Source organism: Pelophylax lessonae (assembly GCF_965119305.1).
Source record: "Pelophylax lessonae genome assembly, chromosome: 3".
In the NCBI taxonomy this organism is placed as follows: domain Eukaryota; kingdom Metazoa; phylum Chordata; class Amphibia; order Anura; family Ranidae; genus Pelophylax; species Pelophylax lessonae.
In genome coordinates, this window is record NC_138770.1 from 103,485,664 (window position 1) to 103,629,842 (window position 144,179).

Sequence of the window (144,179 nt, forward strand, 5' to 3'; positions counted from 1 at the left end):
ATTCCGCAGAAACTTGGGTTCCTGTAAGTACTTGTGACTTTTTTCCCCCTTTTTGGATGGTTTTCTTTGGGGTTTTTTTTTTTTTCCTTCTCCCTCACCTCCCTTTTTTATTTTTCTGTGGGGGGTAATTTTTCTCATCCCCTTTTGGACAGTATATGACTTCCTCACCAGTGTGGATGAGACCTGTTGTCCTCTACACGGGAGGGGAGGCTGAGCTGGGGTGCTCCCCAGGGACTATGTCTGCGACACCGGTGTCCGAGGGCCTTGGCAGTTGGACTCTGTGTGGCTGGTTGGGGCGCCCTCGGCACGGTGCTCGGTTTTTTGCACTGTTTAGTTGGATGGTCCTGTTGACCTCCCTGAATTGGAGTCCGAATTGTACCTTTACTATGTGTTTACCTGGTGACAGCCAAGATCCCTATTTTGTACCCTGTCTTGTACGATGTCCGCTGATCGGTGTCCCAGCCCCGCCAGGGCTTGTGCTGCTCTGTCGCCCACCATGACGGCTGTCCCGGTTATTTCCTGGAATGTTAGGGGGCTGAGGGACCCACTTAAGCGTTCCATGGTTTCCTCGACCCTGCGCAGGCATTTTCCAGCCATCTGTTCGTTACAGGAGACTCACCTGGATGCTGAGTCGCGATCCTGGTTGCATTATGCCTGGGCGGGCTGGGAATACCACTCCACGCACACCTCCTACTCTCGTGGGGTGAGTGTGTTAGTCCATCGGTCCCTTGACTTTCAGGAACATCATAGTCTAGTTGACAGGGAGGGACAGTTTGTATTTCTATACTGTAAATTGTATACCTTACACTGTATTCTGGCCTTTATTTATATTCCTCCCCCGTTCCATGGGGAGGTCCTTCGTCAGCTTGTATCCTATACTCTGAGCCACCCGGAGGTTCCGGTCTATGTACTGGGGGACTTTAATTGTGTATTGGACGCGCAGCTGGACCGACATTCTTCTGCACTGGGGAGTGGAGGCATGGGCCGATCGGCCTTGGCGAAATTCGCTGAGGAAGTGGGTTGGACGGACATCTGGCGACTCCGCAACCCGGGGACCAGGGTCTTCTCCTGCTTTTCCAAAACCCACACCTCTTTATCACGTATCGATTTGTGCCTCTGCTCCTCCTCTGCCATTAGATATGTTGACAAGGTTGAATATGCCCCCAGGGGGGTCTCAGATCATTCCCCTCTGGTGCTGGGTCTAGCTGTGCGCCCCTCCGCTACCCTGCAGAGGGCGCCGTGGAAACTTAATGCCTTCTGGTTGCACTTGTTCCCCTCACATGATAGGCTTAGAGAGGCTATGCGGGAGTTCTGGCAGGTACATGATGCTGCGGGTGGGCGGGGTGTACAGTGGGAAGCTTTTAAGGCCTATCTACGGGGTTTATTCATCAGGGAGGTACAGGCCATCAAGAGGAACACGGCGGCTCTGGGGGAGCAGGCTGAGGGTTTGGCGACTCAGCTGGAGGCCCGCTACATTGCGGACCCATCTGAGACTAACCGAGAGGGCTGGCTGGCTGCTCAGGAGGCTCTGGTTCGTATAAATTCCTCTGGGGCTGAACGTAGGAGGTTTTTTCAACGGCAGGCGTACTATGAGGAGGGGGAAAACACGGGCAGGTTGTTGGCCAGGATTGCCCACTCTCATCAAACGTCGCCTTCCATTGGGGCACTCATGGGTGATGGGGGCCGGGTTGTGAACACCCCGGATCGGGTTATGGAGGTGTTGAGGGCATTTTACGCTACCCTATACCAGTCTAGACAGGGACACACTGCTGCTGAACTCTCGGAATATGTAGATGCCATCTCCCTGCCCTGCCTGTCAGATCTGGAGAGAGCTGAGCTGGAGGCTCCGCTTACCCTGAAGGAGCTTCAGACTGCGTCGGCTTCCTTCCCTAACTGTAAAGCTCCGGGGGAGGATGGGCTGCCAATGGAGGTATACAAGGAGTATGCGGAGGAGACGTTGCCACATCTTCTGGAGGCCTTTTTGGAGGCCAAGCGGAATATGAGGTTGCCACCTTCTATGTGTAGGGCTAATGTTATCCTCCTCTTGAAGCCGGGGAAGGACGGTCTGGACCCCGGGTCCTACCGTCCTATCTCGCTCCTGCAGAGTGACATTAAGATCCTGGCGAAGGCTCTTGCGCTGCGACTTAACCGGGTAGTTGCTTCTATTGTACATGCTGATCAATCGGGCTTTATGCCGCACAAGTCGACGTCCATTAACCTGCGCCGCTTATTCCTGAACATACAATCCCCGGCAGACAATGGGGGCAGTAGGGCATTGCTATCACTCGATGCGCAAAAGGCATTTGACAGTGTAGAGTGGGACTACTTGTGGGTGGTCATGTCCAAGTTTGGCTTTGGTGAGAACTTTATTTCATGGGTAAAACTGTTGTACCAGGCCCCGGTGGCCGCTATCCGGGAGGGTGGTAGGGTGTCCCATCCCTTCTCCCTGTTTAGGGGAACTAGGCAGGGGTGCCCCCTGTCCCCCTTAATCTTTGCCCTGGCGATAGAGCCTCTAGCTGCCCTGATTAGGTCCAATCAGAACATAGTGGGATTCCGATACGGCCCCTTGGAGGAAAAGATCATGCTATACGCGGATGATACCATGCTTCTGTTAGGCGATACCTCTGGTTCTCTGAAGGAGGCTATGGAGGTTATTACTACGTTTGGCTCGTTTTCGGGCCTGCTTATTAATTGGTCCAAATCCTCCTTGATGCTGCTCGATGATCCCGAGGGTTCCCAGGAAGTGGGGGTAACGGGGATTCCTGTCTCCACTGAGTTACGTTACTTGGGGGTGCAGGTGACCCCACAGCCCTTAGACTTTGCCCGTCTTAACCTATCTCCCCTCCTCGCCCGCTTTAGGGATAAGATAAAGGTCTGGTCGAGGTTGCGCATGTCACTGGTGGGCAGGGCCAACCTCATAAAAATGATTCTCATGCCCCAGCTGCTCTACGCCCTTCACAACTCCCCGGTCGTGGTCCCCCTGAGACTGTTCCAGATTGTCAATACCATTTTTAGATCATTTCTGTGGCTGAGCAAGAGCCCTCGTATAAAGTTGGAGCACCTTCAGCGACCTAAGGAGCTTGGGGGTCTAGCAGTTCCGAATCCCTGGCTGTACTACTTAGCCTCCCAACTTCAGCATATTGCACGGGTCATGAGTGAGAAGGGAGAGGGGTCAATTGCAGGCCTTGTGGCCCACATTGTGGGCAGGGGAGATGTGGCGGCCCAATTGGAATCCTTGCGATTCGGGAAGTCTAGTAAGCGCTATCCGACCTATGTCCTTATGCAAAAGACCTGGAACAAGGCTCGTCAGCTGCAGCAGGTACTGGGATATACGGACTATAGCCCTATCTGGAAGAATGCCAGATACCCGGAGCTGGCTGGATTGCCGTACGGAGCTAAGTGGCTGGGACATGGCATCTCTCATATGACACATATATTCAGCGGTGGGGTGCTCAGATCTTTTGCTGCACTTCGGGAGGAATTTCGTCTCCCCAGGTCCATGCACTTTTATTATGTACAGTTGGCGCATGCCGTTAAGGCCCAGGGGGGGGATGATCTTTGGACTCACTTTCCCGCCCCGATATTTCATTTTATGTCTACGGTTTCTGATTTTAGGGGGTTTATTTCCCATTGTTATTCTCTACTAATGAGCTCCTTCATGGATCGACACCCTCTTCGAGTGGTTCCCCGGTGGGAGGCGGATGTGGGGGTATTTGAGGATGAACAATGGGAGGAGGCTCTACAGGCTGTGCAGCTGAGCTCTCTGAATGTGGCTCAGAGATTGTCTCAACTATACATTTTGTACAGGACTCATTACACACCAGCCCGGCTGTTCAGGATGGGGAGGAGAGATTCTCCCACCTGTGGTCGATGTCTGCGGGACCACGGAGACTTAATGCTTCTTCTATGGCGCTGCCCCAAACTTCATGTCTATTGGAAGGGAGTACTCTTGACGCTCTCGGGGGGCCTTCGGGGTTACGATACCGGAGGACCCTAAGGTTTGTCTGTTGGGTGTTCTTGGGGGAGTTCAGGCCCCGGAGCTGGCCCTGCAGGCCATCGGGCGAGCTCTGTTTCAGGCAAGGAAATTGATACTGAGGCGATGGATTTCACCAAGGGCCCCACTGGTTAAGGAATGGGTTGCGGCTATGGGTGACACACTTAGATTAGAGAAGTGTATATATATCAACATAGGGGCAGCGTGGGTAAATTTGACCGCCTGTGGGCTCCGTGGCTGGCTGTGCCGGGGCTTGCCCCGGTGGAGTTGGTCCTGAACAATCTTTTGGCGGGGGTGAGGTGAGGCCCGGGGACCATTGTTACACGAAAGATCACTGTCTGCTCTGCTTGAGGTTGCTGTATCTGGTGGGGGTGCGGGGCAGTTGGGTCGGACTATTGTATGTTTTCCTGTCACATATGGGGATCTATGTTGGTAAATATGTATGCTATTACTGCAAGTTTTTTCATGCACTTGAGTACTGTACGTATTCTGGACTCTGTATTTCTGTTCTTTTTTTTTTGTGTGTTGATGTTTTGTTTGACATCTTTAATAAAGTTTTTGCCTGATTTAAAAAAAAAAATAAGGTGCTGGACAAAAAGTGCTTGAGGTGCTCCACACTGTGGTAAAAGTGCTCCAAACGGCCCCTTTTGGGGATTCACTCACCAGATGTTAAAGATAATCAAGCCTTAACAACCATGGACTCTCCAAAACAGCCCTTTGGATGGATGGATCCGTGTGTCACCAGACGAGCCTCCAACCTTTACTAATGGTCCCTCTCGATTACACATTCATAAAGAAGGGAAGGAGCCATACATAGTGAAGCCCGTAATAACTTTTATTAAGTATAATAAATAAAAACTACTCACAAATGTACATAGGGTAGAGAGCGTTTGAAAAAACCACATGAGAACGTGGCATGAGTCATTGTCTATGAAAACGCCCATTAAGGCGGGTGAAACGCGTCAATGCACTTCCTGTTGACGGCATACCAAACAGCGTCACTTCCTCCATCTCGTGGAACGCAAGCCGGCTAGCGATCCTGGAAGTGGACGCATGCTACGTTCTCATGTGTTTTTTTCAAACGCTGTCTACCCTATCTACATTTGTGAGTAGTTTTTATTTATTATACTTAATAAAAGTTACTACGGGCTTCGCTATGTTTGGCTCCTTCCCTTCTTTATGAATGTGTAATCGAGAGGGACCATTAGTAAAGGTTGGAGGCTCGTCTGGTGACACACGGATCCATCCATCCACAGGGCTGTTTTGGAGAGTCCATGGTTGTTAAGGCTTGATAACCTTTAACATCTGGTGAGTGGATCCCCAAAAGGGGCCGTTTGGAGCACTTTTACCACAGTGTGGAGCACCTCAAGCACTTTTTGTCCAGCACCTTTTTTTGAATGCATTAATGGACTTATAACTTTGGACTGCACTTTGCACAAAATCACTTTAACACTTAGCATCTTGATTATTGCACTTTCTATTGTGATATATATTAATTTTTATCGTCATAGTTTAGCACTAAGCATATTGCACTTTATATTGTGATATATATTAATTTTTTATTGTCATATTTTATCATCAAGTGCAATTTATATTGATCACTATTGGAGGATTATATTTAATTATCTATCACTTTCCTGGTAGCGCTGTCATATAACATTTTCACCCCCTTGATATATTAAAAGGTTTCATTCAAGTCTCCTATTTCCCTTCTTTCCTCCAGACTGTACATATTAAGTTCCTGAAGTCTCTCATGATATGTTTTATGCCCCAGACCTTTCACCATTTTACCATTGTATTTTATGAATATCTTTTTGTTTTGTAAGTGAGGTCTCCAAAACTTGTCACAGTATTATAAATAAGGTCTAACTAAATATCTATTTGGGGGAATCAGAACCTCCTTCCTCCTGCTGGTGATCCCTCTAATGATATAAAGATCTATATAGGGAAATCAGGATCTTCTTTCTCCTGCTGGTGATCTATCTCATTCTCCTAGAACTCTGGAATGAATACCACCAGGGCCATTGCTTCATTAAGCTTTACCCAAGCCAGTTCCTCTGCTACTTCCAAAAATCCTAAAAATGAACCTCCATTACTAGAACCAATATGATTTCCCAACTTCTTATTGTTAGTACAATTTAGTTCCGAGAAGACTGAACAGAAGTAATTGTTTAAATGTTTTAATACACCCAGGTCTCCCTCAACATAAGTGTTGTGCCCAGGTTTAATTTTAGTGATCCTATTGTATTTTTTTCCTTCTCTCACTAACATACCAAAAAAAAAGGTTTTATCTCCTCTGCTCTCATATGCATCTGTAAGACTTCTGAAATTGTAACAGTACACCATAACTGGCCCAAATTCTAAAAATCCTTCTATACAGAATGCACATCATTCTGGGACACATCATTTGTGCCAAGGTGCACAACAATATCAACATTGCACTCTTCACTAGCTTTTTTGACAATTTTTAAAATGCACCTTTTATCTATCCTAACAGTAGCACCAGGCAAACACCTTACTTCCCTTGACACTTCCACATGTTTTCCCAAAGAATCATCTCTTACAATTGAACTTGAGAAGTTTCTGGGTGATAGGTGCAGAGCTATGCAGATGGCAGCGTGAATATTGACACAGCCCTAGCCTTTCCCAGAGAGGCAGGCTCTGAAGGCATGCTACACTGTATTTATTCTGGGAGCACATAGAGGTCTGGGTCTTGTCCCAGAGTGGAGAAGTCCAGCCTGAGGGGGGCATGCTGCCCTCCCAAGCACAGGCTGCAGTGAGGAGGCCTCAGGTGGGCGAACTGATGGAGGAATGCTGAGACTCAGGTACTTAAAAGAAGCTGACTGAGGGGAGCTCGGTCTGGTATCACTGGAGGACAATGCTTGGAAGATTGGGAGAGGGCTCATCTGTCCTTTGGCCTTGTGAGTACAGACATTGAAAGATCTTGGGGACATTGTGCTTTAGCTACCCCTCTGGTGCCTTGTTAGAGTCAGCTGCGGGTCTATTAAAGGGGACACTGGCTGCTGTCCTGAAGAGCTCTGTCCAGACATTTCCTACTTAAAGCGGAAGTTCCACCCAAAAGTGGAACTTCCGGTTTAAGCACTCCTCACCCCCCTTACATGCCACATTTGGCATGTCATTTTTTCTGGGGGGGGGGGGGGAGCGGGTACCTAGTTTCGACGGGTTCCCACTTCTGCTCGGGCCATCTAGGCGGCAGGAGCGCCAGTTCTTCTCTCCCCCTCCCTCTCTGCAATCTTCTGGGACACGTCACAGGTCCCAGAAGATTGCCCAGCCACTAAGGAGGTGCAGCACGACTTGCGAATGTGCAGTGCACACCTGGCTGGGTGCCCACACTTTTGATGCCGGCGCTGGGGAGAGGTGAGAGAGAGGATCGAGGTTTCGGGCAGCCGCATCGCTGGAACGGGGGACAGGTGAGTGTGTGTTTATTAAATGTCAGCAGCTACATTTTTTGTAGCTGCTGCCTTTAATAAAACCTTAAAATGGCTGGAACTCCGTTCTAAAGGGACTTTGCTCTAATGGCTCTACTTCTACTTAGGCTGAAGTCTACTGTTTGTTACAAGCCCAGACTTCACCATAGCTTGCTCTAATGAAAAAACAAGTCCTCAGTTGTACATAGTTCTTATCTTTGGAGTATCCCACCTATTTCCTCATCCCTATCCAAGTTCTCCAAAAATAAAAACAACAAAAACCACATCCCCTATACTGGTCTTTGAAAAAAGAGTGAATAAGCCTGTTGTGTGCTTGGCTGCGGGCAGAAGTTGGGAAGACCTGGACAGAAATTCCTGCAGCTCCTACAGGAGTAGCGCATTATATAATAAATTTATATATATATATATATATATATATATATATATATATATATATATATACACACACACACACACATTTATTTTTGTTTAAAAATGTATAGATAGTATATAATAGAGTTATTAATTTAGAGGTGTGTGAGTATTTGTGTGTTCACGTTGTGTGTTATATGCATTCTTTGTGAAGAACACATTCTTGTTCTTCTGTTTGCTTGGGGGGTGAGGTATAGATTGGAGTGGATTGGATTGTTTTCCTGGGTTTTTATAAGAACATCACACATCACACAGTTGTTTTTCACACAGTTCCTGCACTGCTGCTGCTATTATCAACAAGGGTCTATTCATACATACCATGATATAATGGAGTACATCTGTGACCAGCTTGCTTGAGGAATAATTTTGCCACTGAAACTTGAAAATGAGCAATTCAGACTTTGTCCAAAAGCTCCTATCTGATTGTTGGGGTATATCCATGATTGGGGCTGGGAGAAAACTTTGTAGTGTATTCAGAATATTTTTTTTAGAGAATGATTTTTGGTCTTGTTAATGTTTTAATTTTTGCCCCCCTATTTTTAACTCAAGCACGCAGATGCCCCAAAATGTGCTTAATCAGATGGCAGTCGGGTAGGTATGCAGTACTTGTGTTCTCCTCCTGTTCAGAAAAAGAGGAGCAAGAGGAGGAGACTTAAAGTAGCTTTGAGGACCAAACAATATAAATACAATTGTGCTCTTCATGTCACACGCATAATAGAGCAGAGACAGGAGGACACTTCTGCTCCAAAGGGGTAGATACTGATCCCAAGAAGTTAGAGGCTGTCACCACCTGGCCTCAACTAAGGACAGTAACCGAGCTACGGTCTTTCTTGGGGTCTTGTTCCTACTATCGAAGATTTGTCAAGAATTTTGCTCAGATAGCAAAATCTTTGAATGAGCTGTTGCAAAAGGAAAGTGATGAAGGAGGGTTGCAGCTAAGTGTCAAAGAACCACTTTGAAAGGTACCTAGAGGGTCCAGAGAGTCCATTCAAGCCTAATGGAACACCAGATGTGAGCAAGCCTTCTGGAAATTGAAGGAGAGTCTTACCAGGGCTCCTGTATTGGCTTATGCTGACCCGGAAAAACCTTATGAGCTACACATTGTTGCCAATTGGGACGGGCTGAGCGGAGTGCTGTATCAGGAGAGTGAAGGAAGACTACATCCTGTAGCATATGTAAGCTGCAGTTTGACCCCTTCGGAGAAGATTTATCCCATACACAATTTGGAGTTCCTGGCCCTCAAGTGGGCAGTGGTCTATAAGCTGCGAGATTATCTTTATGGAGCCTTTTTTGTGGTGAAGACAGACAACAACCCTTTGACCTATTTGATAACTACAGCTAAACTAGATGTCACTGGACATCGGTGGTTGGCCACCTTATCCGAATTTCAGTTCAGCTTAAAGTACTGACAAGGGAAAGGGAATCTGGGTGCAAATGCTTTATCCAGACAACCACATTCTTCAAACAGAGAATAAAGTGACTGGGTGCACCTAACCTCAGAAGGAGTTCAAACTGCATGCCAAGGAGTGGAGTACCGACTCAAAGGAGCTGCTGGAGCTGAAGCAGTGGGGGTCTCCCCAGCTGGGGTGCCTCAGTGTTATTGTGATTTGACTCAAGTGCGCAGTCTGGAGCTCCCCCAATTAATGAAGGAAGATATGAGGAGGGATCAGAAGGAGGACCACCTGGTTGCACTGGTGAAGGCGGCATTAACCTTGGGAGATCCCAAAGCCTTACAGGATAGTCCAATTGGAGGAGCCAAAGCGATTTACAAGGATTGGGACAAGATGAAGTTGAAAGACGGGATTGTCTATTGTGTGAACCCTACAGAAGAGTCAGATGGGGTTCAACAGTTGTTTCTGCCAGAAAAGCATCAGTTGACTGTACTCACAGCCCTTCATGATGCTCATGGGCATTTGGGACCCGACAAGATGTTCAAACTGGTCAGTGATTGAATCTATTGGCGTTTCATGAGGAAAGAAGTAGAGAGTTATTGCCATTCTTGCATTCGGTGCATTCAGAGGAAGACTTTATCGCACAGAGCTGCTGCAATGGGCCATCTGCGAAGTCAAGGACCCATGGAGTTGGTGTGCATTGACTTTCTGTGTCTCGAACCTGATCTAGGTGGGCGTAGTAGTGTCTTAGTTGTGACAGACCACTTTACTAGATATGCTCAGGCTTTTCCAACACAAGATCAGAAGGCTAGCACAGTTGCCAAGACGCTTGTGGAAAAGTTCTTCATCCATTATGGCCTGCCACAATGTACACGTTCTGACCAAAGCCGGGATTTTGAGAGTAAGCTGATCTGAAGACTATGTGAATCGTTGAATACACAGAAATACAGAACAACTCCGTACCATCCACAGGGAGATCCTCAGCCTGAGAGGTTTAATCGTACCTTGCTGAATATGTTGGGAACTCTGCCGATGGAAAATAAACAACATTGGAGTGATCACATTGCCACAGTAGTGCATGCTTATAACAACACGGTGAATGACTCTACTGGATATCCCCCCTACAGATTGATGTTTGGGAGAAAAGCTCAATTGCCAGTGGATCTAGCCTTTGGCACATCGCCTGACCATACTTCGCAGAGTTCTTATAAAGGTTATGTAGATCGACTTCGGAGGAATTTGAAAGTAGCCTATGAAAAGGCCCTTGAAGCATCTGCCTTAAGAGAGCAACAAAATAAGAAAAAATTTGATTTAAAAGTGAGGATACAAGATCTACAGCCTGGTAATCGAGTCCTGCTAAGGAATTTGGGAGTGCCCGGGAAGCACAAATTGGCTGACCGCTGGCGTTCTCAACCCTTTGTCATCTGGAAGAAATTGTCTGGCTTGCCTGTGTACCAGATCCATGCAGAAGTGAAGATTGGTCCCGTAAGAGCATGGCATAGGAATCACTTGTTGCCTATTTCTGGTGCCATTAGGGTGCCAAACCATCTCTGATGTTGATGTTTCTAGAACCCCCTCTTTATGATCTGGGACACAGCGGGCGTCTAAGTTCTCAACTCAGCAAGAAGAGGAGGAAGACAGTGAAGATGAAGAAGTGATATTCAACTGGTGGTGGCCTTCTTCAGTGGAGGATTTGTCTGGAAGTAGCCGTTCCCTATGGGAGATTGGCCAATGTTGCCTTTACCTGAGAGAGAGAGAGACCTAGAGTCAAGGACTTACAGCAATCTAATGATTGAATGATAAAAAGCATTTGTTCTAAAAATATATATATATAAATTAGGTTCTAAAAAAAAACACATGTCTAATTTTTTTTCTCAATTTTATTGACTGTAAGAATATATATTACACAGGTAATTGAAACTGGCAGGTCATACATCACACTACAATATTTACAAAAAGTATTTTTATCCTGCACCCAGCATCTGCAAAATCTTTAACTAGCTCATCGAACTGTATTATCTGACACTGTCAGCCAATAGGCACAGAGCACCTAAGCTAGCCCTAGATGGTTTGAAACTCAGCCGATTTAGCAGGAACTAGCTGAGATTCTAACCATTTATGGTCAGGCTGATTGTACCCAAATCAATCCATCGATCGACTTGGGTACAACCAGCATGTCAGATTTTCGCCGTGGGATTATTGCCAACATCTATATCCGCTAGCAATATTCATTGTGTTTTCCCGGTGGCTCTCCCCATCAAGAGAACACCATAGCTCTGTGGGAGGGATTCCTCTATTAACACTGACTGGAATCAAGCTAGTTTCTTTTCTGCAACCCGTGGTTGCAGGAAAGAAAATCACATCTATGATTGACTTAATCTTTTATGGGTCATCGTGGTTTTCAGATAATTCTTTATCAGTGCAAATTTGTTTAACGACCTTTCTCCCAAAAAACGAGTGACCATCATGCTCAAATACTGTATATTCTAAGAGCTACATTAATACCTGAAAAGGTATGAGCAGGCTCTTCATCATGCAATAAAGCTGCCTCTTGAGATGGAGTGAGACATGACCGGAGCTTGGCAAAGGCTGAGAACTGGACAATTTCCTTAACAAACGCACCACTTAAGTCTCAAGAGAAAATACGTTTCATTTTTTTTTCATAGAGGAAGTCTATGTCTAAAGACCATCTTATTTAGAGCCTAGAAAACAAGAATTAAAATATATATGATTTTTCCTGAAATTATATTCACAATTTTTCTTTGTTCGAGGAACATTTTCCATCCTGCTCCTCAGAATTTTCTGATTGCTATGGTTGAAAATGTTAATTGCATAATCTATCTCCTGCCAATCCCATACTGTGGACCAGATAAAGACTTAAATAATGGGATTTTAGAGTATGCCCTACAGGAAAGACCACAAATCAAAATAAAAACAATCAATCTTTAATACAAGCATCATAAAACGTATTAAAGTTACATAAATGGCAACATTTTACCAAAACAGTGACATCACATCATGGCTTGAGGGTGTTATAGCTCCAAAGTCATATAGTCTTAGGTAGGCATCATGAATCTACGTGTTTTGCCATAAAAATAGCTTCATCGGGATCCAATGACCATTGATGTAACCAAACAAAAGAAAATGATATATTTTAATTTGAGTACATAATTATATCAAACAATCATTTAATAAAATACAAAAAAAGAGAAAAAAAGAATTCATCCCTTTTTCTTCATGGGTTTCATGGGTTTCTTTATGCATCATTTGTTCTCCTTTGTTTCTTATTCATAGGTGTGTGCAGCCTATTACATTAGGAGGAATAGTCACAAATACGATAATATTTAAAAAAAACATACGTTTATTGATACATAAAGATAAAAGAGAAATGTGTATGCATACAATTTTACATATAAAATTTGTGTTTCCACAAAGGGGTACTGATACAATTTACCAATTAGGCAATACATATGTCTCATGATAATAAGCAATAGGTCCTCAAAGAGCTGACGCATTTCACCAGAGGCTTCTTCAGGGCCAGAGAGACCTTCAGCACATTCTTTCTACAAAGAATGGTACATATCAGTTTATCGTACATACATTTTGAATCATACCAAACGTTGTATCGATATAAGTACGAATATATTTGTATACTAACCCATAAAATCAGGTCATACACAAGGCATGTCATCTCCCCGGGTGGGCGTCGGGGCTCAAAACAGTGTGTAAGACTTAAATGCTCAGTATTACTGGTCATAAGGAATGCAGGCTTACAATGTCCTTGATTAGGGTACTTAATCCAATCAATATAAGCACTAACTCACTAGGGAAATCCTCTTCCTATGAATAGTAGGCAGTACCCTTTGACCTGCGAGAGTAACAAAATGATGTTTAATAGTATCTCATTTTGGAAGGATATTATATTAGATAGGCAATGAAAAAGTAGCACCCAATATTATGATGTTACATACCTAGTGGTAGTATAACGATTATCAGCCGTTTTCAAAAAATCCAGATATCGCTATGGTATAGATCAGCAGTATATAAGGTCCAACAGGACCCAGACCGCTAATTAGCCCAAAAAGATGTGTATATATATATATATATATATATATATATATATATATATATATATATATATATAGACAATGTCAGTAGCTATCTCAAGGTTATGACCACCAGTTTATCACCTCCGCATGCCAACTGGAACCGGAAGTAAAGGGGCAGAGTGGCGGGCGGAAGTTGACGTGAACCTCCAACTAGAGGGACGCGACCAGGCCGGTTGGCATGCGGATGTGATGCTGTATGACGTGCTTCCTGGGGGAGGTCCATCGGAGCGTGCACAGGATGTTGGCCCCAATTGGTGCCAAACAATCGGGCAGAGGGGGCTATATAATCCGGTCCCCGGACTGGATGTATTAGAAGCGGTCACCTACTAAGGATATGCGAGGGTCTGATTTAGGGAGTATGACAATTCTGGTGGTCATAACCTAATGATAGCTACTGACATTGTGTATATATATATATATATATATATATATATATATATATATATATATATATATATATATATATATATATATATATATATATATATATATATATATATATACACATCTTTTTAGGCTAATTAGTGGTCTGGGTCCTGTTGGAACTGCTGACCTATACCATAGTGATATCTGGATACTACCACTAGGTATGTAACATCATAATATTGGGTGCTGCTTTTTCATTGCCTATGTAATATAATATCTTTTCAAAATTAGATACTATTAAACATCATTCTGTTACTCTCGCAGGTCAAGGGTATTACCTACCATTCCTAAGAAGAGGATTTCTGTAGTGAGTTAGTGCTTATACTGATATGAATAAGTACCCTAATCAAGGACACTGCATGCCTGCATTCCTTATGACCAGTAATACTAAGCATCTTACACACTGTTTTGAGCACATGATATGGCCCGATGCCCACCCGGGGAGATGACATGCCTTGTGCATGACCTAATTTTATGGGGTTAGTATACAAATATATTCGTACTTATATGGATACATGGTTTGGTTTGATTCAAAATGTATGTACGATAAACTGATATGTACCATTCTTTGTAGAAAAAATGTGCTGAAGGTCTCTCCGGCCCTGAAGGGCCTATTGCTTATTATCATGAGACATATGTATTGCCTAATTGGTAAATTGTATCAGTACCCCTTGTGGGAACACACATTTTATATGTAAAATTGTATGCATACACTTTTCCCTTTTATCTTTATGTATCAATAAACCTATGTTTTCTTTACAATATTATAGCATTTGTGACCATTCCTTCTTCTTTTGCCCTGAAAATCCAGTTTTCTTTTGCTTTTTTGAATTTTGACTGAGGTTGGGATGTTGTCCTATATCTCACGGTATTTTGCCAAGTGTGTAAGGTCAGGCAGTTGACATGACAGCACGATCAGACTTCATTTGACCTATCACCAACACTCAAGCTGTAGTGTTTAGCATAAACAAAGTAAAAAGTGGTGTCAGGAGAAATTTGTAGGACTTCTGGAGAAAAAAATATGTATTCTGAGGAAAAGGAAGTCTCAGTCTTTCAACTAAAATATGTGAGAAGCCTACAGAACCAAGTGATCATTCTTGAGAGCTGGAGAGGAAATGTTCTTTTTTCACTGGTGTACGTCTTCCAGTCTTTGTCTTGTATGTTCACTCATTTTTTTGTTCTTGGAATGGCTCTCAGATCGTAGGTGAGCCCCTTTTTATGGAAGTCACGTCGAAGAACCTCCAGGTTGAACGAGTCGGTGGGGTTTGCAGGTTGGAAGAAGAATTTTTGGAGTAGAGCAGTGAGGAATAGGAAGATCTCCATCCGGGCCAAACCTTCCCCTGGGCAGCTCCTCTTTCCTGGAACAACCAGAGAGCAGCAGAAAGAAGATATCACACGACCACATTACATGACAAAAGAAACCATTATGATTTATTTCTCTCTTAGTTTCTTACCTGTGGAGAAAGGGATCAGAGCTTCCTGTGGACAAAACTTTCCATTTTCATCCAGGAAATTCTCTGGATTAAAGTCATAGGGTGACTTCCAGTACTCTGGGTCTGATAGAGCAGAACAAAGGAGAGGAAATACGGTGGTCCCCTGTAACACATTGACAAGGAAGACATTATTGGCACAAGCATTTTTTTTACAAACATCCTACTCAACAAATTATTTTCATGTATTGAGCCCAGCATCAGATCTGGGTCTTGGAAACAAACTCATTACCTCTTATAGTGCAATAAACAATTTCGGAAATGTTAATGTATTTGTATTCCTTTAGATGCTTTAGTGCTATTACTAGGGTAGTTTAGAGTTCCCCGAAAAAAAGTGTCTAGGTGGCAGCGTGCAGCAGGAATAGTGCAGGGCTGTGCTGAGTCAGTCACCAACAAGTTTAGCTGTGCTTGATTCCAGCCAAGGAGCTGAGAAAAGGCTGCTGAGTTCCATTGTTTAGGAAAAACCAAGAGGTGAGCAGCCGGATCCCTCCACCAACTGTGAGGTGCAAAAGACTGTGGTCTACAGAACCTATTTTTTTTCTGAATTCAGCATTTTCCAGTAACAGTTAATGTTAAAAAAAGAAAAAAAAAAAAAAAAACATTTGATCCTTATATGGATCATTTGTCATCATCTGTCCCACCCCCTGTGCAAACCATTTTTTCTCCTTTGTCTCTCTCCCTATGTGTAGCTCCTTTCTAGGTAGGTGCTAGTATTGGTTAGATTAGTGCAGGCTCACTGTGTTCAGTGGAGCTGCATTTTATGTTGCTAGGTGAATTTAGTCTGAGTGTAACCAGTGTGGCTGAAATTGCTGTGTTAGGTAAACTTAGTTGTGCTCACTGTAATCAGTGCAGTTGCATGTGATTAGTTAGGTTTGCTCAGTGTTTCAGCTTCTGCTGGTTTGCCTGTTTCTTCTGCTTTCCAGAGAGTTTGAGAACTCTCAAACTCTGCTGAAGATCTAATCTGGTATCACTGGAGAAAGGTGTTGCATGGATGTTGGAAGGAGGCAACCAACTTTCCTTGGACATTTTGTGAGTACAGACTGCTTGAGATATCTTAGACACTTTTGGGCTGCTTTCACCCCTCTTATGCTAGAGAGTCAGCTGTGTGTGTTTGACCAAATGGGACATTGGCTAATGTCCTGAAGAGATTAGTCTATCCAGTTCTTTGTGAAGGAACTCTGCTCTCGGTGCTCTAAAGAAAGAAGCCTGCATTGACTGCTTCTACTTCAAGCCAAATTCACAGTTTTCTATATGCAATGACTTCGGCTTCAGCTTTACAGAAAGGAGCTTACTATCCTCAACCTGTACATAGTTCTGTTTTTGAGGAATCCCACTCAATTCCCTCAACCCTATCCAAGTTTCTCCAAAAATAAAATAAAAAAAGAAAACCCCAGGACTTGTTATTGAGCCAAAGAGTGACTGTGAACCTGTGCCTGGCTGCGGGGAAATCCACTGAGAAAAGAACCTGGGCAAAATTTCAGTGGCTCTACATTATGTATGATATACTTAGAAATTGTAATGGGATTAACAGTCGATTCGAACGTAAGCTCGACTCGAACATCGGGTGTTCGCTGAACACACGAACAAATGGGGCACTCGGCGGTGAGCGCCCCATAATGCACTGTGCATGATTGGCCAAAGCATGCACCTGACCTGTATGCAGGGTGCCTTTAGCCAATCATGGCTTAGGGGCTAAGTCCACGCCCCACACTATATAAGGCTGCTTACATGGCAGCTGTGTGTAGTGTATTTAGGAGTGGAGATTAGGCAGGGTAGTTAGTGAATTGTGCTTTGATGTTTAATGCAGTCAGTGTAGTGTAGTGTAGGGCCGATTCATCTTGTGCAACACAGTGTAGTGCATTCAGTGTAGTGTAGTGCTGTGCTGTGCTGGTTAATCTTGTGTAACAGTGTAGTGCAGTCAGTGTAGTGTAGTGCTGTGCTGATTCATCTTATGTAACACGGTGTAGTGGGGCCACTGAAGTGTTGGTGTATACAACACGTCTGTGTCACCCCACTGATCCCATTTTTTTTTCATTGATATTTTTTTTCTTTTCATTTTTATTTTTTTTGCAGCAGCATCAGGTTCTGTTGCTGCAATATTAGTACTCCCCCTTCTGTGTCGCAGGTGATATTACTTCTGCGTCAGCAGTGTTTTTTTTTTATGTGGCGCAGCAGCACTAATTTTATTTAGGGCGTATTTGCTGTCCCCCCTTTTGTGTCGTAGGTGCTATTACTTCTGCATTAGCAGTGGGTTTTTATTGTTGGAGTTTTATTCGTGGCACAGCAGGACTAATAATATTTAGGGCATAATTGCTGTCCCTCTTCTGCATCACAGGTGCTATTACTTCTGTGTCTGCAGTGATTTGTTTTTTTTTTTTTGGTGGCGCAGCAGCACTGATTTTATTTAGGGCAAATTTGCTGTCCCCCCTTTTGTGTTATAGGTGCTATTCCTTCTGCGTCAGCAGCGTTTTTTTTTTTTCATGGCACAGTAGGACTAATAATATTTAGGGTATACTTGCTGTCCCCCCTTCTGCATCGCAGGTTCTTTTACTTCTGCGTCAGCAGTGTTTTTTTCTTTTTGGTGGTGCAGCAGCACTCATTTTATTTAGAGCATAATTGCTGTCCCCCTTTTGTGTCATAGGGGCTATTCCTTCTGAGGCATCAGTAGGTTTTTTTATTTTGAATTATTTTTGTGGCGCAGCAGCTAAGGGCAGCCACCCTATTGCATCACACCACAGAGCTCTACAAGTGCAGGTCGCTGCTAACTCACTGCTGACCTCCAAAAGTTCATTGGTGTGGGTTTTTTTCAACACATGTGCAGCAGATCTCTGTCTGAAGCGGATCAAGTGTGGCCATCATAATAAAATGCAGACTTCTCCTTGCTCCTCATCTGGGATCTCTACCCCTACTATGCCTCAAGTCCTCTCAAAAACCTGCACTATGATGGATGATGGAATAGCATTGGGTGCCGCAGGTACTTGCACCCAATCTGCTAGCAGTACACCACTTGTTGATTTGACCAGCAGGCAAATTTCTCTACCCCAGTTGATGAACCGTAAAAAAAAATACTGTCCCAGCCATCCACATGCTCAGCATCTAAGTGCTAGCTTGGCCAAATTGCTAGCACTACAACTGCTGTCTTTTCATCTGGTAGACTCTGCCCCCTTTCATGAATTTGCGGAATGTGCTGTACCCCAGTGGAAGGTTCCACAAAGAAATTTCTTTTCACGTAACGCCATTCCAGCTCTGTACCATCATATGGAAGGCAATATTGTGGCCTGGTTGGACAGAGCAGTCAGCAGGAAGGTTCACATTACTGCTGACTCATGGCCCAGCAGGCATGGTCAGGGACGTTACATTTCCTTCACGCCACACTGGGTAACTCTGCTGGCAGCTGGGAAGGATGCAGGACAGGGCTCAGTGCTGGAGCTTGTTCCGCCACCACGCCTCCAAAACATTGGTGGTGTTTCTGCCACATCTGTCTGCTCCACCTCCTCCTCTTCTTCTTCCTCTATGGCCTCTTCTGCTGAATTGTCCTCTGAGCCAGCAGTGCTCCCTAAGCGGTCAAGGGGCTATGCAAGCAGTCAGGCTAAAAGATGTCACGCAGTGCTTCAGTTGATCTGTCTAGGGGACAGGAGCCACACCGGGCCAGAGATTCTGTCAGGTCTGCAGGGGCAGGCTCAGAGGTGGTTGATGCCACAGCAGCTTGAGCCAGGAATGGTTGTATGCAAGAATGCACCAGCTGTCTCTCCGCCCTCTGACAGGGACACTTGACACATGTTCCATGCTTGGCACATGTCCTGAATTTGTTGGTGCAGCGTTTCTTGAACAGGTACCTGGGCTTACAATATCTTCTGAGGCAGGCCAGAAAAGACTGTGGCCATTTCCAGCGTTCATACAATGCCAGTGCTCGGCTGGCTGACATTCAACAGGAAATTCAACCTGCCCACCAACTGCCTCATTTATGACATGCCCACCAGGTGGAACTCAACATTGGCAATGCAGCAGCGGCTACAAACGCAGCAGAGGGCCAGCAATAAGTACCTGTGTGAGTATGGCACAAGGACAGGTTCACGGGAGCTTGGCTTCTTTTTGCCACACCAGTGGCTGCTGATAAAGGATGTATGCACTGTCCTGTCACCATTTGAGGAGGCCACAGGGATGGTAAGCTGCGACGATGCATGCATTAGTGACGCTGTCCCTCTAGTCTTCCTGCTGGAGGACACGCTTCATGGAATCATGGACAGGGCATTTGAGGCAGAACAGCGGGAGGAAGAGGAGGACTTCCTTTCCTCACAAGGCCCCCTTTATGCACATAACATTCCTGTGGGGTCAAAAAACACGCAAGAGGAGGAGGACTGTGGCGGCATGGATGTAGAGGATAACATACAGCAGTCTTCAAAGGATGGTTTTCATTCCCTAGAACCAGGAGTTGTACGTGGCTGTGGAGAGGTTGCTCCTGACAATGTCATCCTTAGTGACCCAGAGGACTCAGAATCTTATGCCTCCTCAAACTTACGCTGCATGGGCTCCCTGATGCTGCAAAGCCTGCAAAAGGACCAGAGGATTTGTGGTATCAAGGAGAGGGATCATTAATGGTTTGCAACCCTTTTTGATCCACGTTACAAGGGTAAAGTTGGAGAGCTCATCCTGCCTTTACAGAGGGTGCAGAGTATGAAACATCTTGAGGAAGCCTTAAAGAAAAATTAGTGTTACACCTTTCCAGATACTGGGAGGTTACCATTTCCTGGACAATGTGCTTCTGAGGCTTTGTTCGGTCAAAGGAGGAGCGGTGGAGAAGGCGGCCAGCTGACCGATGCCTTTAAACAATTTTTTAGTTCTCAGCACCCAGGACCATCGGCAGCGTCTGCAGCAAATGATGCAGGATTATCTAGGGACAAGAGCAGACTTGGAGACCTTTCCTTGAGGATGGACCACTGGCCAGAACTTGCTCAATATGCAATCGATCTACTGGCCTGTCCTGTTTCCAACATGCTTTACAAATGGACATTCAGTGCTGCTGGAAGCCTTGTGGCTTTTGTTTCTAATTTTTAACAGCAGTGCCGTTCCTGTGCCCAGCAAGAGTAACTGTGAGGGGTTACAGTGTTCAGGCACCACCAACACCCAAGGCCCAATTTGTCTGCACCTGTATGAAAAGTATATGTAATTTCAATTTTTGTTTCTCATTTTAAACAGCAGGGTCTGTTCCTGTGCCCAGCAATAGTAACTGTGAGGGGTTACAGTGTTCAAGCACCACCAACACCCAAGGCCCAATTTTTCTGCACCTGTATGACAAGTGCATGAAATTTCAATTTTTGTTTCAAATTTTTAACAGCAGGTACCATTCCTGTGCCCAGCAAGAGTAACTGTGAGGGGTTACAGTGTTTAGGCCCCACTAGGAATGGGTGAACGGCTTGGGCCGAGCTTAAGTTTGGCCTAAACAACGCCCATTCAGGGTACTCGCCTAACACCTGAACTTTTTTGGCACTTAGCGGGGTTAAGGCTTCCCTGCTGAGAGCTGAATTCAAAAAATATTTGTAAAAGAAAAATGTAAATGAAACAAAATTTGGTTAAAGACAGCTTGGGGGGTCTTTTTTTTTAATTTTGGCATGGTGTTCCCCTTAAAACCCACACCAGACCCAAAGGACATATTATGGACTGGGGGGGGACCCTACATCATTTTTTTTTTAAAATATTTTTTTATCTGTATTGCCGGGAGCCGACAATACTTTACAGCCGCGAGCAAGTTTAAATTACATTTTTTCCTTTAGATATGTAAGGGGACCCCCCCAGGCACAATATAAAGGAATTTTTCAATTTTTTTGTTTCACTTTAAGCATCATTAAAATCACTGCACTGTAAAATCGATTGTTTTAAAAAATTTTTTTTTTTGCATTTATGCATGTGCCCCAGGGCAGTACCTGGGTCCCCATACACTTTTTATGGCAATAACTTTCTTAGAAGCCTTTAAAATGAGGACTTTTGATTTTTCATGTCCGTGTCCCATAGACTTTAATAGCGTTCTAATGTTTGCTAGAACTTTTCCCCTGTTCGAGATGTTCTGCTGCGAACCAAACAGGGGGGTGTTTGGCCCATCACTACTTAATAGTTATTAGTCATCCACTGTCCCACACCAACTAAATACTTGGCATAATTTTACTGTTAAAAAAATAAATAAATACTTGGCATCATACAGTATCTCACAAAAGTGAGTACACCCCTCACATTTTTATAAATATATGATTATATTTTTTCATGTGACAACACTGAAGAAATGACACTTTGCTACAATGTAAAGTAGTGAGTGTACAGCTTGTATAACAGTGTACATTTGCTGTCCCCTCAAAATAACTCAACACACAGCCATTAATGTCTAAACCACTGGCAACAAAAGAGAGTAAATCCCTAAGTGAAAATGTCCAAATTGGGCCTTATTAGCTATTTTCCCTCCTCGGTGTCATGTGAGTCGCTAGTGTTACAAGGTATCGGGTGTGAATGGGGAGCAGGTGTGTTAAATTTGGTGTTATCGCTCTCACTCTCTCATACTGGTCACTGGAAGTTCAACATGGCACCTCATGTTACATAGTTACATATTTGTGAGGTGTAAAAAAGACATCAGTCCATCCAGTTCGACCTATGATGTGTTTGTGTTTGCTGTTAACCGTACATTGTATACCCCTGTATGTTGTGGTCTTTAAGGTGCCCATCTAATAGTTTTTTGAAACTATCGATGCTCCCTGCTGATACGACTGCTTGTGGAAGAGAATTCCACATCCTTACTGCTCTGACAGTGAAGAACCCCTTACGTATTTTAAAGTTAAACTGTTTTTCCTCTAGTTTTAGTGAGTGGCCACGTGTCTTATTGTATTCCCTTTCTCTGAAAAGTTCCTAATGTGAAAGAACTCTCTGAGGATCTGAAAAAAAGAATTGTTGCTCTACATAAAGATGGCCTAGGCTATAAGAAGATTGCCAAGACCCTGAAACTGAGTTGCAGCACAGTGGCCAAGACCATACAGCGGTTTAACAGGGCAAGTTCCACTCAGAAAAGGCCTCGCCATGGTCGACCAAAGAGGTTGAGTGCACGTGCTCAGCGTCATATCCAGAGGTTGTCTTTGGGAAATAGACGTATGAGTGCTGCCAGCATTACTGCAGAGGTTGAAGGGGTGGGGGTCAGCCTGTTAGTGCTCAGACCATATACCGCACACTGCATCAAATTGGTCTGCATGGCTGTCGTTCCAGAAGGAAGCCTCTTCTAAAGATGATGCACAAGAAAGCCCGCAAACAGTTTGCTGAAGACAAGCAGATTAAGGAAATAGATTACTGGAACCATGTCCTGTGGTCTGATGAGACCAAGATAAACGTATTTGGTTCAGATGGTGTCAAGTGTGTGTGGCGGCTAACAGGTGATGAATACAAAGACAAGTGTGTATTGCCTGCAGTCAAGCATGGTGGTGAGAGTGTCATGGCCTGGGGCTGCTTGAGTGCTCCTGGCACTGGGGAGCTACAGTTCATTGAGTGAACCATGAATGCCAACATGTACTGTGACATACTGAACCAGAGCATGATCCCCTCCCTTCGGAGTTGGGGCTGCAGGGCAGTATTCCAACATGATAACGACCCCAAATATACCTCCAAGACGACCACTGCCTTGCTAAAAGAAGCTGAGGGTAAAGGTGATGGACTGGCCAAGCATGTCTCCAGACGTAAACCCTATTGAGCATCAGCGGGGCACCCTCAAACGGAAGGTGGCGGAGCGCAAGGTCTCTAACATCCACCAGCTCCATGATGTTGTGTGAAGCTCTGGTGAACTCCATGCCCAAGAAGGTTAAGGCAGTGCTGGAAAATAATGATGGCCAATTTGGACATTATAACTTAGGGGTGTACTCACTTTTGTTGCCAGAGGTTTATACATTAATGGCTGTGTTGAGTTATTTTGAGGGGACAGCAAATTTACACTGTTATACAAGCTGTACACTCACTACTTTACATTGTAGCACAGTGTAATTTCTTCAGTGTTGTCACATGAAAAGATGTAATAAAATATTTACAAAAATGTGAGGAGTGTACTCTCTTTTGTGAGATACTGTATATCATCATCTATCTCATCACATCTATGATTTCTGGCATCAGTTGACATGACCTTATCTGTTCTACCACCTCTGAGTTACTTGTCATTATTTGTTTTGCTGGTTGGGAAGTATACTGCAGTAAAGCAACATCTTCTGTCATTAGCATGCATGTTTGCTGTTCCTGGGAAAAGGTGGACCAGTTTTGCTACAGATGGTTAAGCTGCTTGAGCAAAACCATCATATCAGAGATTTCAAAACAACTGCACTATGAATGGCAAGGAAGGGGCCGATAAATAACATATTTACTGGCCCCTTCCCTGCTCTCCATCCTGACATATCCCCCATAGCAGCCAGTGGGAGAGGAGGGAAGTCAACAGCACTGTGGGGGGGGGGGCGCAACACACAGAGGGGCCCAGAGAGCAAAGGAAATTTGATGGACACTTGGGGGCGGGGGCGGGAGGGAGATTACAAGCACTGGTCTCCCTCTTCGTCTCTCCATGAAGCAGCTGAAAGCCGTGGGAATGGGAGGAGAAGCAGCTTCTTCATGAAAAGCCAAAGAGGGAGACTGGTGCTTGTAATCTCCCCCACCGCACCAATCATACCTGGCTGTCAGATTTCCTAGTTTCAGGAGGTACCGGGGGGCCTCTCATGGGGCCCCCACTGGCCCCCGGTCCTTAGGTAGTGCCCAAGTGGTCAGTTTGACCCTGCTGGGACTACATTAAGATAGGGGCCTGGAGCTGCAGCTCCAGCAGTCTCTACATTAATCTGGCCCTGCCTTGCGTGACAATGCTGTTCTTCAATAGATACTGTACAGTTAGTGAACGTTGTGAGCCTAAGACAGGAAGTGTATTACTGGCAGGATCGCAAGGGGAAAATAAAAGAAGAGAAAACAAATCATCAACTTGTAAGCAGGTGTAATTCAGCCTAGATAATCCTCCATGCATAGGTGGCATGGTTACAGCAGTCACTATGCAGAAAGGATGAAAGAGAAGAGGGTCTCTTGTTTGTCTGAGGCCTTCATGGGCGTCATCAGGGGATCAGGCATCTGACTAAATGCTGCTGTGCTGTATGACCTCTGCGACCATCTTTAGTGAGGGCAATGCAAATTAATAGCACTATCTCACTGCAGTTGGTGCCCATTTGTGAAATGACTAGAGTATCACGTACTAGGTGCTGGAGGTCAATGGAACAGAGAGGGCTTCCCTTGCGGCTAAGTTCCGGACTCCCCTGGAAGTGAGACAGGATGAGTCAGGCACAAATTAGCACAGGTCGTCTGTGCAGTTGCTAGCAGCAACACAGGTATCAAGCGGAAGAACAATCAGCAACTTCAGGCAAGGATTGGTTTCCTTATAAAGGCCCCTGGGTGCCAATCTTCAGTGAGGGAGTTTCCTGATTGTGTGAAGTGCGCATGCGTTCACCCACGTGCACGCGCTCATGTTTCTGTGCGCACAGCTGCGCACCAGTGCGCATGCACGCACCAAGGCGTATCTGTGTGCGTGCCAGTGCACTCCCATGGCCATGTAATGTGCTGGCGGGGATACCAGGTCTTCTAGCACCCTGAACGGTGCACTGACACAGGGACAGGAACCCACTGGTGTTGGCCAGTGTGGCTAGCATAAGGGAAGGTTTGAGGAAAGGTAGAGGAGGGACAGATTAGGGACCTTACGCCTAAGCTGCTACCTTGGACCTTTTTTCTTTCACCTCTTTGATGCCCTTGTTGCCACACCGCCTACCAGTCACCTTCTTTGTTAGATGCTGTCGGGTATCATAAATTTGTTAATGTGTCTTCTACAGTATTGAGACTGTGTTCTACAAGGTTCTCCTGTAAGGTACTGCCATACTGTGTTCCGCCTTTATATTTAGGTACTATTGCCACCTTGTTGGAACTTTGATTTAATACATTTTGCTGAATTTGTTGACCTGTGTGTACATTTACTCCAATTGAGTACCAAACATCTGGCCCCTCTTACAAACTGGTAAGCTTTTTTTTGGGGTTTATATATACTTTAATATCCTCTCTCTGCTAGTCAGATATACAGTTCATTTCCACTGGGTGATTGGCAGGTAAATGAATACTTTTTAAAATGAGGTCACATTGTTTAAAAGTTAATAGTTTACTAGAACATTCTGTATCTATATCCAGCATTGCGATACTGTATATTGTTTTTACAATCAGGCTGACTTATATAAATGCTGACCAAGCCATTTAATGTTCCCTATGCTCTGTCATTATATGTCTCGCCAACAAATTTCAACATGATCCGCCTGTTAACCCTTTCTATGTCATTGATATGTAGATGCCCAGATTATATTTAGCTGTGTCAATATTTGTTAACTGGACAGTAACACTATGATTAATTTGCGTGCCCAAATAATTTCTAAATTTTTTCAAGGACATATAAGGTTTTCAATTTAATTTTTATAACAGCCAAAGACCAGTTTTGTGTACTGCACTTAGCGCTTTTTATTGTAGGAGCACTTACACTCAAGTTTGTTTTTCTTTTACTCACATAGGTGGCAGGTGCAGGTTTTTCGGGGGCCTGCCCTGGTGTCAAGAAGAGGATCTGTGGCCATCTGGTCTTTTTCCTCTTCCTTGGGGATCTTTCTCTGGGAGAGCCCTCACAAAGTACTTGGGGGTCAGGATTTGGCAGGTCCCTAAGAAGCAGAGTGGACCTAGGTGGACTAAAGTAATTTGCTCCTGTCAAGATCTTTGCACCCCAGGGGAATTCTGGGATTGAAAATCCATTTATCTACCCCTATGCACTTTTTTCTGTGCATTGTGATTTTTACATTTCACTTTTTTGTTCACAGGGTTTTGATAAGCACCGCTGCCGCACCACAGAGCTCTGTAATTAATAAAAAAAAAAAAAAAAAAAAAAGGCCAGACTGGTATTTACAAGATTGGGAACCATGCCGGTAAGTTCGAAATGGTTAGTGAGAGCAGAGCCGCAGAAACAAAAAAAAAGTACACAGGTGCGCACACCCTTAATTTTAAGACAGACTAATGAATAAAGTTGACCTTTCAAGTTTCCATTAATACATTCCTGACATGTCATAATATACAGTGTAGGTACTGTATATATAATTTTTAAAAATCAAGGCAGATGTTGATTGATAGTAACCAGATTAAGGAGACTTAACCAACTTGGATAAGCAGCAAAATGTCTTCAACATTACAGAACAACTCCAGCTGAATATGACTAACTACAATTAGCTATAACATGACCTGGATAAACATGATCATTCACAGATATATCTCAACACCTGGGCTATAGCCCCGAATGTGCCCCCGAAAAGCCCCGGGTGTCATCTTTGAAAGAAATCATAAATAGCCCCGGGTTACTCAGTCCATCCTCTGCCCTGAAAAAAGAATTAAATGGTGTTCCCAAAATGGCCCTACCAAAGTTCCAAAAAAGGAATAAAATAATCCATAAATAATATAGTGTGCCTCCCCCGGTGACCGTTGAACAAAGCTAATGAATTAAAAAAAAGAAAATTAGGGTGAGGGACAAGGCGTCTATCAACCAGAAAGAGAAAAACTAAGGGCACTGAGGAGGCAATGAGTATGGATTGTGTAACAAAATAATTTATTAGGCACGCATGCCTGAAAAGATCATGGTAATACTGGTGACAATGTGTGGCACAGCAAAACAATAAAAACAGTTTAAAACCACAAACACATATACTGAATTGCCATGGACTGAATTGACTGTAATAACATGGTGTATACAAATATATACAGATAAGCCTGTGCTGACTCCAATAGCTGAAACACTTGGATGATCACTGTTCCATAATGACACAATGGATGGCTGAATGAGTCTGGATTCCCAAAAAGAAAAAAGAATACAGAAATAATGTGATCAGGTAGGGCAATGGTAGTTCCGCTATGAGGGGACTTTAAAGGTGGTTCCTGAAAAAGGTCAAAATGAAAGAATATAATACCATGATGCACCTATACCGTAGTAAATGAGTCCGGATGACCAGGAGGTGAAAAACAAATTCCGGGGGTGAATCCAAAGCAGGGAATGGTAATGGGACCACAGTCCAAGAAAGGGCCTCTGATGGAACAAATCAAGTTGTTGCCGTAATGGGAATTGATAACAGACACTCGGTGGTGAAATGAGAATATCAGACTTTTATACCTTTAACATGACCGATAGGTCGTGGGTAGCTGATTCAGTTATTCGTAAGGTGAAACAGGAATCATCCCGGGTACTGGTGTGGATATCAGGCTGATGGGTCAAGGGCAACTACCGTAGATGTCCATACCTCCGTGTAGAGCCGAGGGTCTGCTGGCCATGGCGTTCCTTGTGCGGCGTTCTCCTCCCGCGCTCACTCGGCCGGAATCCTGATGCGGACGTGCAGGTCCGTCAGCATCGGCCTGACGTCATGTCCGGCGCGGCGAGTATGGAGGCGGGGGAACAGCAGGGAAGCCGCCGTGCAGAAATCCCAGGCTTGTGGAGAAGGCAAATTCAGTGTGTGTAGGCAATTGACGCCAACGCTGACGCGTTTCACTGACTAAACGTCAGTTTCTTCAGAGCTAAGGGTGGGAATGTATGATGCTCAATTTTATAGTGGCAATAAATTAATTGATTGCCCAGGTGTATACAATCTACTGAAACCGGCAGAAAGTAACTACCATCCTTTTCCACTAGATGTCAGTACTTGGATACAAGATCAATTCATAATAACCAACAAGATAAAAGAGTTACATTAACATGAATCGAACCAGATTGCTGTTGATGCTGTGAGTGTATCCTGAAAGGGGTCACAAATTGGTTCTATTAATCTATTATTTATTGACAAAATTTCTCTCTCCCGCAGTCTATCAAGAACATCCAAATGGATTAACCCAGAGACCGCTAGACAGAGTGTGGCTGGGATGACTTACATCTGGATAACCAAATAGGGATAAACGTACATGAAAATCGTGGTAACGCCTAGTGGAAAGGATGGGTGCACTGTTTCCCATCGACCACACGCCGTGTCCGCTAGTAATGGGAGCATAAAGCCCAATAAAAATACAAGTGGATAAGATTAGTCACATCTTTTCACAATATAACAAACAGTTCTATGTAGTGTAGAAACAGTACATACAAAAGCTCACACCACTACTTATTTCAACTTGTGGGATACTCACTTCCCCCATATACTGCCACACAACACCTGAAGGTCAAATAGATATGCATATCTAATGTACCAATTAATTACATTCTGGTATATGGAAGACATTAGGTCAGTGAATTGTGTATATACCAGGATGATACCATATAACCAATTGAACATCAGTACATTAAATATAGGTCTACGGGTGCATCTCTTCACATAATGATGGAGGAAGGTTCAGGGGGATATGCATGGTGGAACAGAATATTGCCAGTCGTAGATGTCCAAAGTGCAATATGAGGTGTGAATATACCACAGATGGGACCCAAGTCAAAAATAATAAGATGGTCAGAAGTAGACTATAAGACGTAAAGATGGATGCAAAATATAAAATATATATATAGGCATCATCTTTTTAGTCCGGCTACTATTGCCCCCTCTTTTGGCCCTGCCTCAGAATGTTGTGAGGATGTCACAAAGGTCAAGTTGTTAAGAAAGGTTGTAGACTAAATTTGATGTTCAGGCCCTGAGGTGCAAGTGACCCCATCTTGTAAATCCATAACTTTTCTTTTTGTAACAAGATGGTGTCGAAATCACCTCTCCTTGCTGGTAGCTTTAGGGCGTATATATCTCTCACTAATAGCCCATCGGGATTGGCATTATGGTGTTCCAGGAAATTTAATGGAATGGTCTTATTGTCTACTTTTTTCTTAATGTCAGCTACATGTTCCGCAATTCGGACCTTCAACTGGCGTTTGGTTTTGCCAATAAATGACTTGTTACATGGGTAGATGATTTGATAAATAACACGTTCCGTTTGACAGTAAATGAAGCTGTTGATCATAAACTCCTCCTGTCCATCACAGCTCAGGAAAGATTTAGATCTGATCACAAGCTTACATATAGAACATCTTCCACGTGTAAACGTACCCTTCAGCGGGGGTAATGATGTCAGCCAATTGTCGCTTTTTTAAGATCTAACAAATTCGGAATGGGATAAGCTGTCTTTTAAATTTTTAGCTCGTATGGCCAGCAGACCCTCGGCTCTACACGGAGGTATGGACGTCTATGGTTGCCCTTGACCCATCAGCCTGATATCCACACCAGTACCCAGGATGATTCCTGTTTCACCTTCCGAATAACTGAATCAGCTACCCACGACCTATCGGTCATGTTAAAGGTATAAAAGTCTGATATTCTCATTTCACCACCGAGTGTCTGTTATCAATTCCCATTACGGCAACAACTTGATTTGTTCCATCAGAGGCCCTTTCTTGGACTGTGGTCCCATTACCATTCCCTGCTTTGGATTCACCCCCGGAATTTGTTTTTCACCTCCTGGTCATCCGGACTCATTTACTACGGTATAGGTGCATCATGGTATTATATTCTTTCATTTTGACCTTTTTCAGGAACCACCTTTAAAGTCCCCTCATAGCGGAACTACCATTGCCCTACCTGATCACATTATTTCTGTATTATTTTTTCTTTCTGGGAATCCAGACTCATTCAGCCATCCATTGTGTCATTATGGAACAGTGATCATCCAGGTGTTTCAGCTATTGGAGTCAGCACAGGCTTATCTGTATATATTTGTATACACCAGGTTATTACAGTCAATTCAGTCCATGGCAATTCAGTATATGTGTTTGTGGTTTTAAACTGTTTTTATTGTTTTGCTGTGCCACACATTGTCACTTGTATTACCTTGCTCTTTTCAGGCATACGTGCCTAATAAATAATTTTGTTACACAATCAATACTCATTGCCTCCTCAGTGCCCTTAGTTGTTCTCTTTCTGGTTGATAGACGCTTTGTCCCTCACCCTAATTTTCTTTTTTCAATCCATCCTCTGCCCTGACTCGCGGCCTGGCCAGCCCACCACACTGGTTGCTAGCATCGCCTGCCGCTTGGCGTCTAGCAACCAGTGAGGTCAGCCTTGTGTGGGGGTGTGTCATCACTCGTCATTATGTGAGGCTTCCCCTCCTCCCCCAGCATTCAGAGCGCAGGAGGATTTTAATTTCATCCTCCGCGCCTGAAATTGGCTCCACCCACCTCCCTGCCATCAGAGAAACTGACTGAAGCTGGACGGGGCAGGAAGGATTCAGCCGCGGGATGGATGGATGGATGGTGTCAGCGCCGGTTCCTGGACTTGGTAAGTGTTACTGGCTCTGCCCCCCTCCCCCCCTCTCTCACTACTACCCCCCTCTCTCACTACTTCCCCCTCCCCCTCTCTCACTACTACCCCCCCTCCCCCCTCTCTCACAACTTCCACCCCTCCCTCACTACCACCCCAACCCCCTCTCACACCACCACCCCCCTCACTCACTACTTCCACCCCCACCCCACACACCACAACCCCCCCTCCCACCACACACAACCCCCCTCGCCCCTCAACTCACAACACCCCCTCCCTCACTACCACTCACCACCCCTCCCTCACACACTACCCTTCCTCTCCACACACAACCCCCTTCCCCCACCACACAACAACCCCCCTCCCTCAATACTTCCCCCACCCCCTCTCTCACTACTACCCCCCCTCCCTCACTACCACCCCCTTCTCTCTCACAACCCCCCCTCTCTCACTACTTCCCCCTCTCTCACTACAACCCCCCCTCCCTCACTACTTCCCCCCTCCCTCACTACTTCCCCCCTCCCCCTCTCTCACTACTACCCCCCCTCCCTAACTACCACCCCCCCTTCCCCTCTCTCACTACTACCCCCCACCCCCTCTCACACTACTACCCCCCACCCCCCAACCCCCCCACACCTCACTACTACCCCCCCACCCCCTCTCTCACTACTACCACCCCTCCCCACTCTCACACTCCCCCTCCCCCTCTCACACTACTACCAACCCCCCTCCCCCTCACACACTACTACCCCCCTCCCTCACACTACCCCCCTCCCTCACTACCACCCCCCCACCCCCTCTCTCACTACCCACCTCCTCACAACAACCCCCCTCCCCCTCTCTCACTACTACCCCCCTCCCTCACAACTTCCCCCTCCCCCTCTCTCACTACTACCCCCCCTCCCCCACTCTCTCACTACTACCCCCCTGCCCCCCCTCTCTCACAACTTCCCCCTCCCCCTCTCTCACTACTTCCCCCCTCCCCCTCTCTCACTACTTCCCCCCCCCCTATCTCACTACTACCCCCCACCCCCTCTCTCACTACTACCCCCCTCCCCCTCTCTCTCACTACTACCCCCCTCCCCCCTCTCTCTCACTACTTCCCCTTCTCCCACTCTCTCACAACCTCCCACTCTCTCCTCTCTCCCTCTCTCTCCTTCCCTCCCTCTCTCTCCTTCCCTCCCTCTTTGCCCTTCTATCCCTCCCTCTATCTCCTTCTATCCCCTCCCTCTCCCTCTCTCTCCCTTCTATTCCTCCCTCTCCTTCTATCCCTCCATCTCTCTCCCTCTATCCCTCTCTCTCTCCCTCTATCCCCCTCTCTCCTTCTATCCCCCTCTCTCCTTCTATCCCCCTCTCTCCCTCTATCCCTCTCTCTCTCCCTCTCTCTCCCTATATCCCTCTCTCTCCTTCCATCCCTCTCTCTCCTTCCCTCTCTCTCCTTCTATCCCTCTCTCTCCTCTATCCCTCTCTCTCTCCCTCTATCCCCCTCTCTCCTTCTATCCCCCTCTCTCCCTCTCTCTCCCTATATCCCTCTCTCTCCTTCCATCCCTCTCTCTCCTTCCCTCCCTTTCTATCCCTCCCTCTCTCTCCTTCTATCCCTCTCTCTCCTTCTATCCCTCTCTCTCCTTCTATCCCTCTATCCCTCTCTCTCCCTTTATCCCTCTCTCTCCTCTCCCCCTCTCTCTCCCTGTATCTCTCTCTATCCCTCTCTATCCGTTTTTCCCTCTCCCCCTCTCTCTCTCCCCCATCCCTCTCTCCCCCTCTCTCCCTCTATCCCTTTCTCTCCCCCCTCTCTCCCCCTCTCTCCCTCTCTCCCTCCTTCTATCCCTCTCTCTCTCCTTCTATCCCTCTCTCTCCCTCTATCCCTCACTCCCTCCCTCTATCCCTCTCTCTCCCTCTATCCCTCTCTCTCTCCATCTCTCCCCCTCTCTCCCCTGTATCTCTCTCTATCCCTCTCTATCTGTTTTTACCTCTCCCCCTCTCTCTCTCCCCCATCCCTCTCTCTCCCTCTATCCCTCTCTCCCCCCCTCTTCCCCTCTCCCCCTCTCTCCCCCTCTCTCCCTCTCTCTCTCTCCCTCTCTCCCTCCTTCTGTCCCTCTCTCTCTCCTTCTATCCCTCTCTCTCCCTCTATCCCTCTCTCTCCCTCCCTCTATCCCTCTCTCTCCCTCTATCCCTCTCTCCCTCTATCCCTCTCTATCCCTCTCTCTCCCTGTATCTCTCTCTCCCCCTCTCTCTCTCCCCCATCCCTCTGCCCCCTCTCTCCCTCTATCCCTCTCCCCCCTCTCCCCCTCTCTCCCACTCTCTCCCTCCTTCTATCCCTCTCATTGGGTGGAGCTTGGGCGGGACTTGTGGGAGGAATTATCAAATTTATCTTCGGGCTGCAGCCCCTGGTCTTTTTACCACCTAGCAACGCCCCTGCTCAACACTGTATGTGCCTCCTTCCCACCTTCCATTGTGCAACACCTTATGTGCACGCTATGGCATAGATATGGGAAGTGGAGATATAGGGGTCCTAACCCCCAGATATTTCAGGGTTCAGCAGCTAGGCACTAGCATGCTGCTGACACCAGGGTAACAATCCAATCTGCTTTTGCATAACTACCATGTCCACTGGAAGAGACTTGACTATATCATCCCCTTTCAATGAGTGGAGTCCACAGGATGGTCCATAGACTAATGCACGTGTCTACCAGTGAAATTCACAGAACTGGTTTGATAAGCAACAGTGTTTAACCACTTTAAGACCACAAGGCCCTATTTTGTGATTCGGCACTGCGTGACTTTAACGGACAATAGCGCAGGCATGCGACACTGTACCCAAACGAAATTGATGTCCTTTTTTTTCCCACAAATAGAGCTTTCTTTTGGTATTATTTGATCGCCTATGAAATTTTAATTTTTTGCGCTATAAACAAAAAAAATAGTGACAATTTTGAAAAAAAAAAAACAATATTTTTCGCATTCTTTTATATGAAATTCTAAAAAAAATGTAAAATACAAATTTTTTAACAATTTAGGCCAATTTGTTTTCTGGTACATATTTTTGATAAAAAAATCGCAATAAGCATATTTTGATTGGTTTGCGCAAAAGTTATTGCGTTTACTAACTACGGGAAAGATTTATGTCATTTTTATTGTTTTTTCTTTTTTTTTTACTAGTAATGGCAGCGATCTGCAATTTTTTGTGGAACTGCGACATTGCCACAGACAGATCGGACCCCTAACTGACATTTTTGACACTTTTGGGGGTACCAGTAACATTACTACAGTAATCAGTGCTAAAAATAAGCACCGTTACTGTAAAAATGACACTGGCGGGGAAGGGGTTAACAGTATGGGTGATCAAAGGGTTAAATGTGTCCCTAGGGGCATGATTCTAACTGTGGGGGGCATGGCTTGTGAAGTCATCACAGAGACATGCGATCCTATTTTTTTTTTTTTTTTTTAAAGCCCGAAGCGTGTGAAATCACACTCAAAAAAGACTTAGCACCCGGTGCATAAAAAAGTGCACACACGCAAACGTGAACACACAAAAACTGCACAGGGTGTGCGAAAATGGTCTGGCCTCCGAAGAGGTTGGACCTATACCTTGATCCCCCGGGGCGCAAGACTCCTGACAGGGACTGAGGTACTTCCTATGGTTTGCCTGGCCGAGACCTGGCAAACACCGTTCTCCAGGGGGACTGCCGAAACAGCCCACCCCAAGTACTGGGTGGGGCTCCCCCGAAGGGAGACCCCCATGAGAGACATGCGATCCTATATAGCAGGGTCACATGACATCTGTGATCACTTCAGGGAGAAGTACAGATGGCTGTGTTTACATCAGCCGTCCTTCCTTCTCTCTCAGCTGCGGGAGATCACGAGTGGACAGCAGCCATCGGAGCCGCCTGCCACATGCACTAGCTTCCCAGCTGATGAGCGGGGGTGGGAGCGTGACTCCGGCAGCGCGCAATCGCCCCCTAGCTCATCCCAGGTGCCGTACATATACGGAACTTTGCCTGGGAGAGCCAGACTGCCGTTGTACATCTGCGACGTGCTGTCGGCAAGTGGTTAAATATGTTTAAAGGAGGTCATTATGTTTTTTGCCAATGGAAAGGACAGCCTAACTAATTTATGATGCACATGGTACTAGTAAAAAGAAGGGGTGGAGAAAAGAAAAGAGCACTGGAAAAGAGCAGAAAAGGAATATGAATTATGGGTGGAGGACTCTGAACTAGCAGTAAGGCTTGGTAAGACATACATGTGGGTTTAGTGCTGTGTATACACGTGTAGGGAAAAGAAAAGATATCCTGCTACAAGCTCAATTATCCAGGCTGCCACAGTGTATGCTGATATGGGGGCTAACTTACCCAAAAGGGTTTACATTCTAGAGAATTCCTTGCCTTTAGTTGGACTGAACAAGCCACTCAGATGAGGGTTAAAATATTTCCCAGCAAATACAGCAATTGTGATTGATTCTTACTAACATCTACTAGATCTCTTATAACCAGATGAATAAAAAATGTAACCACAGACCATAAAGTAAAGGCAGCACCCTGCACCCCTGTGATTTTTACCACATGGGAGTAATTTTCAAGGAGAGATTAGCCAACACGGGAGTTGTATAACAAGACCCATGGATTCCATTTTTTTAAAGGGACAATCCACACAATGTAATATTGCAGTTATAGCTGGACTTTGCTGGGCTCATGTATGTGTGTGGTTCCCGAGAAAGAGGGCACAGTTTACTACAGGTGGTAGGGCTACCTAAGCAAAACCATCACCCCTACACATGATATGATACCAGTTTCTTTCTTTTTCTTTAAGACATCATTGGGGACACTTTACTGCAGTAAACTAGGGGAAAACATTTATTGACTTAGGCATAAACATAGCCAGAGACTAGAAAGTAAAGGTGGGTACCCTGCACTCCTCATATGTTAAACCCAGAGGAGAATCAAATGAAGCGAGTCAATCTAGTTTAGATTGTGATTATCTGCTATGTTGCTCAAATGTCTTGCTATTATATTTATATGGCAGAAACCACTGATTTTTTTGAGTTATAGTACTCCTGACCCCTATAAACCAATATTCAGCTAAACCTATAATAAATTACAAACCATAAAGAAATTTAGTTTTAATGTGTTATTTATTGTATTGCATATAAGCGCTAAATAATAACCTAGTTTAATCCAGACAGCTTGCCTTAACACTCATTTAGAAAAGTGCCCAGATGGTTCTTACCTTGGGGATGGTAAAGCCGCGGAGGTTGGTGTCTTCAGTCACTATACGGGGAAGCCCTATTGGGGCAAGGTCTACATATCTCATAAACTCATGGATGACAGCATTGGTATACGGCATTTGGAAGCGGTCGGCCATGCTGGGCAGTCTGTCTGTTCCAATGACTGCATCTATCTCCTCCTGTATCCTCTCTAAGAAAGAAATAAAACATGCCAAAGTTTAATCATAGTGGAAATGAATAAAAATGTACATTTTTATTGTATCTAAAATTTCTTGTAGAGTCATTTTTCTTGATCAGTGATTATTGAGTTTAGAAATAGACCAATTTCCTTTTTTTTTTTAATTTGTATGAGTATTTTAATGTAGATCACATAGTTTCAGAATTCCTGAAATTATGATTTGTGAAGTGTAAGATTCTTTACCGACTGAACAAACCATGAAGATATTCAGCAGAAAAAAATGCAATTTGCCTAATTTGCTAATCCATTTGCTTATCATGAGTGAGAGAAAGACCGTGTGACTTTGTACAAAGGAGTTTATTTACTAAAGCTAGAGAGGACAAAATTAGTCACAATTCTGCAGAGAAACCAATCAGCTTCTAACCTCAGCTTGTTAAATTAAGCTTTAGCAATAAAACCTGGAAGCTGATTGGTTACTCTGCAGAATTGAGACTAATTTTGTCCTCTTTGGTTTTAGTAAATAAACCCCAAAGTTACAATGTGCAGTCTGAACACTGGGGGAGAGGAAATACTTCCTCTTATAGCAGACTGATGACCTCATCTACAATTAGGCATATGTATTGGAGTTAAGCTCAAGGATTGGTCTTTAGTAAAATAAAAAAATAATAATAGTACAGTTACTGTTGATGTATATTATGTCAGGAATGTAGATTCTGAAAGGCCCACTTTAAGAATAAATTTCTAATTTTTTAATTTTGAACTTTCACTGTTGTCCCTTTTCAACTATACTGGTTTGGAGGGCATTTACAAAAACTCTGTTGAATAAAGCCATCAAAAGTTTCACTTGCTCCATCTACAAAAAAAAAAATCTTATAAGATCCTATCCCCCTGGTATTTCACCACTTGGCATCTCCACGCTATGTAACCTTCATTTCTAACCTGTATTGGAGGTGTGGAGTGGAGGTGGGTACTTTTTTTTTTATATGCTCCACTATTGTGACATTTTGGAACACAGAACATTTTTTTTTTTTGAAAAATTATATTCTATTTATATATAAAATATATAAAAAAACAAAACAAATAATTTGTTAGGGTACCCCCCCCCCCCATTGTGCTGCAGCACATAAATACACATGTCGTTAAAAAGTCAGTCTTCTTGAAAAAAGACAGGTGGACAAAAGTTTATCTAGTTCAACCAATAAAAAAAATACACGCACAAATAGAAAACCTCCATATACAGAATCTTATACCTATGGTTGGTCCAGAGGAGGACAAAAAAAAAACAATAAAGCATGATCCAATTCGCTCTAGTGGGAGAAAAAAAATCCTTTGTGATCCCCAGGAGGCATTCGGATATTCCCTGGATCAACTACCCTTGGTGTTATTATCTCTAAAATATATATAAAATGTAAAAGAATGGGACTTTGTGTAAACTTTATAGGGTATGATACAGACAGACGAAAATCTAAAACTTAACATTTTATTCAGCATAAAGCAAAAATAATAATCAAAAAGACTTAAAAAAAATGTGTGCAAGTTAGCCATCCGAAGTCACTTGTCATATGGTCTTGAGCTCAGCTTGTAAAGGCTGACTCGTTTTGCTGAAAGCCCCGCTTCATCAGGACCTTGGATCTCAATATAAAAGTGCTGTAACAGTACACATAGATAAATTATCATTAAGGAATTTTATACAGAATCTCAAAAATACATATCATATGTCCATATCAAATAGCACAATGAATTAACGACAATTCATCTTTATCATATCCATTCTGGATGGGGAAGAGGATGAAGAAAACAGTAAAATGAATTTATGTGAAACAAAATTCCTGTTAATGTGCATGCGTATGCGCTGCACATTATGGGAATGTGAGAAGTGCTTGCAGCTGATAATACAGGTTTTTCGCATTTGATTTAGGGTTGCTCACAAGGGTTTTGGTTTATTTATGTGAAACAACCTTAATTAGAAAAAAAAATAAAAGAATAAAGAATAAAGAACATTTACACAGTAGGCTGATAAGGGAATGGTAGGTGGTATAAATCTGCTGCACCCATGAGGAAAAATCAATTCCAAAAATCACTCCTCATGTATAAAAGAGAAGGAGAAAAGGGGAACGGGAAGAAAAGAAGGGGAAGAGGGGAAGAGGGGAAGGGAGAGGAAAAGGGAAGAGAAAAGAGGGAAATGAAAGTGGGAAAAAGGGGAGGGGAGGGAAAGGAATAGGGAGGGGGTGAATGGGGATAAGGGGAGAAAGGGAAAGGAAAGGGAAGGTAGGGGATGGGAGAAAAAGGAGGGGAAAGACGTACAACCAAGAGAATCAGATTATGCAGTCCATAGACTAAAGAGCTAGGTAAACAAAATGGGGGAAAGAGCAAAGAATATTTTTCAAATTTAAGTCCTATAAAGGATATATAAATATTGGACTTTGTTACACAGGCATTTATATAATTTATTTTGGGGCATCCTTTGGAATTGGTTTCTCCCCATGGGTCCGGCAGATTTATACCCCCAACCATTCCCTTACTAGCCTACTTAAAGGTGAATATTTAATTTATTTAATTTTTTTTAAAATTAGGGTTGTTTCACGTAAATACATTTTTTGCACTATTTTATTTATCCCTTTTCCCCCATCCTCTTCTTTATCCAGTATGAATGTATTTTATTCATTATGATTTTTGATATGTGACGTACAATATGTATTTTTGAGATTCTGTATAAACTTTAATGATAATCTATCCCGCGAAACACGTCAACCTTTACAAGCTGATCTCAAGGTCATATGAACAGTGGCTTTAGATGGCTAACTTGCACACATGGTTTTAAGTCTTTTTAACCACTTAAGGACCAGGCCTATTTTTGACACTTTTTGTTTATAGGATAAAATCAGTATTTTTTGCTAGAAAACTACTTAGAACCCCCAAACATTATATATATATATATATATATATATATATATATATATATTTTAGCAAAGACTCTGGAGAATAAAATGGCGGTCATTGCAATATTTTTTGTCACGCGTTATTTGCGCAGCGGTCTTTCAAACGCCATTTTTTTGGGAAAAATTACGAAAAATCACAATTCACTGCATTTAAAAAAAATCAGGCAGTAAAGTTAGCCCATTTTTTTGTATATTGTGAAAGATGATTTCACGCCGAGTAAATAGATACCCAACATGTTATGGTTTAAAATTGCGCACACACCCGCGGAATGGTGACAAACTATGGTCAATAAAAATCTCCATAGGCGACGCTTTAACATTTTTTAACGGTTACCAGTTTAGAGTTAGAGTGTAGCTTTTTTTTTTAATTATTGCTCACACTCTGGCGATCGTAGCGATACCTCACATGTGTAGTTTGAACAGCGATTTTATTTGCGACACGATTTCCGTATATGTTTTCTTTCGTGCACGAGTTCACGGAGACGGGTGGCTAAATATTTTTTTTTTTCCTATTTATTTTATTTCTTTTTTTTTTATTTTAACACAGGTTTAAAAAAATAATAATCTGATCACTTTTATTGCTGTCACAAGCAATGTAAACATCCCTTGTGACAGCAATATGCAGTAACATGTATTCTTCATGGAGGGATCGGGGTCTAAATGACCCTAGATCCCTCCACTGAACTTCTATGTATTCAAAACGTCGAAAACTGCATTTTTGAATACATTCACTTTTGGAAACTGCTGCCTTTGGCAGCCAAGTAACCTGGATGTGACGTCATGGACGCCGCCTCCGGGTTACATGATCGGAGACTCGATCGAAGCCGCACTCGGCTTAGATCGGGACTCCATCCGGCAGACGGATGCGCCGGATGCTTGCTCGGGCCGCATCGGTCATTACCGCCGGAAAGCCAGCCACTGGCTCTAAAAAATGGTATCGGGATGATGCCTCTTGCTAAAGGCATCATCCCGGTACAACCAGTATCGGTTTGATGCCTCTTGCTAAAGGCATCATCCCGGTACAACCACTTAAAGTCAGCTGACGTAGGTCTACGTCAATTTGCGTTAAGTGGTTAATGAACATGTTTGCTATATGTTAAATAAAGTGTTACATTTTTATTTCTATTGTATGTCTGTATCATACCCTAGGAGGCATACACATTTACATTTTCTATATGTTAATTACATATTGGGTAATACCTCCAAAAGGTTGAAATCACCTTACATACAATATATTCTTTCTTCTATCTCTAATATATATCACATAACAATACAGTTCACTCAAATAAATTCACTCAGCGATGTGATGACTGAGCTCCCCATACCATCCCATTATGCATGAGGTCACTTAACGTCATAATCATTATGTGGACCCAAAGGTACCACCATAATATCAGACACTCAGTGCCTGAGTTTGAAAACTCACAGATAACCTGCTGCCTCCTGACCTCCTGTACTATCTCCCAGGGATGACTCTCCTTTATTTGAAGGAACCAACTCCTAGCTCATATTCTGACCATAGAAAAATGCCTAAAAAAATAGTTAAGTGTTGGAAACATACCTCTCCACCCTGAAAGAGGGAACTACTTAATAGCATTGGAATGTGCAATTGATGGAGCACTTGTTAGTCAAAATTCATAACATCTTCGACATCTTTAACGCTTTGTAGGAGCCTTGGGACCTCATTAATCAAGAACTTAGAGAGTCATTTTGTGTAGCCTTCCTAATATATGAACCTTCACAGCTGGACACCTAACTGTTGCCAGGTGTAGTTCCTACTCTAGCCAGCTGGTAGTGCCTTGCTACCTTGGGGATGGAGTAGAATCCTTAGGGGAATAATGATCCTCTGCAGCCTTTGTAGGTGTCACAGGAAAGGCAGATATTTAAATGGATGTTGCAACAACCAGTGACCTTCCGCTGCCATTTTGGTTGAAGGCAGTGCTAATATATAGCAGTGCCCTGATGGGTTTGGTGCCCATTTTTTGAGTGGTTAGTGTAGGTAGAGGAACCCGTCTAGCAGAGACAGAGAACTAGGATCAGGAAAAGGTTCCAGTCTAAGAAGGGACAGAGCAGAGGATACTGCATATGTGCTGTAGTCAGCACTGATCTCCAGTATTGCTGCTGCCGCTTATGTCAGCTACAGGCCAGCCCACCACCCCTCCTACAGATGCTGCCCCAGTAAGATCAACTCAGGCTTTGTTGTTATCCACTGTGCTGAGAATACACTGCTGAACATTGACACTGTACAACATTCCTGTATCAGCCAACCTAGCTGTATTGCTCTGCCACTCCTGTGCCTTAAGGACTGTGTAGCATTCGGCTGGCACCTGCTTTGTGCCTGCGTGGAGTGATTTCTTTACCAATTACTGAGTATTACTGAATCTGTTACTGATAGTTACTGTACCTGATACAGAGTATTACTGAACTTGTTACTAGTATCACTGAACCTGTTACTGAGTACTGATGGGCCTGTTACCCCAAGAGATACTGCACTTGTGTAAGACAAAGCTGCTAGTGCTCACTTCTATGCTCTACAAGTAAAAGTGTTATTTTTGGAACTATGCTTCAGACTCTAAATTTGTTGTTTCCTTATGTAGGGTACCATACAGCTGGCCACACCCGCAACCCTTCTCATCCCCTGCTCTTTCTGCGCCAAGTGTTAAATTGTAGGCCTACAGTGTTTTTATGGACTTGTTTTCCCTCTGTGTACACACTCCAATGTTGAGCACGCAGCAGGACTTGCACTCAGCCTTACTTACTCTATGTCTGCGTTTCCCCCTGGGTGAGCCCTTTAGTCTCTGCCCCCTCATGCCACCACTCTCTCACTTTTCTTTGCTTATGTTTTCTTCTCCTCTCGTACTCCCTCTTTTCTTAGGTTGCCTACACATCCTTGGTTAACTAATTTATGATGCTTTGTGTACTATTTACCTTGCTCTTCTTTTTCTGTAAAATATGAAAATACTTTAAATAAACAGATCTATAAAAATACTCTGTCATCTTGCCTAAGCAGTACACAGTGACAATGTCTCTGCACATTGCACCCACTTATACTCACATTGAAACTGCTACTTCCTCTTTTGGTGCAGCAACACTACCCTACACTTCCCAGTTTGGGGGAGCATGTAGCTTCCTCTCCTGTGACAGTGCTAGAGCCAAGAAGCCAAAATCATTGTCACATGACCGAGAGAGTGTCATATCACCACTCACCATAAACCATGATTTCAGTGTCGGCTATGATAGAGGAAGGAGTGGCAAGAAAGAGCAGGCAAGGGAAGTATAAGGGGGGTACACTTTGCAAAGATATTGTCACTTTGCCCTGCATGGCCAAGGTGACAGTGGGTCTTTAATTGCCAATAGGCTACACTCGACTAAGGCAATTTCAACCCAATGTACTAAGGCCACTGACTGCTTCATCAGGAATGCTTAGGCCCCTCAAATGATCGATTTATGATGAGTAAATGATTCAGAGCAGCGACTCACACCCACCCTCTTCCCTCCATATGGCTATACACAAAGTTTCAGTGAGGGATAGACTGCATTAAAGGATAGCCAGTCTTCCTTTTGAAAACCCATAGTGCTGTGAGAATCCTTTTTCATGAGCTAGATTTAGATACGTAAATATTAAAAATAGATTTAAAAACAAACATTTCAAATATTATAGTATCCCTTTAATAATTGGTGTTGGTCGTAGAAAATGATAGTGTGCCTAATTTGCTGTTGGGTGAAAACAGACAGATCACTTGCCAAGCATGCTGTCTGGCCATGGACAGGATTGAGGAGCTAAAAGTCACACAAGTCTCTATCTGTGGGCCTGCATTTATAAATAACATTTGGTGAGAAAGGTGGCAGTGAGAATATGGAAGTCTTCACCCTCCAAGTGCCACACTCACTTATAATACAGATGTTCTGAACGCAGTGTGATTCTTTCCCCATTGATCAGTCACAGCCTTACCTTGGATATCTGGATATTTTATCATCACCAACAGGCCGAACTGCAGATTGTTAGCTGTGGTATCTGTTCCAGCAATGAACATTTCGAACACAGAAGCCTGCAAGTTCTCCTGGCAAAATTCACTATTTCTCACATCTTTCTCCTGCAATTTAGAACCAGAATTGTGAATTTCAGTCTGTGCAAGGCTCACTTCTGGTCACTTTACTCAGCAGTTTGGTTTGCAGCTCCTCTAAAGATGGACGTTTTTTTTTTTTTTTTTTTCTGCTGCCTGTGGCCTATTGGGAGATTCTTATTCACTTGTCCCAGAGACACAACAGGATGTGACTATTGTCCAAAAAAACGGTTTCCTGTCACCAGAACATTAGACCCAACTGGAATATTTCTGTTCTGGTTACAGCTGTAAAATTTAGAAATCTGTGTGCCAATAACAGTGGCCTCCATTTACACTCTCCATTTAGTGGGGTCTATCCAAAAAAGCCAAAAACCACGCACTAAGCAGGATCCGAATGCATATTTTCTGACTGTATTCAAAGCATTTTTGACCTCCATTCACACAGTGGGGTCCATCCAAAAAGATGAGGCACCCATAAGGTGTGGTGATGGGCACATCTGTGTATTAGGTCTTATGAAGCTTATGTCCTTTGGAGCACAGCAAGGCTGGCAATATCACCTGGATTTGCATAGGAAGATGGAACTTATTATGTCTTTATTTTGTCACTTTTGTCATTTTGTTTGGGTTTGATATATAGAGATTCCCGTATCTGTGGGTAGCGCTTCACCTGCATTTTTACATATATTTGATATAGTAGTGTGGTGATTGCACAAATGGGTTTAAGCAGCTTCCATTTTTTCATTTTACTGTATTATATACTGTACATATTATTGATTGCACTGACATTAGTGTAAGGTGTTAGGTTTATTTATTTTAATAGAGGGATGTCTTTTGTTCATGTTTCACATCTGAGGTTTACAAACACTTTAACATTCTACTAGGATGAATATACTGTATAAAAAAGTAACAGATGGGTAAAAATACTTTTGTGGAGATCAGACGTTAACATAGTCATAGTACCGTGATGAACACTTCTAGTTGAATAATATTCCTAAAGTGGAACTTAAGTTAGCAATTAGGTAGAGTGTAATTACAGAAGAGGCATGCACTGTCTCTTCTGTAATAAAATGCCCCTATCTGCCTTCTTGCTGTCTTCTGTGCAACTGTTGACTGAGCTGCACATGCACAGCACAGCTTACAGGGCTAGACCGGTCTCTGTCCGGGATGACTAACTCCTGTACATGTGCAGGTGAGAAGTCATCCTCTGCTGGCCAATGATGAAGCCCAAAAAGCAATGCTCAGAAGAATATGACACTGGTTGGACAGGTAAGTATTCACCTTTTAGTTCTGCTTTAAGTTATCCTGCATTTACTGCATGCCTTTCACCTAACTGCAGATTTCTAACAACTGGCATAGTCCACTTTTCAAAAAAATAATTAATGCACCCACATTGTTTAAAAAAAAAATGTACATTTATTGATTTTTTTTTTGCATTGGAGCCTGCAAAGTTTGCAACTACGATCAGCGGATCATGGTCACAATGCTTTGGTCTCCTGCAGACTGTTCCTCCATCTGCAGATCTGTGGAGAGAATTTATGTTTAGGTGGAACTTCATCCACTTACAAATTAGATCCTAGGGTTTTTATTAATTTTTTTGGCCATACAGGAAATTAGAAATTTGCTTAGTAGTGGAAAAAATAAGAAAATACCACTCCAAAGATTTTTGTTCAGATTAGCCCTATTTATTGTTGTATTTGATAAATGAAGCAATACATTTTGTGAATTCCAAAGGGCCCCTTTCATCAGGGCTTTGAAAATGTTGATAAAGGCTTTATTCTGGACAATAAACGGTAATATTCTAGGGAACAAAAGACTGTAAATAGCAGGAGTCTGCTTCCAGTTCTAGGTTAGGCATTGAAAGATGAACATTTTTTTTTTCTATTATTTGGACACAATCTAATTTTAATACCTTTTCCTAAAACCTTCAAAACTTCTCATTTGACTATGGGTAAAAAACTCCTCTATAATACTGTGCCATATGCAACACAAAACAAACACAACATAAAACAAACAACCTCAGAGATCTCAATGAATCTAGCTAGAATACTCTTAGGACTCTTTCACACTATCGTCTGTCGGACAGACTCCGTTTATCTCAGCTGGGGATCGATCCGACAATTCCCCGCTGAGCAGGAGGATGACAGCTGTCTCTCCGCGCTGTGTGCGGAGACACAGCTGTCAGTTTCCCATACATCTCTATGGGGGAATCAGATGCGAACGGACTGTCGGTCCGTTCCCATCCGATCCGATCTGCTGGACGGATGGAAAATAGGGTTTCCATCCGTCCAGATTTGACGGATCGGATGTCAGCGGACATCCGATGCCCCATAGGGATGCATGGGGGGACCGTTCAGATCCGCCAGAAAAACGGACAGGCGGATCTGAACGGTCCGCCTGTGTGAAAGGGGCCTTAGGTTATACAGCTCAATCAAGGTTCACTCAATTGATTCCCCCATCCACACTAAATATTGTGGGTGGAGGAATCTACCCTGATGACTATTGTATAGAGATACCCCCTTCTGCTGAATGTCAGAACAATGAGTGCCTCTGATAGGAGCCAATCACTGTTAAATAGTTACATAGTAGGTGAGGTTGAATAAAGACAATAGTCCATCCAGTTCAACCTGTGTAGGTGTGTGTGGCCGTAATCATCTTGCATACCCCTGAATGTTCTGATCCTTGAGATGTACGTCTAAGAGTCTTTTGAAAGCCACCATACTTCCCACAGAAACCACCTCTTGTGGTAGAGAATTCCACAATCTTGTAGCCCTAACAGTAAAGAACCCCCCACGTTGCCTGAGGTTAAAACGCTTCTCCTCTAATCGCATTGTATGCCCTCGAGTCCTCATGCAATCCTTTCGACTGAACAGCTTTTTTTCTATGCTGAGATCACCATTGAGATATTTATAAATTGCTATCATGTCCCCTCTCAGGCGTCTCTTCTCCAGGGAGAATAAATCAAGCGATTGAAGACGCTCTTCATAATTAAGGTCCTCTAATCCCCTAATCAGTTTAGTTGCCCTTCTCTGGACTCTCTCCAGCTCCAACACATCCTTCCTAAGGACTAGTGACCAGAACTGGACAGAATACTCCAGATGCGGTCGGACCAGAGTTTTATAAAGTGGAAGGATTATAGTCTTATCTCTGGAATACATCCCTTTCTTTATGCATGCTAATATTCTTCTTCGGCCAACACGTTTTTACCCTAATTCTTTGGTTTTGAAATCAACTTTGGTAGAGCCAGGTGGGGTCTACAGGGCCAACCACAGCTCAAATTTCTGGTTGGAATTCCAGTGAATCTGCCTGAAATTTAAGTCATGTTACCTTGCTGGCCTGGATGAGGAAGCAGTCTATGAAATCTCGGGGGAACTCTGCATCCAGGGATCTCCTGTGTGAGTTAATTTCCTCCTTGATGAAAGATTTCACATGCTCACAGTCTGCAAACACCTTCTGATGAGGGCCCGGAAGATATTTCATTACACGAGAAAAGGAAACATACGCCTGAGTGGGGTGAAGAACAAATATATAAAAGACTGAATATTAATGAATATTTGTAATCAATAATATATCAATAAATGTATTTTTTAAAAACAAGCAGTGTAAAATATTTGAATTTGTCTGTAGTCTGAGTCTCTTGCAGCCTCTGTACAACAGAGCTTAGACTGGGAGAGGGAGAAGCAGCACAAGTCTGCTGGAGTGCAAACGATCATGCTGATAAGCAGGGAAAACAAAGTAATACAGAGATGAGCTTGTAAATGTGCTATTTATCCTTTTACTGTCCAATCACAGGGGACCAGTAAACATAAGTAAATAACATAACATAAGTAAATACGTAAAACTGCAAATGAGAAAGATCAGGTCCTCTTTGCTGTGGGGAAGAGCTGTGTAATTCTTGAAACTAGATGAACTTTAATGGCATCCCAGTCATAATCCGTAGGGTTCAATATTGAGTTGGCCCACCCTTTGCAGCTATAGCAGCTTCAAATCTTCTGGGAAGGCTGTCCACAAGTTTTAGGATTTGGACTGGTGCACAAATCATTTTTGAGGTCAGGTACTGATGTTGGATGGAAAGGCCTGGCTCGCAGTCTCTGTTCTAATTCATCCCAAAGGTGTTCTATCGGGTTGAGGTCAGAACTCTGTGCAGGCCAGTCAAGTTCCTCCACCCCAAACTCGCTCATCTATGTCCTTATGGAGCTTGCTTTGTGCACCAGTCCCAATCATTTGGTGGAGGGGGGATTATGGTGTGGGGTTGTTTTTCAGGGGTTGGGCTTGGCCACTTAGTTCCAGTGAAGGGAACTCTTAAGGTGTCTTCCTGTTCCAACATGACTGCACACCAGTGCCCAAAACAAGGTCCCTAAAGACATGGATGAGCGAGTTTGGGGAGTTACATGCACAGAGTCCTGACCTCAACCCAATAGAACACCTTTGGGGTGAATTTGAGCAGAGACTGCGAGCCAGGCCTTCCTGTCCAACATCAGTGCCTGACCTACAATGCGCTTCTGCAAGAATGGTCAAACATTCCCATACACACTCCTAAACCTTGTGGACAGCCTTCCCAGAAGAGTTGAAGCTGTTATTGCTGCAAAGGGTGGACCAACTCAATTTTGAACCCTATAGACTAAGACTGTGATGCTATTATAGTTAATGTGCATGTAAAGGCAGGCGTCCCAATACGTTTGATAATATAGTATATACAGGTGCATCTCATAAAATTTGAATATCCTCAAAAAGTTAAATATGATGATGTATTTAGCTCCTGAAGAAGTGGTGACTCCCCCGCGAAACATGTCAAGCACATACAATTCAGGTGGTATTTGCTACAGTTGACAGATCTTTGGTCATCCCATCTGTGATTAACTTTTTGTAGAGCAAAACAGTTAATGACAGAAATCTGTGTCTATGTTTTAGATATGGATATGTTTTTTATATGCCTTTGAACAAAATTTGATAACATTTTTTAAACCGTTTGTTTTGTCAAGCCTTAGTTTATACGGTACCATCATAGTCCATACATGCCTCAATTTTTCTTGTTCTTTTATCATTAAAAAGGTAATTTATTTCAGTAATTAAATTCAAAGAGTGAAATATTTTATATAGATGTGTTACACACAGAATGATATATTTCAAGCATTTCTTTCTTTTAATTTTGATGATTCTGGCTTACAGCTAGTGACAACCCATAATTCAGTATCTCAGAAAATTAGAATATTACATAAGACCAACAAAAAAAAAAGGATTTTTAATACAGAAATGTTGGCTTACTGAAAAGTATGTCCATGTACAGTATAGTATGCACTCAATACTTGGTCAGGGCTCCTTTTGCATGAATAAATGCATCAATGTGGCGTAGCATGGAGGCAATCAGCCTGTGGCACTACTGGGTTGGTATGGAAGCCCAGGTTGCTTTGATAGCGACCTTCAGCTCATATGCAGTTTTGGGTCTGGTGTCTCCCATTCTTCTCTTGACAATACTCCACAGATTCTCTATGGGGTTTAGGTCAGGCGAGCTTGCTGGCCAATCATAAACAATGATAACATGATCATGAAACCAGGTATTGGTACTTTTGGCAGTGTGGGCAGGTTCCAAGTCCTGCTGGGAAATGAAATCAGCATCTCCATAAAGATGTTCAGCAGAGGGAAGCATGAGGTGCTCTAGAAGTTCCTGGTAGAGGGCTACACTGAATTTGGACATGATAAAACACAGTGGACCAACAGCAGCAGATGGCATGTCTCCCTAAATCATCATAGACTATAGAAACTTCACACTGGACCTCATGCAGCTTGGATTCTGTGCATCTCCACTCTTCCTCCAGACTCTGGGACCTTGATTTCCAAATGAAGAGCAACATTTTCCACAGTGTTCACAGTAATAGGTAAAAAGAAATCTACCACTGGGTAAAGCTGTGGTAGTGAAAGCTCTCCAAAAGGGACTACACGTACTTCGATTTTCTAATCTGTTTATTGTGCTATTCAATCAAAAGTATAAAACCTGCAAGAAATCCAATAGTCATAACATCCTTTCTGATCTATTTAGACTCAGTTTAAATCAGATTTGATGAAACCGAGTCAATCAGCCCGAGGGAAAAATTGCTGGTTGTTTAGCATTAATCAGCAGCACTGGGATGCTTTGTTTGTGAAAACAACTGTATCCTGATCAATCAAATGTTTGTGTTATGTTATGATCACATCTTAGCTATTGATCAAAATTCACTACCTGTGTGTGGCTATTGATCAATTATGGCACCATATATAAAGAAAGAAAGGGGTTGGGACTTTAATTGAGGCTCATATACTAATGTGCCTCCATCCATGTATTTGGAGAAGCTTCTCCAATTATGCCACCAGACAGGACCGATTGGGAAACAAATCGATCAATTATTTAACCGTGTGAAGGCAGGTGCAACTTGGCCTTTTGTTGTTTTGATTCTTTTGTGAGTGTAGAGCAGCCTTTCTCAACCTTTTCAACACAGAGAAACCCTTGAAATAAATTTCTGGTCTCGGGAAACCCCTGCTAAAAATAAAAAATCTACAACTCATGACACATTAGTGTAACAGTCAGTGGGAAGAATGCTCCTTACTCTTTTCATCATTGGGAAGAATTACCAACTTATAGATAGCTAAAAGGAACAATGGTGTCATTGGGAATTTATCTGAGAGGCATAAATTGCCCATTTCTCAAGGAACCCCTAGCAACCTCAGGAGGAACCCTAGTTGAGAAACCCTGGTGTAGAGCATCAGTTTAGTGTGAATCTAGTGACAGTGCAGTGTGAGTGTGGTGCGACCATTCATTTTACATTAGTGTCAGTTTATTTTGTCAGGACAGGTTTCCTGCAGTATGTTTCAGTGTGTTACTGCACATTTAACGCAGTATATTTTAGTGTATTAGTGCGCGTTTACCACAGTATATTGCATTGCGTTAGTGCACATTTAATGCAGTATATTTCAGTGCGTTGGTGCAAATTTACCGCAGCATATTTCAGTGCATTGGTGCACGTTTACTGCAGTATATTGCAGTGCAATAGTGCACATTTAACATGGTATTTTTCATTGCGTTATTGCACATTTACTGCAGTATATTGCAGTGAGTTCGTGCAAGTTTAACGCAGTATATTTCAGTGCGTAGGTGCACGTTTACTGTAGTGTGTTACTGTATGTTTACTTAAGTACTATATATTGCAGTGCATTGGTGCACATTTACTGCAGTATATTGCAGTGTGTTAGTGCACGTTTAATGCAGTATATTTCAGTGTGTAGGCACAGGTTTACCGCAGTATATTTCAGTGCGTTATTGCACGTTTACCGCAGTATATTGCAGTGAGTTAGTGCAATTTTAACACAGTATATTTCAGTGTGCAGGTACACGCTTACTGCACTATATTGCAGTGCATTACTGCACGTTTATCGCAGTATTTTGCAGTACATTGGTGCACGTTAAAAGCAGTATATTTTAGTCCATATGTGCAGGTTTACCACAGTATATTGCAGCACGTTGTTGCACGTTTACTGCAGTATATTTCAGTGCAATAGTACACTTTTACTGCAGTATATTGTAGGGTGTCAGTGGAGTGTGTCTGTGTAATAAATACTCAAGTTAAAGTGCACCAAACACCACTTTCCATTGATTAAAGTGCATCCACATACACATTCTTCATCTTTATTATATATTGTTAATAAGCCCCCCAGCATGTCTGTGAGGCCAACATGAAGAGGTAGATGTTCCCATGGCACTGTGAGGGGGCCAGCAGTGCATGTGTCCACAGGCAAAGGTGGACATGGTCCATCCTCAGACAGGGCATCATTTCATTTTTTAGTGATGTTGCCTGTGCTATCCAGCCACAGCATGCAGAGGAGGTGGTGGACTGGCTTAGTAAACCATCCACATCCTCCTCATCCTCCATCACCCAAGCAGAGACTAGTGTGCAGTCTACCGCAGCTGCATCCTTGTCCACAGCTACTCCTGCCATAGCCCCAGCATCAGGCATGGAGGAGTCAGCCACTTGCTTCTTGACGATGCACAGCTATTACTTGATTCAGATGTTGGTTCTGAGGTTGAGGAAGGTAGGAACATGACCCTACAGAGAGGGTAGAACACTGGTAAACAAGAAATTGGTAGTCATGTTCCCCAGTTTTGGAGGCATTGAAGCAAAGCAAGACATATGTCAACCCTTAACAGGTGATTTTCCTTCCCCAAAACCCTTGGGAGTAGTACGTGGCTGGGAGGAGGCAGTTCCAGATACTGTAATCCTCAGTGACCACAAGGAGTCTGCTTCTCATGCCTCCGCAAACTTCCAGTGCATGAGCTCCCTCATTCTTTAAAGCCTGCGAAAGGACCCAAGAACACGTGGCATCAAGAAGAAGGATCAAAATTGGTTGGCAACCCTCCTTTGAAGGAGAAAAGTCTCCTGGAACCAATCCCGTCCCCACAGAGCGAGCAGAAGATGAAATCTCTTGAGGACATAGTAAAGAGGAGTTTATGTAATGGCTTTCCCCACTCTGGTAGATTACAATCTGGTGGAAAAATGTAGCTTTGAGTCTTCTGTTGGTCAAGAGAGGAGTGGTGAAGAAGAGGGCTGCCTCAGTGAGGCATTTAAAACATTTTTTAGTCCTCCGCACCCAGGGCTTTTAGCTTCCACATCCCATCAGCAGAGTCTACAGCATATGGTGGGAGATTATCTAGGGGCAAAAACAGACATGGAGAGCTTTCCAGTTGACGATCCACTGGGTCATGAGAATAGACCACTGGCCAGAATTTGCCCAGTATGCAATTGAGCTGCTGGGCTGCCCTGCATCGAGAATGCTTTCTGAACAGGCATTAAGTGGTGCCGGAGGTTTTGTGACAGATAAGAGAGTGTGTCTGTCTACAGACTCCGTGGACCAGCTGACATTTATCAAAATTAATCAGTCCTGGATTAGCAGCAGCTATGAAGCCCCTGATGCTGATATTGCTGAATAAGTGCTTTCTGGATCTCAAATCTCTGTAAGACTGCCCAGGCTGCCTAGCTTTGTGGGTTTTGATTTAATCTGGAAGAACATTTTTGGTACAGGTTTCATGGGCACAATTAACACCCAAAGACCACTTTTTCCATATCTGTAAAACAAGGCAAATTCTTGTTTTCATCAAGAGTACCTCTATAGGGTTATGATGTGAAGGCACCACCGACACCCAAAGACCAATTTTTCTAACCCATTTGACAGGTGCATAACATTTAAATTTTTGACAGCAAGGCCAATTCTTGCTTTCATCAAGAGTACCTCTATAGGGTTACGGTGTGAAGGCACCACCAAATTTTTCCGCACTTGTTACTTCTATCCAAAGTCTGCAAAAGAGACACCAGAATTGAATTTAAAAAATGTCTAATCTTGTTCACAGTGCACTAAATTGTGGTCTCATCATACTGGCTCCTTAAATCATTATTTACAAAATAATGAAAGCCTGCAGGAAAAATGTCATTTTTTTTGGCTTGAAAAATGTCATTATTGATGCAGCATGTTCTATACATGGTACCGATGTGCCACTTTAAAGGCAGACTAAGGGGACCCCTCAGGCACTATATTTAAAGGATTTTTTTATTTTTGTTGTTATGTTTAATTCTTATGGTTTCACTTTAAGCATCAATAAAGCATTGCTCAATTAAAAATGATGTTTTTTAAAAAATGTTTTTTTGCATTGATATATGTCCCCCAGGGCAGTACCCTACCCTCCAATAACCATTGTATGCCCAATTATTTGTATATGCCCCTATAAATGTGCACTTTTGATTTTAACAGTTTGGGTCCTATAGACTTCAAAGGGGTTTGTTATTCGGTTCTGAACTTTTGCGATGTTCGAAAGTTCTGCTGCGAACCGAACAGGGGGTAGTTGGGTTCATCTCTTTTTATCTATACTGCAGAAAAACCTAGCACCTCACACTAGCACACTAAACTAGCAGGTGCTATATAACTAAAGGCAAAACTTTTTGTTAGTTTTGGATAGAGTGGAGCAGGAGTGCCTGTCAGTTTGTATTGCTGTCTGTGCCCTCATTAGGGAGATTAACCCTCTCTATTTGTCCTGTTTACCATTATCACTGAAAGTGAAAGTATAAGAAAATCCAAAATTTTGGGTTGTCACTAGAAAAGTATTACAGGGGAAATCTTCCAATGGGGACACTAGTTCTGGTGACCTGGGGGTCCCCAAGGAATTCCCTTACTTTGAAGGGATTTACTCTCACTTCATGTTTTGCTATGGGACAGGAAGTGAAGGGAAATCTCTGCAATGGGACAATCTGACAGGGGTTATAACCCTCCCTTGCTCTATCAAAAATGAAAAAAAAAAAAAAAAAAAGTTTGCCTATAGTTCTACTTTAACCACTTGCCGACTGCTCACATTGCTGCTACTGCAGCGGAGCGGCTCGGCTAGGTCCAGCGTCGTAGACCTATGTTGGGCGCATTCACGGCTCGCAGGGCATGCTCCCGCGTGCCCTGCGAGCCAATCCTGGTCTGATTTGGGTGAGAACCGATCAGTCACCAGATGCAGACCAATGATTTTTGGTCTGGATCTAGTGATCGGTTCTAGCCAATGGCATCATGTCCCCTGTCTGTGTAATGTAAACACAGGTAGGGGAAGTGATGTCATTTTCCCTTCTGGGGCCCTTTGGGTTCCAGGAGAAGAAGGAGAAGCATCTAAAACGTGAGTTCCACCTAAGACTACACTGACACTACCTCACATATGCAAATTTAACCCCTTGATCACCCCTGATCCCCCCCCCCCAAACCCTCACAGTGAACACTATATACAGTGGTATACAGATCTTTTACTGATCACTGTATTTAGTGTCACTTGTGACCCTAATTTGCTCTTGCGCTAGGCCCAAATAGGGTTAGGGCACCCGCCATCTATCCATTAATAAACTTTTAACCCCTTGATCTCCCCCAGTTAAACCCTTCACTCCCTATCACACCGTGCACTAATATATACAGTATATCAGATAACTACTGATCACTGTATTAGTGTCACTTGTGACCCCAGTTTACGCTTGCGCTAGGCCTAAATAGGGTTAGGGCACCCGCCATCTATCCCCTAATAAAATTTGAACCCCTTGATCTCCCCCAGTTAAAGCCTTCACTCCCTATCACACAGTGCACTAATATATACAGTATATCAGATAACTACTGATCACTGTATTAGTGTCACTTGTGACACCAGTTTGCGATTGCGCTAGGCCCAAATAGGTTTAGGCCACCCGCCGACTATCCCCTATAAAGGTTTAGCCCCTTGATCTCCCCCAGTTAGCCCCATCACTGCCCTGTCACAGTGTTCACTATATACAGTGATTACCGATCACTGTATTAGTGTCACGGGTGACGCTAGTTAGGCTAGTCAATTACACTAATACACATACACACACATACATACACACCCCTATTACTAGTATAGTGTTTGAACAGATCAATATCTGTTCTGATCAGAACTATACTAGTGTCCCCATAGCTTAGTGTTCCCAAAAGGCAGTGTTTGCACAATCAGCACTGATTCCTGACAGCACCTGCGTTTAGCCCCTCCGCCCAGCCCACCCTACCCAGGCAAGTGCAGTAATCAATAGATTACTGTCACTTACAAAAAACACAAATCACACAAAACCGCTGCGTTAGCAGAGTCAGGCCTGATCTCTGCTAGCACTAGCAGTTTTTTTTTTGTAGCGACCAAATAGTCCTTGACAAACACTTGCTTTTTTACCCGTTAGTCACACTACTGTATCGGTAAATTTAGTTGATAAAATGTCCAAATGGTGGTACAGTAGTGCAGAGGCTTACAGTATACTGACCATATCAGATGAGAGCAATGGGGAAGCCTCACTGACAGAATCAGGGTCAGTATATGAACCTGTAGACAGCAGCGGCTCCCTGACAGACAGCTCCGACGACGGGTGGGTCCCTGCTAAGGTCAGGCATACCTGACCCCATTCTGGAGTTGCTGAGATGCAAGAACTGGATGTTTCTCGTATGCAGCAGAGTGCCAGTACTAGTGCCGCTCACACTTCTTGTGATCTGGCAAGCACGAGCGACCTAATACACCCTGGACCTAGTACAAACAGCACTGCAGTAAGACTTGGTGACGTGGCGAGTCCCATAAGTGCAGTTGAAGTTGGTGTGGTGTCTAGCATGAGTATTGGCCCGCTGCCACCTCGTATTCGAAGACAGGCCTATAGAGCCCATAGTGTCCTCCCTGGAGCGCTGGCATATCCTAATTGGCAGCCCACAGATTCTACAGCACCCGTACTTCCCCCATTCACTGCCCAACCCGGAATTCGAGTGGAAACAGCTGGTTTTAATTCCCTTAATTTTTTGAGCTGTTTTTCACTGAAGATCTTTACAGATCTATTGTGGATCAATCAAATTTATATGCACGTCAATTCATCGCCACCATCCCAAATTCGCCCCTTGCCAGACCATTGGCCTGGAATTCTATAACGGTTTCCGATTTTAAGACCTTTCTGGGCCTATCCTTCAACATGGGCATTACAAAAAGAGTGAATTGCGGTTATATTGGTCCACTGACCCAATTCACCAAATGCACGTGTTCTCTGCTGATATGTCCAGGGCTCAATGTTAAATGCTATATTCTTTCCAACCCTGTCAGAAATTCCATTCAGACCAGAGAAGGCATCAGGCACTCCAATCTTTCCAATGCCTCTTTGTTCAATCCCCCTGGTCCCTTGGCTCCTTCACTGGGCGTGTTCAAGGACCTGGTGATTAAGGATTTGGAAAAACTGGAGATCAAACGCATGTATGCCGATAAGAGGTTTGATGTTGGGTTAAAATCTCTGCAGTCTAGAGATGATCTGGTGGTTAGACCAGCAGACAAGGGAGGGGGGATTGTGGTCTTGGATAAGACAGCATATCTGACAGAGATGTCCAATATCCTGTCGGATCGGGACACTTATTCACTTCTAAGATCCAATCCCACCCGTAAATATAAGAAAGAGCTTACTACACTAGTAGAGAAGGCTTTTGAGGACAATATCCTCAATAAAAAGGAGAAACTGTTTTTGATCCCTATGGCTCCAAGGGTATCCGTCATGTACTACCTCCCTAAGGTCCACAAGAATCCGGTTAACCCGCCGGGCCGCCCCATCATCAGCGGGATAGATTCTGTGACCTCAAGGGTTGGTAAGTACATTGACGGGTACCTACAGCCATTGGTGGTTTCCACCCCCACCTTTCTGAGGGATTTGACACAGGTGATCCGGCTCTTGGATGGGATACAGTGGAGGGAGGGCTATCTGCTGGCCACCGCAGATGTTGCCTCCCTCTACACTATCATTTCCCACGAGCACGGACACCAGGCAGTTTCTTCCTTCCTACAGAGGGACCCACTGCTCATCCCAGCACAAAGGGAATTGGTCCTAAATCTCCTCTCCTTTGCCATGACCCACAACTACTTCTGGTTTGGGGGTACTTATTACCTCCAGACCAGGGGAGTTGCCATGGGTGCCAAGTTCGCCCCTAGCATGGCGAACTTGTTCATGGCAAAGTGGAAGGAGGATTTCATCTTTAGGGACCAACGTGATGAGCTAGTGATGTGGAAAAGGTACATCGACGATGTGCTCCTCATTTGGAATGGCACCGTCGAGTCCCTTTCCCAGTTTTTTGAGGATTTGAACACTAATATCTTTGGGATACGCCTACAACATGAGGCGAGTTCATCCAATATTCACTTCCTCGACCTCAACATTACAGTTAAAGGTAGCGAATTGGTGACTACAACTTTTTTTAAAGCCACGGATCGTAATGGCTATATTGGGACTGACAGTTACCATCACCCCTCGTGGCTTAAGTCGGTGCCCAAAAGCCAGTTTACAAGGATCCGTAGGAATTGCACCCTAATCGAGGACTACTTTCAGCAAGCACGAGTCCTTAAAGGGAGGTTCCTAGATAAAGGGTACTCTAACTCTGAACTGGATTTAGCGATTCAGGAAGTGGCTGGCCTAGATAGAACAAGCATGCTAGCAGGTTCTAGGGCTAACAGGGAGCCTAATACAGCATTCACCACCGCTTTTGTGACCCCATACACTCACCAATTTCGGGATATCAGGAAAATCTTTAACCGACATTGGAATGTATTGAAAAATGATAGAGTGTTGGCTCCTGTTGTTGGAGAAAGGCCCACAGTGGTGTTTAAGGGCGCTCCGCCTTTGAGACTCAGGGTGGCACCAAATATTGTGGACCCTCCTGCTAGGACCACTCACCTCTTTCCTGAGATAAAAGGGTTCTTCCCTTGTAGGCGATGTGTGGTTTGCAAAGCCAATGCCATAAAGGAACGAAAGGTTCTATCATTTCGTTCCAACGCCACACAGAAAAGTTACCCTATCGACACGTTCATCACATGTACAACAGAGAACGTAGTCTATATGCTGGAATGCCCGTGCGGGTACCAGTACGTGGGCAGGACCACCCGAGCCATGAAAACTAGAGTGAATGAACATCTTGGTAATATCCGTCGAGGTTTTCCGAAACATTCCGTTTCGAGACATTACCTGGAATGTCACCATAAAAAAGCTGCTGGGACTAGGATTATAGCCATTGACAAATTTACCCCACACTGGAGGGGGAGCAATGTGAGGAGGGAGATCTCACGACTTTAGACCAGGTGGATTTTTGACCTGAAGTGTTACACCCCCTTTGGTCTCAACGTGGATTGGGATGTCAACTGCTTTATCAACAACAGCTGATTGGCAGATTGACTCCCTAGACCCTCTTCCACTTGTTGTCTATTGTCTTTTTCTCTCGTGTCCCAGTACCCCCGGCATTGCACCGCATCCGAGTACAACATCTTGAGTGCACTGCTTGGGAACCTTTTTCTGTACCCCTAGGTGTAAGACCGTTAAGGAAGTACCATCTTTTTACTGCCAATTTGCTTATCCCATTTTTCCTTCCCTTACTTTGAACAGTTTTGGAGGGTTTGCTGTCCCAGCTGATATATAGATACCACTGGGCAATGTACTAGATTGAGCACTATAGTATTTCATATATACTATGTGACCTTCAATTTATTCAACTTCAATTTATTGCATGCAGATGGGTTTGAATTTTATCATTTGTTATGGTTTGTAACTTATTTAATTTGGTTTTATATATAATGCACTTGTTTTTATTTGTGTTTTTTGTATTTAACCTGGTTGCAAATTTACCTGTTTTTATTATGCAATTACACATTGCATATAAGATCGTTTGTAATGTGGTTGGACCACAATTCCCAATTTGCTGGCTGGATGTTGGTTTATGGTTTGGGGGGACGGTTTGCGATGTGATGGGTCCTTTCTGGCTGGCCTTGGGCGGTCGGAGGACCTCCATCCTCCATTGCTGACTGTCTTCTCTGCCTCTATCTTGAGCTTCCTACGCCAGGCTTCTGTAAGTTCAGCACCGCCTCACAGCAATGCTGATCGATAAACCGGAAGTGCGTCATCACGCACGCCTCGACCGGAAGTGCGTCATCACGCACCGGAAGCGGAAGCGCGTCATCGCGCACCGGAAGCGGAAGTGCGTCATCACGCACCGGAAGTGACAACATGGCCACATTCCAAACGATCTGGGGCATCCTATAAAAGCGTGCTGCATGTGGAGGGCTTTTGCCTTTGAAAACGCCTTTGCAGGATGAAACGCGTCAGATACGCTAGCCCCCATGCAGTCACGCTGTTCCAGCCGCGGCCAATCAATCGATTAACATGCCTGTATCAAGCAGTTACATGGTCCTATGCGGATGTTCTGTGGCTGTTCGGAGAGGAATTGGGTTGTCTATTCGTTTCTGGTGACTGACTTCGCACGCCTGTTTGACCTTCCTTAACAGGGGGTCCAACTGTCTGGTAAGGGTACATCCTTTATTGTTTGTGTGATCTCTGCCAAGAAACTCCATTTGCAAGAATTTTGTTGGATCTGTGGCTACATTTTCAGCATTTGAATCCTTTTCCTCCACATGGACTTATGGACATTGGTTCACCTCCTTTCCTTTAGTTAGTTATTCCATTTAGTGGCGCTGTACCATCTTTACATCGATACGAACAAATATTTTGGTTCATGCATTTCAATGACAATGAATTCTGTCGTCCTCGGGGAGACCCTGAATATGATCGGCTCTTCAAAATTCGGCCCCTCGTAGACCACTTCAATCATTGGTTTGCAGCCTTGTTTACCCACAAGCAAGATGTCTGCGTTGACGAGTCCCTGATAAAGTTTACTAGCCGCCTTGCTATGAAACAGTATCTTGCCAGCAAGCGTGGCAGATAGGGTCAAACTGTACAAGCTGTGTGGCAGGGCCACAGGCTATACAGTTAGTTTCCGTGTCTATGAGGGAAAAGATAGCACTGTGGAGCCCCCCGAATGCCCAGACTACATAGGGAGAAGCTGTAAGGTAGTTTGAGACTTGGTGTCACCCTTATTTAGAAAGGGGTACCACTTGTACGTGGACAATTTTTATTCAAGCGTGCCACTTTTTAGACACCTCGCTTCCCCCAACGGCTAGTAAATGCCCCACTGAGTCCGGGGGAGAGAGCGTGCTTGAGGTTCGATGAATTGCTTGCAGTGAAGTGGAGGGATAAACTGAACATTTTCGTTCTGTCCTCCATTCACCCAGACACAGCAGTCGAAATTACTACGGTCACCGGTGTTCTTGTTGAGAAGCCCCTCTGTGTCCACGACTATAACCGTAAAATGGGAGGCTTGGACTTCAACAACCAGATGATGGGACCATACTTAATTGCCGTAAGGCCAGACGCTGGTACAAAAAAGTGTCTGTATACCTATTTCAATTGGCTATTTACAACACTTTTGTCTTATACAAAGAATCTGCCGGAACATTATCCTTCCTACAGTACCAGGAAGAGATAATCACAGCCCTTCTGTATCCAGCTGGTGCTCCTGCCCAACTTCCCCAACCAGATGCAGTGAGCTGGCTGCATGAGAGGCATTTTCCGTAATTCCTCCCGAGTACTCCTACCCAAAGATACCCCCAAAAAAGATGCCGTGTCTGCAGCAAGCGCGGATTAAGGTGTGACACCCGTAATTATTGTCCCGACTGTCCTGACCGACCTGGTCTTTGCCATGGTGACTTTTTCCGTCGCTACCACACACTAGTGGATTATTAGCATAGGGTAAAGCACGGCACAGTTTAGGGCACATTTACACAGGATCTCAAAAGATGTTCGATGGCTATCATCATTTTGAGAGACCCTAACCTGGAACCTGGAACTTTAACGTTGAAGAAAAAAAAAAGTGTAAAAAAAAATCCATTAACACATAAAATAAAAATTACAAAAAAAACCATAAAATAAAAAAGCCAAAAATAGTTGTCGTCTAAGTTATTTTTATGTTTTACTACTCTTCCTACTGTACTTTTACTGTACTTTGTTTGCTTTTCATTCTTTTGTTAACCTGTTTCTCTTGCAGGTACTCGTCGGCTGCCACACTGATTTTATATATTCTGACACAAACAGCGTTTGCGCTCAGCATATATGGATACCTCTGATGTCAGCGCTGTGGTAGGTTGATTTCCCCACTGCAGTTAAAATACCTTTAGGTATACGTGGAATATTGTCATGTATACCCGCCATTAAATAAGTGGGTTTGGATGTTTTGGCGGTTAATGGTGTGTATACTACACAATTTTCCTGTGGTAATTTCTGTTAGGTTCTCTTTTTTTTCGTCAGCCCACAGGCTGCATTAAAAAAAAAAAAAAACCTACACTATATGCCAAACAAGGACCAGCAATGTACTGGTACGTTGCTGGACTTTGAATAGTTATACCAGGATGATGCCTTCAGATTTAGGCATCATCTTGGTATCATTTTTTACAGCCAGCGGTCGGCTTACATGTAAAAGCAATCCTAGTGGATAATTGGCCTCTAGACTGCGTTTACATGCAGTGGGAGGGGACTACCCCCCCCCTCCAGCCGCCTTCTGTGGTTTTTCTCGGGGCTCTCTTGTCCCACTGGTTAACCCGAGAGTGCAGTCAGTGGTTCAGTTATCTAACCATAGAGTTGATTGGAGATGAGAATGGCTCCAATCTTCTCTATGGCCTAAGATACCAGAAGCTACAAGCATTTTATGACTTCTGTTTCGCCAGAAATAATCAGCGTCATTGGGGAAATTGGGAAAGCATTTTATCACACCAATTTTGGTGTGCTCAGATGCGTTAAGGTCAGAGGAGAGATCTAGAGTCTAAAAGACCCCAATTTTTTAAAAAAGAGTACCTGTCACTACAGATTGCCATCATTTGGGGATATTTAAATTCACTGTGATAACAATAAAAAGGATTAAAAAAAAAAAAAATGAAAGGAAAGGTGTCCAAATAACATAAAAAAGCACAAAAAAAATAAAATCAAGCCCCCTGTCCCCCTGTGCTTGCGCACAAATGCGCATGCAAACGTTGGTCTAGTGTCATATGTAAACCGCAATTGCACCATGCATGTGAGGTTTCGCCGCGAACGCAAGGTCGAGGGCAGTAGAGCTCTTCTGTAAGTCCAAAGTGGTAACTTGTAAAGACTTTTAAAAGCTTTTAAAACTGTACGTAGTTTGTTGCCGCTGCACAGGCGTGCACAATTTTTAAAGCATGTCATGTTTGGTATCTATGCACTCGGTATAAGATGATCTTTTACATTTTACCAAACAATTAGGAATTATATAGTGAATTTCTGCATTAAATATACATTATTTTTTTCCGCAAAAATTGCGTTTGGAAAATCTGTGCGCAAATACCGTGTGACAAAAAATTGCAACATCCACCATTTTTTTCTGTAGGGCCTTTGCTTTAAAAATATATATAATGTTTGGGGGTTCAAAGTAATTTTCTAGTAAAAAAAAATATTTTTTCATGTAAACAAAAAGTCACAGAAAAGGCTTGGTCTTCAAGTGGTTAGAAGAGTGGGTGATGTGTGGCTAAGATTGAGCATAAAATGCCAGAACAGTTAAAACACCCCCCAAATGACCCCTTTTTGAAAGTAGACACCCAAAGCTATTTGCTGAGAGGCATATTGAGTCCATGGAGTATTTTATATTTTTCCCTAAGTTTCAGGAAAATGACAATTTGTTTTGTTTTTTTTTTTTACACAAAGTTGTCAGTAAATTATATATTATTCACACATACATTCTGCTGCTTCTCCTGAGTATAGGGATACTCCATGTGTGAGACTTTTTGGCAGTCTAGCCGCGTACAGGACCCCGAAAACCAATCACCACCTTCAGGCTTTCTAAGGGCGTAAATTGTTGATTTCTCTCCTTACTACCTATCACAGTTTTGAAGGCCATGAAATGCCAAGATAGCACAACCCCCCCCCCCCCCAAATGACCCCATTTTGCAAAGTAGACACTCCAAGCTATTTGCTGAGAGGCATGGCAAGTATTTTGCAGCTCTCATTAAATTTGAAAAATTAAGAAAAAAAAAGAAAAATGCATTTTTTTTCATCTTTTTTCAATTTCCAAAACTTTGTGACAAAAAGTGAGACGTGCAAAACACTCAACATGCCTCTCAACAAATTTCATGGCCTTCAAAACTGTGATAGGTAGTAAGGAGTGAAATCAACAATTTACGCACTTGGTAAGCCTGAAAGTGGCAATTGGTTTTTGGGGTCCTGTACGCGGCTAGACTGCAAAAAAGTCTCACACATGGGGTATCCCCATACTCAGGAGAAGCAGCAGAATGTATTTTGGGGTGTCATTTCACATATACCCATGGCATGTGTGAGCTATATATCATTTAGTGGCAACTTTGTGTAAAAAAACAAAAAAAAATAATAATTTTCCCGGAACTTGTGGCAAAATATAAAATATTTCATAGACTCACCATGCCTCTCAGCAAATAGCTTGGAGTGTCTACTTTGCAAAATTGGGTCATTTTGGGGGGGTTTTGTGCTATCTTGAAATTTTAGGGCCTCCGAAACTGTGAAAGGTAGTGCGGAGGTGAACTGCACAATTTACGCCATTAGAAAACCTAAAAGTGGTGATTGGTTTTCGGGGTCCCGTACACAGCTAGGCTCCCAAAAAGTCTCACACATGTGGTATCCCTGTACTCAGGAGAAGCAGCAGAATGTATTTTGGGGTGTCATTCCACATATACCCATGTCATGTGTGAGCTATTTATGTTTTAGTGACAACTTTGTGTTAAAAGAAATAAAAATAAACAAAAAATGTAATTTTCCCAAAACTTGTGGCAAAATATAAAATATTCCATGGACTCACCAGGCCTCTCAGTAAATAGCTTGGGGTGTCTACTTTCCAAAATGGGGTCATTTGGGAGGGTTTTGTGCTATCTTGACATTTCAGGGCCTCCGAAACCGTGATAGGCAGTGAAAAAGTGCAATGAGAAATTTACGCCCTTTTAAATTCTGAAGGTGGTGATTGGCTATCGGGCTCCCGTACACAGCTAGGCTCCCAAAAAGTCTCACACATGTGGTATCCCTGTACTCAGGAGAAGCAGCAAAATATTTTTTGGGGTGCAATTGCACATATGCCCATGGCATGCGTGAGCAATATATCATTTCAATGACAACTTTTTGTAAAAAAAAAATATTTTTTTTTGTCATTTTTCAAACACCTGTGACATAAAAATTTAATATTCAATGAGCTCAACATGCCTCTCACTACATTTATTAGGATTTCTACTTTCCAAAAAGTGGTAATTTGGGGGGTTTTTGTACTGCCCTGCCATTTTAGCACTTCAAGAATTGAGATAGGCAGTCAGAAATTAAAGCTACGTAAATTCCAGTATTTACACCATAGTTTGTAGACGCTATAACTTTTGCGCAAACCAGAAAAAATAAGCTCATTGAGAATTTTTTTGTCAAAGACATGTAGCTTAATACATTTTGGCCTAAATATATGACAAAAATTGAATATATTGGATATTTTTTAACTGTCAAAGTAGAAAATGTCAATTTTTGGCAAAATATTTTTAACTTTTTTATTAATATCGCAAAAAATAAAAAGTGCAGAGGTGATAAAATACCACCAAAACAAAGCTCTGTTTGTGGGAAAAAAACAATGTAAATTTTGTTTAGGTACAGCATTGCATGGCCGCGCAATTGTCAGTTAAAGTCGCGCAGTGCCAAGTTGAAAAAAGTGGCCAGGACGTTAAGCAGGAAAATCCTCCAAACCTAAAGTGGTTATGAACTTTTTTTCATTCAACCAGCCTGTTGAATAAAAAAAAATGACCTGATTCCCCCATTCCACACAATCGAGGTGGATGGGGGAATCACTCCCGTTGTGTAACCATGTTCTGACGGTAGGGAGACTTCCAAGGCATCAGAATACAATGATCAATGCTGCCGGCTATAGTCGGCAGTACTGATCATTTGGGAAAAACCTGACAGGCCAGTTGTACACAAGTTGGTCGATAGACTGGCTTGTGTACAACCAGCTTGCTCATACATGGATCAAAATTCATCCAGTCTCTGCTGAACCAGCCAAACTTTGATCCATGTTTGGCTGCCCTGCGTGTACCCAGCCTAAGATGGTAAGAATGTTTACCTTATTACTAGTACAGTTTGTGAAAAGATAGCATTGATCCTGTTACAGGCTAGCCACCTGACAGTCCTGCAGCCATAGGGCCACTATGTCTGATATGTTTGGCTGAATGATGAATTATATTAATGTATTAAAAACTTAAAAACAAACCCTCTTCTATCTACACCCTCAACTACCCACCTCTCTTAAAAAAATATCTCATGAATTGGATAACTGGAGGGGTCTGCCGCTTTCACTATTGGGGAGATGTCACCTTGTAAAAATGATCAGCTTTGCCCATATACTCTACCCACTACAAACCATTCCACTGCTTATAAAACAAAGATATCCAGATTCTAAACAAACACATCGCAAAATTTATCTGGCAGGGAAAAAAAATGAATAGCTATAAAAAAGCTATATCTCCCCAGGAGCGAAGGATGGTATCAGCCTTCCAAATATTAGGATATATAATCTGTCATGACTGATTAGAATAGGTCTGGACTGGATCTCACAGGCCTCCCATTACTCAAACTATTCTTTTGAATCATAGCTGGCTCTTTCTTATTCCCTGACAGCTCTCCTACATTGCAAGTGGAAAGCTGTAAATCCAGAGTTACAACATAATCTCCTTCTAAGGGACACGGCCTGGAGGGAGGTGAGAAAAACATCTGAAGCTCTCCCCCTTCATTTCTAGACATCTGCCAATCCAAGGTAACCCTGGCTTCCTTCCAGGGTAGGAGCACAAAACCTTTGCAATATGGCAGCAAAAGGGCCTAACTAAACTTGCAGATTTATGCGACTTGGACACTGGCACCCCCCATAACTTCCAGAATATAATAAGGCAATTTGATCTTCCTACCTCTCATGCCTTTTACCTAGGTCAATGCACCAGCTTCATCCACTCTGCATGCAGAGAAAGCGGTAAAAGATTCAGAGAAACGATAACTGATCATCTGCTCCAAGCAAGAACATATAGCATATCTTATAATTTACAAACCCCTCATCTGTAAAATCACTCCAACCATCGCCACCTCTTCAACTGCGAATTGGGGCAAGGTATTCCCAGATACAGATATTGTAAACAAAAAACTACTCGGCTACAAGAAAACTCTACAAATAACACCTAACGAAATCTGGAGAGAAACTCAACTAAAAATTGTACACCGCGCCCACATACCCTTCTTAATAAATAAGGACCCTCAATCTGGTGTCTGTCCATTGTGCCAGCAACTGAGACCCACCTTAACACATCAATTTTTGTCATGTACCTTCATTTCAGCCTTCTGGGAGTAAGTTCTAACTTTTATCTTTAGGATAACCCTTCTCCAACTCCCGAAAGACCCTCTTCTGCTAATATTCGGCTATTGGGACAAGCAAATTCAGACTGCGTCCCACAGGAATAGCATCCGACATTAGGACTGGATCCTGCCATGACTCCTGATAGCTCAGAGAGCTATCCTAGCAAACTGGATCTTACTGTTATGCCCTAACATCACGCAAATTAAACAGGAACTCCTTAGATTACTTCACAAGGACCAACTTAACACCGACTTCAATTATTTTACCTCAAAGAATCGATTATTTTCCAAATGGCGGCCCACCTTTGACCACACACCATAGCCAAGAAATCTCTACTTCAACCCAAAGTGGCACATTCTCTCTCCCCCCCCCCTCTCTCCCCCCCCCCCCATCCCCATTAGTTTGGTTTTCCAACCTGTGAGATTCATCCAGTTACCTGTTTGACATCCTTATCTGTTATTTGTTCACTGGTTAGATATGTCTTAATACACCCTTCTACTTTTTCACTCCCCCTTCCCCCCTAGACATGGTAGTCTGGGCTCTATACCTACTTTTTTAGTGTCTACTATTATTAGTTTGCCCCCCATCTACTAGAACACAATGTAACATGTATGGTATTCAAATTGTAAAACAATCTTCAGTCAATTTCATGTATTGTAAACTTCTTTTTTTCATTAATAAAATCTACTAAAAAAAAAAAGAAAAGAAAAAAGAAAAGAAAAAAAAACGTTATTAACGCAGATCAAATAAATAATGCACCCCTGCATTTTCCTCATATGCTGGTTTGATACTATTGCTGGGAACTTTATGGCTTTGGCCCTGAGACTCAAAATAAAAGGTTTAATTACGTGGTCTCCAGGATATTGGAAGTTTCCTTTGGTTCAAATAATGATTGACTGACAGGAGTAGTGACATCAACGTCTCTTTATTTGCTATTCAGTGGCCAGAGTGGCAAGTGGAAAGGACAGAGAAGGAAGGCGATGGTTATGTTGCTGTCTCCATATCCTCTCTATGGCCACTAAGGACATGTATAGCCAGAGGGAGGGGGAGAACTCCTAACTGTTGCCGGACAGGAGGCATGGAGTATAGGAAAGGAAGGGGAAGACTGAACTCCTATTTTTGAAATTGCCTGTATATTTTTTCGAATTCCCATTTGTCACCCACATAACAGTTGTAACACTTGCTTTTTGTAGCCCATTTATTGTCAGCATTGCTGACCAGTTGACACCACCCTAAATTGGACAGATTAAATTAAAAAAGAACTGTAAATAATATTAAACCAGTTTTATGTCTACTGAGGGCCACAGCTTTTCAACAACAGAAAAGGGAAGAGAACACATTGGTATTTAACATGATAGAAACAATATGACTCAACATTTTATCCCAGAAAATGTGTTACCTACATTAACAAACCATATGTTCAATTATTATTGATGCAAATGTTTTTAAAATGAATAACCTACCTATGTAATAATTTATATTGAGCTTTAAGGTAATCCTGTCATTAAAAGTGAAGGCTGTAATTACTGACCTCTTTATGAAAATGCTGGCTTCCTGGCTTTCATGCTGACTCTGGGTTTGATCTGCTGCCCTAGAGTAAGTGTGCAGATGAGTACTTCCAACTCTAATTTAAACACTTATTCCTGTGTAGGGACGCAGCACCGGAGAGAGAGAGAGCCCTGTGAGAGGCCAGGAAGATCACTGCTGGACACTGACGCTACAATATAGTGCCTGGTGATCTTTGGGAAACCGCAAGTATACACATGACTGTACACAGCATACATCTGTCACTAGGATCTGGATATTGTCTACCCCCTTGTGGATTACAAATATCACTTAAATAAGTGATTAAGAGCTCCAACTGCCGGCGAAGAACAGCAAGTCCTTGCTAGCATAGTGACTATATTGGTTAATCCTAAAGGGGGCCCCCTAGCTTTAGAGTGTCTATGCCAGTTATTTAGACTGAGTCTTTTTAGATAAGAAGAAGTAACAGTTATTGGCTGAGGATATTAAGTCCATGTTATTGATGAGGAATAGCATAATATTACATTGCAGTCACTCTCACTTACTATAAATAGATATATATACTTCAATATATAATGCTACGTGTTTAAACTGAATTGGTGTTGTCTCTCAGGTCTCACGTGTGTTATTGGGAATTGGGAGACTAAGAGCCCATTCAGACAGGGGCGACACGACTTGCTGGGGCGACCTGTGAAGTCACGGTGCACAGCGTGCACCGCGACCTCGGCACGACTTGCACAGACTTCATATAATTGAAGTCAATGCAAGTCGCCTCCAGGTCGCCCCAAAGTAGTACAGGACCCTTTTTCTAAGTCGGAGCGACTTGTGTCGCTCCTATTAGAACGGGTCCTGTGCTAATCAATGGCAGCCGACCGACCGCGACTTGCCAGGCGACCAAGTCGCCTGACAAGTCGCGCTAGTGGGAATGGACCCTTACAACCCATTTCTTGATTGCATATTCTGGTGTGTTATTCTTGTACTTGTTGCATGTAAACTGTTCCAGTAAATAGTTACACTGGTATCTAAGTGTTAAGAGTATTACTGACCAAAAATGTCTGAACCTGTAGTGCCCAGAGGGTCGGAGGTTTCTCAGGGTCCAGGGAGTGCATAGGAGGTGTGCTATTACCAAGCAACCCCCAAGGGGGTCGTGCTACATTTGTATATCACTTCCTGTCTTTGGGTTGTTGCATTGAAACCCCAGAAGTGAAGGGAGAGAGAGTTTGAGACCACATGTTCTGTCCATGGCAGAACTGATGCTGAATCCAGGCCAGAAGCAGGGATTGTTAGGCAAATGTCTTTATCTTTAATAGTTTAGCATTGTTGCCATAGCATAAACACATACATGGACCACCTTAATGTAACTTACACTAAGTGCCGGTTCACATTGGTGCGATGCGGGAACCCTGCAAATCCACTATGGGTTCCTGCATCGCACCCAACTTGCAGGCAGTTCACACTGCCATATGCGAACTGCAGAGAGTGTCAATACAAAGGTAATGACACCTTCTGATTAGTTTGCATATCGCAGTGCGAACTGTCAGTTCGGACTGGAATCGGATTGCATAGGTGTGAACACACATGCGATCCGATTCTGGTGCGGACCAAAAAAAAAGGATTCTGTGCAACTTTGGTCCGAATGTGATGCAAATTCAGCCATGCAATGTGCATGGCTGAATTTGCATCGAGCAGACATTGCATGTGATTTTCATAGCAGTGTGGTGTGAATCACATGCGATGTCTGACATCACATATGTGTGAAATGGCACTAATGGTTTGAATGGGCCCTAACCAAGCACTAATACCAGGAGGTCAGGATGACCTCATTTTCACAATGCCACCTATTTCTTTTTTGATAAGCGTACTTTATGCCAATGATGTTAAAAAGCACTGACCAATCCTAGTGGACTCCGGATGAAAGTAAACAGATTGTTAATGACAGAGACAAATTTCAGGAAGGTTTCATCCTCGTAGCCCCAGCGCCGGCCGAACATCACCAAGTTTATCACATTGTTAACTGCACGTCCAAGATTTGTCAACGGATTGAACACTTCACCTAGAGATGCAGGAAAGAGAGGTCAAGAGCAAAAAGGTCCAAATAAAATTTTCACTTATATTCATAAACATATTTAACATCACAATCACAATAAAGCCTGGAAAAGGTTAACCTAGAATAAACATGATATTTTAGCTATACAGCATGGAGGAGAGGCCAAATGTCTGTCTGATCTGTCTGTCTGGTTTGTGTGCCTGCTCAACAGGAATTTTATAGATCTTTTGCATTCTTCGCTGAACACCAGCCAGTGCATTTGGCTTCACACTTTAGCATAAACTAAGTGTAAAGTCCCACCTAGACTCTGAAACAAATTTCTATATTCTAATCTTCAAAAATTGTGAAAAGTCGATTATCAAACAAGTTCCAGCTCGTGCAGTGCACACTCAGAAAACTTTCTGCAAAAGCCTGTTTGTTCAGAGAAAAGATGTTAGACTCCAAATGTGCCAGCTTTATGGTAAAATATAATAAAACTTATAGTTCATGAGCAGTGCCATGCCAAGCTGACCAAGATTTCCCATAGACGCCAATATTAACTTCTTCCGATCCGCGCTATAGCCGAAAGACGGCTACAGCGCGGACTCGAATTTCCAGGAGGCCGTCTTTAAATGGCCTCCCAGAAACAGGCTCCCCGCGCGCTCCCGCGAGCGCGCATCAGGGAAAATCTGTGTCGGCCGTGTCCCTTGGACACAGCCAATCACAGATCGTGGTAAATGGCCAATCACAGCAGCCATTTACCACGTGATCGGCCCATGCAATGAGAGATGATCTCATATGTAAACATATGAGATCATCTCTCATCGCCAGCTCTCCTTCCTCACTCAGAGACTGCAGTGTGAGGAAGGAGCAGAGCCGATCAGCCGTTCAGGGACACAGACAAATGTAATCAGGGCACTGATCACCAGTGCCCTGATTACAACAGAGGTAAATAAAATACAATGTGCCCACCATCAGTGCCCACAGTGCCCTCCATCAGTGCCCCCCATCAGTGCCCACAATCAGTGCCCATAGTGCTGCCAGTCAGTGCCCATCAGTGCCTGCTCATCTAGGCACTGATGAGCACTGACTGGCAGCACTATGGGCACTGAATGTGGGCACTGATGGTGCTGCCCATCAGTGCTCATCAGTGCCGCCCATCAGTGCTCATCAGTGCCACCCATCAGTGTCCATCAGTGCCACCCATCAGTGTCCAGCAGTGCCGCCTCTCAGTGCCCATCAGTGCCGCCCGTCAGTGCCGCCTCTCAGTGCCCAGCAGTGCCACCTCTCAGTGCCCAGCAGTGCCACCTATCAGTGCTCATCAGTGCCTCCTATCAGTGCTCATCAGTGCGGCATATTTGTACCTCCTCATCAGTGCCACCTCATCAGTGCCCATAAGTGCCACCTCATCAGTGCCCATAAGTGCCACCTCATCAGTGCCCATCAGTGCAGCCTATCAGTGCCCATCATTGCCACCTCATCAGCGCACATCAGTGAAGGAGAAAAATGTATTTATTTTCAAAATTTACTGACAGAAAATAAGAAAAACTTTTTTTTTTCAAAATTTTCTGTCTTTTTTCTTTTTTGTAAGAAATAAAAAAACCCAGAGATGATTAAATACCAACAAAAGAAAGCTCTATTTGTGTGAAAAAAATGATAAAAATTTCATATGGGTACAGTGTAGCATGACCGCGCAATTGTCATTCAAAGTGTGAGAGCACTGAAAGCTGAAAATTGGCCTGGATAGGAAGGGAGTGAAAGTGCCCGGTAGGCAAATGTTTAAAGACAGGGAGCAGTGCCATGCCAAGCTGACCAATATTCCCCATAGACGCCAGTGTTAAAGAGGGTGAGCAGTGCCATGTCATTCTGACTACATTTTCCCATAGACGCCAATGTTAAAGATGGGGATCAGCTCCATGCCAAGCTGACCAATATTTTTCATAGATGCCATAGAGCACTGAAAGCTGAAAATTGGTCTAGGTAGGAAGGGGGTGAAACTGCCCTGTATTTAACCCTATGACAGATAAAAGAAATAAAACAGCATGGGGCCCCCCAAAATCTATACTAGACCCTTTGGGTCTGATATAGTTTTTAAGGGGAACTCCACGCCAAGATTAAAAAAGAAAAAAAATGGCGTAAGGTCCCCCCCAAAATCCATACCAGACCCTTATCCAAGCATGCAGCCTGGCCTCCCCCCTCCTGAACCATACCAGGCTGCTTGCCCTCAACATGGGGAGGGTGCTTTGGGGTGCCCCCCAAAGCACCATGTGCCCATGTTGATGAAGACAAGGGCCTCTTCCCGACACCCTGGGCTGTGGTTGTGGGGGTCTGTGGGTGAGGGGGTTATCAGAATATGGAAGCCCCCTTTAACAAGGGCGCCCCAGGTCCATGTTTAGGGCAAGTGGCCTGGTATTGTTCGGGGGGGGGGGGGGGCTGCCAGGCTGCATGCTCGGATAAGGGTCTGGTATGGATTTGGGGGGGGGGGCTCATGACGTTTTTTTTTTTTTTTTAATTTTGGCGTGGGGTTACCCTTAAAATCCATACCAGACCTGAAGGGCCTGGTATGAACTGGGGGGGGGGGGGGGGGATATTCAGATTCCTTATTCATAATTGGACACAGTTACAATTGGACGAGTTGGACATAATTGGACAAGTGTTTGAAGATTTAGATCCTACCTGTGCTATTTTGGTAAGATGTAATGGCTGGCCTTTTTCTTCCAATATAAAATGAATAAGATGATTTTTGATTGCACTAAAGTGGGGGTTGGCAACCCGTGGATTGTGATATACCAGTCAGTTGCAGGCAGGAGATGGGTAGTTTGTGTTCCTTCCTTGCCGACCCTGGACTGCTCCTCCCATAAATGCAGAGTGGTGCAGGAAAGCCTGCAGCACTGCAAGAAGGGGGTGATCAAGCATACACCCACGGGGGGTCCCAGGCAGCAGAAAGAAGGGGTAATTGTGACTGCCTCTGTCGGTGACTTGTGTAGGCCATTTCCTCCCAACCAAATCCTCCCCACCCCCGTTTTATTTGGGGTGGGTTGCTCACTCGCTGGTGGACAGACTTTTGCTTGTGGTGTGTCCCTCACCCCACTCCCATCCACACATTTTTATCTAACAAGATAAAAGGTTTCCCAATAAGCAGAATCAGGAAGTCCTTTCACAAGAACAACCAAAAAAACAACCAAAAAACCTAGCCATATGAAAAAGGAGGTACAAAGGTGCAAAGACTTTTGGGAAGAAGAAATGAAAGCAGGGGTTGTTCTTCAACCCTTTTGACTCAATCTCCAAATCACATTAATGCCCCAGATGGGGCTGAAGGAAATTTTTTTCAGATGGGTATAGTGATGTCCCAACCTGTTTTTCATAAATATTTAACGGCTCTTATTTGCAAATCAAGATGAAGGTCATTGGGGAAGTTTTGACTTATTATTAGTCTGAATAAAACTAAAAAAGGTGGTAAAGTACAGACAATTTTGGATGCAGATTATATAATGCATACACCATCAGAAGTTTTCACCCCCCCCCCCCCCCAAGAAACCTGAATAACTATGCTAGACATCAAAAAATCCAATCTACGTGTCTCCATGTGACAATAACACTCTCAGCCCCACTGCTGCAACCATAATTTGATGTCTTATACACATAACCTTAACCTGTAAAATGATTTTCCAGCTCATTAGACAACAATTTGAGCACCATTAAATTTATATTGATCGCTGGGGCAGGCCAACTGAGCAGGTAACCCTTTACACGCCCCTTCTAATAAGAGCATTTAGTCCCGGTTCACACTGAGGCGACCTGTGAGGCGACCTGGTCGCCTCACAGGTCGCCTCCCATAGGGAAGCTGCGGACCCGTTCTAATAGGAGCGACACAAGTCGCTCCGACTTAGAAAAAGGGTCCGGAGCTTCTTTGGGGCGACCAGGAGGCGACCGCCATAGACTTCAATGTTATGAAGTCCGTGGCGGCCGCTCCGAGGTCGCCACGTATGTGAACGGGCACTTAGAGATTCAGCATAATGATTTTTAAATATAATTTATTAAAAAGAAGAGAAAAAATACTATGAAAGAAAATATTGATGGAAAAAGGTATTAAATCAGAGAAAACCAACAGTAAAATAAGGTATTCAAAGTGAAAACTAAGTAATCCAGCCATGCTTCCTGGTTCCCAAAGAGGGTATTACAGAATTAACACATTCAGTCAAAGTGTCTGAGGAGTGTGTTGTAAGGTAAGCTGGAACATTTTAGAATGCTCAGTAGACAAGCCCTCAATGGCCACTATCATGAATACATCTATATTTCCACAATCCAACATGCAAGATGTAGTTTTAGGTTGCTCTGTGAGACAGGCTTCATTAGGAGTCTTTTGCAGACCCTGCTAGAGGACCTTTTATAACAAAGTGATTTCTATCTACTTTCCATCAACTTTCTTTGCTGTGTCAAATGTGGGATTGTTTTCCTCCAAAGGTTTCTGTCAAGGTCTTACCTTGCCCTCTTGTTGGCAGCCATCTTGGACATGTGCAGACTGCTTATAAACTCAGATTGCAACATCACTTGCCTGCTGCCTGGGTGAAGAGTTGCAGTCCTTGCCCTTGTGGTTGTGCTCCAAGGTGCAACTCTGCTAGCAGTCTTCGGTTCTCCGTGTTCTCCGTGTATGACTTGGCTTGGCTGACGACTCTCCTGGCTATCGACCCCTCATCGGCAGATGACCCCGCATTGGCAGACTACCCACTTCTGGAATCAACCCTGGCTTAGATGACTACCCGCTTCTGGACTTGACCCCGGCTTGTTCCTGATCTCGCTTCCTCACTCTTGCTGTGTGTTTGTTGTTTGCTTCAATAAACTGCTTTATTTTACCTGCATTCCTGTTTGGTCTGGTTTCCTTGCATCCTGACAGTACCCAAGGGCCATGAATCCTGATGATGCAGGTATTCCTATGCTCCCCATGCTGGTTACCAGGCTCGATCAACAGGATCACCTTTTGGGTCATTTCGCTTAGGCGTTGCAGACGTTGATTTCATGCATAGCGCACCTTTCTCCTGGTGCTGCTAGGCCGATAGTTCCTTCTGTTGTTGCTCCTGCCTCTGTTTCCGCTCCTGCAGTTGCAGCTGGAGTCACTGTTACCAGAGGGATGACAGGTTCAGCCCCTCCTTCTGCAGCACTATGGGGGTGAACCGAGTCAGTGTCTTGGCTTCCTAAACCAAGTGGCCATTTATTATGAGATGGTTCCTCAGGCGTTTCCTTCTGATAGGTCCAAGGTGGGCTTCCTAATCTCGTTGCTCTCAGACAAGGCCTTGGGCTAAGCGAATCCCTTATGGGAGAATGATAATCCTGTGATAGTCAATTACCCGAGTTTTGTTGCCTCCTTTTGTAGGGTATTTGATGTGCCTGCTTGCTCTGCCTCTGCTGCAAAGCAGCTCCTGTCCATTCCACAGGGTATATGAACCGTTGCCGAGTATACCCTTGAATTTCGTATCCTGGCAGCAGAGATGGGCTGAAATAATGAGGCTCTGGTGGCTGTCTTCTCTCATGGCTGTCTTCTCTCAAAGCCACGATTGATGATGGCAACTCTCGAGCGGAATGTAAGCATTCCGATCGGTTGCCTTGAAATAATTGCACATCATGTGCAATCATTTCAAGGCAACCGATCAGAATACTTACATTCCGCTCGAGTGTTGCCATCATCGATCATGGCTTTGCAATATTCCAAGGGGACAATTTGTCAGGCTATGGTGCAACTGTACCTCGGAGTGTGATTTTTTATCACAGTCGGAGGTACTGGTTGATCGTTTTGTAAAAAAGGGTTACTGTAAGAACACATTGACCAGGGAGGTGGCCAAAGTGAAACAGCTGGACATGAGTATATTGGTAGCCCCTAAACCCGTTGTTAATCAACCAGTTGAGGATAATCAGTTTATTTTTGACTATAATCTTCAATACAAGAAGTTGGAGAAGATAGTTGAAAAGAACTGGTTTATCCTTAAGCAGGATAGGGTTTTGGGCCCTGTGCTTCTGAATAGACCAAAGTTTGTCTATAAAAAGGCCCCTACATTGAGGGACAGGCTAGCCCCGGGTGTAGTTGACCCCCCTGTACAGTCAGAAAATAGATTATTCTCTTTCCTGATGGGTTTTTACGCATGTGGGCGTTTTGTAGCCTGTAGACACTCCAAGGTGAATTACAAGAAACAAAAAGATTTTACTGCATCAGCCACTAACAGAACCTATACTATCAAAGGTTTTATTACATGTGCCACAGTAGGAGTGGTTTACATGTTAGAGTGTGGGTGTGGCTTGCAATACATCGGGAGGACGTCCAGGCCCCTACAGGTTAGATTAAGAGAACATGTGGGGAACATCAAAAAGGGCCTTAAAACACACAGTGTATCACGTCACTTCCGGGATGTCCATAATCGTGACCCAAGGAGCCTCAAGTTTTCGGGCATAGAAAATGTTAAACAACTTAGTCGCCGTGAATCATTTTGGATTTATGAGACCAAGGTTTCCGTTCCTAGAGGCCTTAATGTTGAGTTTGATCATAATTGTTTTATTTTGGACCGTTAAGAGGTTTTTTTCTATAAATTTGTTTGTGATATATATTTTTTATTGTGGTATTTTTACAATGATTTTTTTCACTTGCTGTTGTCAATGGATGGCTGGTAGAAGTCCTGGCCCCTCCTCCGTGGTTTTTAGGTAGAAATTCTGTCAGTAATTGATAGTTTATTTTTAAAAACCGGCATTTATTATTATTCTTTAGTACCGGTGCTAATGTATCAGCTGGTTTGGGTTGCACCGAGTTCTATTTTATTTTGAATATTGTTTTGAATAGGATAGGGATTTAATATCTGATCTGGTATTCCCTGTATATTATGTTTGTACCCTGGATATTTGCAGTACTGTCACCTATGTGACAAAGCTTCACTTCCAGGTTGTGGACATTCTTTATTTTGAATCCGGCTGCTATCCCTGTTGTCTCTATGGCAATAGACTTTGCGTTCCGGGGATAGAATTATAAACAGCCGGTGGGCGGTTCCCTGTGAGCCTCTCGCTCTATATGAGCGGCCGTGTCCCTCTCCCTCTCATTTGCTGAGGAAGTCCCGCCCAGGGACGTAACGCATACGGAGTGGGAGGGTCCGGTGACGTCACCCGCCATCCATTGGAAGTATGGTGTATCTTGTATCAGGCGTTCATTAGTGCACTGTGCTCAGTGCTCTTCCAGGTAATTTAATATGTTTATGTAAGCAATAAAATGGTATTTAAGGATTAAGCACTTTGGCAGGACCTTTTTCTTTTATGTCTGAGTGAATCAGCTGTGGAGATTGGAGTCCTTTTGCTATAATGTTCTCGGCTCACATGAGGAAGAGGTCTGCTATCCATTGAGTTTGCCTGGTTATGGATCATCGGTTGCACGAATTGTGTCATCAACATTTTGAGCATTCTGATATCTGGGAAAGTCTTATGCCCTACTAGCCCGTCTGGTAATACAGGGGCTACCATCACTGGTTGCCGGATGCACTAAGCGAAGCATATTTATCTTTGTGTGGGTGATCACTCTTCACACTGGGACTTTCTGTCATTACATTTATGCTATTGAATTGTCAGTTTTGAGCGCTGCACTCTTTACTGTTGTATTGTGGCCTTGATGGGCATTTCTTTAAATCTTGTCTGACTCGCTCTGGAAACGCTCGCACCTAAGGTCCTGTCGGGGGCAGATCTTTGGTGGAATTTCCTCGTCCACAGTTTCCCATAAAGATAAACCGCTAATCACAGTTGTCCTCTCCTGGGCAGCGGATTCGGTGGTTACTCATTGGTAGACTCCGGTGCTGGCAGTTATTATATTGACAGTACGTTTCCGACTGTGAATTCCATACTCTTGCAGCCACGTGTTTCTCCACTAGTTTTTGAGGCAATTGATGGCAGAACCCTGCAACCGGCACAGGTTACCCACGAGACTGTTCCAGTTGATATGGCGATAGGGGCTGTTCACAGGGAGTCAACCTGTTTCCAGGTTATTTCGTCCCCACTCTACTCCATTGTTTTGGGGTGCCCTTGGCTTCAGAAACATAATCCAACCTTTGATTGGCAGTTGGTTGAGATCATCTCTTGGTCTCCACAGTGTGGCGCTGTTTGTATCCACGGGCCTGTTAAGGTACGTTGTACCTCCTCGGATTCAGTGTTACCTACTGAATATCATGAGTATTAAGATGTGTTTGACAAGGTGTGTTCTGGTGCTCTTCCTCCTTATCGTCCGTACGATTGTGCTATAGACTTGCAACCTGGTGCCATTCCACCTTGTGGCAGGGTTTTATCATCTTTCAGTTGCGGAGAATAATACTATGGAGGAGTACGTTGCGGTTGCACTTGCCCGGGGGCACATTCGCAAGTCCACTTCTCCAGAGGGTGCTGGTTTTTTCTTCGTAAAGAAAAAGGGGGGGGGGGGTGAGTTGAGACCTTGCATTGATTATAGGGGCCTCAATAGCATCATGGTCAAGAATGCATACCCGATTCTGTTGATTGCTGGATTGTTCGACCGCCTCAAGGGAACAATGGTCTTTACCAAGCTTGACCTAAGGGCCATGTATAACCTTGTAAGGATCAAGGGGGGCGACGAGTGTAAGACCACGTTTAATATCAGAACCGGTCATTACAAATCTGTGGTTATGCCTTTGGCTTGTGCAATGTGCCCGCTGTCTTCCAGGAGTTCATCAATGATGTCTTTCGTGATATGTTGCAGCAAAGCGTGTTAGTCTATTTGGACGACATCTTGATTTACACGGACTCCATTGAATCACACTACCTGGATGTCAGACGGGTGCTGTAGTGGTTACATGAGAATGGGCTTTTCTGTAAGCTTGAGAAATGTGAATTCCACCTGTCTCGGGTTGCCTTCTTGGGCTACATAATTTCTGCTGAAGGGTTCTCCATGGACCCACAGAAGGTTTTGGCTGTTCTACAATGGCCTCGCCACAGTGGTCTCTGTTCCATTCAGCGTTTCCCTGGGTTTGCCAACTACTATTCACAGGATAAAGAAGTAAGTGTCGGCCAGTAGTAAGTGTCGGAAGTAAGGGGCGGCTCCAGGAAGAAGAAGAAGGGGGGCCATAACTCAGGAAAGGTCAGACAGGTTGTGGTAGTGGGCGACTCAATTATCAAGAGGACAGAGAGGGCAATCTGTAAGAATGATCTCGGTAACCGAACAGTATGTTGTTTCCCGGGCGCCCGCGTTCGGCACATCGCAGATCTGACAGACAGATTATTGTGCAGGGCTGGGGATGACCCAGCGGTCATGTTGCATGTGGGCACTAATGACAAAGTAAAAGGTAGGTGGAGGATCCTAAAGAACGATTTCAGGGACTTAGGTAATAGATTGAGGAAAAGGACCTCCAAGGTGGTTTTCTCTGAAATACTGCCTGTACCTCGAGCCAGACAGGAGAGGCAGAAGGAGATTAGGGAACTTAACAAGTGGCTGAGGAACTGGTGTAGGAAGGAGGGGTTTAGGTTCCTGGAGAACTGGGCTGACTTCTCAGTCGGCTACCGGCTCTTTAGCAAGGATGGGCTGCACCTTAATGGGGACGGTACAGCTCTTTTGGGGAGAAAGATGGCCACCAAGTTGGAGGGGCTTTTAAACTAGGAGACGGGAGGGAGGGCCCAGAAGTAGAATCAGTCAGGAGGGAGCAAAGGACTGAAGGCAGTGGTAGGGTCAGCAGCGACAGTAGGTCCACAACGTCAATTGGCAGGTCTGTGCGGGAAAACCTCAGACCAAACAGGAATAAACATAACCGCCAATCACGCTTAACTTCCGTGAAACTAAGAGGGGTATATGCTAATGCCAGTAGCCTAGCTAATAAAATGGATGAATTGGAAATGTTAGTACATGAGGATGACATAGACCTTGTGGGAATAACAGAGACTTGGTTCGACCCCTCACATGACTGGCTGGCCAGTATCCAGGGGTATTCGGTGTACCGGAAGGACAGGGTAGGAAAAAGAGGGGGAGGGGTATGTCTCTATGTCAAGAACAATATAAAACTGATAGAAAGGAGTGACATTACGGATGGGATGAGCATGGATTTAGAATCTGTGTGGGTTGAACTCCATAGGGAAGGAGAAAAGGGAAAAGTAGTTGTGGGGGTTTGCTATAGGCCACCAAACCAAGGGGAGGAGGTAGAGCTGGAATTTTTAGCACTTTTGGGTAAAGTGGCAAAACTGGGATCAGTCATCATATTGGGGGACTTTAATTATCCCGACATTGACTGGGATGAGGGGACTGCACACTCACAGAAGGCCCATCTATTCACGGAAACCTTACAGGACAACTACATGTCACAGTTGGTGGACTCTCCGACTAGAGAAAACGCAGTCCTGGATCTATTGATCACTAATGAGCCAGACATAATCTCGGAAGTAGGAGTCCAGGACAACCTGGGCTCTAGCGATCACAGGATGATCACATTTAGTGTAAATAACAATATAACACGGCAAGTAGGGAACATAAGAACCCTAAACTTCAGAAGGGCAAACTTTCCAAAATTGTACTCATTGATGGAAAGGGTAAACTGGGACCAAACCCTGGGATCACTGACCACAGAGGAAAAATGGGAAGGCTTTAGGAACATATTAAGCAAATGCATCTTGCAGTGCATTCCTATGGGAAATAAATTTAGAAGAGACAAAGCCAAACCTGGCTGGCTAAACCGTAGCGTCAAAAAACTTATTAGGGGAAAAAAATTGGCCTTCAAGAAATATAAATCAGAGGGCACAGTATCGGCTTTCGAGCAATACAAGGAGGCAAATAAGAAAAGTAAACAAGAAATCAAGATGGCTAAAATCAACTTTGAGAAACAAATAGCGGAGGATAGTAAAAAAAAAACAAAGAAATACTTTTAATATATCAACAGCAAAAAAACTAGGGCAGGGCATATTGCACACATAATTAACGATGATGGGAGGATGGTTACAGAGAACACTGAAAAAGCAACCGTGCTGAATGCTTTTTTCTCGTCAGACTTTACACAGGAAAAGGAGGGGTACACTAACCATGACTGTATGGTTAATAGCTATACACAGGACTTGCCACTATGGCTAACAGAGGGTGAAATCAGGGAAAGGCTGGATAAACTGAACACAAACAAATCACCAGGCCCGGATGGCGTACATCCGAGAGTACTCAAGGAACTCAGTAAGGTTATATCTAGACCACTGTTCCTGATCTTTGCTGACAGTATTAGGACAGGAGATGTACCAGGGGATTGGAGGAAGGCTAACGTGATTCCGATATTCAAAAAGGGGCAGAGGCATGTCCCGGGAAATTATAGGCCTGTCAGTTTGACATCAATAATATGTAAACTTCTGGAGGGGATGATAAGGGATTATATCGTAGAGTATGCTAAAGACAACAACATCATCAGCAGTAATCAGCACGGGTTTACAAATGGGCGTTCTTGTCAAACCAATCTCTTAACATTCTACGAGGAGGTGAGCTGTGAGCTAGATAGGGGCAGACCAGTGGATGTGGTGTACTTGGATTTCGCTAAGGCGTTTGATACAGTTCCCCACAAGCGCTTAATTTATAAAATAAGGTCTGCAGGTATCGACAGCAGGGTTTGCTCTTGGATACGAAACTGGCTAAAAGGCCGTGTCCAAAGGGTGGTAATAAACAGCGCTTACTCAGACTGGTCTGAGGTAGTAAGCGGGGTGCCCCAGGGCTCAGTCCTGGGACCAACCTTGTTCAATTTATTCATAAACAGCATTGAGGACGGGATCAGTAGTTCGTTATCAGTTTTTGCAGATGACACAAAATTGGCCAGGGCAATAACTACACAGCATGAAGCAGATATGACCTGGACAAAATAACGGAGTGGGCAACGACATGGCAAATGAGGTTTAACGTGGAGAAGTGTAAGGTTTTGCACTTGGGGACTAAAAACATAAAAACACAATACACGTTAGGAGGGGAACCCTTGGGGGAATCAAAAATGGAGAAAGATCTGGGAGTCTTGGTTGATGATAGATTAGGCAACAGCATGCAATGTCAAGCGGCAGCTGCCAAAGCCAGCAGAATATTAGCATGCATAAAGAAAGGGATGTATTCCAGAGATAAGACTATAATCCTTCCACTTTATAAAACTCTGGTCCGACCGCATCTGGAGTATTCTGTCCAGTTCTGGTCGCCAGTCCTCAGGAGGGATGTGTTGGAGCTGGAGAGAGTCCAGAGAAGGGCAACTAAACTGATTAGGGGGTTGGAGGACCTTAACTATGAAGAGCGGCTGCAATCGCTCGATTTATTCTCCCTGGAGAAGAGACGTCTGAGGGGGGACATGATAGCAATTTATAAATATCTTAATGGGGATCTCAGCTTAGAAAAAAAACTGTTCATTCAAAGGAATTGCATGAGGACTCGAGGACATACAATGCGATTAGAGGAGAAGCATTTTAACCTCTGGCAACGAGGAGGGTTCTTTACTGTTAGGGCTACAAGATTGTGGAATTCTCTACCACAAGAGGTGGTTTCTGCGGGTAGTATGGTGGCTTTCAAAAGACTCTTAGACTTACATCTCAAGGATCAGGACGTTAAGGGCTATGTGAGATGATTACAGCCACACACACCTACACAGGTTGAACTGGATGGACTATTGTTTTTATTTAACCTCACCTACTATGTAAGTATAGGCCCCAAAAATTAGCCCACATGCGTTCACCTGACAGCAAAGAACGTTGTATTCTGTGGCTGGAGGTACATTAGGCATTCACAGGATACAGAAGTAAGTGTGGGCCGGCCATTACAGGTCCCAAAAATTAGCCCACAGGCGTTCACCTGACAGCAAAGAACTTTGTATTCTGTGGCTGGAGGTACATTAGGCATTCACAGGATAAATAAGTAAGTGTCGCCCATTACAGGCCCCAAAAATTAGCCCACATGTGTACACCTGACAGCAAAGAACTTTGTATTCTGTGGCTGAAGGTACATTAGGCATTCACAGGATAAATAAGTGTCAGCCATTAAAGGCCCCAAAAATTAGGCATTCAACGGATATAAAAGGACTTTTATGCCACTGTATTTACCTAAAACAGGGACCATGAATAGTTATGGGTGGTGGCGGATATTTGTGGCCATGAGGAATTTGAATCAAACATGGTCTACTGGTCACATGTGTTGAATTCCTCCTGAGATCCATGCCTCATTCATTTTTAGAAATGTGAGGTAGTCAACACTGTCGTGAGCTAGACGAGTGCGCTTATCGGTCAACGATCCCCCCTGCTGCGCTGAACGTCCTTTTGGACAGGACACTGGATGGGGGGCAAGCCAACAGTTCCATTGCAAATTATGCAAGCTCTGGCCAGAGGTCAAGCCTGCCCACCCAGTAGTCCAGGGGTTCATCACTCTCAGAGCGTCCACATCGGCCGTTAACCCGATGTAGTCGGACACCTGTCGGTCTAGGCGTTCCCTGATGCTGGATCCGGAGTACAGTTGTCGATGAGTCGGCTAAAAGAATGATCTCATATCAGAAGTGACCAACACATCTTCAAAATGCCCTCTTTTTGCAGGCGCTGTTGGATTGGTACCCGCAACTGTTTCTCTGTGTGTGGAAATTCTTCTGCCAGCGCACGCAAAAGCAGAATGCAGCATTTCTCGAAGCAAGGCCTAGAAGTGCTGCATTCTGACAGCCCTCTGTGATGGTGGTAACATTTCTGCCATTTTTTGTTTGTACCGGGGGTCTAACTACTTTGCCACCCAGTACTGGTCCTTGCCCTTTATGCTTTTTATACGGGGGTCCCTCTTAAAACACTGGAGCATGAAGGCCCCCATTTGCACTAAACTGGAAGCGGTGTAGTGGCCTGGCTCCTGCTCATCCTCAAGGATATTGTCGTCCTCGTTCTCCTCCCCCCAACCACGGACAACACCAGGGATCCCAGAAAGGTTTAAAGCATGCTCTTCTTGCTCCTCCTCATCCGCCCTGGCACCATCCTCCTCTGACTCCTCTTCAGATTCCCATTGTTGACTTGTCTCAGATGGAGTAGCCCTCCCTGGGAATTCATCCAGCATTGCGACTTCCTCATCTTCCTGCTCCTGCTCCTTGACGGATTGATCAATGACACGACGCAATGCACGCTCAAGAAAGAAGGCGTAAGATACGATGTCACTGATGGCGCCCTGGCTGCGACTGACCAGTTTGGTGATCTCATCAAATGGCCGCAGATTTCTGCATGCGCCACGCATTAGCAGCCACTGGCACGATGAAAAAAAAACAAGCTCCCCAGAACCTGTCCTGCTGCAGAATTCGTACAGGTAGTCATTAACTGTACGTTTCTGCTGGAGCAGCCTATCAAGCAAATACAAGGTTGAGTTCCATTCCGTGGGGCAGTCACAAATAAGACGTCTGACGGGCAGGTTGTGTCGCCGCTGAATGTCAGCAAGACGAACCATGGCTGTGTAAGATCTTCTGAAATGGCCCGAGATTTTCCTGGCCTGCCGCAAGATGTCCTGGACCCCAGGGTATTTGACAACGAATTGCTGCACGACCAAGTTCAGGACGTGTGCCATGTATGGCACATGTGTAATTTTGCCCTGTTTCAGCGCGCTCAGCAGATTGGCACCGTTGTCGCACACCACTTTACCAACTGTCAAATTGAGCGGTGTTAGCCACTGAACTGCCTGTGAACGCAAAGCTGAAAAGAGGCTCTTGGCTTCCAGGCACAACAGATGCAGCACAGCATGGCAACGTCTCACCTGGCATGTCGAATAGGTTCTGGGGATCTTGGGCGACGCAGCGGAAGAGACAGGAGCAGCGGAAAAGGAGGAGTCAGCCTGCATGCAATCCGTGGCGGTAAAACCAAATCTACACGGGTGCCACGGGTTACATGCTTGACGGCCGTCAGAAGGTTCACCCAGTGGGCAGTAAAAGTTATATACCTTCCCGTGTTTGCTAGACCATGTGTCTGTGGTCAGATGTATCTTGGCACCGACACTGTGTGCCAGAGATACATTCACTTGCCGCTGAACATGGCCATATAGCTCTGGGATGCCCTTCTGTGAGAAATATTTCCTTCCGGGGACCTTCCTTTGTGGTGTTCCAATGACCACAATTTTTCGAAAGGCCTCCGAGTCCTCTCTCCCTCTCTCTCTCTCTCTCTCCCTCTCCCTCTCCCTCTCCCTCTCTCTCTCTCTCCCTCTCTCTCTCCCTCTCTCTCTCCCTCTCTCTCTCCCTCTCCCTCTCTCTCTCCCTCTCTCCTTCCCTCTCTCTCTCTCCCTCCTCTCTCTCTCTCTCTCTCTCTCTCTCTCTCTCTCTCTCTCTCTCTCTCTCTCTCTCTCTCTCCCTCTCTCTCTCCCTCTCCCTCCCTCTCTCCCTCCCTCTCTCCCTCCCTCTCTCCTCCCTCTCTCCCTCCCTCTCTCCCTCCCTCTCTCTCTCCCTCTCCCTCTCTCTCTCCCTCTCTCTCTCCCTCTCTCTCTCCCTCCCTCCCTCTCTCTCCCTCTCTCTCTCTCTCTCTCCCTCTCCCTGGTGCAGCGTTTCTTGAACAGGTACCCGGGCTTACAAGATCTCGTGTGGCAGGCCAGAAAAGTTTGTGGCCATTTCCAGCATTCATACAATGCCAGTGCTCGGCTATCTGACATTTAACGGGAATTCAACCTGCCCACCAACCCCCCTCATTTGTGAAATGCTCCCCAGGTGGAACTCACCATTGGCAATGCTGCAGCGGCTGCACACGCAGAAGAGGGCCATCAATGAGTACCTGTGTAAGTATGGCACAAGGTCAGGCTCAGGGGAGCTTGGCTTCTTTTCGCCACGCCAGTGGTTGATGATAAAGGATGCATACAATGTCCTGTCACCATTTGAGGAGGCCACAAAGATGGTGAGCCAGGACGATGCATGCATCAGTGACACTATCCCTCTAGTCTACCTGCTGGAGCACACGCTTTGTGGAATCATGCACAGGGCACTTGAGGCACAACAGCAGGAAGAAGAGGAGGACTTCCTTTCCTCACAAGGCCCCCTTTATGCAGATATCATTCCTGCAGGGCCACAAAACACACAGGAGGAAGAGGAGGAGCAGGATTGTGGCAGTATGGATGCGGAGGAGAGCATACAGCAGTCTTCAAGGGATGGTTTTCATTTCCCAGAAACCCCAGGAGTTTTACGCGGTTGGGGAGAGGTTGCTCTTGACAATGTCATCCTTAGTGACCTAGAGCATTTAGAAGCTCATGCCTCCTTAAACTTACCTTGCATAGGCAACCTGGTTCTGCAAAGCCATGCTATCAAGGTGTGGGACAATTACTGATTGGCAAACCTTGTTGATCCACTTTACAAGGGTAAAGTTGCAGAGCTCATCCTGCATTCGCCGAGGGAGCAGAGGATGAAACCTCTTGAGGACACCTTGAAGAAAAATTTGTGAAACTCCTTTCCAGACACTGGGAAGTCAACATTCTCTGGTTGTGTTTCTGAGGCATCGTTCAGCCAAAGGAGGAGCGGTGGAGAAGTCGGCCGGCTGACCGATGCCTTTAAACAGTTCTTTGGTCCTAAGCCCCCAGGGCTGTTAGGTTTAAGCAACCATCGGCAGCATCTTCATCATATGGTGCATTATTATCTAGGGGCAAGAGCAGACTTGGAGACCTTTCCAACTGAGCATCCACTGGGTTACTGGTCTTGAGGATGGGCCACTGACCAGAACTTGCTTAATATGCAATCGAGCTACTGGCCTGTCCTGCTTCCAGCGTGCTTTGCGAATGGACATTCAGTGCTGCTAGAGGTTTTGTGATGGATAGAAGTGTGTGTCTGTCCACAGACTCTATTGACCTGCTGACTTTTATCAAAATGAATCAGTCCCTGATGCTGATGTTGGATCTGCCATTGCTTGAAGACTGCAAATGCTGCCTATCCTATTCCTCCATCTTGATTCTGCTAGCTTCCAACAATGTTTTTGGTTTAGGTCACCACCAACACCCAAGGCCTAATTTTTCTGCACTTGTATGACAGGTGCATACAATTTAAATTTCGTATGTCATTTTTAACAGCAGGGCCTGTACCTGTGGCCTGCGCCCAGCAAGAGTAACTGTGAGGGGTTACGGTGTTCAGGCACCACCAACACCAAAGGCCCAATTTTTCTACACCTGCATGACAAGTTCACGCAATTTCAATTTCGTATCTATTTTTTAATGGCAGGGCCTGTCCCTGTGCCCAGCAAGAGTAACTGTGAGGGGTTACGGTGTCCAGGCACCACCAACACCAAAGGCCCAATTTTTCTACACCTGCATGACAAGTTCACGCAATTTCAATTTCGTATCTATTTTTTAATGGCAGGGCCTGTCCCTGTGCCCAGCAAGAGTAACTGTGAGGGGTTACGGTGTCCAGGCACCACCAACACCAAAAGCCCAATTTTTCTGCACCTATAAAGCAAGTACATGCAATTTCAAATCACATTTTTTTTACAGCATGGCTCGTTCCTGCGCCCTGCACCTTTTTTTTTTTTGTGGCGTTTTTCTTCATTTTTTTTAATTTTTATTGCCGCGAGCAAGTTTAAATGACATTTTTTCCATTAGAAATGTCAATATTGCTGCAAAAGGCTACATACATCGCACAAATGCTCCACTTTGCAGAATCATTAAGGGGACCTCCCAGGCACGATATTTATAGGAATTTTTCATTTTTATAGTTTCACTTTAAGCATCATTAAAATCGTTTTTAAACACAAATTTTGCATTGATTTGTGTCCCCCAGGGCAGTACCCGGGTCCCCATACACTTTTTTTGGGCAATAACTTGCATTTAGGCGTTTAAAATGAGGACCTCTGATTTTTCAGGTTCGAGTCCCATAGACTTTAATGGAGTTGAAATGTTCGAACAAACTTTTCCCCTGTTCGCGATGTTCTGGTGCAAACCTAACAGGGGGATGTTCGGCTCATCACTAGGTTTATGTTCCCACTAGACCAGAATGAGCATTTTACCTTTGCAACAGTTGATCTCTTGTCCTGTCAGGATCAGGTTTTTGAGAGGAAAGTGCTTAAATTCATGGTGACTAGGTAACATCTTGCCTAATCCCTCTAGAGAAGGATTCTGGAGCCTCTACTGCCAGGTTAACCACTTGCCAACCGCCCACAGTATATTTACTTCGGCAGTCAGCCCCGTACAGGCAAAGTAACGTAGTACTACGTCGCTAGCCTGAGAGCCTCTAGGGGGCGAGCGCGCGCCGCCGGAGGCGCGCTCCCACCCCCGCTCGTTCCCTAACATGTCTGCACGTGTGACCGGCGGACCCAATGTCCGCCGGTCACTCGCAATCTCCCGGTGGAGAGGGAGAAAGGCAGGCGGCTAATGTAAACAAAGCCGCCTGTCAGTCTCCCTGATCTAATTGCAGAGATCATACAATCCTGCTATGTAGGATCGTATGTCTCTGTGGTTACATCACTAGCCACACCCCTTTACAGTTAGGATCACGCCCCTAGGGACACACTTAACCCCTGCATCACCAATAAAGTTAACCCCTTCCCTGCCAGTGTCAATTTTACAGTAACAGTGCATATGCATAGCACTGATTACTGTAGTAATGTCACTGGTTCCCCCAAAAGTGTCAACAATGTCAGTCAAGGGTCTGATCTGTCCGCCGCAATGTCGCAGTCCCGCAAAAAAAATCGCAGATCACCGCCATTACTCGTTAAAAAAAAAAACAATAAAAATGACAAAAATCTTTCCCTTAGTTAGTAAACGCAATAACTTTTGCGCAAACCAATCAAAATACGCTTATTGCGATTTTTTTTACCAAACATATGTAGCAAAAAACAAATAGGCCTAAAATGTTAAAAAATTTAGATTTTTACATTTTTTTGGGGGGAATTTCATATTAAAAAATGTAAAAAATATTGTTATTTTTTCAAAATTGCCGCTCTTTTTTGTTTATAGCGCAAAAAGTAAAAATCACAGGTGATCAAAAACCACCAAAAGAAAACTCTGTTTATGGGGAAAAAAGGACGTCAATTTCATTTGGGTACAGCGTTGCACTTCCGCGCAATTGTCCGTTAAACTCACACAGTGCCGAATCGCAAAATAGGGCCTGGTCTTTGGGCAGCCAAATCCTGCGGGGGTTAAGTGGTTAACGTAAGATTATAAATGGAATTCAGCTGTAATTTTTTGTAATGTTTTTAGCATTATGAGTACCTTTTCATCAGGTCACTGAGGGGTGTAAAGCTAATCTGCACACGCAGAAACAATTTGAGGAGCTTTCTATCAAAATATTTTAAGGCCCACTCGAATCGACTAAAACTCACTATAATTCCCCAAAGTCATTCAGTATTTCATTAATTTAGCACCATGATCTGGCCAAAGAATCACTTTCTTTAAGAAAAACTCATTGGCTCTAATACTTTTCACCTTGTTGAAATGTTAAAAATATTCTCTCCTCCTCCCTTCAAATGTCTCCATAAAAAGTTTTAAACAAAGGGAAAGTGACAGGGGAAAAACATAAAATGGACTCTAAGCAATGGCATTTGAATGTCGGTTTCATTTTAATATTGCAGGCTCCCTTTTAAACAAATTCATTTGTAAATATGTATTTATCAAGCATGTAGGAAAGATGCAACAAAAGATGGTGTATGTAAATTTGTGATTACCACTGATTGCTCTCATGTCCCAATCTACTGTACCAGTTCCTGTGAAAGGGAGGTACTGACATTCACATGGTGCACCTTACACAACTATAGGTCAAAAGAGTATGTCTTCATGATAAATTCATTTTTTTATTAATAGTAACATAATAAATTACCACCATGTTTCAGGGGCTTCTTCTTTTGGGCTGCAAGTCACCAGAGTATCTTAGGCCCACACTACTCCAAAAAGGCAACATTTTCTACAATATTATAGGAGCCCCAAAGAAGGGAGTACCTGTAAAATCATTGAAACCAGTTGGGATTTTTTGAGTTACAACGGATTATTTATCAAGACAAGCTCTTTTTGACTTTATGAGTTAATTCATGGCTGTGTAAGAGGCTTTTGTGAAGAGCCCAATATGACTGCTTGCTTCATGAGCAGCTTCAAACATACTCAATTTAGTTGGACACTCCTGTTAAGATGTCCTCCTTTATGTGCCTTCCAAAACACCTACTGAAAACTCAAATTGTGACAGAGCCTCAGGCTGCCTGTTACATCATGACATGTCAATGGCTTACTTCCTCCTGATCTCACCTCCAGTATCCTCTATAGCCTTTATTAGATGACGGGATTCCTCCTGAACTCTCTCCTCCATTGAACGCTTCCCCATTCCGAAATTCCTCAGTGTTGTCACAGAAAACCGCCTAACCTGCTGCCAGCGTTCTCCATTGGTGGTGGTAATACCTAAATATGGAAATAAAACATTAGTCTAATTGGTGTTGCTTCTCGCAAAATGCTGATATGACTTCAGGATTAGTGATGGGCTGAACACCCCCGTCCGGCTCGCACCAGAACTCCCAAACATGTAAAAGGTTTTTACCCGAGCTGCGAACTCTATTAAAGTCTATGGGACCCAGAATTGAAAAATCAAAAGTCCCCATTTTGAAGGCTTATATGCAACTTAATTGCCATAAAAAGGGTGTGGGGGACCGGATACTGCCCTGGGGGACATGTATCAATGCAAAACATATTTTTAAAATAATTTTTACAGGAGCAGTGATTTTAATGATGCCTAAAGTGAAACAATAAAAATTAAAAATTACTTTAAATATAGTGGCTGGGGGGTCCCCTTAGTCTGCCTGTAAAGTGGCGCATCTGTACCGTGTATAAAACATACTGCAGCAAAACTGACATATATAAAGAAAAAAAAAATGACATTTAAATTGCCATCAATACAATACCATTGCCAGCAATACAAAAATGTAAAAAAAATGGCAAAATGGAATGTCAGGCTGCATGCTCGGATAAGGGTGTGGTATGAATCTTGGGGGGGACTCCCTGCCGTTCAAAAAAAAAAAAGTTGTCGTGGGGCCCACAGGGGCTGGTATGGATTGGTATGGATTTTTTTTTCACATTTTTCTATTGCCAGCAATGTTGTTTTTTTCATTCAGCTGTCAGCGGGGAATTTTGTTGACAGCTGATGACTCATCTGTTGTTAAGGACAACAGATGAGTCGTCATCACTGGCCAGCACATTAACAGCCAGCTATTCACTGTGGCTTGATTGGGCAAAGCCTTGCACCTGACCAGTGGTCAGGTGCATTGCTTCAGCCAAGCAAGGCTTAGAATGCAGTGTGCAGTGCAATGTGGGGCACTTGGCGGGCGAACATCCTGCCGAGCGCCCTTGCAAATTGGGGTGTTTGCCAAACGGGCGATATTTGGGCTGAACTTATGCTCGGTCCGAACCACTCACCCACCACCACTATTCAGGATCTCGGCATAATAGCTTTGGTTTAACCTCTGCAGAGTTCCTATACCCGTAAAACAGTCTAACAGCTGGAAAACCCTTTGTTCATCAGTTGGGCAATGTGGAGAGAGGTGCACAGGGTTCCAGCTAACACACTGAGAAGAAGGAATCCTAGAATTTTTCATTTTCAATAATAATGTATTTTAACAGTAAAAAAACATTTTTAGCAGACTTTTAGCCCTTGTTCACATTGAAGTGACTTGTCATGTGAATGACAAATCACCCTATAGTCAGCGATGGCACTGTTCGCTGTCGATGTTCGCACTGTTCGATGTCGCCGACTTTGCGGTACCACATCAATTTGAAGAAGTAGTTCCTACTCTACTTTTGGCAAATTCGAGTGCGACTTAGATATACATCTTTGTATGAAGCTGCACAGATGTCTTCAACTGCGGCTTTGAAATCGTGCCATTTCAAATGAAGTTACACAATTCCAAAGCCGCATTTAATGTGAACGAGGGATTAGTACTTCAGCAGTAGCTGTACTACTTTTCCCCTCTTTTGCGCAGGTGGAAAGTTCAAAAGCCAATCCACCCAAAAGTAAAATTTTTGGTTACAGATGTGCTGAATTAGCCCTTGGATTCCTATGTGTCTTGGATACTGCAGCGGAGAATTTTTTTTCCCCTAAAATATCCAGCAAGGAGAGTGGGATCACCTTATAATGGATACAACAGTACTGTAGATTCTGGAACTCAGAGATCTCACCAATAGTCTCCAAAACATAGAAAACTTGGTTAGCAGCTGTATACCAGTATATATATATATATATATATATATATATATATATATATATGCACACTCACAGTATATCCAGGTGTACATATAGTATATATATATATTTTTTTTCCTTACCATAGCCTTCTGAGAGTCTTATTGTTACTGGTAAGGATCCACGAGCACCAAATTGATGATAATAATTAACAAGGGCCTCTTTAATAACTGCAAATCCTGAAAGCACAACCACTGGTCTAGGACCCAACCAGATGGTGAAAATGGGTCCATACTGCTTGGTCAGCTGTAAAAGAGAACACATATAAAATAATTATTTTTTTCACCTTTTTTTCATACTTTTTTTGCATCTCAGTGCTGCTGATCTACTCCAATCTTTTTCACTCACTTTTTGCCTACATGTGCTTTGTATCAGACAAATGTCTGATACATGTTACTCCTTTGGACCGACTTCTTTGAGCATGTTCTCTAACTCTTGAGGATTGTCCCAGTATTTGAGCAGAGTGGGTCAAATACATGTCCCACTATAGAAATGAATAGAAGTCTTGGAGGAAAGTTGCTGTTATCTGCTATGAAAATTAATATGCAAACACTGAATAAGCTGTTCTTTGGCCTACAGCCTAGCTCAGCAGCTGCCTATTTATTTCTATGGTGACAGATGTCTTGTTGGACTACTGGGGCATTTTTCTTCCTACTGGCCACAGAAAACAGGACATTTTTTTCATTCCACTGACCACAGACACTGGGGGATACCAGAATTGTAAGGTGAAATGTTCCATATTCCGGACCAATGCACTCCATTTGGTATGTTTTACCTTAAAGTGATTGTAAAGTCTCTTTTTTTTTTTAATAACAAACATGTTATACTTACCTCCTCTGTGCAGTTGGTTTAGCACAGGGCAGCCCGGATCCTCCTCTTCTTGGGTCCCTGGCTGGAGCTCCTGGCCCCTCTCTCCTGTTGAGTGTCCTTGCTATGGGGGCACCCAAGCCAAGCTGCAGCTCAGTGTGTTCATTCAGACATGGAGCTGTCGTTCGGCTACACACCCACTCTCTCCTGATTGGCTAACTGACTGATTGACAGCTGCAGGAGCCAATCAAGAGGGAGAGTCCCTGATGGCCGAGGGACTCGTGAAAAGAGATGGGACTCAGGTAAGTATTAGGGGGTGGGGGGGAGGCTGCTATACCCAGAAGGAAGGTTTTTTTATCTTAATGCATAGAATGCATTAAGATTATTATTAATATTATTTCAGGTACTTATATAGCGCTGTCAATTTACGCAGCGCTTTACATATACATTGATAAACAAGATAAAAAACCTTCTTTACTTTACAACTCCTTTAAATAGACTTGACTCCTGTTCCCTACTGTATATTCTGTGCCGTATGTTTACCAGACCTGACTCCTGTGCTTTTTATTCTGTGTTGTACCTCTTTTCTTTTCTCTGCATACAATGATGTACGCTACGTGGACCTGACCCTTGTGCTCTATCTCCTGTCCATCTCCTGCAGTCTCTGACCATCTTCTTCTAAAAATTCTGTTGTATCACAGACAATACCAGTAAAGCCCCGTACACACGTACCGATCGTCGGCATACAAACGTTCGTCTTTTCTCCCCGGGATGTCGGTGTCTGTTGAAAAGTGCAAAGACTGCCCAAGAATTTTGTCTGCCGACTACAGCCGACTGCAGAAGTGATGTCATGTAATGGTTAACTTTCCCTGTGTTTTTTCTTTTCTGAGCATGCCCAGTCTTGCAAATCTGCGGTCTGTCGGCAGAATTCTGTACTGACTGGCGAACAATCGTCCGTTCTGGTGTCGGCATACAAAAATTTAAATGCTTGCAAGAAAGACTCTTGTCCGCAGAATGTGCGCAGACATCTGTCGGAGGCACCATACTAACAAGCGTACAATCGGCAGATCTTTCGTCCGCCGACGTATGTATGCCGACGATCGGTACGTGTGTACGGGGCTTAAGGCGGTACCATAATATTCAGTGACAATATGTGCTGCACTAAAAGTTATGAAATCAAATGAATAATTAATGACTGATATCTCATATTATGGGTATTAACCAATATATAAAAATAATCAAGTCCGTGCAGAAGAAAAACTTGTATCCAAAATCCACTGTGAAGTGATGTAGTGAATAAAAAGTAAAGTTCAAGATTCAAAAAAAGCCACAAAGAATCCCAGTAGATATTGCATCCACAGAAGTATCCATGATACCATAGAGGATTCAAATGTCTTCAGCAGGAACCGTCCAGGATTCAAACCGTGTATGACCAGGCTGAATGTACCAAGTTGATTGATAAATCAACTTGGGTGCTACCAGCCTGCCAGATTTTACTTTGTAATTGCGATTATCACTAGCAGCTGTCTCGGCAGGAACGATTCCTGTCAGTTCTATCTGTGTTGATGGGGGAATCGTGTACATTTCTTTCCTGCAACTATGGGTTGCAGGAAAGAAATTTGCACCATCTATGGCCTGCTTTAGAGGCGGAAAACAAAAAGAAATTTGCAGGTGGAACTACAGCTACAATCTGTTGCCACTCACATACCAGATTTGCATAAGGGCTCTTTCACACGGGCGGTCCGATCAGATCCGCCTGTCAGTTTTTTAGGCGGATCTGATCGGATCCTCCATGCAGCTCTATGGGAACACCTCCGCTGACACCCGCTGCCATCCGCATCCGATCCTGTGCTGAAATCTGGACGGATGGAAACCCTATTTTTCCATCCGTTCAGTAATCGGAGCGGAGCGGATCTGATGAGAGCGGACAAGCGGTCCGCTCTCATCCGATCCCCCATAGAGGGCAGCGGGGGCTGAGACACCTCCCTCTCCGCTCTGCAAGCGGAGACGGAGCTGTCATCCGCCGGCTCAGCGGGGATCCCCGCTGAGCAACACGGATCCGCCTACGGAGGCGGACCGCGTGAAAGAGCCCTAAGAAGCTAGTAAGTGACTCCATTCACCAGACTCTACGTGTAGTTTAAATGTTGCTTTTGGCAAGAATGATCATTTAACCCTCCATAGAATTATAAAGCGTAACTATTGAAATTAAACAATGCCTGCTGAAAAATACCTAGATGAGTAAGACATTGAGCCCGGGAAAAGGAAGGAAATATATAAAGAAAAAGTAGGAACTAATTAACAATAGATAATAATTTCTATATAATGCAGTAGAAGAGGTAAGCTCAGCAGCCAGTTATTCTTGGAGAGACTTTTATCATAATCATCTAAGGATTGTCAACCTATCCAGTCCCATTTTATCAACGATAAACCCTCTAAACTCAGGTATATGGGTGCTTGCCTCTTTTACACTTGTGTTTAGGACTCACCTTCAGATAAAACCGGTACAATGCAAATTTCACTTGAAGCAGATTACCGAAAAATGGCAATGGGGTCGGTCCTGGAGGAAGTCGGAGCCGTGTCTTCTGTATTCTCAATACAGTGATAATAAAGTAGAGGAGCAGCAATGAACAGAGAGATAGCGTGAGGATATCCATGTCTGACAACTAAAACAGAATCACAGTTTATAAGTATTCTAAATCTTTGTCAATTATTAACATGTTGAAGAAAAGAATTAAGTTATTGTTTAACCCAATGTTTTCAAAAGGTCAACTACCTAATAGGTCAGGATCCCAAGAACGGAGGGGGGAAAAAGGTTAGCTAGAGAAAATTTGGAACATTCTCTGAAACCCAATCTTTCAATTTGGAAAGAGTTGTGCCAAACCTCCTGGCAGCTTAGATAGCTCTGCCAACACCCACTGCTAACCCTTTGAGAACTATTCTCAGCAGTGGCAGGGACATTAGAGTGTAACCTCCTCTAGTGCAGTTAGAAATATGACTGACTGTCTCAGCGTTCCCTATGCAGCACTGTAGAATATTTCAGCGCTATATATATGTATAATAAATATGTAGTCCAATATGCAGCCCATTGTACATTTATTAGGAGAGTCAGAAACTCATGAAAATGAAAGTTTTGGACCCGTCAAGATCTGTCATCAGGTATGACCAGAATAAAGATCAACACCAATCATGTTAATTATATAGCTATTATATAGCTAATTCCTCAGACCAGAAATTAGCAACACCTGAATACATTAATCAAAAACATAGTATAATTAAACAATTTGGCTTAATAATAAAGAGACACGTAGTATAACAGTGTTTGTAGGTACTTCATGACACCTGCCACCTTCAACTGTAAAAAAAAAAGAAAATAAAACAGACCATTTACCATTTAACTGCCGGAAGGTTTTCCCCCTTTCATGACCAGGGCATTTTTTGCTATTCAGCACTGTGCTACTTAAGCTGGCAATTGCGCAGTCATGCAACACTGTAGCCAAATGAAATTTATATCATTTTCACACAAATAGAGCTTTCTTTTGGTGGTATTTGATCACTACTGTTTTTTTTTTATTTTCTGCTATACGAATGAAAAAATACCGACATTTTTGAAAAAAATACACATTTTTCTTAGTCTCTGTTAAAACATTTTGCAAACAAACAAACTTTCTTCATAAATTTAGGCCAAAATGTATTCTGCTACATTTCTTTGGTAAAAAAATAACCCAAATCAGTGTAAATTTGTTAGTCTATGTGTAAGTTTTAGAGTCTACAAACTATGGTATGTACCGTATATTTGAAAATTGATCAATCCTGATGTACTGCCTTTTTCATTTCTTGAGGCCCTAAAATGCCGGGACAGTAAAAATACATCCAAAATCACCCCTTTTTGGAAAATAGAAAATCCAAGATACATGGCAAGTTTTTAGAAGTTGTCATTTTTTGTTATTTTTCTGAAAAATTAAGACATTAAACAACATTAGTTTTTCACATTTTTTGCACATACTGTCACCAGTGCAATACAGCGTCATCTTATGACTTGTGTGGGGGTGATCAGGGATACTGACTGGTGACAGTATGTAAAAAAATTAATAAATAGTTTTTAGTGCCGGTTCACATTTGTGCGATCACAGAGATCGAATGTAATTCGGAGCGCACTGCTCCTAAAATTACATGCGATCTCTGTGCGGTGCAAATTCAGCCATACAGTTTGTATGGCTGAATTCGCACCGCAATCACACTAAAACACGCACAGGACCCTTTTTTTAATCCGCAGCAGAATCGGATCGCATGGTGGTTCACACTTGTGCGATCCGATTCTGTGCGAACTTGCAGATCGCATTGCAATATGTAATCTCAACTGGGGGTGTCGTTAACTTCTAATTGACACCCCCTGCGTATCACATATGGCAGTGTGAACTGCCAGGGGTGCGGATGCGATGCGAGAACACGCTGTATATTCGCAGCGTTTCCGCATCGCACAAATGTGAACCGGCACTTAGAGCCGGTTCACACTACCACGACCAGAAAGTCGCCCCATGACTTGAAGAGACTTGTTTAGACACTTGGAAGAGACTTGGAAGAGACTTGGAAGAGACTTGGAAGAGACTTGTGCACTACTTTGAAGAGACAGGTGACTTTGTCTGTGGGGAATGCCTGGCTAATCTCTTTCTTCTTCCTGGAAAGTCTGATAACAAGTCGCTTCAATTAAGATAAGGAGGCGACTCCCATTGAAGTATATGGGACAGTCGGATCACAGGTCGCCTCAAAGTAGTACAGGACCCTTTTCTGAAGTCGGAGCGACTTCAGTAGTGCCAATTAAGACTGCACTGATTGATTAACATTGCTTTTGTTATGTCAAGCGACCTGGGGCTACACAAGTCGCCTCACAAGTCGTGCTAGTGTGAATGGGCTCTTAAACTAAATTTTTACATTTTGTTTTCTTTTTTTTTTAAGATTTGTTTTTCTTTTTTGAGATTTTATGTTTACATACTCTCATCAGAGTAGTTCAGTGTCACCATAGTGAAAATGTACTACTCTGGGGGGGAAATCAGGGATTTTTTTTAACAACACTATAATTGCTTATAACAGTATCGACCATTGTTAAAGCAATAGTTTTAGCTGTCATGAATAGCTTTCATATATGACAGCTTGCTTACTGTTTAAATCTGTGATAAGCTGGTTACAGCTAATCACATGGTACAAGATCACAATAGTAAGCAAATTCATGACTGTTTTGTTTACATTGTAATCATGTAATTGCTTTGACCAGTCATAGTGATCACATGATGCCTCGTCCCCTGCACGCCTAAGGCCCCTTTCACACTAATGCGACTTGTCCCGCGATTTTGGACCCCAAAATCGCATGACAAGTCGTTTTCCATTATTTTCAAAGAGTCCCATTCATATCAGTGCGTTTTAAAGTCGCACCGACTTCAAAATAGTTCCTGCACTACTTTGGCACAATTTTAATGCGTTTTGCGGTATATAGCCCTGAGCCATTGCTCAAAATCATGGCAAAGTCACGCAAAATCGCGGCAAAATCATGGTAAAATCGTGTCGCATAAGTGTGAAAGGGACCATAAATCTCAGATGATCACATTGTTTGAAATGTTCCGCAACTGGCAACTTTGGAGAACGAATAGAAGATTTGTGTGGAGATATCTTATCCTTAATTCTCTTGAGTTGTCTCCCCCATGCAATATAATCCGCATAGGCGTTTGAGAATATACATCACATGTGCACTCTGGCATGTGTAAAACTCCTTGCTTTCAATACATTTTTTCTGAGTGGGGATGTGCAAATGAGGTGCCTCTGATCATACCTGAACACTGGGCACAGGATAAGCAGGGGTGAGATCTATTTCTTTTAGGACCCAAAAATATTTGTACTCCCATCACTTTCTCACTATGAAATTCTGATTTAATAATTAGACCTCTAATAGTTCATACTGCATCCAGTTCTGTAAGATGATAAAGGGTGGGGGAGGAACTGAAATTCCTTAATATTAGGAAAAGCTTCCTTAAGTATTTTCCCATGCTTTTTAAACACTGAATAAAGCAGTCCAGAATGTGGATGGAACTATGAGACAAATGCTATCCTTTTATTCTGTCTGCATTGAAGTTTTGAAGGATGGGAGCTTGTACAATTTTTTAAAAGGTTTGTATTCTGGAATATCCAACGCGTTTCGGGGGCTCAGCACTCACCCTTTATGAGGGCTAAAAACTAGACAATAAAGAAAATACAAAGAATCATTAAAGCTATGGAAATATATATGTAGCATCCTCCTATGTAAGTGCTAAGAGTGAGTATAGTTTTGGCTCTCTCTGCCTACCAGAGGAGCAGCAGGCAAATTCTATATTGCTTTCTGCTTAACAGAGAGCAGGATCTGTGAGTTAGGTCTGCTCAATGTGCTCAGTGTGTGATTCATCTGGTCTAGGGGAGTGTCCACACTGGTCCAATGGGGAGGCACATTGGACAGTGGAGGAAACTGGACCAATGGGTACACAGGCTTTGATACAGCCCCAGTGATTGGCACAGACTGCTGTCTCAGTGCATTGAGCACATGTGCTCTGGGGCTTTGGCTGGTAAGCAGAGTCCCGGAAGGAGGGTAGCAGCTTCCTCCTCTTCTGCAGCAGTGGGTGTATGGTCACAGACTGTCGGCCTGGTGAGCCAGAAGGAAGAAGCTGAACCCAGAAGTCCAGGAGAGCTAACTAGAGGGGTTGAGACACTGGAGAACCTGGAAAAACAGTATCATGAGTACAGGGGATCGTGTCTAAGGGCCTGACCAGGAAGGGGGCCACCAGGGCCATCTTAGCGAATGGGCACGCTGGGTAGTTGCCCAGGGGCCCACTTGCCCGGGGGGGCCCCACCCAGGCCCGGGACAAGGGGTGGACAGGAGGGTCGGTTGTCCTGGGTGCAATTGCAAGGAATGGGGAGCCCTGACCCTAACCCTAATGGAGGCGGGGGGCCGCAGTTTGGCATCTTTGCCCTGGGCGCTGGATGGCCTTACCCCGGCCCTGGCCCCACCTGCCCAGTGACCCAGCCCCAGCTAAGCATTATTCCTGATTCCAGTGTGCATCCCACCACCGAACTTAGCAGGTGGCAAGCGCCTGTCGGCCCTGTGCTGCTGTCAGGCCACTTGGGCCATGGAGGGGGAGCCCACAACTGCAGGAATGCCTTTCCGCCTCCACTGGAACAGGCACACACAGGACAGTCAAGTCTGACTCCGGTCTGTGTGTGTGTTCACTGGACCCAGCCGGGAACTTGGAAGCTGTCATTAGCCTGGCACTGCTGTGCCAATAAATATCGCCTTATCGATAATTTGCATTTTTATTCTCGTGGGTGATTGTGTAGGCAGAGCCCCAATCCACCGCATTGCCCGGGGGCCTATAATGCTCTTAAGATGGCACTGGGGGCCACCCCGGAGTAGAGTAGTCAGAGGACAGGTGTCAGCTGGTGGAGTGAAAGGGGGTGCTCAGAGACTCAGTATCTAGAATTCAGCTAGTGGCAAGGTGAAATTAGCAGCCTGGCTGCATCTTCAGATAGAAAAGAAAACATGTTCCTATTAGTGTCAGTTCACACTATGGCGATCCGACTTCAGGGGCGACCTGTGAAGTCGCGTGCACCACGACTTCGGCGCGACTTGCACGGACTTCACATAATGGAAGTCAATGCAAGTCGCTCCGATGTCGCCCCGAAGTAGTACAGGAACTATTTTCTAAGTCGGAGCGACTTGAGTCTCTCCTATTAGAACGGTTCCCATAGCACAGAATGGACCGCGACTTGTCAGGCTGACAAGTCGCCTGACAAGTCGCGGTAGTGTGAACCGGGACTTAAGGCTGCGGGGCAACACAAAAACAAAAGCAAAGTAAGGAATAAAAAAAGACTAAATGTGTTTTCACTCTAGTTAAAGCAACAGTAATAAAAAAAAATATTCACATATATACACATACACTGTATATAGGCTTTTTTTCAGCTGGAACGTGGGGGATCGCAGTTCCGGCACCTCCATGTATACAGTGGCAGGGGATAGTGGGAGTGCTGAAGGGTCCAATGAAGCCAGCTGCCGAGGATCTATTGTAACAATAGACCGTCACCCAGCAAAAATTGACCCACTAGCAACATGAGACAACACCCATCTTATGTTGCTACTGGGTCAATTGTTGCTGGGAGGGATCTACTGTTGAGGATGGGGTCTTATATTGCTTGCTGTTGGAGGGTCTGTTATTGCGGGCTGCTGGGGGAATCTATTATTTCTGGCTTCTAGGGGATCTAATGTTGGGGGGATTTATTGTTGAGGGAGGGGTGTATTGTTTATGGGTGGGGGGGGTTCTTATGTGGCTGTTGCTGGGAGCAATCTACTGTTGAGGAGATGTCTATTGTTGCTGGCTGCTGGAGGGTCTATTATTGCTGGCTGTTGAGAGATTATTGTTGGGGGTGTCTATTATTGCTGGGGGAATCTATTTTTGCTGGGGGGGGGGGGGGCTATTGTTGGTGGCTGCATGGGATCCATTTTACTGCCTTTCTTATTATAATTTCCAAATTTCATACAGATTACTTAGCACCAATTAACGATACTTGGTTCTGTTCTAAAAGAGGTGGTACTGGGAGGTGGGTATGAGGTGGAAACAAGGGGCAGTGCTTGGAGGTAGGTAGGGGCGGAGACAAGGGGTGACTTGGGAGAGGGGAGTTCCTGCACTTATTCTCTGAGAAAAAAAGCCCTGTATATATATATATATATATATATACACACACACAGTATCTCACAAAAGTGAGTACACCCCTCACATTTCTGTAAATATTTTATTATATCTTTTCATGTGACAACACTGAAGAAATTACACTTTCTTCACACTATCAGCCAGTTGCTGGCGTATCTCCACAGCATTATTTTCAGAGTACATGATGACCAACACTCACACTCTAGCTCAGTTGAGATTTAAGGTCAATGACCATATGCCCCAACTGAGGAGAGATGGAAACAGAGAGTTAAAATGAAAGCAAAGAGAAGGGAAGTGGATATCACGACTGGACACTCATTCTCCTAAGGGACTGAATAAGGATTTTAAACTAATTGTGAAGTCTTGTTTTTTTTTTCTTTAAAAATAACAATCATGTCATACTTACCCTCTTCGGTGCTCCTAGCCCTTCCCTCCTGTCGAATGCCCCCACAGCAAGCAGCTTGCTATGGGGGCACACAAGCTGAGCGGCCCTGCCCCCTCTCTGTCCTGATTAGCTGATTGAAAAGACAAGGACTCACTGCTCAATGTGGTGTAATCGCCTGATGACTCACACAGGTGCATGCCCCGGCTCGCCTCCGTGAAAACTTGATAAAAGAAAAGGAATTGGCAGCACTCCAGGTTGAGTCAAAATCCAGATTTATTGACTGGACATCCAAATATGACAATCGTCACAAGGTAGACGCGTTTCACACACTGACTGTGTGCTTAATCATTACAAAGAAAAATGGATATAACCAGTGGCGGTTTCGGGCACGGGCGAACGGGGCAGCCGCCCGGGGCGGCATCACGTGGGGGGGCGGCCCTCGCGGTGGTGGAGAAAAAGAAAATTATCTGATCTTTGCTGCGGGCGCCGGCGCCGCTGCCGCCCCTGCTGCTGAAGGAGCCGGGCCGGCGGCTGGAGTTTGCCTGGAACCGCTCCAGTGGAGCGGGGATTGTGCAGCATCGATCGTATTGCAACAGCAGCCGTGCTCAGTCAGAACTAGTGGCGGGGGGGGGGGGGAGCGGAGGAGCCGACTCAGCCGAGAGTACACTACACAGAGTGTGACACACACAGCACAGCAGCGGCGGGTGGAAGGCGAGGTCGGAGGAGGAGCCGAGGACTCGTACTGTACACACACAGCACAGCAGCGGCGGCGCGGAAGGCGAGGAGGGCAGTGTACACACTGACTGACTGTACAGTGTACTGTCTGTAGTAGTCGTCACTATACTTGCAGTTGCAGGTAAGTTGCTCTCCTAAAAGAAATGAGGTAGTTGGTGCCACTTTCCAGTGCCTGGAAGGAATGATTGTACTTTCTGGTGACTTACTGTCCTTGCATGCTTTTCATTGATAAGTTTCCTTCATGTAGCATGAGGTAATGGACAGTAATCAATATATCATTTTTCCCAGTTCGGTCTCCTGTCAGGCGGGTTACTGAACACAGTGCGGCCTCGGGGATGTGACCTTGTGTGTTACTAGTCTCTGGGTGAGCCTCTCGGGGAGTCTACTGTTACAGGGGGGGTGTGATACCTCCTCCATCACACACCTCCTGCTGTACTACACCGACTCTCAGGCTGCAGGATCCTTCTGCTGTTTAATGCTGTTGAATTTTTCATGACATTGTGGAATTTGTACATAAAAAGGACCTGAATAAATATTTGGAAGCACAAGGAACTACTTGGAAATAATTGATTTACATTTAAAGGGATATATCCATTTGGTCATATTTGACTCTCAGTGGCTCTAGGGTCCAGCCCTCTGGACCATGTCAGATACACTTGAAAGCCTTTTTCTGTAAACTTTTCTTGGTAAATTTTTACAATGTAGGTCATCTGGTCTTTACTGCACCCTTCAAATTGCTAAGACTTTGGGCTAGCCTCCAGAATGTAATAAGGCATGTGCATAGCAAATTTGTACACACATACTCGGGCCAATTTAGGCTGTGTATATTCTAGCAGAATCTTTGGTACAATATTTTTTATTAAAAAAAAATATACCATTCACTATCTGCTGATTTATTTTCCTTTCTTCTGGTGGCCGTCTGATAAGGATGCTAATGTTGCGTTTTAGTGCGATGGCCAACAGGCACCACTGTGGCGCTGCCTGTCTTCTTGCCTGAGAAATGTATGTGTCAAATGATAAATCAATGATTATGTGTGGAAGGTTGAACTTGAGGTTGACTAAACCAGTGACTGGTGAGGTGACTGTACTGTCTGTACAGGAGATTTTTGGCGTTGGGCCCTGCCCTGCCTGAGAAATGTGTGGTGGAAGTAGTGACTGGTGTACTTATTACTACAATAAAATGTGTGGTGTGTACAAGATGTGAAGTTTTGTCATGTTATTTTTTTTTGGGGGGGGGGGGGGCGCCGGGAGGGAGTCTCGCCCGGGGAGCAATTTAATGTAGAACCGCCACTGGATATAACATCTCAATATATACACACACAAAAATCCAATCATCAATTAAAAAACAGGTGATACAAATAGGCGGTAAACCATTTTCCTAATTACCAAGGACACGGATAGACCCATAAAACATCTATGTGAAACCATAAAATCTAAATATGTATAAACTATTTGTGAAAACTTTTTCATACACAATTGTGTCACAGCATTCACATTTGATTTTTCACTGGTTTCACATAGATGTTTTATGGGTCTATCCGTGTCCTTGGTAATTAGGAAAATGGTTTACCCCCTATTTGTATCACCTGTTTTTTAATTGATGATTGGATTTTTGTGTGTGTATATATTGAGATGTTATATCCATTTTTCTTTGTAATGATTAAGCCCACAGTTAGTGTGTGAAACGCGTCTACCTTGTCACGATTGTCATATTTGGATGTCCAGTCAATAAATCTGAATTTTGACTCAACCTGGACTGATTAGCTGATTGACTTTGATTATCAGCAGCGGGAGCCATTGGCGCCGCTGCTGTGTCTCAGCCGATCAGGAAGGAGGATAGAGATGGGGCTCAGGCAGTGGCGGCCGGCCGATAGGGGGCGCAGGGGCGCTGCCCCCCCCCCAAAAAAGAGAAGAAAAAAAAGATGAAATAAAAAAAAAAAATGTGTCTATTTTTCGCCCACTAGGGGCACAGGACTTAGTGCTGGGTATGGGGGGGGGGGTTTGACCCCACCCTCGGCTGGCAGAGATGCCTATTGGCGCTCTTCTGGGGGTCACCGGGGCGCAGAGCAATGCGCCCCGACACTCCCCACTTTTCTGATGTCCAGGCTGTGATTGGTCCAGACTCCAGCCTGGACCAATCACAGGAGGACATGGACCTGGTGACGTGACGCGTGGGGGCAGTGCACCGCCCCAGCGTCACGATCACCTTCCATTCGCGCCAGAGAGAGGACACAGGAAAGGCGCAGAGAGGAGTGCCGGACAGGAGAGGAGACGGAGCTGAGCGAGAGCCGTGTGAATCTGTACAAGACCAGCAGCACAGCAGCCCGGTAATGGTAAGTGAAGTGGGGGGGGGCGTGGTTTGACCTCGCTAGGAGATGGCCATCTGATTCCAGCGCTCCCACAGCCACAGACATTTGCCTATATCTGCTGGAGAATCCCCGCTACCTATTCGCCCGAAAAGTATGGGATCTACCTCACGGGCGTCCTCGGTCACCTGATCTCGCTCCCCGAGAGACAACGGTCCGTGGCTCAGCCAAAGAATCCCCAAACTTTTCAGGACACAGGGATCCAACATGGCTCCCCCAGGCAGCACGGCTGCTCCCACTTCTCAGTCCCAGCCATCCATCTGCTCCTACGTGGCCGTGACAGCCTCCGGTGCCAAGCCGCCTTCCTTGCCTTCCCCTCCTCCCCCTTCGCTCACTATGGTAAGTGAAGTGATTGTGAATGGGAATGAGGCCTCAGGGGGGGGCCCAGCCCGCACACTGTCCTGTCCTGTTTCAGTTGTTCTGGTGGTGCTATGAAGGGGGCACGCACGCTGGTCTGAGGTCTCTCTTTGTTGGGGGCATGTACGCTGCTCACTGCATTGGGGGCATGTACGCTGGTCACTGCATTGGGGCATGTATGCTGGTCACTGCATTGGGGGCATGTATGCTGGTCACTGGATTGGGGGCATGTATGCTGGTCACTGCATTGGGGGCATGTACGCTGGTCACTGGATTGGGGGCATGTATGCTGGTCACTGTATTGGGGGCATGTATGCTGGTCACTGCATTGGGGGCATGTACACTGGTCACTGCATTGGGGGCATGTATGCTGGTCACTGCATTAGGGGCATGTATGCTTGTCACTGCATTGGGGGCATGTACGCTGGTCACTGCATTGGGGGCATGTACGCTGGTCACTGCATTGGGGGCATGTATGCTGGTCACTGCATTGGGGGCATGTACGCTGGTCACTGGATTGGGGGCATGTATGCTGGTCACTGCATTGGGGGCATGTACGCTGGTCACTGCATTGGGGTATGTATGCTGGTCACTGCATTGGGGGCATGTATGCTGGTCACTGCATTGGGGGCATGTACGCTGGTCACTGCATTGGGGCATGTATGCTGGTCACTGCATTGGGGGCATGTACGCTGGTCACTGCATTGGGGGCATGTATGCTGGTCACTGCATTGGGGGCATGTACGCTGGTCACTAGATTGGGGGCATGTATGCTCGTCACTGCATTGGGGGCATGTATGCTGGTCACTGCATTGGGGGCATGTACGCTGGTCACTGCATTGGGGGCATGTACGCTGGTCACTGCATTGGGGGCATGTATGCTGGTCACTGCATTGGGGGCATGTATGCTGGTCACTACATTGAAAGGGGCATGTATACTGGTCACTACATTGAAAGGAAGCATGTATGCTGGTCACTACATTGAAAGGGGCATGTATACTGGTCACTACATTGAAAGGGGGCATGTACGCTGGTCACTACATTGAAAGGGGCATGTATGCTGGTCACTACATTGAAAGGGGGCATGTATACTGGTCACTGCATTGAAAGGGTGCATGTATGCTGGTCACTACATTGAAAGGGGGCATTTATACTGGTCACTACATTGAAGGGGGCATGTACGCTGGTCACTGCATTGAAAGGGGGCATGTACGCTGGTCACTGCATTGAAAGGGGGCCTGTACTGTGGGGTTTGTGCTAGGGGGCCTGTACTGTGGGGTTTGTGCTAGGGGGCCTGTACTGTGGGATTAGTGCTAGGGGATCTGTACTGTGGGGTTTGTGCTAGGGGGCCTGTACTGTGGGATTAGTGCTAGGGGGTCTGTACTGTGGGGTTTGTGCTGGAGGGCCTGTACTGTGGGGTTTGTGCTAGGGGGTCTGTACTGTGGGATTAGTGCTAAGGGGTCTGTACTGTGGGATTAGTGTTAAGGGGCCTGTACTCTGGGGTTTGTGCTAGGGGGTCTGTACTGTGGGATTAGTGCTAGGTGGTCTTTACTGTGGGGTTTGTGCTAGGGGGTCTGTACTGTGGGATTAGTGCTAGGGGGTCTGTACTGTGGGGTTTGTGCTAGGGGGTCTTTACTGTGGGGTTTGTGCTAGGGGGCCTGTACTGTGGGGTTAGTGCTAAGGGGCCTGTACTGTGGGGTTTGTGCTAGGGGGCTTGTACTGTGGGGTTTGTGCTAGGGGGTCTGTACCGTGGGATTAGTGCTAAGGGGCCTGTACTGTGGGGTTTGTGCTAGGGGGCCTGCACTGTTGGATTAGTGCTAGGGGGTCTGTACTGTGGGGTTTGTGCTAGGAGGTCTGTACTGTGGGATTATTGCTAGGTGGTCTTTACTGTGGGGTTTGTGCTATGGGCCTGTACTGTGGGGTTTGTGCTAGGGGGTCTGTACTGTGGGGTTTGTTCTAGGGGGGCTGTACTGTGGGGTTTGTGCTAGGAGGTCTGTACTGTGGGATTAGTGCTAGGTGGTCTTTACTGTGGGGTTTGTGCTTTGGGCAGGTACTGTGGGGTTTGTGCTAGGAGGTCTGTACTGTGGGATTATTTCTAGGTGGTCTTTACTGTGGGGTTTGTGCTATGGGCATGTACTGTGGGATTTGTGCTAGGGGGGCTGTACTGTGGGGTTTGTGCTAGGGGGGCTGTACTGTGGGATTAGTGCTAGGTGGTCTTTACTGTGGGGTTTGTGGTATGGGCCTGTACTGTGGGGTTTGTGCTAGGGGGTCTGCACTGTGGGATTAGTGCTAGGGGGTCTGTACTGTGGGGTTTGTGCTAGGGGGTCTGTACTGTGCGGTTTGTGCTAGGGGGGCTGTACTGTGGGGTTTGTGCTAGGAGGTTTGTACTGTGGGATTAGTGCTAGGGGGACTGTACTGTGGGGTTTGTGCTAGGGGGCCTGTACTGTGGGGTTTGTGCTAGGGGGCCTGTACTGTGGGGTTTGTGCTAGGGGGTCTGTACTTTGGGGTTTGTGCTAGGGGGCCTGTACTGTGGGGTTTGTGCTAGGGGGCCTGTACTGTGGGGTTTGGGCTAGGGGGTTTGTGCTTGAGGGGTTTGTGTGGGGATTGTGCTTGAGGGGTTTGTGCTGGGGGGGGGGTCTGTACTGTGGGGTTTGTGCCACTCTCAGTCAGTGTATCCCATAATAGGGTGTCTCTCCCAGTATATCCCATAATAGGGCCCCTGCTCCCTATTATGGGATATTATAGTACTGATGGACCCCTTAATATGTGATATATTGGGAGAATTTTTTCATGCAAGCAAAATACAGGGGACAAAATGGGTGGAGTCTATAAGGGATGGTGCTTCTGAGAAATGGGAGGGGTCAAAATGGAAGGGCGGGGTCTTGCGCCCCACCATCTTCACCAGCCGCCCCTGGGCTCAGGTAAGTATTAGGAGGGCTGAGGGGGGCTCCTACGCACAGAAGGTTTTTTAACTTAATGCATAGGATGCATCAAGATAAAAAACCTTCTGATTTTACAGCCACTTTAATTTACATTTGTTTTGAAACGTTTTGGGTTGTGTTTAAATGGTCAGTTAGTTTCCTTTTTTCTTTTTTTGTTTACAGGTGGCATAATAATTCTTGTTATACCTGAAAAAGGATCTTGATTCTTGACAGGTACAAAACTGTCATTTTGATGAGTTTGTAACTATTTTAATAAATAAACAAGGTGCTGCAGATTGGACAATCATTGTTTCTATATTTTGGAGATTGGGTGATCTTCTCATCTGCTTTGCAACTGAAGTATTGTGATACCAGATTATTACTGTCCTGACCAGCTAGTATATACTCTGGTCCACCCAGAGAGACCCCTCCCATCCCTCATGGCTAACTAAGGACTATGTTAGGAAGTGGGACCACTAAGGCAGGCAAAGAAGTCTGATGGGCACACATCCTTCCCTAGACATCTTGGAAGGCCTAACCCCCCCCCCCCCTTATTTTGTCCTGTTAAGTTCAAAAACCCTCATAAAAAAGTAACAGATTAACCACTTGCCGACCACCCGTCACTGTTTTACTGCGGCTGGCTGGTTCAGCTGCGCAAATCGACGTAGGCCGACAGAATACTGTACCTGGTATGATGGGGTTCCTGAGGGATTCTTCTTGTGGGAAGAAAGCTGAACACAGCACCTAATGAGTAATGTACATTTGCATTTTTGTATTTTTCTACATTACCCAGTTCTGAACCGGAAGAATTTGCCCCCTTAATGACCAGGCCATTTTTTGCGATTTGGCACTGCGTTATTTTACCGGAAAATTGCGCAGTCATGCGACACTGTTTTTTTCCCCACAAATAGAGCTTTCTTTTGGTGGTATTTGATGATCTCTGAGATTTTTATTTTTTGCGTTATAAACAAAAAGAGAGCAATAATTCTGAAAAGAAAAACAATATTTTTCACATTCTGATATATAACATTCCCAAAAAGATTTTTCCCCTTTTAGGCCAATTTGTATTCTTCTACATATTTTTGGTAAAAAAAATTGCAATAAGCGTTTTTTGATTGGTTTGCGCAAAAGCTATCGCGTCTACAAACTAGGGAAAAGATTTATGTCATTTTTATTTCTTTATTTATTTTTTACTAGTAATGGCGTCTGTAACGGATCCTATAGTCTCTATGAGAGAGATTCGTGCAGCTTCTCCCAAAATCCCAGTGAAAATACCATCAAGAAGTGAAAATAGCTCCCCATTCCCCCAAACATGAGTCCAGACTTCATGACGGGATAAAACGAACTCTTTATTAAACTCACACACAGTCAATTTATATACAGCATGGACACATCCCCCTCCTCATCAAATTACTACACACAGGTCAGGGGTTGAATATTATAACATGTAGATGAAATTGTATACAAGAACCAAACTAATTATCTAGCCCTCTGAACAGAAGCAATGGGAGTTCATTAACATTTCTAAGGAATAACGACCACAAACAGCATTCTTAACAGATGACAATGGTTCAATCAACCTGAGCCAATTGACTTGCAGACGGCCGTACTCAAGCTCGTGAAATACAATACACAAAACCAGAGTGGGGTAAATCAGCATATCAATGATGTCTGGAAGACAGGTGGTTGAACTGATGACATTAGTATCTGTACACATCTTAGCATGGCTTTGATTATTTAGTAGTTACAGACTTTATGGCAACAGGCCACAGGTCTCACAGAGCAACTTGGAGAGACATTGTTGAAAACTATCACTCTCCCTTACAGGCAAAACTCAGATTTTGTCACAGCGTCGATCAGCGATTTTTAGTGGGACTGCGACATTGCAGCGGACAGATCGCACACCTAACTGACATTTTTGACACTTTTGGGGGGACCAGTGACATTACTACAGTAATCAGTGCTAAAAATATGCACTATTACTGTACTAATGACACTGGCAGGGAAGGGGGTTAACACCAGGGGCGATCAAAGGGTTAAATGTGTCCCTAGGGGGTGCTTTCTAACTGTGGGGGGGATGGGCTTGCTGCATGAACACAGAGACCTGTGTTCCTAAATAAGAGGAACACAGGATCCCTGTGTTCATAACTGACAGAACAGTGGTCTGTCATGCTTACAACGGCAGACCACCACTCTGTCTCCACGGGGAGCAATCGCAGGTGCATGGCGGCAATCGCGGCCGCCGGATCCGCTTATTGGCTCCCCCTGTGGCCAATGAGCATGCACGCACGCTAGCGGTCCTGCGAAGCGACCTACCGGTAGGTCATTTTGCAGGACATAGCCGACCTGCCGCAGTAAAACTACCTTCTGGTGTCTCATTTAAAGTCCCACATAGCCGACATTGTTTATGTAACCAGGGATGGAGGTGCCTTGTCTACAGGCTGGTGCTTCATTTAAAGTCCCACCGTGCGATTTTCGTGCGTTTTTTGGTGGATGCAGTCTGATTTGACCCCAGTTTTTTCATGTACAGGGATGGAGACCAATAGCATGACCTGCTTGTCTCATGTAAAGTCCCAAATATTTTATGAAATTAGGGATGGAGGCATTGTGCTTTACAGGCCAATGCCTCATATAAAGTCCCAATCTGTGTTTTAAACTGCATCCGCCAAGGGGTTGGAGGTGTATGCTTCTCAGTTGGTCCTTTTCAGTTTGTACCATTGCTACAAAATCGCTATTAGAGTTTTGAGATACTAGACCAGTCATGGATGGGGGTGGGTTGGGGGGAGGTTTGGGCTGCTCCCTCCCACCTGCCTCCTATCCATCCATTTAGCAGCCATGTCCTACCATTGTGGAGACACTCAAATTAGAAAGTGTTAGGACTACAGGTAAAACAGGATGCAGTGTAGTGGCCCTGCAGCTAACACATGCGTTTGCAAATGCGTGTCAACTAAACCCTTGTTCTTTATTTATATCATGAGACATGTCTACTTGGTTGGTGGCAGACTGGAGGGTGAGTACATCAGACTGGGGGCTGGCTGGCTTTCATGCACCTCTTTCAATCCTTTTCAACTTTTGTTTTTTATGTTAAAGTTTATCCACCCAGGTTTATTGTTAGCTTTTTTATGTTTGTTGCCTATTGGAATACACATGCTAATGCCATTCTTTAATATATTCTTAAGGCCCTGTTCACATCTGAGCGTTTTTCAGCTCATAAAAAGCTCATCTCTGAATTCTCAAAACGCCCAACCATTCATTTCAATAGCCCCTGTTCACATATGAGTGCTTTGTTGCCTGAAGCAAAATGCCTGAAGCTCAAAAAAGTACATGAGCTTCTTTTTTGGCAGATTACAAGCGTTTTTGTTAGATGTCAATGCCTGCCTCCAAACACCTGAAAAAAACGCCTGAAAAAATGCTTGAAAATGATACGCTCAAGTGTGAATGGAGCTTAAAGCACTCCCATTCTTCCCCAGTGTTCATCGTTTCCAGAATTTGATGCCATTTATTACCTTGAACTTAACCACTTGCCGACCGCCGCACGACTATCTACGTCGGCGGTCAGCCCCTCACAGGCAAACTAACGTAGGGCTACGTTGCTTGCTTGTGAGGGTCTAGGGAGCGAGCACGCGCCCCCAGAAGCGCGCTCCCGCTCCCGCGTGGTCACGGACCCCCCCGCGCGTGTGACCAGCGGACCCGATGTCCGCCGGCCACTCGGCGATCGGCGGGGGAGAGGGAGAATGTCAGGCAGCTTGTGTAAACAAGCTGCCTGTCATTCTCCTCGCTGTAAAGACACTGATCACATGGATCTACTATGTAGATCCGTTGATCAGTGTCCTTACAGCTCAAGCCACAGCCAATCACAGTAGAAAGCACGCCCCTAGGGACACACACAGCCCCTCCCTCCCAAATAAAGTTAACCCCTTCACTACCAGTGTATTTTTACAGTAACAGTGCATTTATATAGCACTGATTACTGTAGAAATGTCACTGGTAACCCCAAAAGTGTCAAAAATGTCAGTCAAGGGTCCGATCTGTCCGCCGCAATGTCGCAGTACCGCAAAAAAAATCGCAGATCGCCGCCATTACGCGTTAAAAAAAAAAAAACAACAAAAATGACAAAAATCTTTCCCTTTGTTAGTAAACGCGATAACTTTTGCGCAAACCAATCAAAATACGCTTTTTGCGATTTTTTTTACCAAACATAGGTAGCATAAAACAAATTGGCCGAAAATGTTAAAAAATTTTGATTTTTACATTTTTTTGGGGGGGAATTTCATATAAAAAAATGTGAAAAATATTGCTATTTTTGCAAAATTGACGCTCTTTTTTTGTTTGTGGCGCATGATAAAAAAATCGCACAGGTGATCAAATACCACCAAAAGAAAGCTCTGTTTGTGGGAAAAAAAGGACGCCAAATTCGTTTAGGTACAGTGTCGCGCAATTGTCCGTTAAAGTCACGCAGTGCCGAATCGCAAAATACCCCCTGGTAGGAATGGGGGTAAGTGGTTAATAATATATGGTGTGTGTGTGTGTGTGTGTGTGTGTGTATTTTTCTTTGGTATTTTTAATGTGAAAATCAATAAAGTATTTTATGTTTTGAACAAAATATCACTGTCTGTTCGGGTGTCCAGTTGCCTACATATTCCCACCAATCTGGATGTTTTCCTTTTTTCCTACTTAACAGGGATGATGGCTACTGGCACCTAGATACTAAGTGATGTGGGACTATACATACTCTGGATAATTGAAGTCCCCCTTAATGTTAACATTGCCCTGCTACACTGCCATTCCTAACTATGACAGAAGATCAGACTTCTCCTCCCTCTTAAGATAGCCTAAAGCATTGCCCCCACTATTATTTTCCCATTTGTTTCTTTCCTTTGAAGCTCTAGTTACAGGGATTTCATTTCCTCCCTTGCCCCATTAGCAATGTTGTCCCTCATGCTCACTAACAAATCATTCTTGACATACAGTTGCAAGCCAGTCATGTGAGCTGTCAAACCATGTTTCAGATATTCTTACAAAGTCAAAATCCTCCTTGTGTATTAGCAGCTCCAGTTCTTCCATTCTATCTTCCGGGTGCATAATTTTTCCTCTTTAGTTGTGCTGTGGCTGCATTTGGATTCTACCAACCTTCCCATCTTAGGTTTATGTATTTTAGTTACACTACTACTATTGCCCCCAGTAATACCCTCTGACCTTCCTTCACTGCTGTCTATCTCTTCCTCTGATCCTTCCCCCCACCTCCTAGTTTAAAAATTCTTCCAATATTCTGACCATCTTCTCACTCAACAGAGCTGTGCCCTCCCCATTTAGGTTCTTTCTGTCTTTTCAGTACTTCTGAGAACATTGCCTTGAAGGACCTTTTTTATTTTCTTTAATATAGCCCCTAAGTCCCCCCAAATAATTTTTTAGGACACTCCCTCTTCCTCGAACGTTGTCATTGGTACCACAATGGACCATGACAGCTGGGTCCTGCCTAGCCCCACCCAACAATCTGTCAATCTTATCTGAGATAAGCCAAGCCTGAGCACCTGGTAAATACCATACTGTTTGGCGATCACTGTCTTTGTCACAGATTGCCCTATCTATCCTTCTAATAATTGAGCCCCCCTACCACCAGTTTCTGTATTTCTTTCCTTTAACCTTGCCCCCATCCTCACTGGAGGAATTGTTCCCCTGGCAGCTAGGTGAGACACTCTGCTCCAGCAATCCCACTCCTTGACAGATATCCCCAACATTTGGGAATTGTCAGCTCAGGACTGGTATCCATAACGCTTTTGCCTCTACTCCAACTAACTGTCACCAAACTACTATGTTCTGTTGCCTGCACCTCCACATCTCAACCCCCCACTGTACTGGCCCCTGCCAGCACCTGCTAGGTACGGTCCAAATTCCCTTTCAGGTTGATGATGCTTCCTTAGATTCAGGATCTGGTTTTCCAAGGAAACAACTTTCCCACATTTTGCCAAGCAGTATTTGCCCTCGCATGGTTGTTCAAGGAACGAATATATGGGCACATAATGTGGACCGAGTCACGATACTATTCCCATTGGAAATGGTACCCATTAATGTAATGGGGATAATCCAAGATGATTAGGAATTAAATTTTACACAATTTAGTATTAATCTTTCTTACCTACTTTATTTTATTCTGAGCACAAGTTGTTCCCAAGCTGTTTGGGATTTCCCAATCACTGATTACAGGGCCCCCTGTGTCCTACTCTCCTGTCCCTATTTATCTGGAACCTCTCAAGACAAAGGCTTTCGCCATGCCAGAGTCCTATTCTACAACATTTCGCTAAAAGTACATGAGGAAGGCAGCGCATGAACCACACCGGGATGCAATGGAAAAGGAAGTCAGGTGAACATCCAGTATAGAAAGGGTTAACAGTTTATTGGTATTGATAACTGAAAAACAAAGTACATAAAGCGCATAGCGCGAAACATGTAGTCATGGCAACCATATAGCTTGTGTTCCACCCTGGTTCCTAGTATTTCCCCGTAAGTGGCGACTGTCCGGCTGATGTCACTACTACGAAACTACAGCAGAGTCCTTTCATCCTCACACCGGCTGGTGTTACGGCTTTGTGCACACACTGCTCAGCAGTCCTGGGAGACTGACCTCCTTGCACTCTTGTTGCTTGCTGCCAGGTCCCCTTGTCCACTCCAGCCCAGGGGGATGTAAGCATTTTATGTACTTTGTTTTTCGGTTATCAATACCAATAAACTGTTAACCCTTTCTATACTGGATGTTCACCTGACTTCCTTATCCATTGCATCCCGGTGTGGTTCATGCGCTGCCTTCCTCATGTACTTTTGTCCATATCAGCACCCTTCCTATGCTTGTTGGCTAGCAGCAGAAAAACCGCTGGGGAGCCTCACAGGCTTATTTCTATCCCTCCACCCTAAAGGCACCCCAGGAGTGCCAGATTTGTGATTATTGCTTTGACTTCTGGACTGGATTTTTTTCCAATGGCTGCACTGGGTGCGAAACTCTTTACTGAGCCATTAGTTGGCTAACAGCAGAACAACCGCTGGGGAGCCTCACAGGCTTACTTCTATTCCTCCACCCTACAGGCATCCCAGGAGCGCCTGGTTTGTGATTATTGCTTTTACTACATTTCGCTGTTGTATTCTCTGAGTGTTCTCAGTCAGGGGCCTTCTCCCTGGGCTTGGCTCCTGTTGTGAATTGCTGAACATTTACATTATTACAAGTTCTGTTCTCTACAACTGGACCCTAAATGTTTACTGTTGCCGCACCACACTGCGCCTCCCCACATGTTGTCTGATTACCAGCCTCCTCTCCTCCTGTCCCAGCTGACTAATTCTTTACCCTTGCTTCTGACCACTGACCACATGCCACCTGGTGTTCGCTCCTCCTCCTCATTGTGGGATGGGCTCTTTCCAATGCTCCCATTCACACAACCTCTGGTGTCCACTCCTAATGCTCCTGCTCGCTGATCACTTGACCACTTGCCCCTGTACTCCCTGCCTAATTACTCCCTGTGCCTCCACTCTCTCAGTGCCCCAGTACTCACAGTTCCCTACTCACAGCCCTCAGTATGCACAATGTGTCCTCAGTATTCATAATGTTCCCCAGTTGCTCATAGTCCTCAGAACTCACAATGTTCCCTGTTACTCTTGCTACTTACCTCAGTGCAATACTCCTAGTTACTCAGTTCTTTGTACTCACAATACTCCCAATTACTCACAGTCCTCAATACTCACAATGCTCCCAGTTACTAGGGCCTCAGTACTTACAATGCTCCCAATTACACACAGTCCTTACAGCCTTCAAGACTCACAGTGCTCCCAGTTACTCTGTCCTTAGTACTCACAATGCTCCCAATTACTCACAGTCCTCAGTAACCACAGGGCTTAGTACTTATAATGCTATAAATCACTCAGTCCTCACAATGCACCCAGTAACTCCCAGTTACTCCCAGCCCTCAATCCTCACAATGCTTCCAACCACTCACAGTCCTCAGTACTCACAGACCTGAGTACTAACAATGCTCCCAGGTATTCACAGCTCTCGGTACTTACAATGCTCCAAGTTATTCAGTATTCAGTATATAAAATGCTCCCAGTTTCTCAGTCCTCAGTACTCACAATGCTCCCAGTTACTCAGTCCTCAAAATGCTCCCAGTTACTTAGACCTCAGTACGCACAATGCTCCCAGTTACTCAGTCCTCAGTACTCACAATGCTCCCAGTTACTCAGTCCTCAGTACTCACAATGCTCCCAGTTACTCAGTCCTCAAAATGCTCCCAGTTACTTAGACCTCAGTATGCACAATGCTCCCAGTTACTCAGTCCTCAGTACTCACAATGCTCCCAGTTACTCAGTCCTCAGTACTCACAATATTCCCAGTTACTCACATTCCTCAGTACTCAGTCCCAACTCCCACAATACTCTCAAGCAGCGTCAGCTCTCACTCCTGTGGCTCCTAATTCAAAGCTGCTGATCACCGCTGGGTTCACCGCCTAGCTCAGCTCCTGATGCCCAGTCTTACACAGCTTCCTATCACCTCTCAGTGTGTCCTGTAGTTCCTGTGTCCTCTCAGCGTATCCTGCAGGGTTCTTCTGTGCCCAGTGCGCTCTCAGAGATCCTGTACTCAGGCTACTCACAGATCCAGCGACAGCCCGCACAGCCCACTCACAGATCCAATGTACAAGATGTTTTAACTTGACTTAAACACACCGACACCCACACAGGTTGAACTGGATGAACTGGTGTCTTAATTTATCCTTACCAACCCTGTAACTACATGTAAATTCCTTGAAAAACTTTGGTATTTAATTATTTTCTGCAGGAGCATTAGTCTCACGTTAACCCCAAAAAACTCCTAAATTACTTGTAAACATCTCCAAGACACAATGATTATACAAGACAAAAGTTTAATGTGGTTGCTGATGAATGAATGTAAATTATGGGATTTTTTTTTTTTTTTTTCAAAAAAGGACTTGACAAACATTTGGGTGTGTTTATTTCTAAGGTACATTATTTTATTGTAAATGATTAGGCCTCATATGTATGTCTACTCATTCACATGGGGGGCAGTATCTAGAGGCCCCCTTTTAAGGGGGCTTTAAGATCCCCAAATGCCCTCTGCCTGCAGACACCAACAATCACTGGGCCAGGTAAAATCCATACCAGAATTAAAGGCTCCGGCATGAAAGTTGGGGGGCTGCCCCATGTCACTGTTTTTTATTGGGGTCCCCCTAAAATCCATACCACACCTAAAGAGCCTTGTATGAATTTTGGGGGGATCACATGCATGATATCATGTATTTATTTTATATAAAATAAAGGGGAGAAGGGGGAGGGAGAGAGAGAGAGAGAGACTACACTTGATCTTAGTCAGAAGCTGGGAGCAAAGGGCTAATACTAAAGATGGTGGTACAAAGTATCACTATGATCCATATGGAAAAAAAAAAAAAAGCCCTGCTGGCAGGAGTGGCACTGCAGTCACTGCTGTCAGTGAGAGGCAGGAAGAAGGAAGATACTGGATGCATGCTCCTCCGCACATAGATCCAGCACCTGGGGGAAGGGGCCTCTTCTGCCCCCTCCCCCCTGTCCTGGCCCTGCTTGTCCCAGGAACATTTTCATATGGTCCAGTGTGCGTGTAGATGAGTGGAGGGGGAGTGGGAAGGGGGGGGGGGGGAATCAAACTCAGGCATAGTTTAGTTCAACCGTCCTCATTATGAGTGCAGCCCACGTGTCATTTTATTTTCAGGCTGTTTCTGATAATCTGAGGAATCTATCAAGGGTATCTAAGACACCCTTTAGAATTCAGTTGCACCTGATTCAGACTCCTTTCTGAGGCAGGTACATAAATTTGTTGGTGCCTGCCCTAAGGATGGAGTGTCTATACTAGACATTCCTTCTACAATTCACTTGCTTTTCCCCAGTCACTGCGCTGTTCACACTGACAGAGGTATGGCTGAAGGGTTTTGTACTAGGGCTGGACGGAGCCTGATGGGGAACTGAGAGACTAGTTCCCCATCAAGTCTGCCTTACTTTTAAGTGACAGCTTATGGCAGTGGGAAGATCCCTACCCACTGTTCAGTCCAATAATAGATTTCAAATACACTAATGATGATCACTATTGTAAGCAATCATTTTTATGGCATCCATTCATGTGCCAATATGTACTATTGTGATAACTGTGATTGGTCACAGTTATCACAATACAGATTTGCGTACCTTGTGATCACTGTAACCCATCCCCAGACACACTTCAAGGCGGGACTTAATTACACAGATGCTTAACCCTAAATTTTAGACTCTGTCACTGCCCATAGTGACAGGTTCTTTGCCACACATGATGGTATTTTTACAGACACCAGCGCAAATGCTTGTATGAATCAGGACAGATAGTTCTTACTACCGCCAGAAAGTTGTCATTATATAATTACTTAGAACCGCTAAAGCTTATAGATTTTGTGCAAACAAAGGCCCTGGGGAATAAAATGGTGGTTGTAGAGATTTATTTATGTCATACTTTATTTGCGCAACCATAGTTTAAATGCAAATTTTCAGGAAAAATACACTAACATTAGTTTTAGTACACACAAACACAATATAATTCCCTTTTTTTCTTTTTTTAGTAAAATATAAAACACAATGTTACGTTGAGTAAAGAATTACTAAACATGACAAGACTCAAAACTGCACATGCCCATGCAACAAACTACGGTACCTAAAATTTTTAGGTGAACTTTTAAGAAATTTAGCTCCGAAAGGTTTTTTACCCTTCATGCCCAGTTCTATTTAGCACTGCGTTATTTTAACTGGTAATTGCGTGGTAATGCAACTAGGTACCTAAACAAAATGTGTATCGTTTTTTCACACAAATAGAACTTTTAATAGATTTTTATGTTTTTTTATATAAATGAAAAAAGAACAAAGATTTTGAAAAAATAAAAAAAATATTTTTTTACTTGCTGCTATATCATATATCTAATAAAAAAAAAAATTAAATAATCAGTTTAGGCCAAAGTGTATTCTGGTACATGTCTTTGGTACAAAAAAAGTGTATTTTGATTGAATTGTGTGAAAGTTTTTTTTTTTTCTTAGCCCATGGTGTGTGAAACACACTCAAAAGACTTACACCCGGTGCATAAAAAAGTGCACACACGCAAAACGTGAGACACACAAAAAGTGCACAAGGCGTACACATAGCCCTCCTCCGAAGAGGAAGGGCCTTAACCCTGACCCCCCGGGGCGCAAGACTCCTGACGGAGACCGAGGTACTCACTATGGCCTGCCCAGCCGAAACCAGGCAGAACCCGTTCTCCAGGGGGACTGCTGAAATAGCCCACCCCAAGTACTTGGTGGGGCTCCCCCGAAGGGAGACCCCATGAGAGAGTGCAAACTAAGCCAGAAGGCCATATCCACCCCCTCCCTAGATGTTCAGGGCAGGCCCGATGACCTACGCCATACTTTTCGTGCCAGTGATTCAACAAAAAAGGGACAAACGTGAACACACAACAAAGAAAAACAGAAAAGAGAAGTGGAGAAGTGCTGGGTAGTGTCCCCCCGGCCAAGAATAAAAAATTCCTCTGGTGCTGGCCAAAAGGCCCATCCCAAGAGGCAGGTGTCAAAAAAGTGTGATATGGTGCAGTGACCAAGGTGCCAAAAAACTCAAAAGTGAAATGTGCGTGAATTGTGCTTTACCAACTAGAATTACGGCAGCCCCTGGGCTGCCACCCCAGGAGCCCGTACACCACTGGCTTTATTTTTGGCCCCCGACCTCAGGCCAGATCAGTGTAGCCTATCCCCACCAGCAGACATCGGAACCTGGACAGCTTAGGGAGAGCTTGCCTACCACTGGGGACAGGCCTTTTGCAAGACCAGAATCAAAACCCAGGAGAGAAAGCCCTCCCATCGCCATCCTTTTCCTCAGCCCATTACATCCAGGAGCAATTTCACCAGCCACCCAGTCAGACCGGCTTTCTTGCTCCCTTCAAACTGGTTAGAACAGCTTAACCCATTCAAATCAGAAGGCGGCGGTGCCCACATGCTTTCCCGGATGACCTACTCCCCATACCCCAAGGACGTCTGGGCGCTCCGGGTTTTGGTCATACCGGTACTAGCTGAGGCCCATACCAACTGATAAGAACAGATACTACACTTGATCTTAGCCAAAAGGCTTCCCAAACTGTCACTCACGACCCAGTGGGTCATGAGCTGCATATTGTGTGAAAGTTATAGCACCTAGAAACTATGGTGTATACAATATACTAGAACTTTTAATTTGATTTTTTTAAATACTACTAATGGCAGTGATCAGTAACCTATAGTGGGACTGTGGTAATGCGGTGGGAAATCTGACACCTACTGACACTGGGTTGGAACTGATTTACTGCCACTGGCATCACCAGTGACACTAATACAGATATTAGTGACAATACTATACACTGTCACTGTACTATGGCACTGGCTGGGAAGGGGTTAACATCTCAGGTAATCAAGGGGTTAAAAGTGTGCCTAACAATTGTTTTTTATGTAATTTGTGTATTGTGTGCAGCTTTATTTTACTAAATATCTCTTTGGTTCCCTCTGTACAGAGCCCTGTGTTGATTGAACACAGCCAATCAGCAGGTCCTGGCCATGAATTATTGTCCGGGACCTGCTGACAAACCTCGGTGGGTGGGGGCATGGCATGGCAGAGGCCAGTACGGGGCACCCGGTGCAGTACATTGCAGGTGGGTGGTCCTCAAGTGGTTAAAAGCCTTTACAGATTATCAGTGTAGAGTTAACCATGAATGATGGCCCTAAAATTATTGCTCTCTGTGTGGTGCAATCGCTTTTTACATGCGGGCCTACATGCATGTTTGCCTTTGCATGTATGCGCAGAGGTGGATACGAGTGCTTTAAATTCTTTTCTAAAATTAATGCTAATAATTTTATTAACCGTTTGTTGACCATATACTGTATGTGAGATAATATACCAAGGTATATTCCCCACGCCAGGGAGAGTGTGTTAACAATAAATATAAATATAATAAAATAAATAGATAATGTATTAAAGTGAATGGTGCAGCAGCAGCTAACCTTGGCAGTGAGGCTAGCTACAGCGCTTGCTGAATGTACCCCTAGTGATATGAAATAATAGTGGTTCAAATAGTAATCAAGTTCTTGTACATAACCAGATGTATAGATGTACTAAGTACCTGATTGCATCAATGACTGATTATAGATAAAAATAGTTGTATAAAATAATCAATAAACATTAGTGAAAATTAAAAGTGCACTTGGCAAAAAAAACAATGTATGATATAATTCAAGTCCAAATAGGTGACTGTTGTGACCAGACAGTTCAAATAATACAAGTCCTTGTGCAAATGTGCTTATCCAGTAGATTCAAAGTATAGGGGCTCAAAAGTGGATATCCATTATTTCTTGTGACATCAATTTTTCTACCGTGGTGTGGGTAACTTAAATGGATTTTCCAGATCCAATGGGTCCCATATACCTTATGGCATTAGGACCACTCACGCTTTATTGGCCCCCCGGGCTGGGATGGGTTCCCCTTTAATTCTCCAGTGGGATGGGGGATGGTATAGGATTCCTCCTTTCCAAATAACTCACGCCGGGGTATAGGCCAAACAATATGTGGGAAAAAGTAAAGGCTCCAGATGGTGTAGTAAAATTAAGTTTTTTATTCCCCAATAATGGGTTAAAAACAAGTAGTAATATAAAACAAGTAGAAAAAAACGACTGTCCAGCGGCCAGGTATCGAGCCGCACGTCCTCTCTGCAGAGTGGCGAGCGGAGGTTCCGGGTTGCGTTCCACCTGACGTGACGTCGTTATGCTATGCGTTCCAATCTAACGTGTTTTGTCACTTCCTGTGACGTCTTAAGAGATCAATTTTTCTAAGTTGTCAGTTGTTTTTTGTTTATAGCGCAAAAAAAATGTAGCACCCTCTTGGTAGGTGCTAGGAAAAGCCTATTGTGGCCCTGCCTGCTTATCAGGGGGGCCTGATCATTCAGCTAGGCTGTCATGTTTTTCCAGGTGTGACTGTTGAGTCTGGGGAGTCTCCCCACTGTGTCCAATGAGGGCTCTTATTGGACAGTGGAGGAAACCTGGCCAATAGCACACCAGGGCTTATATCTATCCCAGGGGGCGGAGTCTGCTGCAATGCACCTGGGATGGGGTATAAGTTTAACCACTTGCTGCCCGCCCGCCGTCATATGACGGCGGAGCGGTGCGACCATTGTTCTGGGCCGTCGTCATATGACGGCGGTACATTCAGGCAGGACAGACGCGTGATCGTGTGCGCGCCGCCCTGCACTGTCGGTGGCGGCGTGTCCCCGGGACACAGCGCATCACCGGCAGGGGGGAAACAGCCAATGGGCATAGCTGTTTCCCACGTGATCGGCTGTGTTCTAATCACACAGCCGATCAATGTATTACATCCCAGAAGAAGACCGCGCATGCGCGATCGGGAGCACGCAGCGGGGTCATGTCGGTGGCTCTGTGTTCCCTAGGAACACAGCTAGTCACCGACAGTGTTAAACAGCCAATGACAGTGGCTGTTTACCACGTGATCGGCTGTGAATCCATTCACAGCCCATCACAAATGTAAACACAGAGCAGTAACTCACTGTTACTAGCTCTTCTCCCCTCACACACCGTTTCCAGTGTGAGGAGAGCAGAGCCAGAAACAGTGAGTTACTGATCTGTGTCTTGTCAGTGTAAAAGCAGAAAAAAAAACTGTCCCCATACAGTCATCAGCCCCCCCCCAATTGCACCTGTCACCCAACAGTCACCTCATCAGAAATCACCACCAATAAAGTGTACCCGTCACCAGAGACTGCCATCAGTACCGCCAGCGGTGCACCTGTCACCCATCGGTGACCATCGCCCGTCACCTGTCACCCCATCAATCACTGTCACCTGTCACCCCATCAGTCATCGTCACCTGTCACCCCATCAGTCATCGTCATCTGTCACCCCATCAGTGATCGTCATCTGTCACCCCATCAGTCATCGTCATCTGTCACCCCATCAGTCATCGTCACCTGTCACCCCATCAGTCATCATCACCTGTCACCCCATCAGTCATCGTCACCTGTTACCCCATCAGTCATCGTCATCTGTCAACCCATCAGTGACCGTCACCTGCCACCTATCAGTCACCTGCCACCCATCAGTGATCATCCGCAGTCAACCGTCACCCATCGCACAGCCCATCACAGCCAGAATGTCAAAAAGGATATACAGCAGCGAGGAGGTGTTTCAGATCCTCTCTATGACTGTTGAGAGCACCGGGGCACTCTCATCAGTATCCAAATCCGATTCCAAATTCGATTTGGAATTTCAAGTCACTAATAATAGCGGATCAGAGATGGACTCGGAGGAAGAATGGATCTCTCCTAAAAGGGCACAGCGCTCTGGAAACCAGGCAGCCACAAGGGATACACCCCAGGATCCTAGGCCCAGTACCAGCACTGCCACCAGCAGTACACCCCAGGATCCTATGCCCAGTACCAGCACTGCCACCAGCGATACACCCCAGGAGCGAATGCCCAGGCCCAGCACCAGCGCTGTGGTATCACTCCCAATTTCAAATCCCCCTACTACCAGCACTGGAATGAGCCAGGGCCACTACCCACCTCCCAGATGCTCTTGCCAACCCAAGATGGCTGCCCTCCAACTCGGGATCAGCAAATATTCCCCCTTTTACCGCACAGCCAGGTGTGCAGGCCAATACAGAGAATTTCGCATTAATTGATTTTCTCCAATTATTTTTGCCCAACAATTTTCTGCAATTCATCGTGGACCAAATTAATCTGTATGCCCAGCAGTTTATTGTTAACAACCCCCAATCATCCTATTCCCGTCCGTTTGAGTGAAGAGAGTTGACCTTGGAGGAGTTGAAAATGTTTTTGGGCCTCACGATAAACATGGGGGTTACAAAAAAAATGAAGGACATGCCTATTGGTCCACCCACCCCATACACCATATGCCCATATATTCTTCCCTAATGTCCAGGTCCAGGTATGAAATGATTATGCGTTTCCTTCATTTCAGTGACAACAGCCAGTGCCCCCCCGTCCCCCAAAATCATCCAAATTTTGACAAGTTATATAAAATTCGCTCCCTCTTAAAAAAAATTTTCCCAAAGTTTTGCAGAACTTTACGTCCCTGATCAAAATATATGTGTGGATGAGTCCCTGGGCACAAACGGAAAGGTTGTATGGGACTTGGCGTACCCACTGCTGAGGAAAGGTTACCACATATTTTTACCAGCCTGCCCCTTTTCAAACATTTGTACCCTGGCCCTCGGAACCACCAGGAAGAACAGGAAGGGCTTCCCACAATCATTAGTGAATAAAAGAATGAGAAAGAGGGAAATAGCAGCCTTGAGAAACAACGAAGTGCTGGCCTTGAGAGGGAAGGATAACAGAAATGTGTACATGATGTCCACCATTCATAACGACACCACAGTTGAGATTCGAAGAAGAAGAGGCCCCATTCAAAAACCAACGTGCATCCAGGATTACAATCTTTACATGGTGGGGGTGGATTTTAACGACCAAATGCTTCAGCCCTACTTAGCAACAAGGAAGTCCCGTTTCTAGTACAAGAAAGTTGCAATTTATTTATTTCAATTGGCCTTTTATAATGCTTTTGTTATTTACACCAAATCCGCTGAAAGCCCCATCTCCTTCCTAAAATTCATTGAAGAAACTGTCACGACCTTCATCTACCCACAAGGACTCACCCCAGAAAACCTTTGCTCTAAAGCTGTTAGCCGACTTAATGAGCGCCACTTTCCAGACTACGTTCCACCGTCTGAAGCAGGCCGAAGATGCCAAAAAAGATGCCGTGTATGCAGCAAAAGGGTACCAGCTTCTATTGTCAGTACTGTCCCTCCCAACCTGGCTTGTGCATTGGAGAATGCTTCAGACGTTATCATACATCCATAAATTACTAGCCCATTTCCCCGTTTTCATCTGTGCTGACCAATTTTCCTCATATAACCATGCCACTGCCTTCCACATAAACTGAACCTGGCCTGTTTTTCCACTATGCCTCTGCCTACTGTTTGGACTGCGTTCACGTGAACTGACCCTGGCTTGTTTTACTGATTACGCTTCTTCTTACTGTTTGGATTGCTTCCCTGTGCCTGTTTTTCAACTACGCTTCTGCCTGCCGCTTGGATTGCTTGCATGTGAACTGACCCTGGCTTATTTTACCGACTATGATACTGCCTACCACTTGAACTGATCTGTCGCCCTGCTACTGTAGTACACAGGGGTCTCACATATGTGAGGGGCTCCAGAGTTGTTTTTCCGGATGGAGAAAAACAATTTTTTGGTTCTCTCTGGGTTTCTCTCTAAGGGTCTGGAGTCCGGAGGCTTCAAAGAGATTTGGGTGGGAGAAGCCTCTACCCCTGTCCCCAGGTCTTACCTAACCGAGGCCCTCAGCTGACTTACTACCATCATGCCTCTGCCTGCTGCATGATATTAGCTGTAGCAAGAGGCAGTATGTTAATGAAGGGCTGGAGAGTGGTACAATGATTGTCTGCAGTGTACCGGGACCAATATTATGGCTGTGCTGACATTGTCTAGGGAGGAGTAGCAGAATGTATTTTGGGGTGCAATTTTTGCTATGTACATGCTATGTGTTAGAAATATTGCATAAATGGAAAATTTTGTGTAAAAAAAAAATGCATTTTTATTTTCTTTCCACATTTTCCAAAAACATTTTATGGGGGGTTCCATTGTCCTAGTGCTCCAGGGCCTTCAAAAGCACGATAGGTTGTTATTATTATATGTGTAATTTGTGCTCCTAGAATGCCGGACGGTGCTACTTGGATGTTAGGCCTCTGTATGTGGCTAGGCTGTGAAAAAGTCTCACACATGTGGTATCGACATACTCAGGAGGAGTAGTAGAATGTGTTTTGGGGTGAAGTTGCAAGTATACATATGCTGTGTGAGAGAAATAACCTGTTAATTCGACAATTTGTAAAAAGAAAAAAAAAATCTTAATTTTGCAAAGAATTGTGGGAAAAAATTACAACTTCAAAAAACTCACCATGCCCCTTATTAAATACCTTGGAATGTCTACTTTCCAAAAAGGGGTATTTGTACTTTCCTGACTTTTTAATGTCTCAAGAAATTAGATAGGCCTTCAGCACATCAGGTGTGATCAAGTGTGATCAATTTTCAATGATTAGCACCATAACTTGTGGACTCTATAACTTTCACAAAGACCAAATAATATACACTTACTTGGGTTATTTATACCAAAGATAAGTAGCAGTATAAATTTTGGCCATAATTTGTCAAGAAAAATTATTAATTTGCAAAATTTTATGACAGAAACAAAGAAAAATGCATTTTTTCACAATATTTTCAGTCTTTTTTTATTTATAGCACAAAAAATAAAAAACCCAGTATTGATTAAATACCATCAAAAGAAAGCTCTATTTGTGTGAAAAAAGGACACAGTTTTTTTATGGGTACAGTGCTGCATGAGTAATTGTCATTTAAAGTGTGAGAGCGCTGAAAGCTGAAAATCGGTCTGGGCAGGAAGGGGGTGAAAGTGCACTGTAGGCAAGTGGTTAAGGGGAGCATATGACAGAGCGTTTTTGGCGCGAAGCAGAGTCCCAGGAGGAGGCTGGCGGCTTTCACTCCTCCTGTCAGAGGAAGCAAGTGTGTCCTGGGTGGACAGGAGGTTGAGCTGGGCTGCGGGAAGGATACAGAGTGCTGTGGACCGAGTGGAGCTGCTGGGCAGAAGTTTCCAGGAAAAACAGTGTTGTGAGTACTCGAAACTGCCCAGGGGTCTGCCTAGGAGAGGGGACCACTCCAGAGGGTCAAAGGGATCCAGGAGCCAGCTAACCAGTAGAGAGGTTTAGAGAAAAGGGGTGCCTGTGTCTAAACACTGAAGAGAAGTGAGAGAAAGGGGGCGACGGTGTGGGCCCTGAAGTGTTTAGCAGTGCAGCAGTGTATACAGATAGCTACCTCAGCAAGGTTTGCTTAACCACCTCAATACTGGGCACTTAAACCCCCTTCCTTCCCAGACCAATTTTCAGCTTTTAGCGCTGTTGCAATTTGAATGACAATTGCGCGGTCATGCAATGCTGTACCTAAACCAAATTTGTGTCATTTTTTCCCCACAAATAGAGCTTTCTTTTGGTGGTATTTGATCACCGTCAGGTTTTTTCTTTTTTGGTGCACAAATAAAAAAAGACTGAAAAGTTTGAAAAAAAAAAAAAAGGTTTTTTTGTTTAGGTTATAAAATTTTGTAAATAGATATGTTTTTTCTGCACTGATGAGCACTGATGATGCCGCACTGACAGGCACTGATGAGGAGACACTGATGGGGTGGCACTGATGGGGTGGCACTGATGGGGTGGCACTGATATGCAGCACTGATGGGCACTGATAGGTAGCACTGATATGCAGCACTGATGGGCACTGATATGTGGCACTGATAGATAGCACTGATATGCAGCATTGGTGGGCACTGATAGGCAGCGCTGATGGGCACTGATAGGCAGCACTGATGGGCACTAATTGGTGGCACTGATGGGCACTGATGGGCACTGATAGGTGGCACTGTTGTGCGGCAATGATCGGCACTGATCGGCACTGATGGGCGGCACTGATCGGCACTGATGGGGGGCACTGATGGGCACTGATAGGCAGCACTGGTGGGCAATAATGGGCACTGGTGGGCGGCACTGATAGATGGCAAAAACGGCACTGGTGGGCAGCACTGATAGATGGCATTGGTGGGCAACACTGATAGGAAGGGCACTGGGGGGCTCTCTGAGCCCTGTTTGCCATCCCTGGTGGCCATAGTGGGCACCCCTGGTGGTCATGGGTGGGCATCCCTGGTGGATCTAGTGGCACCCCCTCCCCCCAGGGCTGCACTGGTAATCAATCATTTTATTACCAGCACAGACCCCCCCTGTGATCAGTGAGTAATTAGAAATACTCACTGATCACCCCGGCTGCAGAACCGATCCTCTGATCTTCTCCTCACTGACAGGATCTGTCAGGAGGAGAAGAGATCGAAGCCGTTACATCGGCTCTACTTACATTACATGACGGCTGTGATTGGACACAGCCGTCATGTGATCAGGAGGGCCAATCACAGGGCCCTCCTGCCGAATGATGTTGCTCTGTGTCCGAGGGACACAGGCACATCGAGATTGCGCCGCTGCGCGTGCCCGCGGCGGCGCAATCTCTCTCCTTCTGAAGGACGTTCCGGAACGTCCATTCAGAAGGACGAGACTCCCGCCCGGCCGTATATGTACTATGGCCCGGGTGGGAGGTAGTTAAGGGAGCTTAAAGAGGACTTCTTTATTCAGAAAAGCAGTCACAAGTCAGTTCAGCATTAACAGGCATCAGGACCAGAGATGTATAGTAACGAAGTAGAACTACTTAAGTACTGTACTTAAGTACCGAAATGCGGTATCTGTACTTTCCTAGAGTAGAATTTTTTTCTCCTACTTCTACTTTTACTTCACTACATTTTTTCGATGATTTCAATACTTCTACTCAAGTATTTTTTTTTTGTGCTGCATAGTTACTCGTTACTTTTAAAAAAATTACCACTGCCAGAACAGTAGATGGCAGGTTGCATAAAGCTCAAAAAAATGTGTATTATGTCATTTGTAAATCAGCGCATACGAAAATAAAGGCTGTGTATAATAAAAGCTGCTATACCAAATCATTCCAATAAAAAGAAAATATGAAACAAACAAATAAATGGTGCTACAGCGCTTAAAGTGCATCAAGAAACTACTAACAAACACAGGTTAATCATTTGAATAAATCATTTGAAATAATAAAAAACAATATGATGTTCAAACTTTTGACTTCTTTCTTTAATAACTACATAACACAGTACTTGTACTTCTACTTTCAGTACTTGAGTAGAATTTTTTTTTCAAAACTACTGGTACTTTTTACTTTTAGTACTTAAGTAGCAAATTTTTTGAAAAAACTACTTGCAATACTTAAGTAAAAAAAATGTTGAATACTTTAGTACTTCTACTTAAGTAACTTTTTCTGCGAGCACTTCCACTTCTACTCAAGTCACTTTTTGATTCAGCACTTGTACTTTTACTCAAGTAGAAATTTTGAGTACTTTATACAAGTCTGATCAGGACAGAGTTAACCAGCGTTAACCGGTGTTGACCGGCTTCCTGCCAGCGTCAAGTCAACACCAATCGTCTGCATTTTTCAAGTGTTTCCACCAAGTTGTGCATAGTTGAGCCAAAGGAGTATCCCACTCATCCCTTCTCCTATCCAAGTTACAAAATAAATACAAAAACCCAAAGATACTGGACTGGTCATTGTCTCAGTGCTCACACTTGGAGAAGCATACTCAAAGGTACTTTTGTTGCACCCGGTGACCCAGGGGGACCCACAGCCAGCAAAACGGCTGGGAATCTTGCTACGAAAAAAAAAGTTATCAAATACCACCAAAATAAAGTTCTATTTGTGGAGAAAAGGACATCAATTTTATTTGAGAACAGTGTCGCACGACCGTGCAACTGTCAGTTAAAGTGGATGTAAACCCGATTCATAAAATTTGACCTGGGCACATATATCTGTAGTGTTTACTTATCTTTCTCTAAAGCACTACCTCCCGTGATTTTCTGGTGCTCCGTTCTTCTGTTATCCCCATGATAACTTCTTACAAGTTCTTTGACACTAAAGATAAAAGCAGCTGGCAATTTGTGTCAGCGTGGGTGCATAGAGATAGATTAGCAGAGAGTTTGTCTATTCACAGCACAGCTTGTGGGGGATATAGTCTGGAGGAGAGTGTGAACTGTGACATGGATGGCAGGCGGAACTATACTCCCAGGAAGCTTTGGGACCCACGGAGGATCATGGGGGGAGTATATACTTCGGGGCGGGGCCGACTGCGCGCTTCTGGAACTCGTTGAGGAGAGATCTGAGAGGGAGAGCTGCTGGAAGACTGCCAGTGACGGAGGCCTGGGAGTGTGGCCTAGAGTGAGAGGAGCCCGTCCTCAGCGGAGTGGATGTCGGCGGTCACAGGGAAGTGACAGATCCAGGGAGCTGAGAGGAGAGTGGGTGGCGCTGGACTGTTTGTCTGAAACAGTGAGAGTTGAGTGCCTCCCTGTGACGCAGTATTGGAAGAAGAGGTTCCGTTTGTTGATGAGACAGTCACATGTGGACACTGCTGCTATACAAGAGTGCCTGGTGACACCTGTACACGCAAGTATTAATACACTGACAGCAGTTAGGATTGCATGAACATCTTTATACCTCTTTATACCTGGATTACAAATATCACACAGAAGAGTGATAAAGAGCTCCAACTGCCGGCGAAGAATTTGCAAGGTCTTGCTAGAGTAGAAACTGTACTTGCTATATTTCTTAAAGGGGGCTCCCTGATATAGAATACAATCTTGTCCGTCAGATCTAGAATAAGTTTAAGCCTGAGTTTAGAGAGACAGAGCACAGCTTGTGGTTGTTATACTTGTGTTATAGTCATTACAGTTACAGCCAATGATCATTATAGTCACTCTCGCATACTCCATGTATGACTTGTGAATCACGCCTTTACTCTTTGAGTGTCAGTCTTCTAAGCCCCTCCTCTATAATTGGAGTTTGGAGGATTGACACCACATTAGTTGTTATTTCTTATGCAATTGTTTGCATTACCCTTTTCATTCCAGTAAACAGTTAAACTGGTAGCTGTTGTGTTGAGTGTATTCTTAAAGAACCTTGCAGGAAAATGACTGAACCTATAGTGCCTAGCGGGTTGGACATTTCTCAGGGTCAAGGGAGTGCAGGGTTATCCCACTAACCAGCAGCCCCCAAGGGGGTCATGTTACATTTATGTAGGGAAATTTGTTTCATCTCTGTGTATCATCTGAGGCTGATAATTTCACTGGGTATATCTGAGGGTTTACATACACTTTAAAGTAACGCGGTGCTATATTGCAAAAAATGGCCTGGTCAAGAAGGGGGATAAATATTCTGGAGCTGAGGTGGTTAATATGTATTTTCTTACACTTTGTTTTAATTTTTTTAATCCAACTTTAGTGCTATCACAAGTGCCTTAATATACATTCCTTGGACAGCAAGTAAATAGGATCTCAAGTCTGTAAGTCGATTCCTCAATCAGCTTTGGGTGCAGCTTTTGGCATTGTAAGTAGGGTTTCCTACTGTGCATGTGCGAGTCGCGCTGCACTTTCTGAATAGTCCCACCATCTTCTGGGACCTGTGTGTGTTCCAGAAGGCAGCGAGGGGAAGAAAGAGGGGCTGGAAATGTCATAGATCGCCAATCTTACCCAGAAGTGGGAGCGGGTACCTGTCAAGTCCAGGTACCCCCTCCCCTCTCCCGCCCAAAAAGTGCCAAATGTGGCAGTGGAGGGGGGAGGGTGCGAACAAGCGGAGCTTCCCCCTTTATTGTGAAAAAAAAAGTTTTTTCTTGGAGAGGTGTGCCCTGGGCAAAAAAAGTGAACTGTGAAATCACACTGCACAAAAAACTTGCATGAAAGGTACAGAAATGGCATCTAACCCTTAACCTTCCCGGGGCACAAGGCTCCTGACAGGTGTAAAGTGCTCTATTTCTGTTGAAATAATATACTTTGTTCATATTTAAAAAATTTCAAAAACATCATACCGCAGGCATCATACCACAAAGTGAATGTAATTATATATGATTGTGAATGTATTGTTATGTAGTGTATTTATGAGCTGCGTTGCAGTACAGGGTGTTATGTACCCCAATAAAGTCATTTTTTATTATATATATATATATATATATATATATTGTATTAATAAAGTATATTTAAAAAAAAATGCATAATGTCGATTTACACCAAAATTATTTGGTGGCCCCTCAGGTACCACCAAAACATGGGTGGCCATTAGGTTCCTTCCTCCTCATCCTTCAAGACAGACCTCCACCTACTGCTTGTTGGTTGGCTTTGGCTAACCATGAGGAGTCGTGTCACTGGGGCCTATTGGCTAGGTGGACTTGCATGTGCCTTACCTCCATCAGGAGTCTTGCGCCCCAGGAGGTCAGGAAGGGGACCAATGCACACCCTAAGTACACTTTTTTGGTTCACCCATGGTGTTTTGTGTTTGGGCACTGCACCACTCAATCACAGCATGACCACAGGACTGTGCAGAAATCCAATTGGGAAAAGACCGCTCCAGATGGGCTGGATGTCAGGTTCTGGTCGGATCCGTCAATCCGGAATCACATGAAGCAAAAAAAGGAGATGACCGCACTCCGATGTAAATCAAAAATTGGAGTCAAATTTATTCCACATCAAACAAATAGGCAAACTGGAATAACACACTGTGTCCTGCATCCACAGTGTGTTGTTCCAGTTTGCCTATTTGTTTGATGTGGAATAAATTTTACTCCAATTTTTGATTTACATCGGAGTGCGGTCATCTCCTTTTTTTGCTTCACAGGACTGTGCACACATAGGAGCGCAGTTTCTGAAGGATGGACTGTTATGTCCTTCCAGCACAATATATAAGCAGCCCAGCGACATGCAGGACAGGGATCTAACTCAGGCACTGCATGTCTTATATTGCGCGGCTAGGTATTTCGGTGGTACCTTATGCACCACACAATGTTTTCAGGATAAGAGGCATCATGCATGATGTAGTGGTTCGGGAACCTTGCTCTGCGAAACACGTTAGTCATTGTACCACAGAGTAAATGTATTTCTCGTATTGTAATGTAGTGTATTCATGTGCTGCATTGCAGTACAGTGTGAAATGTATCCCGTTTTAAAGTATCCTGTTTTTTATATATTTTATATGTAGCAAGCTACACGGTAGGTGCTAGGTAAAGTATAGTGGGACTTGTCTGCTTATCAGCAGGGCCATGATTTTCAGCTGGGCTGTCATGTCTCCCAGGTCTGGCTGTTGAGATTGGGGAGTCTCCCCAAGTAGTCTCCATGAGAGGGTTCACATTGGGCAGTGGTGGAAACCCAGCCAATGGCACACTCAGGCCTGTATCTACCCCAGAAAGGCAGATTCTGCCACACAGCATTCTGGGAGGGGGGTGTAAGTTTGAGGGGAGCGCATGATGACGCATCTTTGGCGGGAAGCAGAGTCCCAAGAGGGAGACTGCAGCTGTCTCTTCTCCTGTCAGAGTAATCGGCTGTCCCAGGCCAATTGCCCATGGGGACTGAGGGCTGAGCTGAGCTGCAGAGAGGATCCCGGTGTGTCGAGGTACTGTAAACTGCCCCTGGGGGGCTGCCTAGTTAGAGGGGACCACTCTGGTGAAGGTCAAGGAGATCCAGTAGCTAGCTAGCCGGTGCAGAAGAAAGTGCAAAGGGGGTGCCAGTGTTGACCCTGAAGTGTAAAGAGGATGCCTAGTAAGAGGACCGTGAAGTGTAGAGAAGGTGCCTAGAGAGAGGACCCTGAAGTGTAGAGGGGATGCCTAGAGAGAGGACCCTGAAGTGTAGAGGGGGTGCCTAGTGAGAGGATCCTGAAGTGCAAAGGGGGCGCCAGTGGTTGGTCCCTGAAGTGTTAAAGTGTACAGCGTGCAGTGTACAGTGTTGAGAGTTGCAGAAGCAGTATACAGAAGCTACCTCAGTCGGGAAGGACTGGAGGGAGCAGTGTTCAGGACTTTTTGAGCTAACCAGAGTTTCAGAAGTAAAGTTCAAGTACAGTCCAGCAAGTCAGTGTTTTTCAAGTGCCAGCAAGTGTTGGTCGGCATCCAGCCGGCGTCAAGACAGTACTGAAAGGCATTTTTCTACAAAGTGTCCCATTTGTACCTAATTGAGCCAGAGGAGTATCCCACTCATTCCCTTCTCCCATCCCCAATATCAAATAAACAAAACAAACTAAAGATGCCGGATTGGTCATTGTCTCAAATCTCACACTTGGGTATTCAGCTTAAACGGGTCGATAACCATGGCAGACGCACATCAGGCCTAATGCCTGGAAATATTGCTACATATATAAAATAATGTATATTTAACAAAAAAACATATACAGTGACCAATCCACAAGTTTAATTTTGGATTGGTGCCTGATCCATATTCCAATCTTTTTTTTTTTCCACATGGTAATGCAATCCACAATACGAGCTGTGTATGGACATTATTAAATGTTATGTGTTGCTTGCAATAATTAGTGGCTCTACTAACAGTTGTTACTAGGCCTGTTATACAACCAATAGATGGCGCTGTGTATGGCTCTGTAACATTTGTTCATAAGGGGTTGCCATCATGTAACACATAAATCAACAGATGGCGCTGTTCATAGTGGGTCTACTAGTTCACAGGGTCGCCAGGTACGATATATAACCAATAGATGGCGCTGTGTATACTAAGTATGCAACTTTCCTTCAAAGGGTTGATACTAGAAATGTAAAACCAATAGATGGCACTGTGTGTACTGAGCTTGCAACATTCGATTACAGGGAAGCCAACAGATAGTGTACAGACCAATAGATGGCGCTGTGTACTACACCATTACCACCAGTGTTCATCCAGCTGCAAAAATTGTACAACCAATAGATGGCGCTATACATTATACGACTGATAGCAGCATTTACATTGCTGGAAAGTTTTTGTTGACCACTTCTATACCAGACAAATTCAGGCATTCCTCTCCTACATATAAAAATCATAATTGTTTTGCTAGAAAGTTACTCAGAACCCACAAACATTATATATATATTTTTAGCAGAGATCCTAGGGAATAAAATGGCGATCATTGCAGTTTTTTTTATGTCACATAGTATTTGCGCAGTACGTTTTTAAACACAATTTTTGGGAAAAAAAACACTTTCATGAAAAAAAAACAGTAAAGTTAGCCCAATTATTTAGTATAACGTGAAAGATGATGTTACATTGAGTAAATAGATACATTGTTTTACTGGTTATCAGTTTAGAGTTACAGAGGAGGTCTTGTGCTAGAATTATTGCTCTAATGTTTGTGGCAATACCTTACATGTGTGGTTTGAATGTCATTTACATATGTGGATGCGACCTACATATATATATATATGTATATACCGTATTTTTCGAACTATAATGGCGCGTTTCCACTGAGCTTTCTGGTACGGTTCGGTTCGGTACGGTACGCTATTTATGCCGTTTCCATTATGAATGGTACCCTAATTCCGCACCGTACTGTACCACTTTTTGGTACCCTTTAGTTGGGGTACCAAGCACATTAGACCCGTACCAACTGGGTGGAGCTACACTTTGCAGAACTTTGATTGGTTGACAGAGAATCATCTATCACAGCTTTCCTGCTGTGACCAGCTACACCACGCCTATCATGAAAAGGGTACTATTAGCAGTGGAAACGCAATGTGTACCGTACCGAACCGTACCGTACTGAACCGAACCGTACCGTACCACTCAGTGGAAACGAGGCATAAAGCGCACTGAAAATCCTAAAATTTGATCAAAAACTGACACTGCGCCATATAATCCGGTACGTCTTATATATGAAAATAGTTTAGAAATTTACCGTTAACTGGATGGTTTGACCAAAGGGGTGCAACCACTGGACATAAGTGTTAATCGTTCCTTCAAGGTGAAACTGCGAATCACATGGGAAAACTGGATGAAGGAAGGAGAGCACTCCTTCACGAAGACCGGGAGGCAACGCCGGGCCAGTTATGCCACTGTGTGCCAGTGGATAGTGGATGCCTGGAATAAAGTATCCACCAGAACTGTCATCTGAGGGTTCGCAAAGAACACCTGCCAGTAAACCTTGCGCGGATCAACGTTCCAAAAAAAATAAGTGCGCCTTATAATCCGGTGCGCCTTATATATGAAAATAGTTTGAAAATTTACTGTTAACTGATACTGCACCTTATAGTCGCAAAAATACGGTATATATATATATATATATATATATATGTGTATTTTTTTATTGTTTATGTTAATTTTTTCTTAGTTACACTATCCCTTTACATTTTTTTCTATCACTTTTATTCCTATTACAAGGAATGTAAACATCCCTTGGAATAGGAATAGGGCATGACAGGTCCTCTTTATAGAGAGAAGTGGGGTCTATAAGACCCCACAGCTGTCCTCTAGGCTGGAAAGCCTGAGATTAAAAAAAAAAAAATGATATCAGGCTTTCTAGCTGAACACACGTCAGTGTTCACAACAGCTGGGGCTGAACGTGACGTCATAATTAGAGTTGAGCGGACACCTGGAAGTCCGTGTTCGGCGGGTTCGGCCAAACTTGAAAAAAATGTCCGGGTCCGTGTCCCGGACTTTTTCCGAACTTTACCCAGACACCGAACCCGATTGAAGTCAATGGGGACCCAAACTTTCAGGCACTAAAATGGCTCTAAAACACCAATGGAAAGGGCTAGAGTGCTGCAAATGGCAGCAAAATGTAGTTAAGAGCATGGCAAGTGCTCTGCAAACAAATGTGGATAGGGAAATAACTTAAAACAACAAAAAAAAAAAACAGAAAAATAAAACAAATTGTCTTCATCTGTGAAGGACTAGGCCCATATGGAGTAGGAGGGAGGTTGAGGTGGCGGTGGATGTGGCGGTGTAGGTGGAAGCGGCAGTGGAGGGGGACGAGGTAGCCAACACTGCTTTTTTTCCGACATTTTAAATTAGGGTACACCCCAAAAGAGTGAGAAAGATCAAAAATATAACAATGGCTGGGTAAGGTCGGTATCCATCTCTATTCTGCACAAGGTACGGAAAAGTCCTGTAGGATCCAAGCCTGGTTCATTATAATGAACGTGAGCTTGTCCACATTGTCTCTGGACAGGCGGCTGCGCTTGTCTGTGATAACGCCCCCAGCCGTGCTAAATACACGTTCAGATAATACACTGGCTGCAGGGCACGCCAGCACCTCCAAGGCGTAAAGGGCAAGCTCAGGCCATGTGCCCAATTTGGAGACCTAGAAGTTGAAGGGTTCTTCTGAGGTGCTGGCGGTGCCCTGGCTGCGTTGGCGACCTCTTCCTCCTCCTCCTCCTCCTCCTCCTCTGCCTTGGCCTTGTGCTTCCACTGTGGCCCCCGCTGTCAGGTGGGAATGCCAGCAGCACCGCATTTACCAGCGTGCGCTTGTACTCGCGCATCTTGCGATCATGCTCCAGTGAGTGAATTAAGGACGGTACGTTGTCCTTGTAATGGGGATCCAGCAGCGTGGCCACGCAGTAATCAGCACAAGTTAGAATGTGGGCAACTCGGCGGTCGTTGTGGAGACACTGCAGCATGTAATCGCTCATGTGTGCCAGGCTGCCCAGAGGCAACGAAAGGCTGTCCTCTGTGGGAGGTGTATCGTCTGTGTCTTCTGTATCCCCCCCAGCCACGCACCAGTGATGGCCATGAGCTGGCCTGGGTGCCACACTGCTGTGAACATGGTTCCATCTCCTCCTCCAGAACTGTGCCCCTGCTGGACAATTGTGTACCTGGCGTTTGTGGGTGCAGGAACCCACCCTCGGAGCCACTTGTGAATGACTGCCCTCCTCCTCCTGTGCCACATCCTCTTCAATCATCGCCCGATGCGTTTTTTCAAGGAGGCATAGAAGTGGGATAGTTAAGCTGACAACGGCGTCATCGGCACTGGCCATGTTGGTGGAGTACTCAAAACAGCACAACAAAGCACACAGGTCTCGCATGGAGGCCCAGTTATTGGTGGTGAAGTGGTGCTGTAGCTGAAACACCACTATGGCCTGCTGCTGCTCTCACAGCCTTTCCAGCATGTGCAAGGTGGAGTTCCACCTTGTGGGCACATCACATATGAGGCGGTGAGCGGGAAGGCCGAAGTTACGCTGACAGGCGAGCAGCAGTGGTTGGTCCCTGAAGTGTTAAAGTGTACAGCGTGCAGTGTACAGTGTTGAGAGTTGCAGAAGCAGTATACAGAAGCTACCTCAGTCGGGAAGGACTGGAGGGAGCAGTGTTCAGGACTTTTTGAGCTAACCAGAGTTTCAGAAGTAAAGTTCAAGTACAGTCCAGCAAGTCAGTGTTTTTCAAGTGCCAGCAAGTGTTGGTCGGCATCCAGCCGGCATCAAGACAGTACTGAAAGGCATTTTTCTACAAAGTGTCCCATTTGTACCTAATTGAGCCAGAGGAGTATCCCACTCATTCCCTTCTCCCATCCCCAATATCAAATAAACAAAACAAACTAAAGATGCCGGATTGGTCATTGTCTCAAATCTCCCACTTGGGTATTCAGCTTAAACGGGTCGATAACCATGGCAGACGCACATCAGGCCCAATGCCTGGAAATATTGCTACATATATAAAATAATGTATATTTAACAAAAAAAAAAAACATATACAGTGACCAATCCACAAGTTTAATTTTGGATTGGTGCCTGATCCATATTCCAATCTTTTTTTTTTTTCCACATGGTAAAGCAATCCACAATACGAGCTGTGTATGGACATTATTAAATGTTATGTGTTGCTTGCAATAATTAGTGGCTCTACTAACAGTTGTTACTAGGCCTGTTATACAACCAATAGATGGCGCTGTGTATGGCTCTGTAACATTTGTTCATAAGGGGTTGCCATCATGTAACATATAAATCAACAGATGGCGCTGTTCATAGTGGGTCTACTAGTTCACAGGGTCGCCAGGTACGATATATAACCAATAGATGGCGCTGTGTATACTAAGTATGCAACTTTCCTTCAAAGGGTTGATACTAGAAATGTAAAACCAATAGATGGCACTGTGTGTACTGAGCTTGCAACATTCGATTACAGGGAAGCCAACAGATAGTGTACAGACCAATAGATGGCGCTGTGTACTACACCATTACCACCAGTGTTCATCCAGCTGCAAAAATTGTACAACCAATAGATGGCGCTATACATTATACGACTGATAGCAGCATTTACATTGCTGGAAAGTTTTTGTTGACCACTTCTATACCAGACAAATTCAGGCATTCCTCTCCTACATATAAAAATCATAATTGTTTTGCTAGAAAGTTACTCAGAACCCACAAACATTATATATATATTTTTAGCAGAGATCCTAGGGAATAAAATGGCGATCATTGCAGTTTTTTTTATGTCACATAGTATTTGCGCAGTACGTTTTTAAACACAATTTTTGGGAAAAAAAACACTTTCATGAAAAAAAACAGTAAAGTTAGCCCAATTATTTAGTATAACGTGAAAGATGATGTTACATTGAGTAAATAGATACATTGTTTTACTGGTTATCAGTTTAGAGTTACAGAGGAGGTCTTGTGCTAGAATTATTGCTCTAATGTTTGTGGCAATACCTTACATGTGTGGTTTGAATGTCATTTACATATGTGGATGCGACCTACATATATATATATATATATGTATATACCATATTTTTCGAACTATAATGGCGCGTTTCCACAGAGCTTTCTGGTACGGTTCGGTTCGGTACGGTACGCTATTTATGCTGTTTCCATTATGAATGGTACCCTAATTCCGCACCGTACTGTACCACTTTTTGGTACCCTTTAGTTGGGGTACCAAGCACATTAGACCCGTACCAACTGGGTGGAGCTACACTTTGCAGAACTTTGATTGGTTGACAGAGAATCATCTATCACAGCTTTCCTGCTGTGACCAGCTACACCACGCCTATCATGAAAAGGGTACTATTAGCAGTGGAAACGCAATGTGTACCGTACCGAACCGTACCGTACTGAACCGAACCGTACCGTACCACTCAGTGGAAACGAGGCATAAAGCGCACTGAAAATCCTAAAATTTGATCAAAAACTGACAGTGCGCCTTATAATCCGGTACGTCTTATATATGAAAATAGTTTCAGAAATTTACCGTTAACTGGATGGTTTGACCAAAGGGGTGCAACCACTGGACATAAGTGTTAATCGTTCCTTCAAGGTGAAACTGCGAATCACATGGGAAAACTGGATGAAGGAAGGAGAGCACTCCTTCACGAAGACCGGGAGGCAACGCCGGGCCAGTTATGCCACTGTGTGCCAGTGGATAGTGGATGCCTGGAATAAAGTATCCACCAGAACTGTCATCTGAGGGTTCGCAAAGAGCACCTGCCAGTAAACCTTGCGTGGATCAACGTTCCAAAAAAAATAAGTGCGCCTTATAATCCGGTGCGCCTTATATATGAAAATAGTTTGAAAATTTACTGTTAACTGATACTGCACCTTATAGTCGCAAAAATACGGTATATATATATATATATGTATATGTATATATATATATATATGTGTATTTTTTTATTGTTTATGTTAATTTTTTCTTAGTTACACTATCCCTTTACATTTTTTTCTATCACTTTTATTCCTATTACAAGGAATGTAAACATCCCTTGGAATAGGAATAGGGCATGACAGGTCCTCTTTATAGAGAGAAGTGGGGTCTATAAGACCCCACAGCTGTCCTCTAGGCTGGAAAGCCTGAGATTAAAAAAAAAAAAAATGATATCAGGCTTTCTAGCTGAACACACGTCAGTGTTCACAACAGCTGGGGCTGAACGTGACGTCATAATTAGAGTTGAGCGGACACCTGGAAGTCCGTGTTCGGCGGGTTCGGCCGAACTTGAAAAAAATGTCCAGGTCCGTGTCCCGGACTTTTTCCGAACTTTACCCAGACACGAACCCGATTGAAGTCAATGGGGACCCAAACTTTCAGGCACTAAAATGGCTCTAAAACACCAATGGAAAGGGCTAGAGTGCTGCAAATGGCAGCAAAATGTAGTTAAGAGCATGGCAAGTGCTCTGCAAACAAATGTGGATAGGGAAATAACTTAAAACAACAAAAAAAAAAAACAGAAAAATAAAACAAATTTTCTTCATCTGTGAAGGACTAGGCCCATATGGAGTAGGAGGGAGGTTGAGGTGGCGGTGGATGTGGCGGTGTAGGTGGAAGCGGCAGTGGAGGGGGACGAGGTAGCCAACACTGCTTTTTTTCTGTCATTTTAAATTAGGGTACACCCCAAAAGAGTGAGAAAGATCAAAAATATAACAATGGCTGGGTAAGGTCGGTATCCATCTCTATTCTGCACAAGGTACGGAAAAGTCCTGTGGGATCCAAGCCTGGTTCATTTTAATGAACGTGAGCTTGTCCACATTGTCTCTGGACAGGCGGCTGCGCTTGTCTGTGATAACGCCCCCAGCCGTGCTAAATACACGTTCAGATAATACACTGGCTGCAGGGCACGCCAGCACCTCCAAGGCGTAAAGGGCAAGCTCAGGCCATGTGCCCAATTTGGAGACCTAGAAGTTGAAGGGTTCTTCTGAGGTGCTGGCGGTGCCCTGGCTGCGTTGGTGACCTCTTCCTCCTCCTCCTCCTCCTCCTCCTCCTCTGCCTTGGCCTTGTGCTTCCACTGTGGCCCCCGCTGTCAGGTGGGAATGCCAGCAGCACCGCATTTACCAGCGTGCGCTTGTACTCGCGCATCTTGCGATCATGCTCCAGTGAGTGAATTAAGGACGGTACGTTGTCCTTGTAATGGGGATCCAGCAGCGTGGCCACGCAGTAATCAGCACAAGTTAGAATGTGGGCAACTCGGCGGTCGTTGTGGAGACACTGCAGCATGTAATCGCTCATGTGTGCCAGGCTGCCCAGAGGCAACGAAAGGCTGTCCTCTGTGGGAGGTGTATCGTCTGTGTCTTCTGTATCCCCCCCAGCCACGCACCAGTGATGGCCATGAGCTGGCCTGGGTGCCACACTGCTGTGAACATGGTTCCATCTCCTCCTCCAGAACTGTGCCCCTGCTGGACAATTGTGTACCTGGCGTTTGTGGGTGCAGGAACCCACCCTCGGAGCCACTTGTGAATGACTGCCCTCCTCCTCCTGTGCCACATCCTCTTCAATCATCGCCCGATGCGTTTTTTCAAGGAGGCATAGAAGTGGGATAGTTAAGCTGACAACGGCGTCATCGGCACTGGCCATGTTGGTGGAGTACTCAAAACAGCACAACAAAGCACACAGGTCTCGCATGGAGGCCCAGTTATTGGTAGTGAAGTGGTGCTGTTCCGCAGAGTGACTCACGCGTGCGTGCTGCAGCTGAAACACCACTATGGCCTGCTGCTGCTCGCACAGTCTTTCCAGCATGTGCAAGGTGGAGTTCCACCTTGTGGGCACATCACATATGAGGCGGTGAGCGGGAAGGCCGAAGTTACGCTGACAGGCGAGCAGCAGCAGGGTGAGAACGCCGAAAGTGCGCACAGAAGGCCTGCACTTTCTGCAGCAGCTCTGACATATCGGGGTAATTTTGAAGGAACCTCTGCACCACCAAATTCAGCACATGTGCCAGGCAAGGGATGTGCGTCAAACCGGCTAGGCCCAGAGCTGCTATGAGATTTTGCCCGTTATCGCACACCACCATGCCGGGCTTGAGGCTCGCTGGCACCAACAACTCATCGGTCTGCTGTTCCATGCTCCACAACTCATGCGCGGTGTGGGATTTTTCCCCCAAACATGCAAGTTTTAAAACTGCCTGCTGTCGTTTACCCCTGGCTTTGCTGAATTTGGTGGTGAAGGTGTTACGCTGACCGGATGAGGAGGCGGTAGAGGATGAGGAAGGGGAGTAGGAGGAGTTAGCAACAGAAAGTAAACTGAAGCGCCCTGCAATCCTCGGTGGTGGAAGGAGATGCGCCAAACAAATTTAAAAGGTGTTTTTCACACGTACTGATACAGACTATGCCGCAATTTAATTTTTTTTACCCCAAAAGGGTGTAGATTGAATAGTGGAATAGAAAATATGATATAAAAAGGTGTATCTCAGACGTACAAACACAGACTATGCCGCAATTAAATTTTTTTTACCCCAAAAGGGTGTATATTGAATAGCGGAATAGAAATTTTTTTATAAAACGGTGTATCTCACACGTACAAACACAGACTAGGCCCCGATTAAAATTTTTTGTACCCTAAAGGGAGGATGAGGAGTAGGAGGAGTTCGGAACAGGAGGCAAACTGAAGCGCCCTGCAATCCTCATGGTGGAAGATGCACCAAACAAATTTAAAAGGTGTATCTCACACGTACCGATACAGACTATGCCGCAATTTAATTCTTTTTACCCCAAAAGGTGTAGATTGAATAGCGGAATAGAAAATATGATATAAAAAGGTGTATCTCACGCGTACAGACCCAGACTAGGCCCCGATTACAATTTTTTGTACCCTAAAGGCAGGATGAGGAGTAGGAGGAGTTCGGAACAGGAGGCAAACTGAAGCACCCTGCAATCCTCGGTGGTGGAAGATGCGCCCCAAAAATTTGGAAGGTGTATCTCACACGTACCGATACAGACTATGCCGCAATTTAATTTTTTTTAACCCAAAAGCGTGTAGATTGAATAGCGGAATAGAAAATATGATATAAAAAGGTGTATCTCACACGTACAGACCCAGACTAGGCCCCGATTACAATTTTTTGTACCCTAAAGGCAGGATGAGGAGTAGGAGGAGTTCGGAACAGGAGGTAAACTGAAGCACCCTGCAATTCTCGGCGGTGGAAGATGAGCCCCAAAAATTTGGAAGGTGTATCTCACACGTACCGATACAGACTATGCCGCAATTTATTTTTTTTTACCCCAAAGGGTGTAGATTGAATAGTGGAATAGAAAATATGATATAAAAAGGTGTATCTCACACGTACATACCCAGACTAGGCCCCGATTACAATTTTTTGTACCCTAAAGGCAGGATGAGGAGTAGGAGGAGTTTGGAACAGGAGGCAAACTGAAGCACCCTGCAATCCTCGGTGGTGGAAGATGCGCCCCAGAAATTTGGAAGGTGTATCTCACTTGTACCGATACAGACTATGCCGCAATTTAATTCTTTTTACCCCAAAGGGTGTAGATTGAATAGCGGAATAGAAAATATGATATAAAAAGGTGTATCTCACACGTACAGACCCAGACATGCCCCGATTACAATTTTTTGTACCCTAAAGGCAGGATCAGGAGTAGGAGGAGTTCGGAACAGAAGGCAAACTGAAGCACCCTGCAATCCTCGGCGGTGGAAAATGCGCCCCAAAAATTTGGAAGGTGTATCTCACACGTACCGATACAGACTATGCTGTAATTTAATTTTTTTCACCCCAAAAGGGTGTAGATTGAATAGCGGAATAGAAAATATGATATAAAAAGGTGTATCTCACACGTACAAACCCAGACTAGGCCCCGATTACAATTTTTTGTACCCTAAAGGCAGGATGAGGAGTAGGAGGAGTTCGGAACAGGAGACAAACTGAAGCACCCTGCAATCCTCGGCGGTGGAAGATGCCCCCCAAAAATTTGGAAGGTGTATCTCACACGTACCGATACAGACTATGCCGCAATTTAGGTAGAGAGAATGGAAAGGGAGGGATTGGACTTTATAGGCACCAGTATTAAAATTGTATACTTTATTAAAGGATTCACAAAAGCATATAAGACAAAATACACAAAAGAAAAAGGTAAAAAGGCCAACATATAATGTACTTATAATGCAATGAGGCGATAAAGCCTAAAAACAGTATACAAATCGCATAGCCTATCAAATATTGATG

At 44.4% G+C, this 144,179-nt stretch overlaps 1 protein-coding gene across 1 annotated transcript; it reads right to left on the reverse strand.

Moving 5' to 3' along the window:
- Positions 1 to 14,665: 14,665 nt before the first annotated feature.
- Positions 14,666 to 116,311, reverse strand: LOC309549733 (cytochrome P450 2G1-like). The gene is made up of 10 exons (XM_082250224.1): positions 116,264 to 116,311; positions 94,736 to 94,912; positions 91,526 to 91,688; positions 89,462 to 89,611; positions 69,173 to 69,333; positions 46,311 to 46,487; positions 42,875 to 43,016; positions 35,808 to 35,995; positions 15,235 to 15,376; positions 14,666 to 15,138 (listed from the first exon to the last, which is right to left on the reverse strand). The coding sequence occupies exons 2-10, from the start codon at positions 94,901 to 94,903 to the stop codon at positions 14,948 to 14,950; spliced, it is 1,482 nt and encodes a 493-aa protein (XP_082106350.1). The 5' UTR covers positions 94,904 to 94,912; positions 116,264 to 116,311; the 3' UTR covers positions 14,666 to 14,947.
- Positions 116,312 to 144,179: the final 27,868 nt, after the last annotated feature.

Coding starts and splice junctions, on each gene's coding strand:
- LOC309549733 (XM_082250224.1), bottom strand. CDS start 94,903: ATGGATATCCTCACGCTATCTCTCTGTTCATTGCTGCTCCTCTACTTT. Junction 69,334..89,461: donor GGCTATAGAGGATACTGGAG/GTGAGATCAGGA, acceptor CTGCATCTCTAG/GTGAAGTGTTCAATCCGTTG. Junction 43,017..46,310: donor TCCTCATCCAGGCCAGCAAG/GTAACATGACTT, acceptor TCTAAATTGCAG/GAGAAAGATGTGAGAAATAG.